The following is a 140,909-nucleotide window of genomic DNA, read 5'->3' as shown; positions in this document are numbered from 1 at the left end:
GGCTTTTATACCTTGGCAAACGTTCAGCCACAAAGGCAAGAGGAGATTGTCACTTGGCTCATTCGAGGATTCTAATCCTATGTAGAGGTGTGTCATCTGCTGCTCAAGGGTAGTAGAAAGGATTGAGCTGCAGGAAGATAGAGTATCCGAGTACACTCTCGGGCTAATGGTCTATTAGGAATTGATAACATTAGCAAATGGATGTTGTGTAGGTCTTAAGATAAACTGACCCATGATACACGAGCCTGGAAGAACGATTTTAAATGTCTTGTTTAGAAATAAAAATCTAATTTAATATTTACAGACTTTAGATTATTATTTTGATCTTTAAAATATAAACGGTACAAAAGGGTTATGTTGGCAAGAATACAATACATATCACAATACTGGGAGAACTATACGATATATTGCGATACTGTAGCAACACGGATATATTTGTAGTATTGTCGAGTTCTTGCCTCTGGTGTTGCAGTATTTACAGACCACATGACTCTTGACGAAGTCGTAACTGCTTTCATTTGTTTTGAAACCAAAGTACGTCCAAACATCAGCTATAAAAGCTGCTGGAGTCAACTGTATCCTCTCGTCCTCAGTAGTCGCTTGGATTGCACAGATTTTAATTGTTTTTTAGCTGTAAATATTTGCATGTCGATACAGTGCCATTTAATATCATTAAGTATCGTGAAAAAAGGTTGATTTTGTTTCCGACACACCTAGTGATTTCTAGTCGTAGTTAAGCTAGCCAATTTAAAATGTTTGTTTCTTAATATTACAGTTGAAATAAAAGATATATACTTTAGCACTTTCTATCCATAAGGTATTACAGGGAGGTAGAGTTAACTTAGCTATCCTACAAACCTTTCTTACTACCAACAATGGCAAATAACCTTGGCTCCTGCAAGGGTTTCAGTGATGTCTCTGATGTCACTTAGAGAAACTTTGTCTTTTTTGTAGCCAAAAACTCATCATGTTTGCTACATGAGATTCTATTGTCAATATTGATTACTTTAATTGAATAACATGCCTCTCACCTCATTGATATTGGACAAATGAAAAAAATAAAGTAAAATAATAAGTAAGCGGTTTCACCAAGTCTGGTTCTGCTTGAGGTTTCTGCCTGTTAAAATTTCGCTAAGTGTGATTTGCTGGCACTTTTGTTTATTTAGTGTTATGTAAACTGTGAAGTGTCATGAGATACTTCTATTGCTGCAGAAATTGCCCTTTTTTTTGGCATAAATAACTTGTTGGATCTACATTTTAATTAAGTAAGTAAGTAATTTTTATTTGTATAGCACTTTTCCAGACCAGGGTCACAAAGTGCTTAAACAATCAAAACAATATTCAATAAAGTATATACTTTAAAGGGCAAGATAAAACTAATGTCAATTATGACAAACAATGTAATTATTGACACATTTTGGATCTTAATAAATACAAATTGACATATTTTTACAGGTTTAAAAGCTAATAAAATTGACAAATAAGGCACAAGTTTCCCTAAGATGACTCAGAACTACACATCTAATCTGTCATATTTGACTTTCATCCTCCATCTTTGCAAATATGACCCTTTCAGATAACAGTGAAGGACACCGCCTCCACTGCACCCTTGAAGAAGATGTGTAAACTGTCGCCTCGTCCCCATGGCGACCGGACGATTGTCGCAACAAACACTAGATTAATTTTAAAAGCTCCTTCTTTGGAGACGATTGTTTCGCCAGGTTTGGAAACTAGTTTTGTCGAGGAAGGTAAACAGCGGTCGTTATCAGCTGTTCCCGAGGCCCCTCGCACCTCTGCGTCCATAGCAACCGGCGTGCCTTTCATTGTTTCCCCTCGACTGTGTTTAACACACACAAAAACAACGGCGTCAATAATAGATGGGATGGACGAGTGCAGGGGAGAGAGATCCAGAGAGCAAACAATGGAGGAAAAAAAAAAAAAAAAACCACCGCACACAGCAGACGGGGCCAAAGAAAAAGAGAGGGCCACATGCAGAGAAGCTTCCAGGCTTGGAGGGGTGATGTAAGAGGAGGGTCCCCCACACATTCAAGATGGACGTCCAGTGACTAGTTTGAGATGTTATAGAACAAAATATGTCCACTGAGGTTTTTTTTAGAGTAATATGCAAAAATGTACTTTCATTTTAAGATGGACGCCCAGTGTTTTAAAATGTTTATTTTGCAAGTTATTATAGCACACAAATATAATCTGGGAGTCAAGAATCTACATTATCCAAAATAAATACAATACATTGAGATACTGTAGTAACAAGGATATATTTGTAGTATTGTCGAGTTCTTGACTCAAACCCCACATGACTCTTGACGAAGTCGTAACTTTTTTCATTTGTTTGTCAAACCGAAATATGTCCAAACGTCAGCTTTAAAAGCTGCTGGAGACGACTGTATCCTCTCGTCCTCAGTCAACATATGGATTTCATTTTTCTTTTAGCCATGAAAAGTTTAAATTGTGGTGACCTATCACTTCATGTTGAGTTATTATAGCTCAAAATATAATCTGGAAGTTAAGAATCTACATTATCCAAAATGAAGACGATAAAATACATTGTGATACTTTAGTAACAAGGATATATTTATAGTATTGTCGAGTACTTGACTCTGGTGTTGCAGAATTTACAGACCACATGACTCTTGACGAAGTCATAACTGCTTTCATTCGTTTTCAAACCAAAATATGTCCAAACATCAGCTTTAAAAGCTGCAGGAGTCGACTGTATCCTCTCGTCCTCAGCCAACACAGTTTCAGGTTTTGGTGACCCATCACTTTAAGATGAACGACCGAGTTAATTTGAGTTATAATAGCTCAAAAAATAATCTAGAAGTCAAGAATCTACATTATCCAAAATGAATACAATACAATACATTGAGATACTGTAGTAACAAGGATATATTTGTAGTATTGTCGAGTACTTGACTCTGGTGTTGCAGAATTTACAGACCACATGACTCTTGACAAAGTCGTAACTTCTTTCATTTGTTTTCAAACCAAAATATGTCTCGCTTTAAAAGCTGCTTGAGTCAACTGTATCCTCTCGTCCTCAGCCAACAGTTTCAATTTGGGTGAACTATCACATTAGGATGAACGATGTAGTTAATTTGAGTTATTATAGCTCAAAATATAATCTGGCAGTCAAGAATCTACATTATCCAAAATAATATGACTCATTAAAGTCAATACAAAACTGTTCTTGGGCGTCTCTCCTGTAAATGATCAAATGTACGTCGCATACGTTGACGTCACAGCCCCTCGATAAGTCAAGTCAGGGTCAAACACGAATGGATAACAGGGATGAAAACAAACTGACCCACTTCTCAATGGATTCTACCAATTCTGACCCCTCCTTGTGCTGCACCCCATTCTCTCGTCCTCCCCCCCTTTTTGACCCCTCTTTTTTTTTCCCGCCATTGACATGTGGAAGACACCCATTCACAACCTTTCCTTCATCATCATCATCATCATCATTTGGATGATTGACATGAAAACCGTTAACATGATTTAAAAAAAATTATAATAATTATATGAACGTTTCATGTGTTGGTGGGAAATACACTAGATAAATGTATTATTTAAAACACAAACAAAACTTTTTTTTTTAATATTACTTATGTTACATAACTGGTTTATAACATTTAAAACGTATACGTGTATATTTTTAAATTCATTTTTAATTTTAAGCACCGGAGTAAAAGGGGGGCAGAATTCCAGCATGGCCGGCTATGCTAGCCCGTTAAACGTGCCTTCAACTCGCTTCATATGTTTTTATTATTATAAAATCCAAACCACTCGTTTATTCAAAAGTGCTCTTACCTTGACAAACAGCTCGATAACGGGCTCGTTGTCCGCCTTCACTCCGTTCTGCGGGACCGACAACGACATCGTCAAGTTTTTCCTTCTTTTCTTTTTCTTCTTGCTAACAAAAGATGACTTTTTTCTTGTTTAAATCCTCGTTCTTCTTCTTCTGCTACCACGCCCTAGTTTATCTCGCTTCTCCTCCACCTTCCTCCTTTTTTTTGTTTCTCTTCCGTTACTCCCAAGTATTTTCCAGAAGGCGCTGTTTTTTGTTTTTTTTGTCTTCACCCCCTCAAAAAAAAAGAAGAAAACACCGAGTCTCTGAGGGCAACAAAGCCGACAAAGAGCAGCGAAGTCCGGCCACGCGAGTGAGAGAGGAGTCGGTGTTGGTTCTGGAGGAGACGCTACACACGCATCGTCACCAAGTGGAGCTTTTTTTTTTTTTCCTCCCTGGTGATGATGATGATGGTGGAAGAAGCAACGGGATTATTCCAGGGGCTCTGATGTCATCCGCAGCGCAAAAGTACAAAAATGTGGGAGGGATTGAGGAGTCTTGTGGCTGGGGAGGAGGAGGAGGAAGAGGAGGAGGAGGAGGAAGATAAGAAGGCTTGCTAATGGAGTTAAAAGTTTCTTTTATACAGTATGAACTGATTTAAAACACAAATATGCTTGAAGAAAATTGGAATAGATTCATTAAATGTCAATAGATATGAAAAAATATTCTGGATCTTCCAGAAAATTACAGATTCCTGCTATATTTTCCTCACTTTTAAGAGTAACAGTTAATCCTATGTTACCAAACATACCTTTTTTTAAGCTCATTTGTGGCCGTTTGGACTTTTTGGAAACTTTTCTTAATGTGTTTGTCAATTACAGTCAGGGGGAGGAAGTCCTATTCATCCCTGAGCTCCCTTTTTTGGGGGAAAATGAAAATCTAGGATACTTTTCCTCCGGCTCCATCTGGACAGAATGCCTGGTCAAGGTTAGGAAGATCTCGAGAGAAAAATAAAGTCGTTCTTGGTCCAGATTTGTCGTTTTTCTCAAGGGCATTTTGATAGTCGTCTTCCTCTGAAGTCATTTTAACTTCAGATGTTTAAACCAAGCACATCCTGGGATGGTTCTTTATGATCGAGAAGATAATCTCCGACCATTAAAACTGTTAATCGGTCTTGTAAAAATCAGATAAAATGTCTTCTTGGCCTCGAATTCAAACGATAGGACTGTGCATTTCTCAAGAGCGTCCGATACTCGTCTTCCTTTGGAGTCGATTTAACTTGAAATGTTCAAATCGATGACCAAATAAATCTAGAGGGAGTCTCACCCGAATGAGCATCTACCGCTTCAGCTCTCTTCATATTTTCCAGTAAGTTTCATCACTTCACCCCCCCCACCAAATAAGGCAAGAGCAAATAAAAGATCCTATAAAAAGGTTTTAATTTGAAAGGATGACATGAGAATAGTGAGGGATCCAAACAACCCGTCGTACAGCAGTCCCACCGGCAGCAACAACTTGTCCGTCCATTTTTTTTTTTAAAGCAGGAAAGAAAAAACTAAATATCAAAGTTACATCTCTGCCATGTTTAATATGATTTGGAGAACAAAACAGCAGGTAGACAGCTCGTCAGCTAAATGTTACTTTGTAAACACAAATCCACAAAAAAAAGAAAAGACGTTGAATGGACGAGATAAAAGTCCATGTTGGTTTCATGCGGAGGCGTCTCAGTGGGACCTCGCTGTGGGCTCGTGGAATCAACTCAAACAACCCCCCCCCCCTCGCCCTGGGTAACAATTTAAAAGTATCAACAACACAACTTTTTACATTTTCGTTTTTTTTTTTTTAGATAATACATTGAAAAAACACGCCATAACAGAAACACAGAATGTATCAAACCGGATCAGGAACAGAAAAAAAAAAGAAAAAAAGAAATTGTACATTCTGATTGATGACGAGTGAAAAGTATTCAGGAAGAGTCCGGATGTTTTCTTTCAGGACAGCGGTGGCGGCGACGTGTGCGCCTTCCTCATGGAGCGAAGCGCCTTCTCCCGCAGGTGCTTCTCCAGGTCGTCCAGGGTGTCGTCTACTTCGCTTTCGGACTCCTAAGAGACGAGAACAGAGTTGGTATCCGGGCGGCACACGGAGCACGAGAGGCTCCGTCAACAACGAATGTGAATAAAGTGAGGAGGCGGATTTTTAAAAAAACCAAACAGACCTAACCTTTCGGGACTCGTCGTCGTCATCGTCGCCCGGCTGAGCCTCGGGCTCTTCGGCCGCCTCGGAGGTGGCGCTCTTCTCCTTCTTATGCTTCTTGTGCTTCTTATGTTTCTTATCTTTCTTGTGTTTCTTTTCCTTCTTCTTTTTCTTCTTCTTTCCACTGCCGTCTACATCTGAGTGTTGCTGTTGAACCAAAAACACTTAGATGTGTTCCCGGATCAGACGAAACTCATCCACCGCTGCATCAAAGCGATGGTTCTCTTTTGAGCTAAAAATCACTTATAATCTTTGGCTTAAGTCCCTTTGAAGGGATGCGTCTGTAATAGGTTCGTTCAATCATGTCACGGCAAAACAACGAGCTTCTGCTAACAATAGATCCTGTATTTAATCTCCGTGGGATTATAGCAAAAGTACAATCACCATTAGTCCAAACAGCTACTGACTGACTCAGTCATTTTCTTCCTGATTTGATTGAACATAAGCTCTTGCTGAAGCTAACGTTAGCTTGCGGCTACGTCTCCGCCAGTATCATTGGTAACTAACCTTGCTGGGCGACTGGCTCGGGGATCCGGTGCTGGCCTTCTTGGCGGGTGGTGGGGAGCCACTGGCGGAGCGGGAGGGCGAGCGAGAGACGGACGCTGACGCGGGACGCTTCAGAGCGGCTGGCTGCGGGGACGCAGATCTGGACCTGGAAGACACTCTCCTCAGACGAGGAGGGCTTGGCGAAGATCTGCAGACGAACATGATGAGATTCATGATCAATACGAGGGGAAGAGAATTTTTTTTTCTTACCTCTGGACGTCTCGTGGCTCCGGCGTGCGAGACACTCGGCGGATCGGTTTGCTGCCGAGTGACGGGGACTGCCTCCGTTGGTTTATAGACGACGAGTTTTCGAAACGTCTCTGAGGACTTTGGGACGCTCTGGTCGCCCGGCCGCGGTTAGCCGGGGAGGGCGAGAGGCGTCCGGCGGCGGGGGAGCGCCGCTCCCTGCCGGGCCGTGAAGCCGGCGGCGGCGAGCTCCTCCGCTGCCTGGGTGGCGACGAGGAAGCGGGAGGCGTGCGGCGCCTCTGGACCGGCGACCTGCGTCTCGGGGAGCGGGAAGATTGACGCTTGGGTCCCGGCGAGCGTCTGGCCGGAGAGCCGGACAGCTTTCTCTTCTGAGGGGGCAGCGGCGAGGGGCTGAAGCGACGCTGGATGGGCGGCGAGTATCGTCTGGGAGAGGGGGAGCGACGACGGGGCGGCGGAGAAGGAGACCTTGAAGATAACATAGATTTTTTTAGATCCTTCTGATAGTCATGATGAAATAAAAGATCCTGTAAGTCAATACCTTCTTCTGGGAGGAGATGGAGATCTGCGGCGGCGCGGGGGAGACGGTGAGCGGCGTCGTCGTGCTCCCAGGGATGGAGATCGTCTCTTCCTGTGGGAGGAACAACAAACTATTTATTAAAACTCACTTTAAAAGACCATCTTAACATTTATTTTGCCGTTAGCTGGTCTAGATCCCAACGGGAATACTGTTCCACGACAAAGTTCTTGACTCGCCTTGGGGACGGATCTCTGTGTCGCCTGCGTGGTGATGGAGAACGACTCCGTCTCCTTCGGACTTCACCGTTTCGGGCGCCAGGCCCGGCCTTTGGCCTCCTTGGCCCCTCGTCTTCTGAGGAGGAAGATCCCGAGTCTGTAAGACACGAATAATGTCATGAAACGGTCACAAAAAAAAGCTGTTTTGACTGGAAGGTTGATAAAAAAAATACATCTGGGACCGACCTGAAGACGTCTGCTGATTCTGTCTGCGATACTGACGCCGCTGCTGCACTGAGTCGCCTGCTGCACCCTTGTCGTTCTTATCGTCGTCTGGTGGAAGAGCATCGTCGTTAAAATCCTTGTCTTGCGCTTTATAAAAGCTCTAAAGTCTTTCAACTTTGAGAGCTTGATTTCGTGTTTATTTAATGATAGATTTCCGACACTGACCTGAATCAGAATCTCCAGACTGTCTGAATTTGGCATTATTCACAGGTGAGTCTGGTTTTCCTCCTGGTTTCCGCTTCAGACCTGAACAAACCAAGAGAAAATAAGACGGTTGCTCAAACATGTGAAATTGTTTACTGTTTTATTACTTGTTTATTGTTTAAAACCATAAAGGATTAGTCTTAATAACTAATTCTTACTAAAAATAATGACAAAAACCGTAGGAACCTGGTGGTGATGCTGAAGCTCGGCCTCTTCTCCGGGGAGATGATCTTTCTTTCCTAGATGGGCTGATGGAGCTGGCATGGTGGGGCGGTTTGCGTGCAGGTGAAGCAGATGGTCTCCTCTTTGCCCTCTTGGGTGACCGAGAGCCAGAATTGCTGCTGCCGGAGGAGGAAGCGGAGCGAGAACGCCTCCTGCAGGACAGAAAAGGTAAGTACCCTTTGAGAACGAATCTCAAATTTCCCCCGATATGAGGAAAATAATTTCACCATCATCAGATCTACTGACCTGCGAATGGGAGAGCGTCTATATCTGTTTCTAGAACTGTTGGGAGCTCGTCTGGGTGGGCTCCTTCGTCGAGGAGACATTCTTCTCCTGGGACTTGGCCTTCGACGAGGTGAAAAAGACCTGAGAGGTAATACGTTAGATGTTATAGTGAACTTAATTCTACATGGTTATCGTTTAGTCTACCTTGAACGGGAGCGACGTCTTCGGTTGCTGGGTTGTGGTCTGTCCCTTCTTACGTCTTTGTCCCTTTCCCTCTCCCTTGATCTTGGTCTCTCCTCTTTTTTACTCTTCACGGGCGACAATTCTTTGCCTTCAGTGGCTGAGTCTGCCTTCACTGGCTCCACAGGTGTGTCACTGCAAAGGCAGAAGTTTCAGAAACTTAAAAATAGAAAATGAATCAATACTCTTTCAGCACCCGTGCCACCACATCCTGTTTATACGTCAAGAAACCGCAGCACGAACCTGATTGAAGAAACTTCTGGAACGACTGGTTCGGCCACAGGCTTCGCGGGTGTGTCGGGTTCCACGGTCGGCTCCACGGGCTTCGTCGGCTCTTGCATCAGAGGGAGAGGCGACCCCCCGCTGACGGGGCTGGCTCTGCCTCTCGGTGATGGCGACGGGCTTCGCTTCCTCTCCCTCTTTGGCGGCGAACGTCGCCTGGGTGACGGGGATCGGCGCCTCGGTGAAGGTGAGCGGCGCCTCGGCGATGGAGATCGGCGCCTGGGCGACGGCGAGCGGCGCCTCGGTGATGGTCGTCTTGGTGACGGAGATCTCGTCTTTCGCCTACACGGAGACATTAAAGTTTGAGTAAACCATCCGGCGGACATGAATAGCCCCATTGGTCTGACACAAGTGGGAACAAGCTGATATGAGCATTTAAAAAGATAACTCACCTTCTTGGGCTTTTGGACTGAGCTCTCTCCTTTTTGTCATCGTCCCCTTTCTTCAAAGATGCCAACTTCTCCTGTTCGATCTGCAAGATAAAATGAAAGAGACATGAACGTTGGAGAAAACTTTTTTTTTTTTAATTGATAGCAGACAGACCGCATTCTCCATCAAGAGAAGTGTTTTCACTGACCTGTCTCTGTTTAATTTCCTCCTTCTTCTGCTCCAGGAACACAGAGGGGATGCCGGCAACGTTCTCCTGGGCGCTCAACAACAGGGGCCAAAGATCTTTCATGAACTCCCTCGCATTTTTCCCATTCAGGAAGCCCGTCAGATTAATCTGCATCATCTTACTATCAGGGTGCTGAAACACACACACACACGCACAGGAAGAGGGGGGAAAAAAAGAAAAGAAAAAGAGAGAAATTTAAACAGCTGTAATAAAGAAATGTCAGGAGGCAGGCCCCAACAAGTGGGAAAGCCTACCATCCAGTCCTGAGCACTAAACTGTTTTTGCAAATATGTATTGAATAAACTGCTAAACAATTATCCCTCCCAAGCATTACTGCATCAATAACCTAGATTATGACGAATAAAAATCGCTCTTCATTCTCAGGTAACACAGAATGTAAGAGCTGATGGGAGACGTCTAGAAATACAAACACTGCATGCAGTAATGTCATTAAAAGCTAGTTTACATTTACAGTCCCCATTATACACTTTCTTAAATAATCTTTAAGATCCGTTATTGACTTATTTCTTAATTCTATCTTCCCACCCTTTGCTCTCAAGTCTCCCCACAGACTAACTTCATGAGCAAAAAAAAATAAACCACAATACAGAGTGTGTTGAAAAAAAAAAACCCAACACTGCAAGAACAGTTCCGGAGTCTTCAGTGTGTCCCGTGGGATCAGTGGGCACGGAGCTCCCATGGCTGGCTTCCGCCTCCCTACCGCTTGAGACTCAACCACCTTGAGCTTAATGTTATATCATTTATCTAAATTGCAAGAGACGAACAAGCAATAATGAGTACACAGTTATACAAAGACGACTTTATTCAACAATAAATTGCAATATTATCTGCAGCTAACAGAAAATTAAATACAGTATAATGCGGTCAATGTTCAAGAGGGGCATGCAGTGTATGACTGCAGCAATTTGTCCTTTCTAATAAACAAAAAAAATTGTACTATAATTTAAATTTTTAAGCTACAAATAATGTGCTGCCTTTTTAACATGCTGGAAAAATATTTACAGTAAATGTGTTAAATCTAGTTCTGTAAAAACGGGCTAACAAGACCACAAGTAGTGTGCGGCCAGCTTTGCTTAAAAATGTAAAATGTTTGCATCTGGTAATCAGTTATTTGTACAATGTAATGTAATTCAATTATAAAACAATTTATTTACAATGAAATATATAATGTTAAACTGAAGTAGCACTGCGGGGAAAGAAAAGGTTTGCTTCCTCTGCTGTTCTCACCTGGTTGGAGTTTTCCTTTACTTCGTTAAAGGTTGGAGTTGTTAACAAATACGATACAATATAATAAGTACAATTGGTAATAAATCCATACATGTATGGACGACAATTCTGAACAAACTGTTGCTCAACAAGGCTTTTTAAATAACTAGATTTTAAGTGGGGAAACATTTGCAGCACTTGAATATCTAGGACAGGGGTCTCCAAACCGGTACTCAAAGGGCTGAGGTGGTGCAGGTTTTTGTTCCAACCGATCAAGTATGTACAGTTTAACCAATTAGCTTTCAGCTGAAACAAGCAACATCTGACTGACAGTCAACTGATTACACTCCTAAGACACCCGATTGGGTTTAAAGGGGTGCTCTTGACTGGTTGGAACAAAAACCTGCACCACCGATGCCCTTTGAGGACCAGTTTGGAGACCCTTGGTCTAGGAGGAAAATGGCATTGTTCAGTTGTCTCATTTTTATTGGTAATCCCTGCATAACTCACCTCAAAACCAAACACTGCATCATGAAGGGAGAGTTGGACTCAGTGACTTTGGGCTCAGGACAGAGCTAATAAGGTGTTGGTGCTATACTTCTGATGCAAGGTATAACATCCATATTGGTTCAGGCCTTTTAAATCATAAATCACATCATCATTAGAAGTCTGCTGAATCAAGGCACTTTGACATATGAAAAACATTATGAATGAGTTTCTACACCAACTGATATTTACCAATTACTTTTGACTAAGTTGAATAGATCCAGTTTTTTTTGTACAAAGCCTTCCAATATACAAGTAAAAAAAGAAAAACAACAAATCAAAACATATTGGAAAATCATTACCTTTTCTTCAAGCTGGTTAAATATGAACTCTATCACGACGTCATCTTCGAACCGCAGGATCTCTGTCACTCGCTGAGTAATCCATGGTTTGATGACTTCCAGGTTCACTTTGGTCATATCCACCTGAAAGAAAATGAGAAGTTAAAGGTCAATTTGTAGAACAGTAGATATCAAAACATAACAAATCTTTCTTATAATTAATAAGACGAGTCACAACTTTGTTTAGAGTGACAAATGAGTCTACAAAAGCCAATAACACTTAGAATCTATCACTATAGTAGCATGTGCCAACTTTTATCAAGGCATAAATATACATCAGACCACTTTTGTGTTTGCTTCAACGAAGCAGTTTAATTTAAACAGGCTTTAATCACATCGCATAAATGCAGACTGCAAAATAAAGGGTGGTTTCAAAAATATCTCTAACGCAAGCATCTCATAATATCAACAGTATTGTTTGCTCGGACTTGGCACTTCTTCAGAGATTTAATACCATTTAAACTTAGTTTGTAAACACATTATCAAAAACAATGGATGGGAGTCTGAATACAAGCTTGTATAAATCAAATTTGAGGCAAACAATAACCTACAAAAAGCTTACAAAGCATGTGAAACTCAAATATCATTGCCATTATTAGAATGCTTTGTGAAAAAAAAGGGTTTTAACATCATCTTGAGTATCAGGTTTCTTTTCAGAGTTAAATGATGCCAGTTAAACACACCTTCAAGATTATTTTTCTTTAAATAAAATAGTGTTTTAACGTACGTTTATACCATAAACAAGTCATTACCTTCTTGTCCAGACATTCTGCAAACTTTAGTTGTTTAAGTAGTTTCTTGTGCTTGTTGCTGAAACGGTTGTCCTGCTCCGCGCTCGTTCCCTAAAAAATGACAAATAAATAGTTAGAACCACAAAACTGTCACGAACTCAAAAACAAAACATAAAGTTATGTGTCGTGCGTGACGAACACACGCGCATACGTGACGTGAAACGTGGATTACGTTGATATTAAATCTAGGCCTGATATGACATTGATACCCACATGCTAACTACTAGCTAGCTAGTCAACGTAAAGCCTACCTATAGAAAGTTCTGATTCTACCCGTGATCGCTTCAAACAACACATGCTTTCTTCCAAAAGCGAAAGGATAAATCTCTAACTAAAGTGCAAGCTAACATGCTTTATAGTAGCTAGCTTTAGCTAAAATGATGCGCCGCTTGGGCGCCATCTTTAGCTAAAGCTAATTTGATCGATACAGTTAGCAAAGTTCGACTGTCCACTTCCTAAAAGTAGCCACAATAACTGCGTGAATATAACAACAAATAACCGATACACGGACTACGAATGCAACAGATAAATAGTGACTTAACTAACTAAATATTAACATATAGCTTCCATCGCATCTTCTTAATAGGACGGAGCCGGGCCCCGCTACTGTTGCCACCCACCCAAACAGGCACCAAACGATAGCAAATATTTAGTTATTGTAGTTTAGAGTAGCGCCCATTGTTTGCAAAAAAAATAAGAAGAAGTGTTGAAGGATCTTACGCGGAAGAAACCCGCGTCCATCGCTGTAGGAAATCGTCGTCAACGCTGGTCGAGAGAGAGAAGTGTGGCTGCGATCTCCGGTCAGACGTGTGGTGGAAGCCGGAGTGCGCCCCTAGCGGTGACACGCGTAACACGGCGGGAGGGATGACGACCAGGGAAATAAAACAACAAATAAAATAATAATAATTAAGAGGTTATTCGAGACAAAATAAAGAACCTAATAAGTTTTTTTTAGGGAGGAAATTGTTTTCTAAAGTCTTTTAAATAAGTACCAAACATTCACCAGAAACGAAGTCGCGCTCTTAATGACGTCATTATGTGGTGAACCAGCGTATACATTTGAATTTGTATTTCTTTTTTTATATATTTCACATATTCTTGTTATACTTAACCATTATCTTACGATCGTGACGTTTTTTTTTTGTTAGTTTTTGCATTTTCCTGTGTAGCAAACACACATTATTTTTTCAAAATATCAGTAGTTTGTAATATTTTTACATTTATTTTACATTTTTTTGTGACATTAACAATATTGTTTGTTATAGATATACGTATGTATTTATTTTTATATATTGCATAACATTTATTGAGGATTAAAAATGTGATTTTCTGCAAAAAAATAAACTCGGCAATTGCATTAAAAGTGTTTTGGGTTTTATTCAAGTTTTTTTTTTATGTAGTAAAGGAATCAGATGTAGTAACAACAGTAGTAGAAACCATCTAAAACTGTAAAGTTTGACTTACCTTAGGCTTGCCAGCCTTCAAAGACACATTCTATATAAATACCGGAAAACAAAGAAACTAGTGCCATTTAACTCGAAGAGTTAACTTGAAACCAAATAATCTTGAAAATGCATCATTATTGACAAGGCAGAACTATTTAATTAAAAACGTGTTTATTGGCACTGAATCTGAATAACAATTCATGTGGGTTTCTAAAGATGATACTGCATCATGTACAACAGAGGTCCCGGTTTGATGTGAAAAATAAATCATATTGAGTTTGTGTTTCAGTCATTTTCACTGGTTAACAGATGTATTTTGTGAGTAAACTTGACTGAAATGAGCTCGGAATCACGGGCTAATGTTAACAAAATACCATCTTTAAAAAAACAACAATTCAACAGAAATTGTATAAATTACTTTTTCTTTCTGTGCATCCCAGTAACAAATACTTTTCAGTCGGATCGGTGCTGGTCCCTGCACCAGGGGTTTGGAACCACTGACAAACTGGGTTCCATCCGTTAAGACGCCATCAGCTGACGACCGGCCTTCCCCCACTCGTTGACCATGTTCCTTATTTCCTCCTGAGCTTCTTCCAAGTACCGGGCCTGTCGGGTCCACCTCAGGAAGAACCCTGAATGAAAGGACTTCAGTCAGTTTTAAGACATGACAGTCTAGCTCGAAGCTCACCTCTCCACAGCTGCAGGGACTGAGGGTGGACGGACGGCCAGATAGCCAGCTCAGTGGGTTCATAGAGTGGGTTCGAGTACCGCTCCGTCTGCCTCAGCAGAGCCCGGAACAAACAGTGGGTCTTGCTCTTCACTCCAAGATCCAACCTGATGAGGAAAACACGAGGAGAAGATGATGGATCCAGACGGACCACATGATCGAGGACGACTGACCGCTCCTGCTCGCTGTTGCAGAGGAAGGTCCCGTAGTCCGAGGCGTAGACCTCAGAAGCTAGTCTCAGTAGAAGCGCCTCGGAGAAGCCCAGAGCGAGAGGAAACTGTCGCCACACTTGCCACACACAGTCCAGGAGGAGCAGGAAGACGGGGGACTCCTGCTGCAGACGAGCGTGGGAGTGGGCCGAGTGGGCGCATCTTTGTTGGAACGGATGTCCGGCCTGTGAGTTCAGAGTCATGAGGATACACAGTATCAACGCAGAGATTTTCGAGCTCACCTGGATGAACTCCCGCTCTAGTAACGCCAGGAATCCCTCTAGCGAGCGACAGCAGGGGTCCATGATGACTTGAGCCAGAGTGCTGATGAGCAAGGAGCAGTCGGTCCCTTCGGAGCCGTGCACCAGAACTGAGTGACCGTCCCTGGATAGAAAAAAGAAGATGAGACGAAGAAAATGTGTTTAGAAAGGGAACACACTGATCCTAATTGAAATAAATAAAGATTTGATTTGTTATATTTTAAATATTTGTTAAAAAATGTAACTTTCATTTAATTTGTCTAAATCAATCAAACAAAGGGCCGTTGAGTTCAGGACCGAGTCAAAATGTATCAAACTGTAACAGGAAGTATGTGTTTGTTTGAAATGTCATTCTTGGAAGCTGCGTCCATCTTAATGATCTCCAAATTAAATGATAATATCTGTCTAGTAGCTTATCTTCAAATATTATTCTACTTTAATTTAGAATTTATTTACTTTCAACCATCTGGTGGGCCAAATAAAATAAAAAATAAAAATTCTTATCATGTTAATATATTCAGAAACGCAGTAGTTTTATCATGTAAATATATTCAGATATTAAGTGGTTTTATCCTAGAAATGTATTCACATATTTAGTAGTTTTATGATAGAAATATATTCATACATTTAGTAGTTTTCTCATAGAAATATATTTACATATTTAGTAGTTTTATCATAGAAATATATTCAGATATTAAGTCGATTTATCATAGAAATATATTCAGATATTAAGTCGATTTATCATAGAAATATATTCACGTATTTAGTAGTTTTATCATAGAAATATATTCACATATTTGGTAGTTTTATAATAAAAAATATATTTGGATATTAAGTAGTTTTATCCTAGAAATGTATTCAGATATTAAGTAGTTTCATCATATAAATATATTCACATATTTAGTAGTTTTATTTTAGAAATATATTCATATATTTAGTAGTTTTCTAATATAAATATATTCAGATATTTAGTAGTTTCATCATAGAAATATATTCGGATATTAAGTAGTTTTATCATAGAAATATATTCAGATATTAAGTCGATTTATCATAGAAATATATTCAGATACTTAGTAGTTTTATCATAGAAATATATTCACATATTCTGTAGTTTTATCATAGAAATATATTCAGATATTAAGTATTTTTATCATAGAAATATATTCGGATATTAAGTAGTTTTATAATAGAAATATATTTGGATATTAAGTAGTTTCATCATATAAATATATTCACATATTTAGTAGTTTTATTTTTGAAATATATTCATATATTTAGTAGTTTTCTAATATAAATATATTCAGATATTAAGTAGTTTCATCATATAAATATATTCACATATTTAGTAGTTTTAATTTAGAAATATATTCATATATTTAGTAGTTTTCTAATATAAATATATTCAGATATTTAGTAGTTTTATCAAAGAAATATATTCAGATATTAAGTAGTTTAATCATATAAATATATTTGGATATTAAGTAGTTTTATCATATAAATATATTCAGATATTTAGTAGTTTTATCATAGAAATATATTCACATATTAAGTAGTTTTATCATAGAAATATATTCAGAAATTAAGTAGTTTTATCATAGAAATATATTCATATATTTAGCAGTTTTATCATATAAATATATTTATATATTTAGTAGTTTTATCATAGAAATATATTCGGATATTAAGTAGTTTCATCATAGAAATATATCGAGATATTTAGTAGTTTTATCATAGAAATATATTCAGATATTAAGTAGTTTTATCATAGAAATATATTCATATATTTAGCAGTTTTATCATAGAAATATATTCAGATATAAAGTAGTTTTATCCTAGAAATATATTCGGATATTAAGTAGTTTTATCATAGAAATATATCGAGATATTTAGTAGTTTTATCATAGAAATATATTTACATATTTAGTAGTTTTATCATAGAAATATATTTACATATTAAGTAGTTTAATCATATAAATATATTTGGATTTTAAGTGGTTTTATCAACTAACTATTTTTAAAAACACTTGCCTCTCCACACACTCGGCCACCAGACCGGCCGTGGACAGCGAGGTCTGGACGTGGTTCAGCCACTTGGAGCTCTCCAGTCGACTCAGCCATCGGTCCATGTTGTGCGACTGGTCGGCACAGGCGTCCACCAGCTTCGCCAGACTCTCCTGAAGAGCTTTCCCTCTGTGACAAGTTGGACGTCGATTTAAAAAAAAAAAAGCAATGTCAGGACGCGTCCATCTTCACGCATCTACCTCTCCATCTGCCTGTGGAGTCTCTTCCAGCCGCCGTAGAAGGATTTGGACTCGAACCCTCCGCCCGTCATCCGGGCCTGCTGCGCCTGCTGACCCGAGCGCGTGTCGATGATGTAACCTCGTTCTGAGCTGTCAATCACGGCCAGGAGGAGAAGCTCGTCGTCTTGACAACGCTTCCTGTTGGCCCCGGTCATGGGTTGACTGCTCCGCATTATGACCTTTGAAAAGAGTTCAATAAACACCACCTAAAGAAATGTTGACAAAAAGCTCGTTCGTCACCATTCTGTTCTTCTGGTGGAAGTAGCAGAGGACAGGAAATCGACCTCCATGTCTGAATTTGGCCACTTTTCTGAGCACGTCGTCGTCCACGTCACGAGGTACGATGACAGTCTGGGGGTACGACGGACAGACTGAGAAGTCTTCGTTCACTGAGCTCAGCCTCCACCGGTCGCTCTGCAGAAGAAACAATTATTTAGAAATATATAATTATATAAATATCTTATTTAAATTCCATTAAGAATTTTTTTATTAAAAAAAATGTTTTTATTCACATATTTGTCAATATAATCATTATAATGTTATTTCCTAACTTATTATCTAATGTTATCTCAAATTGAAGATTTATTTTTTATTATTTTTCGTTCATTACGTGTGATAAATTGAACTGTTAATGTCTGCTTTGGGATTTATTCTTCTTATTCTCTCTTTATTCTTCTTCTTATTTGTTATGATGAATTTATATTTCTGTAAAAGAATATGTAATAATGGAATGTAAAAAAACGATTAGCAGTTAGCATCTCAACTACATTAGTAGTAGCGCCTTAAACAGGGAAAATGTCATATTTAAATAAATAAAAAAAACATGACTTTTCAATGTTTTTATCCCTTTAAAGTATCAATCATATAAACAAATAGCACTAAATATGTTTTCATTTGTATAGTTTCTATTTATGTGCAATCTTTTATTATTAAGCTCTGATTTAGGGTTAATTCTTGTTTTTAATCTTTAAGAAAAACATCCTATCCTTTGTACAACTAAATGTATGTTATACATTTATTTTCTTACATTTTTTTTAAATGATCTTATAGGTTTATTTGCCATATATAAATCCTCTTTCCAACAGAAGAAAAAATGTAATTTTATTTCTACTTTTCAATCCTTTTTTCTCTTAATACATTACTTAATCCAATTGATATAGATATTAATTGTCATGTCTTGTCTCATGACTTTATTTTGAAACTATTTCTGCTATTTCTGGTTTGTTTTGGAACTATTTTGATAATTTATTTTAAATTCATTCGGTTTTTGTCTGTTGTTTGCTTGTAGCATCTGCACTTGGGTCCAGCTCTAGTCTTAACCTCACAATTAAAATCATAACAATTCTCTTTTATTTAAAATGACCATTAAATTATTTAAAGAAATATTAATCCTCATGACAATTTCCCCCGGAAAATACAAATAATATTTATTTTAATAGTTGTATGCGGAAATATGCAATATTTTATTATTAGATCTAAATTTGGGTTTATCCTAGTTTTCAGTCTAAATAAACTGCATTTTTTATTATTGTTTCTGTTGGCAATTGTTTATTTAGAAGTTATTTGTTAATTATTGTGATTTTTCTCTAAATAATAAAAATATATTAAAAGGTGTAATAATCATTGTCTTGTTTTAAAAAAATAATAGAAAGCAGTTGTTTTTGGCAAGAACACGTGACATTATTAGTTTTATCATATAAATATATTCTGATATTTAGTAGTTTTATAATAGAAATATATTCACATATTAAATAGTTTTATCCTAGAAATGTATTCAGATATTAAGTCGTTTTATCGTAGAAATATATTTAGATATTTAGTAGTTTTCATAGAAATATATTCACATATTTAGTAGTTTTATCATAGAAATATATTCACATATTTGGTAATTTTATCATAGAAATATATTCAAATATTTAGCAGTTTTATCATAGAAATAAATTCACATATTTAGTAGTTTTATCATAGAAATATAATGCAATATTTTATTATTAGGTCTAAATTGGGGTTTATCCTAGTTTTCAGTCTAAATAAACTGCATTTTTTATTATTGTTTCTGTTGGCAATTGTTTATTTAGAAGTTATCTGTTAATTATTGTGGTTTTTCCCTAAACAAAAAATATATTAAAAGGTGTAATAATCATTGTCTTGTTATTTAAAATAATAGAAAGCGCTTGTTTTTGGCAAGAAAACGTGACATTATCCAGTAAAACAACTTGGCACTAGTGCTCTTAAGAGAGGATATCCTGAGATTTCACTTTTCCTGCCACATTCCTGTCCTGTTGTTTTTAAAAGTCAGCGCTGAAACCAGATTCTCATTCCTTCTTTATATTTTTCCTGTATTTCCCTCATTTTCTTCTTTGTGTTTGCTTCTTCCTAACACTCCGGTTTCCTCCCACAATCCAAAAAAATCAAGCTGATATACAGGTGATGTGATGGAGTTAACGACAAGCTCTTCTTCGGGTGTTACTCACCACCGACTGAATTTGTGCGAACAGTCTTTGTTGGGAGTCGAGACCCCATTGGTCCGGAAGACTAACATCTGAGGGTCTGTAGAAGAAGGGGAACATCTCCGACACGCGGTCCAGGGAGGAGAGAGTCTGGGGGCAAATCATTTGGTTGATTCAATCCAAAATATGAGGACAGATTACACTGAATTAATTGAATATAATAGTTTAGAACATTGAGATACTGCTAGAATTGTGTAGTACCTCGAAGGAATGTGCGATGTTGAGGCACTGCTCCATGCCGGGAATGTCGAGCTGCAGGACTCTGAGATCTTTACATTTGATGGTGATGGTTCCAGAAGATCCAGAAGTCCTAAAATCAAGAGTCGGATTATACGTTTTTTTATTTTTTATTCTTGGCCATTAAGACCAAACAATGCGGCTGTCAGGAGCAGACGATGAGCAGCAGCAGCAGCAGCATGTGTGTGTGTGTGTGTGTGTGTGTGTGTGTGTGTGGTCACCACAGACAGTTCATCTGTCCACACGGTTTAGAGAGACGGAGAGCAGACGCACACACACAATGACGACACAAACACACAACTCCCACCTTTCTCTGCGGCCTGCATTAGCTACGCGCCCCGAATAGGCCAGAAGATTTTCCACGCTGAGTCAAACAGATTTGAGAAGCACCGTCAGTAAACAGACTGGAGACTTTAGAAGGTTTATTAATGCCTGCAGGTGATTGTGTAACACCATTGTTGGCAGTCCCAGCTAGACAGGGTCACAGGAAGCTACAGTGTCTTCTTGCATTTACGTGTTAGGTTCAGTTTGTGTGTTATTGTATCGTTTAAAAAAAATGTGTTTGTGTTATGTATCTTTGTGTGTATACTTTTGAAGTGTGTTTGTACATGTTGTTGTACAACATGTTGTAATTGTGTGTTTATATGAAAGTGTAATAAGTACAAATTAGGTGAGTTTGTGTATGTGCAAAAGTGTTCAGAAGTACAGTTGTGTGTGTGTCTCTAGAATAGTGTGTGTTTGTGTCCTGTTGCCTATTCATTGTTAAGAATGTCTCCATGTTAGTGATTTGATACGTGTGTTACAACTTTTGTGTGTGTACTTTGTACTTTCTACTGTGTAAACAAACCTGTGTGTTTATACACAAAAACCTGTGTAGATATGTGAGTAAATATTTCAACATTTGTGTATTAGGTTTTTAAAAGTATGTTTGATTCTTAATGTGTTTGTATAATTAGTGTATGTGTGCGTGTGTATCATTGTGTGTAAATGTGTTTAAAGGGACATTTGTGTATCTGTGTGTGAATATGTTTGTGAGTCTTTGTGTATCTGTGTAGAGTAAGTACAGCTGTGTGTTTTTATTTACAATAAATAAATCTTGTTCGTTTGTGTAGATTAGCCTGTGTGACACTAATGAGTGTGTGCTCCTTTGTGTATCTCTGTGTGTAAATGTGTTACAAAGGAAGTTTGTGTATATGTATGTGAGTACATATGTGATTTGTTGTGTAGTGTTGGTTTGTTGTTATTTAAAAAAAATAAATCTAGTTGTTTGTGTTGCTTAGCTTGTGTGACGCTAATGTGTGTGTGCTCCTTTGTGTATCTCTGTGTGTAAATGTGTTACAAAGGAAGTTTGTGTATATGTATGTGAATATATATGTGATTTGTTGTGTAGTATAGGTGTGTTTTTATCTTAAAAAAATAAATCTAGTTGTTTGTGTAGCTTAGCTTGTGTGACACTAATGTGTGTGTGCTCCTTTGTGTATCTCTGTGTGTAAATGTGTTATAAAGGAAGTTTGTGTATATGTATGTGAATATATATGTGATTTGTTGTGTAGTATCGGTGTGTTTTTTGTAATTAAAAAAATCTTGTTTTTGCGTAGATTAGTTTGTGTTAAGCTCACACGTGTGTGACTGTGTGTATCTCTGTGTGTAAATGTACTTTAAAGGATATTTGTGTATCTAAATGCAAATACATGTTAGAGTCTTTGTGTTCTACATTTTTGTAATTAAAAAATATCTTGTTTTTGTGTAGATTAGTTTGGGTGAAGCTAGTGTGTGTGTGTGAACGTGTTTAAAGGGACATTTGTATCTGTGTATCTGTGTGTAAATACACACAGTCGTTGTGTAGTATTGGTAGTTTGTGTGAAGCTAGAGAGAGTGTGTGTCTCTGTCTGTCTGTGTAGGTGTGTGTTAGTGTGCTAAAGTGTATCTGTGTTGGAAAAAAAGTGTACTTTTGGGTGTAAAAAAGTTGTATTTATGTGAGTTGACAAGTGTGTCGAGACACAATCATGTTTAAGAACACAAGTGTGCGTATGAACGTCGAGATAACACAATAATTGAATCAAGAGCTTTGTCTCCTTCAGCTCCATCTCTCAGTTCCCAAAACAAACCTCACGCCCGATGAATAGAGAGTGAAAACTCATTGTTGTTCTTCCTCTGGAGATAAAGTAGGAAGCAAATGGTTCTCATGGTGAACGAAACAAACGTGATCTCAAGATGAGATTTGTCGAGAGTGTGAGGGAAGAATGTGATCAGTTGTGTTGTTTTTCTCACCTTTTCTCAATGGCATCGATGTTCCTGAGGAGCAGCAGCACCTGCCTGGTGTTGTCCTCCCTGTCCGAGAACAGCAGGTGGTGTCCGGTGATGCACAGGGTCCCCCTGTAGGGCGGGTGGAGCTGCTGCCGGAGCAGCACATCTTCTATGTTGGCGGTCCTGATGTGCTCCGAGAACTCCATCCTTCTTGGGTTTGTGAGGTCGAGCCTCAGCCCAGGCTCAGTCCTTCAGCTGGTGAATGAAAATGAAAGTTGACTAAAGCAACAGTCATTTCTCGGACACGTCAGCTCAGAATGAAAGTGAACAGTCTTGCACAAAGCTGCTGAATCAAAGAGGAAGTGCACATTTCCTGGCACACACACACACACACACACACACGCACACACACAAACACACACACAGAAATCAATAAGAAGAGATTGTTTCCAAAATATCCACTAGATGGCAGCACGATTATATGTATGCGAGACGCTGTTGTAGATTTTAAAATGATCATTTAATTTAAAAGTTTCTATATTTAATGTTGAAATTGTTTGAATAATTGCATATAAATAATTGTTTTTTTGAAAGGTTGAAAATGTTATATTAAATAATGGAATTCAAAAACTAGACTATTGAAAGGTAGACTTTTTATAATAGTATAAAAAAAAAAAAATACGTTTAAAAATTAATAATGAGTGCATGAACCTCCAAATTCAATATTTTCCACTTGCATTTTCCACTATATTACATTTAAAAGGCTACGAATAAAATATATATCTTTTTAAAATAATTTTGAGCATTTAGATTGAGTTACTTGAAATAAAATGTCAAACTATATATAATATATAAATATTATGATAAAAATATGATTTCAAAAAGATAAATTTCAATATAAAAGTTATTGAATTTCAATTCAAAAATAATAATTCAATGCTCTAACGTAAACAAAAAAAAAACGTTGTAATAAAAATTAAAAGAAAAATCCAATTTTCAACCATTCCACATTCTGATGGCACTGATATACTTCTATAAATTGTTAGATAATAAGAATTGATATTTATACAATTAATATTAATAATTAATAGTAGTATTATTGTAAATGTAAAATGGCTGAATGTTCAACTTCAATATGTTCACTATGAGTAGTAAAAGGTATATAAAGTATATCTATTACTGTATACTTTATTTTTGACAATATTTAATGTAAAATATTTAAGAAAAACGTTCTAAAACTATGACTATACTTCATAAAAATCTTATTTGCTTAATATATTTCGAAACATTTGTTTTTTCTAATGTTTAGATACTGAATTATATGTATTTTCTTTCTTTGGAAGTTGTTTATCTATTATAAGCGTGAACTTCCAATGAGGAAAAACACTTCCTGACAACAGTCCTCCAGCCTCCTGCCCCTGCTGGCTGGGCGTCCCTCCCGCCTCCTCCTATAATAAAGGATCCGCGAGACCTGTTGCTCTCACACTCCAGCCCCTCCTCGAGAACTCAGATGGACTTCAAGGAGCTCGGAGAAGACTCGTCCGAAGGAGAGTCCGAGAACCTGGACAGCGTGAAGGCTCTGACCCAGAAGCTCAAGCTGCAGACCAGGAGACCCTCGTACCAGGAGTGGCAGGAGCGGGTCCAGAGTCGACCCTGGAGGCAGGACGCGTCTCCCGGACCGGGTGAGGAGAGAACCTCCGAACCGGTTCTGTTGAGGGACGAGAACTCAGAGCTGGTCGTGAGGAACATCTGCGGCTTCGATACCATTGATGACGCCCTGGAGTTCCTGAGGAAGGAGTTGGTGAGTTTGAATATTTAATATTTAAGCAAAGTTTGAATCAATACTACTTTTAGTAGTACTTTTAGTTGTTTCTATATATACATGAAGTTATTCAAATTAATTTACTTTACATTTTAAAAGCACTTACTTACCCGCAAAAATATATAAACTTTCATTTTAGTTACATATAAACGTCATTGTTTTGTTTTGTTTTTAAACCAATAAAAATAGACATTCTAGTATATTTATTAATTGTATTAATAAAAAAAAGAGAATTAAAGCAAATTGACCAGGGAAAAGTAAGAAAGATAAAAAACATATAAAGATAAATACAGTAAAAAATGAATCGTTCAGAGTTGAACGTGTGTTTAACTCATTTATTAGTTTACAGGTTCATTTTATTAAATAAACTTTACTTAAACTAGAGTCTTTACGTGCTAAGATATACAAGCTAATTTTACTTCGGAGACAATACTGTTTATAATGTTTAATAATACGTTTTTTGTAACAAATGCCTCATGGATCGACTCACATAAGTACAGTATTTCACACATATATATATATACGTATATATATATATATATATTTATATACAATCTCCTTTAAAACACAAATACAGACAGGGATACACACCTACACACACACACATTATATTCTAAAACATGACTTTCAACACAATATAATATAATATATAACTTTAAAATTGAGAAGTTTGTAAAAAAACAAACAACCTTCTACTTTCCTCACCTGTTGATCATGATGACAGCACATGTCAACATATTTGAATTGATCTTAATTTATATGAATTTACTTGGATTTATCTCAAAAAGTTGACAATATAAAGGGTGGTTAGCATAACGCAAGCTAGCTCTCGTAATGCTAGCGTTTAGCATGATGTTGTACCAAAGTTTAAATCAGCGTAATTACACAGAATTGTATTGATATTATTTTTAGTGTTGTTAAATGATGTCAATAAATCTTAGTATTACCATAAAAGCCTGTATCTTTTAGATCTTATGTCGACTTCAGCTTCATCATCTTTCATGTCTTTTTTACCGTCGCACAGAGATGACATCACTCTGCATCCTTTATGACTTGTTGACGTTCATTCAAAAACATTGTTCTCTTCAGAGGGAGATGCAGGTCCAGGACAACCTCCTGGCCCGGCAGCTGATCCGCCTCCGCGTGGAGATCCACCGGCTGAAGGTGGAGCAGGTCTGCCACCGGCACAAGGAGATGCTGGACGACGCCACCTACGAGCTGGAGGAGTGCGGCGAGGAGTCGGACCTGCTGTGCGACATCCCTCTGAAGGCCACCTTCGCTCTGTCCACGCCGCTCAAGCACCTGGGCCTCACCAAGATGAACATCAACTCCAGACGCTTCTCGCTGTGCTGAGGTCCAGGGGTTTGGATGGAGATGAAACTAATAGTTTCTTTTTTTGAAGAGACTCAAAACTCCTCGAAGTAGATCCTCTTTTGGAGAACGACGGAGTCATCAACGGAAATACAAATATATATATAGTTGTATTTTTCTGTTTCTAAATATTTACTTTAACTACATTTTTAAATAGAAAGTAACATATGGAGGAACATGAGAAGAAAAAAAACTTCATAGGAAAGTACAAATAGAGCAAATACTTCTGCCAAGATAGTAACTACTATAGTAACGTCTTTGTTTCTTCGAAATCTTAAAATACTTTTCCGGGTTAATATTTTGATTTGCAATTTCTTCTCGTGTTATTTCATTATTACTGTTTTACCTCAGAAAAGTATGTAAGTAAGTAAGTCATTTTTATTTGTATAGCGCTTTTCTAGACCAGGGTCACAAAGCACTTAAACAATCAAAACAATATTCAATAAAGTATATACTTTAAAGATCAAGATAAAACTGAGAACAGGAGTTCCAGAAAATCAAGGAAAAGCCTGAACAAATGAAAACGTCTTAAGATGTTTCTTAAAGGAGTCAGTAATAGAGCAAATACTTCTGACAAGATAGTAATTACTATAGTAACGTCTTTCTTTCTTCCCTTTTCGCCATCTTAAAATACTTTTCTGGGTTAATATTTTGATTTGGAATTTTTCCTCATGTTTTTTCATTTTTGCTGTTTTACCTCAGAAAAGCAGAATCATAGCAAATACTTTAGAATTCAAGCTACAAAATTTAGCTTAAATGCTACTGATATAATCTTGATTGTAGTAAACGTAACATTGCTAGAATTTTTAGTTAGCTTACATTTGAACATGCTAAGAGTAAATATAGACACTTTTAAAGAATTTATTTCACTTTATCAAAGTTATTTTTTGGAATCAACATGACGATAACAAAGCTAGCTTGCTATATATATAAAAAAACTAGCTACGGATAGATTTTCTGAATTGAAATAGCAAACACTATATAACAACACCTAAAATAATGTTAAATAAATAAAATGTAAGATTAATTTACTTGTTGAAGACTTTCAATTCATGTTGCTGGGAATCCTACTAACACAGAGTTAGCATGCTAAGATGCTAACAACAGCGAGTGGCTCATTCCCTGACCTCGTTTTTAAATAAATAAAAAAAAGTTCATATAATATTGAAACACATTTACAAACATGATGTTTAATATCTGAAACAAAATTCATTATTTTCTTTCGGTAATTTACAAAATGTTAATAAAAATAAATACTTTTAAACACATTTACAAACATTGAAGTAAATGTTCAAAATCTGAAACTAAATGTATTATTTGCTGTCACTAATTTATATGTTAATAAAATAAATACTTTTAGACATATTTACAAGCATTTAAATAAATGTTTAAAACCTGAAACTAAATTTAATAATTTCTTTCGCTAATTTACTAAATATAATGAAAATTAAAAACTTAAAAAATGTTTTACAAACATTCAAACAAATGTTTTAAAATCTGAAACACCATGACGATAACAAAGCTAGCTTGTTAAAAAAAACAAAAAAACTAGCTTCCAACAGATTTAATCCTGGCTTCGGATTAAAAATAATATTTTTTTTAATTAAAAAAAATGTTTTTAACTTCTGATCATTCCTAAATATTTAACCTTTTAACAGTTTCTATTAAGGTCAACATAACTCATTCTAAATGACGCTAGGCGGCTAAACTATGCTAGCTAACGGACGTTTCTACTTTACGAAAATCGTAAATTTGGGTGCTTTTTAAAAAACTTCGCCATTATAATTAAAAAAACGTTCCTCTTGCTTTTTCCTCGGGTTAATAAGCAACTGGAAAAACAGGATTAAATGATTTAAAAAGGTTTCTCTGAGAAGGTGTCGAGTGGATGGATCATAATCTTCTTGTTGTTCACAGATATCAAATTACGCCAAAGAAAACCGGCGCCTCTGGGAAGAAATAATAAATAACATATCTGAGATATGATGTAATTCTACCTGTAACCTTAATAATATATATAAAAATAACTTGTTTTTCTTGATTTTAAGTGTAGCTTTATATTTGCTAACGAGAGTTTATTAGATCTCACGTCATGTGTGCACAGTATCTTCCTGCAGCTCAAATATTTGTCCACGAGGTCACGGGGTCGTAGGAACGACAAGATCTTAACGGCTCCATGTTGGATCAAAAGAAGGTCAAGAGTTTGTGAATGAATGAAAAGATTGTGGTCGCAGTAATTAAATTGGCAGCGTAGTGGTGACGTTGAGCTGCTTTACAGCCTGAAGGTCATGGGGTCAAGTTGTTTTTTGACGCAACAAAATGACGTTTTTTCTTGTAAATGTGACACATTGTGGGACTTGAGGAAAAACCTTCACACCTCGTCATCACAAACCAAAAATATCTCCGCCAACCGTGACGTGACCCGCGAGTTCTTAAGTGCAATTTGTTTTTCCATTACAATGATCCAGATGCTCAGGCGGAGACTGACAGCCTTATAAGGTGGAAGAGAGACCGGACGGACGCTCCCACGGGATTCTGAGCTCCAGAAATGAATGTTTTATTGTGATTAAATCAACTTAATGTTTGTAAATGTTTTTTACTCTGTGGTGAAAACGTGACAAAAAAATATATTAAACTGATATGAACAATATTCACTTCTAAAAATCAGGTTTTTTGTCGTTATTGTCGCTAATTTACAAATAAATAAAGACTTTTAAATACATTTGCAAACATTTACAAACATTGAAACAAATGTTCAAAATCTGAAACAAAATTCATTATTGGCTGTCGCTAATTCATGAGATGTTAATAGAATGAAGACTTTTAAACACATTTACAAAAATTGAAACACATATTTACAAACATTGAAATAATGTTTAATATCTGAAACAAAATTAATTACTTTCTGTTGGTAATTTACAAAATGTTAATAAAAAATAAAGACTTTTAAACACATTTACAAACATTGAAACGCATTTCAAAATCTGAAACTAAATGTGTTATTTGCTGTCGCTAATTAACAAAATTTTAAGAAAAAAAAAGATTTTGAAACACATTTACAAACTTTGAAACAAATGTATAAACATTGAAACACGTTTACAAACATTGAAACACATTTACAAACTTTGAAATAAATGTATAAACATTGAAACACATTTACAAACATTGAAACAAATGTATAAACATTGAAACACATTTACAAACATTGAAACACATTTACAAACTTTGAAACAAATGTATAAACATTGAAACACATTTACAAACATTGAAACACATTTACAAACATTGAAACACATTTACAAACATTGAAACAAATGTATAAACATTGAAACACATTTACAAACATTGAAACACATTTACAAACTTTGAAACAAATGTATAAACATTGAAACACATTTACAAACATTGAAACACATTTACAAACATTGAAACACATTTACAAACATTGAAACAAATGTAAAAACATTGAAACACATCTACAAACATTGAAACACATTTACAAACATTGAAACAAATGTATTAACATTAAAACACATTTATAAACGTTGAAACACATTTACAAACATTAAAACTAATGTATAAACATTGAAACACATTAACAAACATTGAAACACATTTACAAACATTTAAACACATTTAAAAACATTGAAACACATTTATAAACATTGAAACACATTTACAAACATTGAAACACATTCATAAGCATTGAAACAAATGTATAAACATTGAAACACATTTATTAACGTTGAAACACATTTACAAACATTGAACACATTTACAAACATTTAAACACATTTAAAAACATTGAAACACATTTATAAACATTGAAACACATTTACAAACATTGAAACACATTTATAAACATTGAAACAAATGTTCCAACTCTGAAAAAAAATTAGACAAATTTACAAAATCTTGCAAATTGCGGTTACTTTGTTTATCAGAGTTTGTATCTCTCTTTCAAGATTTTGTAAATAAAATTCAGAAATTCTAATTTTGTTTCAAATTGATTTTCACATACCAGCTACCATACCATGGTACTACGTATTGTAGAAACAGTACAATAGTTAACAATTGAAACATAAGAACATTTCTTTGGAAATATTCACACTGTTTAAAGTTAAATTTATCCTGATTTAAAGTACATGTACTGATTTAGTTTACGTATACAACACAAGGTATAAGTAATACTACACAACAATATAGCTCCCGGTCATCCACCGGTGTACTTTCAAAACCATCTCCCACAATAGTATCTTCTTTCCCTCCATGCGTGACCCAGTGAAACCTCCAAACATATGAATGCAGGCCTGCAGCAAACAGACATTGTTGCGCACAATTAGCTGCGACAAGAAACCAAATCTGCCTGAGTGCGGTTCTGCCGGTGAAAGAAAAACAAGATCACAGCGAGGATTGTTGAAGATGCGGCGAACACCGATGACCCGAGAGCTTGAAATGAATCTCATATGGACACACACTAGGTTCCTAGCTGAGGGCGAAAGGGTTGAGTTTCTCATGCCACTCTGTGTCGCCCCGAGGACGCTGTTCCTCTGACCTCTCACCCAAATCACATCAGTTTATTAGCGAACGCCCCTGAGAACATGAGAGTCACATGTTCTGATCCTGACACACAGTCACAAGTTAATGCTTTTCCTACCAGCTCAGTGCTGCCACCAGAGGAAGAAAGCTGCACCAGTATTTATATATTAAAACAAAAAAAGTAAAATATTCTATAATAATAATTAACTACATTTTATATCAACCGGTTTATTATAAAAACAACAAATGTTTCATATGCCATAATAAAGATGGATGATATAATAGTTCTTAACAAAAATCAAATTTAAAGTGTATTATAATAACAATACGTTTTTAATTATCCATGAAAATATATATATATATATTTTTAAACTCCGGTTTATATCATGCAGGTTTAATTGGGATACAATAATTTTTTGTACCCGTCAGTCCGGATCATGACTATTGTTTAATTAAATGTAATGTATTTTATTTATTTTCATTAATTATTTATTATTTATTGATATGTCATTTTATCGCAATGATGTCTCTTATATTATTTTAATTTATTGAATTGTATCTTAATTTATTGTATTTTATCTTACTTTATTGTATTTTATCTTAATTTATTGTTTGTTTTTTATTTTAATGAACTGTATTATATATTTAAAGTTATTGTTTTATATATATATATTTTTTTTAATTCATTGTATTAAATCTTAATATATTGTATTATATTTTTATTTATTGTATTTTATTGTAATGTATTTTATTTGTATTCATTGTATTGTGTTTGTATTTTTTGAATTGTATTTTAAGTAACTGTATTCTATTTTAATTTATTCTGTTTTATTGTATTTATGAATTGTATTTTATTTTAATAAACTTTTTTATCTTAAATTATTTTTAATTATTGTTCGTATTATTTCATTTTTATATTCTTATATTCTTTGTTGGGTCGCAAACAGGATACTTAAATAAAGTGTGTTTAACTTTGACATCGAACATGTAGCGTCTGTTTACAAGCTGGTGTTTATATGTCGACTTATTCTGTATTATGATGTAGTTGTATTTTATGTGTTTTTTGGCAACTTCTCACAGGTTATAATGTGACAATCAATGATGCATCATGAATGAAAAATAAAGTCTCCACCTCCAAGGCACTCGTTGTATAAACAAAGCGAGGCGTTATTAGATCTGGCTGAAGGAGGAGCCATTGTTACGTCATAATCGATTCTGCTCTCGTAACCTCTCGTTCGCCCAGATTTCAGACAACTTTATAAGGCAATAAGTTCAAAACATGGTCATGATGACGGACTTACTGCATCTTGGAGAGGAAGATTCAACATTTGAAACATGTCAGTGAAGAGACTTGGTTTTTATCATAAATTCATCACGGTTGAAACTCCAACATGAAGGTTCTGTGGATTTCACTTCTTCACCAGAGGTACACAAAAGGTGTGGAAACAGGAAGTGGCTTTTTACACTGCAGGGAACCAACTCCTGGTTACCTGATATGCACCCAGTGATTCAAACCCCAAAAATGAATTCTGTTACTGCAATATGAAAGCAGGCAGGTACGGTAGAGAGTTTAAAGTCAATCTTACTTTATCTTAGTTTCTCTTTGGGTCACTTTCTCTGACCTGGCGGAACCCTCGAGTTTTGACACATGTATAGAGTCTGTTCATGTTCCACGTCTCAACTCAACTGGAAACATTTGGGAAGTTTGACCCCCTTATGCAGCTGCACGCCGGCACCTGCACGGGTGTTTGCAGAGCAACCATCAACTGCTCAACGACAGGAAGCTCTTGACGTGAACGTGTGTGTGAGGAGCGCAGGAAGGGGCGGAGCTCAGGTTCAAGTATGAAACGACAAATATATGTTTGCACCTTAATTCCAGCCGTGAGCGCAGATGGATGGAAAAGTCAACTTTCCATTTTGAATATTTCTAGTTTCTATGGCGATGCTGAACATTTAAAAGGAACCGTGTGCTCAAAGACACTGTTAATATTATAAGAGGTGAGTAAAGCATTTAACTGATTTAAAATGAGCTTTTAACTAGGCGTAAACAATATAAAATTACTTTTTCTTAATTTTTTAAAATTATTTCATAATAAAAACTATTGTCATTGTAATATAAAATCTTGATTTAAATATGTAAATCTGCATTTAAGCTTATTAAATTTATTATGTTCGTGCAATCATCTAAATGTGTAAAGAAATGTGTTGTAAAAATATTCAACTTTTACTGTTTAACACGCTTTAAATATAAATTAATAATCTGACACTGTCTCTCTCTGTTTCTAGTTTATTTGAATTTTCTATATACAGTATATTATTTTTTGATTATTTAATGTGAGCTAAAAGTTGACTGAAACGTTGAAAAAGTAGTAGTAATGGTCAAATCGTAGTAGAAGTAGAGGTAGAAAGTAGTAGAATATAAAATATTTTTATTTTATTTTATTCTATTGTATTTTGTTAATAGTGTTAAATTACTAATTTTGTAAATAATTTGTATATTTTTAAGATCGTTTTTATTTTATTTTGTATTATCTCTTTTATTATTTCTTTTTTCCTTGCACTTTATTTTTTTCAACTGTGCTGTTGTAAAAGTGTGTTTCCCCTCTGGGGATGAATAAAGATTTTCTATTCTATTCTATTCTAAATAAGTATACAGTAAGTAGTAAAAAATAATTAGTAGTACAAGTATTATTAGTAAAAGCAATAGTAGAATTAGTAATTAATGTAAAAGTAGACGTAGTAGAATAAGTATAATTAGTAAAAGCAGTAGTAGGATTAGTATTCAAAGTATAAGTAGAATTAGTAGTACAAGTATTCAAAGTAGTAGTAGAAGTAGAGGAAGTAGGAGTATTAGTAGTAGTAAGTAGAAAAAAGAGTTTTTAAAGTTGAATGAAGTTTATTAGATTTAGAATTAGTATTAGAATTAGTAGTAAAATTAGAAGTATAATTATTATTAAAAGTAGAAGTAGAAGTAGTAGAATTAGTAGTAGAAGTAGAATTAGTAAATGCAGTAGTAGAATTAGTAGTAGAATAATTAGTATAAGTATAATTAGTAAAAGCAGTAGTAGAATTTGTAGTATAATTAGTATTATAAGTTTAATTAGTAATAGCAGTAATATAATTAGTAGTAAAAGTAAACAATTTCCCGAAGGAGATCTCGTCAGATATCAATAAAGTTTATCTATCTATCTATAATTAAAAGTACTAAAGGAAGTAGTAGAATAAGCAGTATAAGTAATAAAAGTAGTAGGAGAAGGTAGTATTAGTAGTAGTTAGTGTTTTTAAAGTTAAATGAAGTTTCTAGGTGAGTAGATTCAAAGGTCAAGTGAGAGAGAGATAAGGACAGCGAGAACATGGACCACAGGAGATGATTCAAAGTTTAGGTCAGAAGAGCAAAAGTGGATCTCAATGGTCATGAAAACGAATCTCTTTCACCTGGTCATAATGTTTTGACTTCCTTCTTGATGACAGCTTGTGTGGTCTCTCATCACACAAGGGGGCTTTATCAACCCATAATGCTTTGCAAACACAGCCAGTATTGTGAGTCAGTGGCGGCGGGACGACCCCTGACTGGAAACAGTTTGATTCCCGAGAGAGCGAAAGTTCCGATCTTCCACAAGCCATCGCTCCCGACACAGATCCGGATTGTTTTTGCCGGGTCAGGCCTTTTGGGATTTTTCTCACGGCTTCGAGTCTCTCGGGACAGTCGGTCGCCCCCGAATGACCCACTGACCCCGTTCCACTGACCACTGCGATGGAGCCAAAGCCGATGAACGGCAGAACACGTGCGGATTATTCCAGATTATCTATGTTGCAGGTGTAAAGAACCGTTTAATCCTCCCAATTAGGCTTCGAATAAAGCTTTATGAACCCGAAAGCTGCTTTCTTTGTTTTTTTTATGGTTTCATACGAGGGAAAAACACGTGTTTTTTAAGAACAAATCGTTGCTTTTTGTTTCAGAAAATGGGATGTAACTGCAGCTCAGATTATTCCGAGAGCGACTGGATCGAGAACCTGGACGAGATGTGTGAGCACTGCAACTGTGCGGTTCCTCCTCAGATGTGCAACCAGGTTCGTAGCTGCCATTCGCCGATAAACACTCTCTAAGAAGACTCTTTGGTCGGACCCCGGGGCCTCCTCCTATCACATCACTGAGGTGTCCAATAGATCAGGGGTCCGCGATGGTATTGCCGGTATTATGTCGGCATTATATTCAAGGATCGACCTTCAGATATAACCAGTCAAAATAAATCGTTAAGAGTTTGCGTTTTACTCATTTCCGCTAGTTTACAGGATGTGTATTTTGAATAAACATGAGCATCTGGTGTGTCCCAAATCGCGCACTTCTGCACTTACGCTCAATATTTTGAGCTCACGAGTGCGTCCCGATAAGCAGTGTGCGAAAATGTAGTGCGCAATGATCACACTCAAACGGCCAGAAAATTGAGTGTGGATCTATGGACACTTTCCACCCTTAACGTCCCCAATCTTAGAATGAAGGATGTTTATTGGTATAGCATCTTTCTAGACCAAAGTGCTTTAACAGTCACGCATTCCCATTAATTCACATATAGAATCACATACTGATGGGAGTAGGCTGCAACGCAGGGCTAGTGCCCTGCAATCAGGATAAAGTCTCTTGCTCAGGGACACAATGTTTGATTTGAGACAGTACTACCCTGTCGAAAAGGTCTGCACTGTAAGACAGTGTACTGTAAAGCAGTGCACTTAGAGACCCAAAATTGTGATTGATCAATTAGCCTTTTGGCTCAGCTCTTTCTTCAACCCTTGGCCCGGATACCTAAAGCACATTTGTTTTCAGGCCACCGGGTCACCTTGACCCATAGGTATCACAAGGGTTAGTATAAACCTCATAAAACTCATGCATTGATAGCAAATTTCCCATAATTCTAAAGCTTAAATGAACAATGAAAAGTTAACGTTACGATAGATAGTGTTGTATTTGCTAGTTCGGACCTAAAAGCTAGATTTCAATTTGTATCAAATTAAAGCATTATTTTAAAAAATGACGGCATTTTCTGTTGCCAGTCGTCGTGCAAACATGGATCCAATATGCCGGTAGTATTGTTCTATTCTAGGCATCATGCTAAGAAAAGTTAATCTTAATCTGTCACGTGGAATTCACATGTTTTCCTTGCGGTGAACTGGTCCACGTGGTCCTGGTATGTGTTAATGCAAGTTTAAGATTTTTATGATGTATATGTCACAGTAAAGATTGGAATCCAGTAGGATCTGGAATCCTACTAGTAAAGATTGAAATTCCAAACTGTACTAGTACAAATTTGAATCATACTACTGAACTGGGATCTGAATATTGGAATTCTAATCTGTCCTAATACAGATTGGAATTCCAATCTATACTAGTAGGATTCCAGATCCTACTGGATTCCAATCAGTACTGTGACATATATATTTCAAAATAAAACTTCGTGATAGTGTAAAAACCTTTTTCATAATTTGGTGAAAAGGCAAATCCTTTATGATTTTCCATAGACTTATTTAGAAGTGTTAGCCAATAAAGGTAACAAAATCCCTTTGTCAAACTCCTGGCCAAAAGGGCCAAATCGGGGGCCTGCCAACTCATTTTAAGTGGCTCTCTAGAGGCTTGTCTCGAACCCAAAGTAGATTTGAAGTTCATGTTGACAAAGGTCAGCGTTTAAGATAAGACAAGGGACAGAGAAAAAAGCATTTTTGATTGAGGTATTTGGGATTCATCTTTCAAGAGAGGCGAAGAAGAGAGTGAAGACATGGTGGGACAGATCCTTATTTAAAATATTTTGTAATGAATCTGCAGATTTATCTTTGGTCTTCTTCTCTCACCAGTACACTGAACACCTGATCGCACCACATCCCTCTCCGCCCATGAGTCCGTTACCAGGTAACAGCGAAGCAGATGTATTTTCATGACTCATACACTTCACAAAAAAACCTCTTATCTCTCATTGCCTGTGTTGCAGATAACATCGCGTTGGCCTTGTACACATACGAACCCGAACATAAAGAAGACCTGGGTTTCGAGAAAGGGGAAAAACTCAAGATCCTTGACAAGTAGGCTGTTGAGACCGATACGATGAATCCACTCCAGCAACAGTCTGTTGGTCTGATGCGCTGCAGTGAATGTTATGAGTAAACTTCCTTGCTGCCTGCAGTTCTTTCGTGTTTCCTGTCTGCATCTCCTAAAGATAGTCGCTCTTATATCACCGTGTATAAAGAAAGATATTTCAATATAGAATGATTGAAATTTAAGATAGAAGGATTCAAATTTTAAATAATGGTTTTTGAGAAGATGGTCGTTTTGCCAATCTTCTCCTTATGCTACGTTGCTAACTGGCTTCTTCTTTTTTTCAAAAATGTCAAATGTATCCATTGTCTTTTACTTATTTTCTGGGTCATGGGGACAACTGTCCAGGGACTTCCGCTTTCCCTGGGAAACACGGAGGCGTTCCCGGGTCAACACATGTCCTGGGACCGCCTCCCTCTTGTGTCGGGGTTTATATCCGTCTATAACCCAAACTTTTTGCTCTGTTCTCGGAGGCTAATTTTAGCATCATCGTTGAATTCCTTATTTTGTGGCGATCTTAATATTGACAACATTGGTCCCAGTTTACTATCTTATCACTGGGTTCTGTTCTATTATGGGGGACTTGGTGGTTTGGTGGTATGGTTTTCATTCGACCCAGTACCAGTAGCCACCTGTGCACTACTCTCTTGAATTCAAACCGACTATTTCTGGAGGCCACATTTAATCACTTGGATTAGCCAAATTTGGTTCCTCAGGCATGAGTCTTGCACATCTGTTGAGCTGTTTCCAAGAATACCTCCATTAAGGAGGTGTCCAAGGGACATCCCGGAACTAAGCCAACTCAACTGGCTCAACAGATTTTGGTTCTTATTCGAGGCTCTCCTGGATTACCGATCTCGTCAATTTATCGCCCATGTCTGCAAAATTCTTATTGCCAGTCGGGATGAAAACCAACTAGCAAATTGGGATCTTGGCCCATCTTTTTCAGTCTTAATTCAACCCTTACAACTACCCTCATTTTTTAACAAAGTGATACGGCTCCAACTCAGAACCATGGCCTCTGACTTACAGCCGCTGATCTCCATTATCCCCAGTGGAAACAATGTAGAGCCAAAAAGCATAGCTTTCCATTCACCAACGATTCTATGAACAACAACCCAAAAAGATTTCTCTGAGGGTATTTCAGTTAAAAACACTGTTATTTTTTGGACCAAACGCAAAAAAAACGCTAATTGTATGTAATGACTGTGTTTTTTTGCAACAGGAAAGACCCAGAGTGGTATATGGCGGAGTCGCTCACCTCGGGGCAGCGAGGTTACATCCCCTACAACTTTATAGCGTTGAGCACGGTGGAGACGGAGGCGTACGTCGCACTTCCTTTGCAAGGCTGCGCGACAGGAAGTGGTTGGTTCATGATGGATGTCTGTGCTGCAGGTGGTTTTTTAAGAACGTATCGCGTGATGACGCCATGAGGCTCCTCCTGGCCCCCGGGAACACACAAGGATCCTTCATGGTCCGAGAGAGTGAAACCACCCCAGGTGAGTAGTTGGTGTTACTTTGATCTGTTTGACCTCTGACATGGTTCGTCTTTCATAGGGTCATACTCCTTGTCGGTCAGGGATTTTGATCCCAACGACGGAGAAGGAGTCAAGCACTACAGGATCAGGAAGATGGACAACGGAGGCTTCTACATCAACCCCAAGATCTCCTTCGACTCTCTGAAGGAGATGGTCAAGCATTACACCCGTACGTAAACACCATTAAACAAAGTCTGAGCCGACGTTCACGTGTTCGACTCCGTGTTTCCTCAGGTGAATCCGGTGGTTTATGCACCAAACTGGTGAAGTCGTGTCAGTCCAGAGTTCCTGAAAAGCCCTGGTGGCAGGACGAATGGGAGATTGCACGAGAGACCCTTAATTTGCAGCGACGACTCGGGGCTGGCCAGTTTGGAGAAGTATGGATGGGTAAGTGATGCATTTTTAAATTTGATATAAGTATTATTAGTCTTTATTTTCTATCAGCTTTATGTAAGGATGTAGGGTTAGGGTTAGGGTTAGGGTTAGGGTTAGGGTTAGGGTTAGGGTTAGGGTTAGGGTTAGGGTTAGGGTTAGGGTTAGGGTTAGGGTTAGGTTAGGTTGAGGGTTAGGGTTAGCACTAGGGCTTAGGTTTAGTGTTAGCGTTAGTGTTAGCGTTAGTGTTAGCGTTAGTGTTAGCGTTAGTGTTAGCGTTAGTGTTAGCGTTAGTGTTAGCGTAAGTGTTAGCATTAGGGTTAGGGTTAGCGTAAGGGTTAGCGTAAGGGTTAGGGTTAGTGTTAGCGTTAGGGTTAGCGATAGGTTCAGGGTTAGCGTTAGCATTAGTATTAGGGTTATGGCTAGGGTTAGGTTATGTATAGGTCTATCCTTGTTTGGTCTATATACATATATTATGTATGTATCTCTTTCAAAGTGAGGCCTGCCAATGGGTCTCAAAGATTGGATGGAAGAGAACATTTTAATTTAATGTAATTTGATCATTTAAATTGTTTTTATTTTTTTTAAACATTTGCCATGACCCTAGAAAATGCAAACTGCCTTGGTCTTACCACACCAACCTAACCACACTACCTGTGACGATGTCACTTGGCTGTTTGTGACTGTAACCAAGTAGCTTGTAGTAAACATTAAATGAACACGTGAATGACAGGAAAAGGAATGTTCTGCTGCAAAAAAAGATAAGATCTAATTGACGTCCAAAACTCTGAAATATGACGCAGTATACATTGAATATGACAAATGTTAAGATTGCCCAAAATTCTTATTAAAATAATACATTTTGAATATATAAATAAAAGTAAAGATATATTTTGGAGCAATTGCTGTGTTTTAAAAAAGGGGGTCCCTGGACATAGTTTCATGATATTTGGGGGACCTAGGCATGGTGAAGTTTGGAAACGACCGTCCTTTTACACCATCCTATCACATGGGGGATTTTTAATCATGTCCGTAGCTTCTCATTAAGCATTTCGACATGCCACGTCTGGTATATGTCTATAAACACAACCCATGTTGTGTGGGAGCCATGGTGCCAAACAAAGATACACGATAGATCAAAAGATAAAACTGTTTGTGTTTTAACTGCATTACAATGAGACAAAGGTGCGATTCCAAATTGGGCTTCCAATCCAAGATACATAAAATAACCATGTTTACCATGAGCAAGACACACACACATGCACATGCTTAGACAAACACACACACCATATAGAACATATATAGAGTGAAATAAAGTGTAGATATAGGATATGTTACACAGTAAATTGCACAATAACTAGCAGCAGCCCATTGAGACACTCACAACTTAAAATATGCCATAAAATGTTATTATTCTTTTGAGAAAATATTCAATTTTTTCATATTAAAAGTCATATTTCAGAGGAAAAATGCTAATTTTATGTAAACTTTTCTTTCAAAATATGCATGAAAATCATTTTTAAAAAGGAATATTTTGAATAAATGATATGCTGTCATGTCACTAATATTAATAAACTCAAGAAACATGAACAGGTTTTTTCAAGAACATTTGTGCGAATGTTCACACGTTGAGGTGACAAACTTGGCTCAATGTCAGATCCTAAACTGACGCCTGCGGTGAACAAACATCTCTATATAAACGAAACGTGTTGAGCGAAGATTCTTTTTACGTCTTCCTCGCCTGTGGTTTTAACAAGGTCTGCTCTCCAGTTGTTTTTGTCGTCGCCCACCAAAATTGCAGGCTTGTCGGCTCTGCCGCGGGATTAAGTGGTATTACCTCCGGCGGCGGCGATAACTCACATGGGATCTACCTCTGCATGTGTGGAATCAGGAATTCACTTAATGATAGATTAGTGCCGGACTTAAAAGGCCAGATGATATCGAGTCACGTAATCCGAGTCACCGCCGTCTCATTATTCTATTTGAGCATCGTTTCCTTCGTTGTTTTCCATCCGCGCTCCAAAACTCACTCATGCGCGTCAACTTAAACACATGGCGTGACCTCATTTTTCCACTTTTGTTTGCTAAACATTTCAGCCGAAGCCACGGCCGTCTTTACTTTCTGTGTCTCCGGTTTAAAACATGTTAAAGTATTGTTTAAACAAGCATTTCTTGTGAATAAATAATGGATCTTTTTTTTAATGGCTTCTACAGGCATCTTCAACAACGAGAGGAAGGTGGCGGTGAAGAACCTAAAGATCGGCACCATGTCGGTGGAGGCTTTTCTGGACGAGGCCAACATGATGAAGAACCTTCAGCATCCTCGCCTGGTCCGACTCTTGGCCGTGGTCACGCAGGAACCCATCTACATCGTCACTGAATACATGGAGAACGGTGGGTGGAGTTTTTACAATCCATGACGTCATCCAGTTCCTGCTAGTTGCCTTGTGTTGCTATGCTATGCTATGCTATGCTATGTCGCCCACTGGGAAATGTATTAAAAAGGAAAATTTCAAGTTCTTTAATTTAGAAATAAGAGTTGAAATAATTGCAGAACAATAAACAGGAATCAGTTTAGCTGTGTATTTATATTTATCAGAACAAATTTCACATTTATTTTCCTTATTTGGTTCCACGTTGATTTTCTAATTATGAAAATCCTAATATTCCATTTATTCTAAAGCATTAATTATTTCATGTAATTGTGTTATTATTATTATTGCTGTTGTTGTTGTTGTTGTTGTAGGTGTTTTTCTTGTTTTATTTTAAATGTATTTATTTTAAATTTGTTTTAAATTATTTCAATATTTTTTATAATAACACCCGACATTTATTTTAAAGGGGGAATAAATATATATATATATATATATATATATATTAATGGTTATATCATTGTATATTTTGTTTCTAAACCCTGTTAGTTTAGAACAAACCCTGCAACATAAATAAAAATTAAATCTGGATCAAATTTCGATATACATTTCAAATTATTTTGAAATAGTTTGAAAATGGATTAAAACAATATGCGTGTATTAAGGTATTAAGCATGTAAATAATCATTCAATAAACAATATCAAAATAGTATTATGTACTTGATGTGAATTTAAACAATTAATACATCATTAATTAATCAATACACTCATCTGGATATATAAAGAGAAGAGAAACAATTATATAAATGAGTTTTATTTATGGACTCCCGCCGTCTGAAGAGGTTTTCCTGATCTTTATTTATTATTATTTAATGACTCACTGGCTGACTAATATTCAAGAAAGTTAGTCCAACAAACCACCGATAACTCCTCAGATCAACTTTTAAATCAGAGCGAGATCAGTCGCACATTTTTCTATTGAATGTAGTGAAATGTGCTGCTGCTTGTCTGAGATAATGATTCTCTTAATCACGCGGTTTCCAGTCAGAGTCGAGCAGAAAAACCCTTCTTTGTGTCGTCACGGCGCGTTCAGGATCAAACTTGTCGATCTGGTATCGGAGTGAGTTGGAAAACAGTTTCACTCCAATTACACAGACTCAGTCATGACACGATCTGGGGGGTAAAAAAAGCTTCTGAAGTGTGTTGATTCTAAAAGTTGGATTCGATATCTAATGAGGTACTTTTTTCTCGCGTGAGTGAGTGTGTGGAAGGTCGGAAGTCTCAGTCTTGAACGCGCCACTATCTCAATGAGTGGTCCATTGAATGGTAAAACGCTTTCAAAAATGTGACGACCTCCTGCCACTAGTTGGCAGTGTTTCCCAAGAAGACCAAGAGAGTATAAACTAACTGAAACATTTTAATGTCCAAGATGAAAATATGACCCAGAAGAAAAAAAAAAACACATCCTTTTTCTCTGGCGCTAGTGAACGACTAGACGTCATTTTCCGAACGGCAGTGGTTAACCAAAATTGGTCCAAGATGCAGTGTGTTGTCTGGTCCATCAAGCCATAATTGTAAGAAGTCTCTGCGAAGCGTAGAAGAAAGTATAAGCCTCCTTTAGCCCACATAGCATTATTATTTTTCAGCTATCCGTTAGCACACTACCGTACACATCCTTCACAGAGAATAGTCTTACCTCTGGCAAGAAGATAATAAAAAAGATTTAATGAACATTTGGAAATCTTGCTACGCAAATCTTTTGAACGTTTGTCGATTGTTCTCTCTTCTTGTGTGAAGTGTGTTGTGCGATACTAAAAAAGGATATATAATTAAACTTAGTGGAGTAAAACAAAAAACTAACAATTTGGGTTTAAATGAGCTGCTTGGCAGAGGTCTACCCTTGATGGGTGCTTTTTAATTCTTCCCTCATTCAGTCAAGGAAGAGACGGACAGGCTGCTCTTTGTAATATTTTTTCTCGATTTATTTTCAGCAGTTCCTCATAGCACTCCTGTTCTTTAAAGCCCTGAATCAAAGCAGAAATGAACTCCCGGGACCTTTTTTTAGAGAGTGACCGCCTAAGAGTGTAAGACAGAAGAAGACGAATCATTTAGTCACAGGATGTTGTGCAAGCTTGCATCCTCCAACACCAAGCAGTTTCGTTTCAAAGAAGTTGACAGAACTCTTTTTTTTTTTCTACAGGCAGTGTGAAACATCTCATCCCTCTCTTTTACATCTAATTTAATTACATTCATCACAGGGTCTATTCATCTATTGAGGTCAAAGAACTTCGGTTAACAAGACTTTCAGATGATATCACTGGATCGGGTAAACAAGCCCTGGGCCTGGTCCACACGAAGACCCAATGACTTAAAGGGCACCTAACTAGCTGATTTAAGTGTCTCTTAAATTGTTCTAGGACCTCTATTATACTCATCAGTATGTTTATTTTTGCACAAAACTCTCATTTAATGAAGATATTTACATTAGAAAATACACTTAAGCCCCGCCCACTTGAAAATGCCCTGTTTAGGCTGAGAAGAAGTCTCATTCAAGCAACCACGCCCACTCTGCTCTGATTGATCACAAAAACACTAGTCGCATTAAAGGACTCACATACGTTTCAAACTCACCCCTGAAACTCCCATTTTTTACATTAAAAACGAATAATAAAAATAAGGTTTGCAGCTTAATGTACACATTACAAAAACACCTAAAGAGAGAAGTAACTCTCGCCATGTTTACATAAATATTTATTTTGTTTCACGATTAACATGTAGGTACTTAAGTGATTTAGGGCTTCTAGGGGAGGAAACCTCCACCAGTGTGACCTCAGAATGTTTAATTTAAACCGTAATCTCCTTTGGCGAGATTTAAGACGGGAGAGAATTTTATTAAGTAATAACTTCAAAACGAAGAAACATGCATGTTGAAGAGGACGACTTCAACATTTACAGCATGTGAATAAGTCAGGAGAGCTGGGTTTTCATATTAGGTGCCCTTTAAGATGTTCTACTGAGTAGTGAAGATATCCTCTATGATGTGCTGGCAACATGAAATCATAAGGCAGGATCCAAGGCGACGGTATGGCTGGAGATTGACGAAGCCCTTAGTCTGGTTTTATCCTACCATAGGTCTCTTTGTACAGAGCTACCATGGCGCTGACTCCAAATCCTTCTGTGAAGCTTCATCTTTCAGTGCTACCATAAGGACCCACGTTTGTCTTGAGACCAACCACTTATGTTTGGTATTGGCAAGCTATGGATCTTGGTATTGTGTTCTTGGGCCAACATGGTAGTCTAGAAGAAAGCAACTATCTATCTATTAATTTTCAAGCCAACTACGTGGATGCCAAACTAATCTATATCCTAGTGGTTCAACGGTGAGTCAACTGGACTGTGTAGAGTTCTAGGACGACGTTTCGCCCTTATTCAAGAGGCTTTTTCAATTCCAACCGAGCTGGGGTTTAGGAGCCGGCATATAACCTGCTAGGGGTAGGAGCAGAGAATAGAGAGGGGTAATAGAGATAGTCCTAGAACTCTACACAGTCCAGTTGACTCGCCTTTGAACCACTTGGATAACCATTACCTGGACGATTGAGAACCTTCACGGACTAATCCGCATCCTATTCTTAGTCTTTCGTCGACATTTCCATTTCTCGGTTTTCTTCGAAAAGTCTTTGTATTGACTTGGTAATGGCACTCTCAGGTCTTGGTAGTGTCTTCATCTCAGCTGAGGTTGTCTTGACAACAAGTCCTTTAGCTCCACCATGGCTCGAACATAATCGCCAGGCCCCTGAACTTAATGGCAAACGGTTCATAGGAACATATATTCGTAAAAGGGTCGTAATGGACAGTGGAGGTAGGTAGGTCTGTAAGTACTACTTAAGTGCTAATGGTAAACTCCTCCATGATAGGAAAGGATAGCGTGGCACAGGTAAGGTTTTCCTTTGAAAGTGTTTCCTGTTTATGTTGCGTACTTCAACTATCCATTTAAAATACTGTTCATTGTTCTAAAGCAGGGGTCTCCAAACTGGTCCTCAATGGGCCGGGGTGGTACAGGTTTTTGTTTTGGAGACCCCTGTTCTAAAATCTTCCTTTAAGGATTCTATAGGTAGGTAAGTTGAAAAGGTAGAATAGATTACTGTTGTCTAATTCAAGAGTACTTTTCTGTAGAGGGGGGGACCAGTTCGACAAATGTATCCTCTTTACCAAAAAGTGACAGTCCAGTGAAAGTTCCCTTCATTGTCAGGTGTGTCCAGAGATGTGACTGACACCAACACAGTGCCGATGAAGAGGCTGCGTTATTGTCTTTTTTTTTTTGAGAGCCCTTCAGATCCAACAGCAGCTTCTCATTGTCTCTTTGTCCGGGTCCACGTGAGGACAGGAAACAATCACCGCCTCTGTTGTGAACAGAAAGGACGACTCTTCCTTTCAGTCTGTCCCTTTTCTTTTTAAGCCTGCCATTCAAGGATGGAAAAAAATAACTTCCCTTTGTAACCTTGACAAAAACGTACATAAAAAGATTTTCCGACAAAGGGCAAATGTCTCGTCTTTCCTGGCACAACTATTTATCTTCGCGTGTTTCCTCTGGACGCCATTGTTCTGTCTTCGTCAGACGTCTCAGGGACAGAACCAGTGCATCAGTGGTGACTGGTTTCTTTTTTAACTTCCTTGTCGTGCTGATTAAAAGCATTAATCTGGTCCAACTCTGACTATTTTTGTCTTCAATGAACTTTGTCTTATTACATAAGCAACAAAAATGTAATTTGTCTTTTGGATAATCCTTTGTCGTCTTGAACTACTAAACACAATAGCATCACTTCTTTATGTTGTTTATCACTTTTTGTCCTCACAGGAAGTCTGGTGGATTATTTGAAGTCAACATCAGGAAGCTCCTTATCCATGAACACGCTCATAGACATGTCTTCTCAGGTAACATAGTTTTTATCGTGTGTACTTTCGTTTTTGAAATGATGTGTATGTTGTGCAAGCTAGAACATTTGTAAGTAACAGCTGTGACTTGCGGGCAGGGGCGACTCACCCTCCATCGTGATTAAAGAGAAAATAAAAGTAATATTTTACCCTGATTTGGGTTTCAGATTCATTTTCGGTAATACACATTTTAACAATTTACCAAGTTAAAATCGCTCAATTTAAGTATTTTGGTTTTGCGATCAAGCATAAACTTCTAGCTGAGGCACTGGAGAGATGTGCCTCACATCTTACAGTGCAATCCAAAAAAAAATGGGTCGAATGTCTTGTGTCTTTTGCTGTTCCTCATCATCAGAATCAGACTTTTATTGCCAGTTTTGTAAACACAACATAGGATTTTTTTTTTCGGTGGCAAAACCGAATTAAATAATTAAATGTAACACGCAAAATAAGCAATAGAAAAAATAAATGTGGCATATCATCAATATGAACTTTACTGAAAGATTAATTAGAAAACATGTATCTTTAAAGTCATTGTGATGCCTTTAATGAATTTGTGAGGTAATTTTTGCTGCTGGTCGTTCAATAAAGCGAAGAGAAAAGTCAGCAGATGAGGCGCCGCAGTACTGTGCCTCACCTCTAGGGGCTGCATTGGTTCAACAGTAGAAGCGAAGCTAGCAGTTCATGCTAAGAATAAGATGGCAAACTCTAATCTAGGCAACTTTGTTTGTTAGAATTGTTACATGCTTTTGCTGAGAAAGATGTGAGTTTAGCTAGACATTTATAAACACCCACTGTGTTTATGGCTAGTCAGGATAAAGAATGATTTAATCAAAACAATTGGTAATGTGACGAGAAATGATATTTAAAAATAAGTTTAATATCAATTTATTTGTTTAAGTAGCATTAGATGAGACTTCTGATGTTACAAAAGTAATTTTGCGCTTTTATGGCTTAAAAGGTGATTCTTGGGAATTTAAGTATTTCCATGAAAAGTTAAGGGAAACTCGATTGTTTTAAAAAATGGTCTAAATACATTTATTTTCAATACAACTTTTAGTTCTACCTGTCCAGAATTTATATATGTTCTTAAAACTTATGTTTAATTAGATGTTTAAAGGTTTAAACCAATATCCTGATTTATTTATTTATATAGTTGTTGTTTTTTTAATTGTAGCTTTTCTTATTTTTACTATGTAGCCCTTTGAGATCAAAAGATGTAAAAGTCACAGCAAATCAAATGTATTATTAGTAGTAGTAGTAGTAGTAGTATGGACAACTAAATGTTTTACCTAAACTTGTTATTTTTTTATAGACAACCTTATTTAAATTGATTAATAGGAAATAAAAGTTTCATTAAAAGAGGAAAGATGATGGGAAATTAACATTACCAGTTGCATGCTGGGGGATAATCAGTGAACTAAGACGCCTCAACAAAAGCATGTTAAAAATTTGGTAGATGTTTTTTTGAGTCGGAGGACGTTTGTGTTTTTGTATTTGTTTGTTCGTGATCACATTTGGGGTGTAACGTGTTTTGGGGTCAAAGTCGCCTTTAAATGAGCACGACATAGAAAAACAAAACCGCAAGAAGACAAAGTTAAGTTTTATCTCGTCAGTCAGAGTCAGTTTTCCTTTTGAAAAATACAAAAAAACTAGAATCTTCCCACAGTGAACACTACTAGGATGAAATCAGAGGGTTTAAGCCTCCATCACAGATAAGGAGTTGTTAAAATGGTTGACTAAATTCAAAAAGGAAGTTTATGCGCGATGAGAACTGAAGGTTTGTGGTCTTGAATGGAAACAAACTAAGAGAGTTTATGAAAGTCACATCTCTTGTGGCATGTTTCTGCAAACTCCTGCATGTACTTGTGAAATTGTAGCCACGGAAATACATAACAGCCGCCATAGAAAGTCAAAGTAGGGCATCTACTTCTTCTCCTAAGATGTAAACTTGAGGCTGAGGGGACAAATTTGGCCCTCTAAGGGACTTGATATGGGCCCGCCAGACTTAAACTGTTTTATTTTTGTTGTGAAATATAGGCTTATTTCTGAAAACATTTTTTAACTCATAATAATGGTTTATATCTTTAAATATTTTATCATAATAATAATAATAATAATCTCTATTTATATAGCGCCTTTCTAGACCAGAGTCACAAAGCGCTTTGACAGCCATTCACACATACTGATGGGAGTAGGCTATCATAATATTTGCAATAAAGCTTTATAAATAATTAGAATAAAGTAACTAGTTACATGTATCTTCAATTGTACACATTTTTAATATATGTATTTTATAATAATATGATTATTTCAGTTCATCTGTTTACATGTATGTAAGTATGATTGGCTATAATCTTTATTTCATTACAATTTTTTGGTGCTTTCACAAAATTCTTCTTCTTCATTTTTGTTTAACCACGTTTTTTCATTTTCTAAAACATACGTTTTGATGCATAAACAGGCCAATATTCTATTGGTTTATATTTTTGTTTTAGTTGAGTATGTGTCTCTATTCCTCGTATAAAACTGTCACCAACTTACCAACTCTTATTTGGGTACTGTTTCGTTGTGTCTAACCTTTGTTCCTGTGGTCGTGTGCTGCCCCCTGTAGGTCGCTGATGGAATGGCGTTCATAGAAGCGAGAAATTACATCCATCGAGACCTGAGGGCCGCAAATGTTTTGGTATCACATGAACTCATCTGTAAGATCGCAGACTTCGGACTGGCCAGACTCATTGTGGACAACGAATACACAGCCAGAGAGGGTTAAACTTTTTTTTAAATATATATATATATAATAACTTTACAATAATAATAAATTGCTAAATTTAAAATTTCATTTTTTTTCTATAATTTTAACAGTGTTTTTTTATTTTTAAGGTGCAAAGTTTCCGATCAAGTGGACGGCTCCGGAGGCTATAAACTATGGAACCTTTTCCATTAAGTCAGATGTTTGGTCGTTCGGGGTCCTGTTGACGGAAATAGTGACGTATGGACGCATACCTTACCCAGGTAACACCTGTATTCTAATGGCCAGGAAGAATTATTCTTAGCAATTAAGCTAGGTTATTAATTTGTTGTGACTTCCATTAAAACTTCTATGTAAAGTATAATAGAAATTTAATTTACTTTGACTCTTTTTACTCATTTTATAGCTTTTATTTATACTATATTATATACTTACTTGCTAACTGGCCCTTGCTTGTTTCATTATAATTTTTTAATGTAAAAAACGAACACGGATTGAGAAAATAATAGCTTTAATACGCAAAAAGACAGAAATAATTTAGAGAAATTTAAAAAAGATATATTCTTATAACATATTTTAAGCACAATAACTACAATAATAAACGTATGCATAGATACATATATGTATCTAACAATGTTTGACTAGTATTTACAAGAGTTATAAAATAAATGTCCAACTGAAAAAAAAAAAGTTTATTTATAGAGGAACATCTTTCCATTGTTTCCAGGCATGTCCAACCCAGAGGTGATGAAGAACCTGGAGTGCGGCTACAGGATGCCCAAGCCCGACAACTGTTCTGAAGGTCTTTACAATGTCATGCTGCAGTGCTGGAGGGAGAACCCGGACGACCGGCCCACGTTCGAGTACCTGAGGAGCGTCATGGAGGACTTCTTCACCGCCACAGAGAGGCAGTACCAAGATAACCCCTGAGAGACTCAACAAGAAAGACTATAAAATACTAAAGGCTGTTTGTTTTTTTTACTTAAAATAAAGTTACCATGTAATATGCTTCAGCAATATTTCTGCATTTGAATAAAGGATTCTGAATGTTTTGTCACATAATAACTTTTTTTCTATTTTTACCATGCATTTTCTTTGTAAAAAATATGAATTAAACAATACAAGCAACATTGCAATTTACTTATTTTCACTCTTTGTTTATTCGTTCCTAAATTACTTAATGTGGTCAACAGCCTTTTAACCTTCGCCGACTTAAGTCTAGATTAAAATGTACAGTATATAAATGGTGAATATTAATATTTTGTTTAAACTTCTTCTTTGCTGTTGATGTAAACTTACAAATATTTGATTTGTATATTATATATATATATATATATATATATATATATATATATATATATATATATATTTTAACTTCTTAAATCCATTTAATATGAACTTTGTTATGCATTACATACATCCATACAGTACATATTTCTCATAATGTTGATCTTTTTACAACATTTTGTTCATTATAATGAGGTTATATGCATTTTTTTGTAACTATATGAATTAAACCATTAATCGTAACAATTTACTTATTTTCATTCTTCATTTATTCAAACCCTGGAATAAACTACTAGATGTGGTCAACATCTTTTCAACCTTACACGACTTATTCAAGTCTAGATTCAAATGTATATAAATCATGTAAAAAGTTAGTTCAAAGTTCTTCTTTGCATTTGATGTAAACTTACAAATATAATTTTCATTTTGTATACATATATTATATATTATATTTAAATCCTTAAATCCATTTAATATGAACTTTGTTATGCATTACATACATCCATACGGTACATATTTCTCATAATGTTGATCCTTTTACAACATTTTGTTCATTATAATGAGATTATATGCATTTTTTTTGTAAGAATATGATTTAAACCATTATTCGTAACATTTTTTTTCAATTTACTTATTTTCTCTCTTAATTTATTTAATCCTAAACTACTGTATGTGGTCAACAATTTTACAACCTTATCCAGATTTATTCAAGTTTAGATTAAAAGGTATATAAATCACGTGAAAAGTTCGTTTAAAGTTCTTCTTTGCTGTTGATGTAAACTAACAAAAGTAATATTCAATTTTAAAAGGTTATATATATGCATTGTAAATTATATTTAAATCCTCAAACATGATTTAATAGGTACTTGGTTATGCATTACATGCATTCAAAAATATTTCTCACAATGTTTTCACGATATTTACGTTCATTAAAATGAGATTATAGTTATCTATTTAACATGTTACTTTATGATATTGTTTCATAGATTTTTAAATATTTCCTTTTTTAACGATTATCAACATCAAAAGTTTGTATTAATTGTTGTGGCAAAAACCGCGATATTGTGGAGTCGAATCCTTTTTTGGAATTCGAATTGATTATTCATTTTAGATTAATTAATTATTTTTTTTATATATATAGTGGGAAAAACAACATATCTTTACCAAATTTATTTAGAAAATAACTATATTTATTTAATGTTTCTCGCTCCTACTTATGCAAATGCTGGTTCTTTGTGCGAGTGCAACAAAGAGTTGACCCGCGCGGGGCGGTGTGTTCAACTCTCTCCCTCCGCCTCCAGTCGTCTTCTGTCTCGCGGTGAAATCCCAACCAAAAGGACTAAAATGGCGCTTAGTTCGCAAGGAACAAAGAAAAAAGTTTGTTATTACTACGACGGTAAGCGAAACAAACCTTCATTTCCGACAAAAAGGAGTTTTATTAACCCGCCACGTTGTGTAGTTCCTGCTAATAGACGCCGCGGTTTTAATTCATCCGCGGCTAATGCTGCACGTTAGCTTAGCTTCGAGCGGCTAGCATCATGACCGTGTGTCGCCAAAAAAAAACCGACTTGGGAATGAATCAAACTCGAATACTGTTAAGTTTTCGAATGCATTTTTCTGAATTAAAATGTATAGTTGCTCCACCTTTTTGTTGTGTTGCACAGCGAACATCTATTTAAGCGTGCTTGCTAACAATGGCGATGGTTCATCATCATTAACACGGTTAGCACCGGTTAGCATACACGGCTACATCTACAAAGGAGCATTTGACTTGAAATTAAACATGCTTTTTTATTAACTAAAGCGTCAATGTGTGCTCTTAAATTGACGATTTTATGTTAAACTATGCTTTAACGAACTCTGTTTTAGGTAAATCCGACAATTCCTGGATTATCCCGAATGTACTTTTAATCTTATGTCCATTTATTTCCTATAATATAGGTGATGTTGGGAACTACTACTATGGCCAGGGTCACCCCATGAAGCCCCACCGAATCCGCATGACCCACAACTTGTTGCTCAACTATGGCCTCTACAGGAAGATGGAGATATACGTACGTTTACTTTAACGCATCACTGAAACTTTGGCGACATAAAACTTGTGTCTCAAGCCACTTCTTTTTGCATCAGCGTCCACACAAAGCCAGCGCAGAGGAGATGACCAAGTACCACAGCGACGACTACATCAAGTTCTTGCGCTCCATCCGACCGGACAACATGTCTGAGTACAGCAAACAGATGCAGAGATGTGAGTTGTTGTTTGTTTTTTAAATCGCCATTTTATGTAAAAAGCTTGGGTGTAAACGGTGAAATCTTTCTTCCAGTCAATGTCGGAGAGGATTGTCCTGTCTTTGATGGCCTGTTTGAGTTCTGCCAACTGTCTGGAGGAGGCTCTGTTGGTAAGCGATCATCTTTATTTTTAATTTTAAAAAATGTAGACAGTTTCAATTTAAGGGTTGGTTCGACCAAATACTTGACTAATTTTCTACTCTTCCTCGTGTCGACTAAAGTCTGGGATTATATTCAGAGTAATCTGTTCCTTCTAAGAGTTGCAGGCAAAAATGTATGTTGATTTTAATGTTGTGATGCTCAGTTCTCTTTGTCTTAATCGAAAATGACACACTTTAAAACATCCAAATACCTCTGTCTATAATGGAAGCGCTCACGATATTTAACAGGACTACTTCCTGTTTGTGCAGCACGTTGGCCTTGAAGCTTCTGCTACAAACTATCTTAAAATATTAACTTATTTGAGTTTTTACGGAACAATTTCTTAAGTTGAGGCTTCAATACAAGATGGATGTTACAGACAAGTAACACGAGATATTTGGATACTTTGAAGTGCGTCATTTTTAAAGAAGGTGAAGACGCCTAAACACTAGTTGCTAAATTAAAATCACATTATTGCACTCTTAAAAGGAACATATTACTACCAAGCCAAGAGTAGAAAATGAATTAAATATTACATTTTTGTAAACCATCACTTTAAGTTGGTTGTAAGTATCGGTCCACGGATGCTCAGCAAGTTTCTCATTGTTTTGTAGCCGGTGCTGTGAAGTTGAACAAGCAGCAGACAGACATCGCCATCAACTGGGCTGGTGGTCTTCATCACGCCAAGAAGTCCGAAGCGTCCGGGTTCTGCTATGTCAACGACATTGTACTCGCCATCCTCGAGTTACTGAAGTGAGTGAACTGCTTACATCAGGGCTGGTCAATTAGATTTCTCTTAGGGGGACCATCGAGCAAGAAGCCTAAGTAAGATGGTAAAACGAAAACTTGCAATAAATCTTCTAAAACCCAGGAAAAATGCAAAAAATATCATTTTATTGTATTTTTAAGAGTTTTATCTGTTGCGAAATTATTATTATTTTTTTTAATTGCCTAAAGCCTTCTGATGTGCGAAGACGGAAGACAACAACCCTATCATCATATGTAGAGTTGAACTAGTGAAAAGTTAGTTTCTCCACAATCTTGACATCATGAGGGCCATATTCATTCAGCTATTTCCGGGTCCGGTTTGGATCCTTAAACTGTTACAAATGCGCGACAGAGTTTATTTTATAACGTGTGGTGCGAATGTTTATTGCGATTCTTCTTCGCAATCATTCAGATACCACCAGAGAGTTCTGTACATCGATATTGACATCCATCACGGCGACGGCGTGGAGGAGGCCTTCTACACCACTGACCGCGTCATGACGGTTTCCTTCCACAAGTACGGAGAGTACTTTCCTGGCACAGGAGACCTCAGAGTAAGATGATCCAGACAAAAACACATTTAATCACCATGAAACAATAAATTAATTATCTGTTTTCGTCAGGATATCGGTGCTGGTAAGGGCAAGTATTACGCTGTGAATTACCCTCTTAGGGACGGTATTGATGACGAGTCCTATGAAGCCATATTTAAGCCGGTGAGTAAACATTTACTGACACAGATTTGTGGTCGCTAAGTCGAGTGTTGCTTGACTTGCTTTCCTTTCGTCCAGATCATGGCAAAGGTGATGGAGATGTACCAGCCCAGTGCTGTGGTTCTTCAGTGTGGAGCCGACTCTCTGTCCGGCGATCGACTTGGCTGCTTTAACCTCACCATCAAAGGTAAGTCTAAGAAATTAAAAACCCGTCCATACATTTAAAAATAAACGAAATGTCTTTCACTCCAGGTCACGCCAAGTGTGTGGAGTACATGAAGAGCTTCAACCTTCCTCTGCTCATGCTCGGCGGCGGCGGCTACACGATCCGAAATGTCGCTCGCTGCTGGACGTACGAGACAGCCGTGGCGCTCGATACGTCCATCCCCAATGGTGAGTCTCGCATCTACGTTCAATGATGACTTCACTTGTTGTTTTCGTAAATATGTGCCTGAAAACTCTGTACAGTAAATATTTGTCTGTTTACAAAGACGTTTTGTTTTTCCACACAAAAAAAGACGTCACTCATGAGTTCATGACATTTTGACTTCTGAAACAAAAAATGAAAAAAGAAAAGTTAATTAAAATGTATGCTATTTATTAAGTTCTCATACTTGTTGTAAGAGTATAATTTCTAACGCATTCTCTTGTTCAATCCTTAATTGACATGTTTGTGAAATTGCCTCTTCTTTTTTTTTTTTTAATCAGATGTGTACAAACTTCTTTTGAGGGCCACATTTAATGCCGTATAAACGATCAAGGGCCAAATGGAAAGAGTTGAATCTAGAGTCATTTAGAACTTCCAAATAAAATCTTCCATATCTTCGACCAGGCAGGGAAGATAATCATACAGTGTTAAGGAGTGTTTCCCTTGATCTTATCATGAAAATGTTGTAAATTTTACATTTAAAATATATTTTTTAGGATCATAAATACTTTTCATTCCTTGTTAACGTATAGTTTATAACGAAGACTGCATGAAATCTGCTTAAGGGCCACGAATGGCTGTTTTTTTTTTAATTGAATTTTCCTCTTCTTCTTGCAGAGCTTCCGTACAACGATTACTTTGAGTATTTCGGCCCAGACTTCAAGCTCCACATCAGTCCGTCCAACATGACCAACCAGAACACCAACGACTACCTGGAGAAGATCAAGTAGGTCACCTTCAGGTCCAAAGTTCAACAAGTCTGATCGTTTCTATAATATTCTGTACATGTTTTCCGTCGTGCAGGCAGCGTCTGTTCGAGAACCTGCGTATGCTTCCTCACGCTCCCGGAGTGCAGATGCAGGCCATCCCTGAAGACGCCGTCCAGGAGGACAGTGGAGACGAGGAGGAGGACGACCCCAACAAACGCATCTCGAGTAAAAAAAAATGTTTCCCTTAGTAGCCGTTTCCCTTTAAATCCAAATCATCCTTTGACCTTACAGTTTAAATGACCTCTAGCTCTTCCTCCTAACCTGGTCCTAACTCTTGATTCCTACAGTCCGCGCTCACGACAAGAGGATAATGTGCGAGGAGGATTTCTCCGACTCGGAAGACGAGGGCGAGGGCGGCCGCAAGAACGCGGCCAGTTTCAAGAAGGCCAAGCGAGCCAAGACCGAAGGGGAGAAGGAGGGAGAGGAAAAGGAGAAGAAAGGTGAGGAGGAAACAAAAGGTATCTATTCATTTTTTTTTTCTCATTCTCATCCCGCACATCAGTTTCTTTGTGTTATCTTTTTATTTCCCTGCCCCTCCACCGCCCGGCAGCATCCTCGCCCTCAGTCGATCCACTCTTGTTTGACACTTGTACAGCCAGATGATGTGCTGGTGTTGACTGGTTTGTCCTTTTTTTTTTTTTTTAAAACAGAAGTCAAAGAAGAGGAGAAGGCGCCAGAGGAGGAGAAAATGGACACGTCAAAGTAAGTTTTCAACTTGTATCGTCAAGTTAAAAACATTATTTTCTCAGGTAGATTGTTGCTTTAAAGTAAAGTTTAAGCTTAAAAAACTTGGTCTGGATCCCCTTCCATGTACCGTATTTTTTGGACTATTGGGTGCACTATATTTCTTTAATTTTCTCCAAAATTGGCGTTAATAATTCTGATTGTGCTTTACTGACTTTGAACAGATTTTATGTGATACACAACTGTATCATCAGTTTTATCTTGACCTTTAAAGTATATACTTTATTGAGTATTGTTTTGATTGTTTAAGCGCTTTGTGACCCTGGTCTGGAAAAGCGCTATATAAATAAAAATTACTTACTTACAACTGTGTGTAACTGAGACTTTTGGAGTAACTATATGCACTTTATTTGCCTTATAATGTTGGTAATGGTCGGAAAAAGTGGATGGTTAAAAGTTCTAATCGGCCTCAACATCTCCCCCTTCAGGCCTAAAGAGGAATCGAAGACACCCTGAAGACTGTAGGCGCAGAACGATCCAACTTGCTTTTAAAGTCCTCCCCCCGCCGTTGCCGGGGGCGAGGACCACACCTTTGTACTGAGATCGAGTCCCCCCCACCCCCCCTCTCAGCGGGACCAGGATCTAAACCGGTTTTTCTACACCTTTAGATTATTGCTGTTAATGATGCTGTTGGTTTTTTTTTATATATATATCCCTTACTGTCTGTTTCTTTTGACTCCCCTCTTGTGAAACTACTCTGTAAAATGGAGTTGGCAAATGTCTGCTTTTTATATATCTGATGGATTTAATTTATTTAAATCATAGATATTTTGGATACTCATGTCCTGACTCTCGTGCCCGTGCCTTTGGATGAGTAGTTGAAGCATGTTTGTATCATAGATCCTTCTGTATCATGGAACGGCTCACGTCATATGGCACAGTGTTTTTTTTTAGTTTAGATCTTTTTCTATATCCGCCCCTTCAAAAGTTTCTATGTCTCCTGGTTCATGATACTGGACGTTTTTGACGGATCACATTCCTCTCAAATTGGATCTTCGATGTTCAGGATGATTTAATTTGTTGTGTATATATATTTGTACTCTTTAAGAAGCTTAAGTCATTAAACTAAAACCAATAAAAAAACACCCCAAAAAACTTTTCCATTTTTGGCTCTTTTCTTTTTTTTTCCATGCCATACATACAAAAATGTTAAAAAGTCACAAGTATAAAAAGGTTTCAGAGCCGATGACTTAGTGTCGTGTCTCCGTCCAGCAGCTCTTCCTGCTCCGGAGCCTCCACTTCCGAGTCCGACTGTTGAGGTGGAGCTGGTATGGACACGACCTCCGCTCGATGGATTCGCACCTGCAACCATAACGGTGTATTTTTTTAATCTTCAGAATTTGAATCCAGCCTCTTTTAATAAAGTTCCATTATTTCACGATTATTAGCATGTCTTCCTGTTGTGTTATTGTCCCATCACCACTGTCTCCCTTTTCCATCTTAGCCGGTCAAAGCAGCAGGTTGTTCTACAACTAGCCTGGTTCTGCTCGAGGTTTCTGCCTGTTGAAACTCTTTCCTCACTAATGTGGCTCATTGTGATCACTAAGGCCTGTCTACTTATAAATTAAGCTCTCTTGAGATTAGGTGTGGGTGTGTATTGGCAAGAATCTGGTGACACAATATATTGTGATACTATAGTAACAAGGATATATTTGTCGTATTGTCCAAGTACTTGACTCGGACAGAGTACATAAGTCTTGAGGAAGTCATAACTACTTTCATTTCATTGTTTTGAAACCAAAATATGCCCAAAAATCAGCTTTAAAAGCGGCTGGAGTCCACTGTATCCTCTCGTCCTCAGTCATCGCCGGGATTTTATTGTTCCTTTAGTGGCTGCTGCCATCAAGTGGCCGGATGTTTAATTGCAACACACAAATGAACAAACGCCGTGAATATTTGCATGTATAATCTAAATCGAAAAAATATATATTTTATAACTTTATTGAGTTATAAACCATAAAAAATGAAAGAGTATCGTGAATAAATAAAATAAAAGCTACTATTAAAAAATAAAATGGGATCCGAAAAGCGGAAACTGTTCTATCGAGTATCGTGAAGTTTATCAATATTTCTTACACTCCATACTTTTGTGATGTCAATTTGACATAAAATAGAAGCATTGTGGTCGCCATAGCAACCATACAAGGAGTCGGTTCAGGAAAAAAACTCACCCTCCGTGCGCGGATCGGCTCCCTCCTGCAGGGACACAGGTACAAGAAGGACGTGCACGCCGCGAAACACCGGAACGAAAACACGGCCTCCGTGACGCACATCAGTATGAGCAGCACCCACAGGACGATGGTCGTCCCCTGACGCGAGAGAGACCAGATGTTTCAGTCGCCGCCACACAAGAGAGACGCCTCGACCTTCGACTCACGTAAATCCTGGTGGGGTCGAAGGGACACTCGTTCGTGATGCTGGACGAGTCCAGGTCCTCGCTGATGGAGGTGCAGTGCGTCAGCAGGCTGCGGCCCTTGTGCAAGATGGCCGACACCATGGAGATGAACAGGCCCAGCGTGGTGGCGACCGCCAGCAGGGCGGCGAGCATGCTGAACACCAACAGAACCCATTGCTGGAAGAAGAAGTCGGGAATCCTTACAATGACTTCAGGAGGACAAGTTTAAACAGGATGGGTGGGGGGGGGGGGTGTTGTTGTCTCACCAGGATCCTGCTTTTCTTGTTCTTGGAGAGGACAATAGCCAGGACTCCACCGATGATTCCCTGAGGAGAGATGGACGGGTTGTCAAACAAGGGAGGAGGGTTTTTTTGTTTCAAACTCACCAGCAGCCCCGCGACCAGAGCCACCACGTTGGAGACGGCGAACACCATGATCCGAGCCTCCGTGTGGACGTTGATGTGTCGGAGGACGGCGCCGTGCATCAGCGCCCCGAGAAGGAAGTTGATGTGACCCACCAGCACCAGGCCCAGGCCCATTTTCATCAGGGCCTTGTTGTCCTTCAGGCTGGCGCAGCAAACCCCTGCAGGGCGACACACACAAACATGTCAATTTAACACATGTAATTACAGTATATTGTTATGATAGATAACACTGTATTCTGTTTATGTGAACCATGATTTATTATGTTATTTTAGAATAAAAGTATTGCCAGTTTTGTAAACACAACATCTTTTTTTTTTAATTTCACGTAAATAGACAAAAATAATTCCGAGCCAGAATTATTTTTATTGCCATTATCAGTGAGGGGTCCTAATAAGTAACATTAGAAAAAAAAGGATCCTAAACATACATTTAAAAATAATACAGTTAAACCATTTACAATTAAAAATTGCAGGTGTGGACAGTGACAGTTTGTGTTCATAAGAATCAAATCAATACAATATATTAAGAGACTTGAACATGACAGTGAGCATATAAAAAAAGGACAATTAAGTAAGTAAGTAAGTAATTTTTATTTGTATAGCGCTTTTCCAGACCAGGGTCACAAAGCGCTTAAACAATCAAAACAATATTCAATAAAGTATATACTTTGAAGGTCAAGATAAAACTGATAACACAACAGGAGTTCCAGAAAATCAAGGAAAAGCCTGAACAAATAAAAACTTCTTAAGATGTTTCTTAAAGGAGTCAGTAGATCATCAAACACAGAGAGAGAGGAAGATCGTTCCAAAGCTTAGGAGCAACAGTCTGGAAGGATTTCTCTCCTCTGGTCCTGAACCGTGTTCAGGAACCATCAGTAGATTCTGATCCACAGACCTAAGAGCCAAAGCTGGGGTGTAAGTCTGGATCAGATCAGTGATGTAATTAAATTAACTAATTTTGTAATTACATCGTAATTTTGAATAACATTGCGTTCAGAATATTTGTACAAATGTTATTATAAGTTTATTGTCTTGTTTAACACAACAGGAAATGTCTGAGCTGTTGACGGTATGGAATGAATTAGATAAATTAATAAAATATGTATAAATCGATAATGTCATTGTAGTTCCAAATACCCCTGCGTTATTTGAGCATCTTCTATTATGTTATTTAAGAATTAAAATGATAATACTTTTATTGCCAGTATTGTTAACACAACAAAGTTTTTTTGTGTCGACGGTATAAAATAGAATTAAATGAATGAATAAAATAAAAATAAAAACTAGATCAAATTTGAATTTCATTCAATTCATATATTAAGTGTTTATATAAACATGAATAAATAAATACAATTAATGAATTTCGAATAATGTTTTAAGAATATTTTTTAACATATTTTCAGAATATATTATAATGTTTATTCAGAGTCAAAAAAATTAAAACATGTTTATTGCCAGTATTGTCAGAACAACAGGACTTTTGGTGTTGACGGCATGGAATGAAATAAATAAAGACAAATTAATAAATAAATAAAATCAATACTAAATAAAATCAATAAAAAGAGATCAACAAAATACATTTCCCAAATAATATTACATATTGAACATGTTTTCTATATGTATTATTATATTTCAGAATCAAAATAAGAACATGATTATTGCCAAGAAAAGGAAATGTTTTCTTGCCGTTGACGGTATAGAATAAAGACTAAATAAATATAAAAAATAAGATCAATAAAAGAAATGAAGCGAATCGTACATTAAAGTAATCACATGAACATGAATACCTTGAATGAATTTTGTACAAACATTTTGTACAATTACAATGTGATGCTTTTTCTATTAAAATCTTTTCAGTTTGTTTTATTTGGTTTGTTGTCATTTTGATTACAAGAAACAGTTAGAATTCTTTATCATAAATTGCCATAAATGACTATAAAACGTAATAATTTAAATTAAATTCACTCAAATTATTGATTTAAAAATGGCTCCAAATACCTCTTATTAGTCCATCTTCACTCTGGCTTGAGAACATACTTGTAGAAGTTGGTTGCTCTGTACGTTTTGTTACCGTAATGATAGGAATAGAGCCGCCTGTTGCGACATCATAGGCTAATTTGTTTGTACATGTAGGAACAGATCGTGTTACCAGAGTCAACATCACATGCAGGATCTGTCACCGAGGAGTCGAGGGACCCCTGCCTGGGCTGAACAATGGAGTGTTCCAAACCACCTGAGGGGCCCTCAGTGTTTACACTGGAAATATTTACTACTTATTGACAGTAAATGAAATCAAACAATAGTGTGATTTAAGTGTAATAACACAATCTGACTCTTTAAAATTTTAATTTAAACTTAACAAATATCAACTTAGCGATAGATTTAAGAAGAAGAAAACGATGTATACTTGTCGTTTAATTCAAGACAAAAAGTTCCAGCAGGTACATGGAGACTCTGGGTCAGACCACGCCTAAAAAAAACCCGCAGAATATCCGGTTTCCTTGTCAACAAAAGCGTTAAAGTCACTCACCTAAAGTCACCATGATGGAGTTTATTGTTCCTCACACGTCACGCCGCTGCTCGCGTCTTTCTCATCTTTTATTGTTTCGCCACTTTTCCTCAATAAAAAACTTCGGTGAGAAGTTGACTCGCCTCAACTGTCGCTTACCTGCGCTCCTCCCACCTGCGTCCCTCAGGCCACGCCCCCCGTTGGTGACCTCACGCCGTCACGTGACTCAGCAGACGAATATTAATTTTAAATAAAAATGTAATTCTGTTCTCTCCAGCCAAGTCTTCCGAATGACTCGACGAAACATAATTTTTAAATCCAAGATAAATGTTTATTTATCTTTAAAGTGACTCAAGCCGACAACACCGCTGTGTCACACTGACATATGCGGTCCCTGGAAACAGTGTCTTGTTACAAACGTTCCACAATTATAAGTATTAAAATTGATAAAAAATGAAAAAGTAGGTTATTCATATGCTATTAAAAGTCAGGGATTTATTGTGTATTTGTATTCGTTCAGTTGTCGTTGTACACATTTTTTGTAAGCGAATTTAAATGTGTATTTTGTTATTATTATTTCTTTCTCTATATATATTTATTTTCTGTATGTTATTATCTTTCCTCACGTGGTACTTTGTTTGGATTTGGTGAGAGGGCACATCTTATTTTCTATAGAACCAATTTAACTATGTCTAGATTAAATCCTTAATTTAAAATAAAATAAGATAAAGTAAAAAAACGTAAATATTAAACCATATAGTTTTCATTTGTATTGTTTTTTACAAAATGAGGAAAGTATAACTAAAATAAAAAGCACGAGGAAGAAAAATATATAATTTCTTTCTTTCCTTACTCTAATTTTTACTACATTTTAGTTTAATTTAATTTTGTTGTGTTTATATTTTATTACCAACCATTATGCATGATGGATATAAACTGTAGTAAGTAAGTAATGGTTATTTCTACATTTGCTAGCAAGTTAGCTTAAATAATCGATAACGAAACGTCATCCTGAGGTGAAATATTGTTTAAAAAATAAATGTAGCCTTGATGAAATATGACAGCTGCGAAAAATTTCAAATAAGGAGTGATTTATTCAGATCACATGCAAAAACATTTCAATTAAAAAAAAAAAAATGGAATTTCCACTCATTTGTGTCTACTTCCTTCAGGTGTTCCACTTGACTCCTCCCCCTCAGGTGACTGCTGATAGGCATAATTGAAATCACCTGAGTGTCCTGCTCCTGTTATTAACACCTGCTGGTGGGTGATGTTGGACTAGTGGTCATGGCTGCTGTTGTTCTTTGGTTTCTTCTGGGGCTCTTGGCCCCCGTGTGTCCACTACCGGGTCAGCAGGATGCGGCTCCCCCGACTCACCCTCAAGGCTTCTTCAAGAACCTCCTTCGCATTCCCTTCGAGAGGAGGTCGGACTTTACTCCCTACGTCTTCAGCTCCTGGAGGCCCCACAGACCCATGGCCTTGAACATGATGCCGGATCTTCTTCCCACCCTCATCGTCCCCAGAGTCCAGGTGCTCTGTGAGGACTCGCTGCTCACCGTCCTGGTGGATAAGAGGTTCGGTGGGGTCACTCTGACCAAAGAGGACGTCCAGCTGGGCGACGGTTGCCTCACGACCAAAGATCTTCCCAACAGACTCGTCTTCACGTACACGTTCAGTCAGTGCGGGACGACTCGTGAGGTGAGTTTGACTCGTGTCTGGGTTTAGGTGAATCTTCTTGACTGTGTTTTCTCACAGATGAAGAATGGATTTGGTGTTTTCTCCAACGCCCTTCACTTCAATGTTCAAGACCCCATTTCTGCACGGTCAGCGCCTTCACGGGTGCACATCTCCTGTATGTCCAGGTGAGGCGCTATAACTGTATTTTATAACTGTATTTTATAACCGTATTTTAAGAAAAATCGGTATATTTTATTCAATGTAATAAAGTATTTTAATCAAATACATTTGTTGTATGTAAGTATTGTAGTAATACAAGTAGAACTACTATAGACATTGTGATAAAGTATAGCTACATTTGAATATCGTGATGTTTCCACAATACTTTATTGATATTCAACAGCACTGTTTTTTTTTGTTTTTTTTTATATCTACATTTTTTAAACTTTTAAATTATTTTAATGTCATGGTTTGTATTTCAATAAATCCCATGAATTATTAAATATTTTGTATTTCTATTTAAAAATTGCATTAGTTTTTACGCTTTTTTTGCATTTAAAATATAGGCCGCTAGATGGCAGCAGTCTTTACCACCTCCGCAGTTGGAGGGGGAAAAAATATTCTCTGGGATTAATTGAGGACGAGAGGATACAGTGGAATTTTCTTTTTTTTTTTTAAATTAAAGTATTTGGCCTTTAATGTCATGCTTCTGTTTTTTTATCATGGTTATTATGATATACTTTTAGAAGTGTGAGTTAAAGGAACAGTGAGATACCGGCGATGACTGAGGGCAAGAGGATAGTCAACTCCAGCTCCTTTTTAAAAGCTGATGTTGGACATATTTTGGTTTCAAATGAAATTAGTTACGGCTTCGTCAAGAATCATGTGGTCTGTAAATTCTGCAACACCAGAGTCAAGTACTCAACGATACTACAAATATATATACTTGTTCTGATGAAATATTTTCCAGGTCTCCTGTCAACCCAAACCAGCAACAGCGGGCTGTACTTCCTAAGACCAGCAGAACTTTCACAATGAGAGCCATGAATCGTCAGTAAGTCCATCAAAAAATGTTGTCCTTGGTTGCTAAAGTTTATTTCGTAGCTTCCTGGACGGACACTGCAGCGTCTAACCTCTACACAAGAGGTCGGACGGTTCACCTGCAGATTTCTGCTGACCCCCGACCCCGAGAGCAACTCTTCGTCCAGTCATGCTTCTCGTCTCCATCTCCAGAACCGGAGGCTCAACCCAGACACCCCATCATTCTGAACAAAGGGTGAGCATCAGGCAGATTTAAAAAAAACAACAAAAAAAAACAACACTGAGTTCTGGTTCACTTGTGGTGTTCGTCAGGTGCGTCACCGCCATCGGTTCTCAGCACCCGGTCACCAAGTTTGTCGCCTCGCGAGCTGCTAATGTGGTCAACGTTGAACTCAACACCACCTTCATGGTCCCACAGGTGAGGTCTGGTTTATTTTAAAATCAGTAATGTTATTAAAGAGACTTCCTGTTGCAGATGTTCGTCCACTGTAGCGTCCTCCTGGCTGACCAGATGGTCACGAGTGGGTCCAAGTCCTGCAACTACAACCTGATCCAGTCCAGGTAGTTGATCATTCGGACGATGACTCGGCATTTAAATCCATGACTAAGTTGAATGTTGATATTGTGGATGTAAGACAATGACATGTAGAACTTTAAAATTCAATAATGGTGGATGAAATGATGACTCAAAATTGAAACTATCTCAATTATTCTCCCTTCATTTCCCTTCACTCTTTGGTCAATGTGTTTTTAGACCTAAGACTGACTAGTAATTGTGGCCCCTTGTGTGACCGAGTTCGACACCCATGTGTCTACAAGCTTTGCCTGCGATCACTTGAACCCAGTTATGACTTCATTTTACAAATGTATTTGATTATTTATATTGTCATTTGTTTAATTTATGTGTGCTTTGATCCCTTTCCCATTTTCTGACAAATATTAAGTATCTGTCAGTTTATCAACTTCACTTGAAAGTGCTATGAGTATTTAAACGTACTGGGATTTTTCAAATTAATGAAAAATCTGTTTAATCTTAATCATTTTACATTATGTAACATATTTTTGATGGCTTTAGAGACGGAAATGACGCTGCCCAACTACCCCTTCTAACTAAAATAAAGTTTTAATGAATTTTAAATCTCACTACCCCTCAGTGAACTCATCACTGCAGCTCGGTTGCATTAGACTCATTTTTATTGTCCCTGTAAATGCAATACCCAATAACTTTCTACTTAATCTTAATTAGTATATCTGGGAAGCCTGTGTAACTCTACGTACAGATGAATCTTATCTGTGTTTAGGGGATCATTCTGCAGATAAGTTTCAATGCCTGCTTTCGGATGGTTTTTCTAGACTGGATAAACCATTGAATTTTTGAGAATTCTTGTCGGCGGCAATGTAGACCCCAAGTACGGACATTATTTCTTGCAGGATATTAAAAGAAACATACTTTTTCCCCTCCCTTTAGCGCCTTAAGTGTCTTTAATGGCAAATGTTTTTCTTGAATCAGGTGGGAGGAGTTGAGTGGAGATATGGATGTTTGCAGCTGCTGCATGTCAAAGTGTAAAGGCGTGTCAATCAAGAACCTCCAAGAAGGTTTGTTTTTTAGAACGATAACTGGGTTCTCAGAAGGGTCTCGAGTGACTGACGTGGTTGTTCCAGGTGCGAAGGCCATCGTCACTGCAGGCCCGTTCTTCATTAGACCTTTGGCTCAGAAGCCAGAGGTCGACTTGTCGGTTCAGGATAACGTTGCAGCAACAGTTGAGCCTCGGACTCCGATGGCGTTGGATCAGTTTTTGGAGGGTCGGGTGGCTCGCTGGCTGCCTGATCAGGTCCAGGCAGACGATGCTTCTAAGTCAGACGGTGACGGTGAAACCAGTCTGAAGCTTCCAGAGCAGCCGGTCAAGGTTGCAGAGAAACTCCCTGAAGCACCTAAGACCTCAGACCTTCCAGATTCAAAGGACGAGACCTCGGTCAAGCACCAAGACTGGCAGCAGTGGCCGCCCGTCATCCGCTCCAAACTAGAGATTTCCAGAAGCAAAGACGGCGCTCGGTCGCTCAGCTACGAGGAAGAGGTGCTGATGAACGACGAAGGCTCGCTCAGAAGATCCAAGAGGAGGCCTGGACAGAAAGAGCTGATGCCTTCTTTCCTGGATTTATTCAGGTGAATCTAACGTAGCTTCTTTGGTCGTTATGGCGCTAATGTGCTTCTCTTCTTCAGGAGGATGGACAAAGCGGAGTGAAAACTGACTTAAATAAACATGTTTAATAATAAAAACTGTTTCATCTGCTGAATTCAACTTGTCTTGAACTTGTTTATCCACCATCATGCGCTTTTTTTTTCTTTTTTTTTAACCAGTATCTCTAAAAATGACCCTTGTAGTTTGGATTGTTAGCATTTGGTGAACTCAAGACCACCACACAAATCACTACTTTTAAGTATGTGGACGATATGAAACACTGACTCCTAACATGTGACCCAGATACAGCTTGTATTTTTGGAGGCAGATTTGTGATGTCCTATATTAAAACTCTAAGCGCATAAATTGGATCAAGAACACGTATCGTTATTTTAAAAAGTCTATGATAGTAATCGAAATGACACATTCATCAGTATGATTCAATGCTGCCGTTACTGCTTTAAATGGTAACTATAAGTATTAATCCTTTGTTAATTTGTTTTGATTATGCTAACGCAAGGTTGGGCGTCATATAAGACGGTTCTACTTCATGTTGCTACATCCTTTAACCAAACTTTACTATTGGTTAATCTCGGCGGTGATGGCGAAACTCTAGAAGGCTTCGTACTTATGAAATAACTTTGAGGTTCTATTTGTTGGGTTTAAAAGACATTAACCAATAGTGAAGCTCGACTAGAGGCCTTGGCAACATTTGTAGAACCTGAGGTTATGATTAGATGACTCTGGGTTTTTATTTGTACATTAAAAATTTATTTTGACAATATTAAACGAATGTTTATTTTGAGCATTATCCTGATATTAAGGAAACTCGTCTCTAATGCTATATAAACATTAACATTTTAGCTTTATTTGCGATATTTTCGGCAACGACTTTTTACTCAGGTCAACGTGGGATTTTCAAAATAAAAGCATTGTTTTTATTATTTCGCCTTTTAATTCCCAGTGTTCCCCAAACTCCAGGCAGGTGTCGCTGTGGGCATCTGACCGCGTGCTCGGAGTGTTATTATTCCTCCCCACCGTGACCGTGTCCAGGCTGGATCCTCCTCACCAGCGTCTATAAAGACCCCACTCTTCCCTCCCACCCTCTCTTTCCTCGGCCACAAAACCACCGTGAGTGTCCGACTCACCGTTCTTGAAAAACTTTTATAAAAAAAAAATACATAAAAATTACAAAATTCAGAAAACTAACAAAAACAAGAATTGCGCAAAGAAACTATTAAAAAAAATAGCAAAAATAATTTAAACTTAAAAAAAAAAGGAGACCTTCACTGCCGATCGGAACTCTCGCCGCCGCAGCAGCTCCCGGACCCCCCGCTTTTCTTTTTTTTTGGTCGAATATTTTTTTCTAGTCTGAGATGAACGCGACCACCACCGGGAGTTATCCGATGGCTTCTCTGTACGTGGGAGACCTGCACCCCGACATCACCGAGGCCATGCTGTACGAGAAGTTCAGCCCAGCCGGGCCGGTTCTGTCGATCCGGGTCTGCAGAGACATGATGACCCGCAGGTCTCTGGGGTACGCGTATGTCAACTTCTCCCAACCTGCCGACGGTGAGTTTCTACACACACACTTGTGTTGTGAATACCTGTGTGTGTGTGTGTGTGTGTGTGTGTGTGTGTGTGTGTGTGTGTGTGTGTGTGTGTGTGTGTGTGTGTGTGTGTGTGTGTGTGTGTGTGTGTGTGTGTGTGTGTGTGTGTGTGTGTGTGTGTGTGTGTGTGTGTGTACCTTTAAGACGCGTTCACGGCCTTTTCCATGTCGACCTTCGCACTCCGACTCCTGACCTGTGAACCAGCCGCTGCTCTTTTTTACTTGAAATGTATTTTTAGAGGCTGTTTTTGACCCATTTTTGCGGTGACCCAGTTCTGTTTTAACGCCAAGCACACATGGATAGGATCTAGAAAACGTTATTATCTATAATAACCGCTATAATAATCTATAATAACCGTTATAATAATCTATAATAACGCTGGAAATGATAATACACGTCAGAAATGTCATGGCACCTGTTGTGTACTGCGATATCTATTAAACTACTGTTTATGTTCTTGTATTTATCAGTATTCTAACATGAATAACCATACAGTCACTATATAAAAAAATGTAAATCCTGATTAATTTGTGTTTATTTTGATTCATGCCAAGTCAAGTTTTAAGGTCACACTATGTTAAATTGTTAGTTACATTAATAAACAAGTAAGCAAGTATATTTATGATGTATATATTCAAAAAGGTTGTTTGCTCTTACAGCTCACACACTATACAATGTTATTAAATTATGTTATTATAATGTTATTGCACTTGTTCTGATCATTTTTTTTCGTTCCAAAGTCAAAATATACACTTAAAATGATTTACTAGCATCTTTAAAATTACATTCTTTTATTTGAAAGTTTTAAAAAATGACAAAATTTGCTCATTTTTCTCATAATAAAGTAGCTAAGATTGTAAATAAAAACGTTTGTTCCCACAGGAAGCTGTAATTTGGACTTTATCGACCAATAAACAGCAAACAACTGTATTGTAAACAATGTGCTCTTCAAGTAGCGTGTTGAATCCGTAGCGACCCACAATGCACCTGGACAAACATTTAAACATCAATATAATGGTACTTAAACTCCAAATAAATTGCCTAATTCACGTTTAAACACCTGCATATCAACGTGTATAAGTAATAACTCACTAATATTTACTCACTTTTGAACATTGTTGTTCACCGTTCAACTGTCCAGACCCTTCTTGTAGATCACAGATAAAGGGATGGATTTCAGCGGTAGATAACGTCTGGATTAGAACTTCAGAAGAAGTGTCGAAATAATTAAAACCTTGTATATCTTAATGGATGTCGGTTAAAAAACACAAACGAACAGGTGTGTTCTTCACTCGTAGTAGTAGTTGATATTGTGAGGAACCTCTCATGTGTTATGACCGACACCTGTCGCCACTTCTCTGGTGGAAGGTTGTTGGAATTGGAGGCGAGCCACTGGAGGAGAAGACAACATTTGTTGCAGATTTTCTGGGGGAAGGGTTGTAGCTCCTGCATTTGTCCAGTGACGATATCGAGTGTCTGGAGATATCGTGGCGTCGTAGACACCAGAAGGAAGATGTTTTAATGCAGAAGAAGTGGAAGTCTTGGAGAAGCAGTGAATGGATTGATCAGGGAAAACAATTTGTAGTTAATAAAATGTTAATATATCTCATTAAAAGAGAGATATTTATACAAATTCTGGTCATTTTATATACATTTCACATTCTATACTATACGTCTACGATTTATCTAAATGTTTGTAAGTTTGTTTACCATCTTTACAAGCTGTATTTTCATAAAAAGAGTCTTAAGTGTTTTAAAAATATATATAATTTTAAAGCATTTTTTAATGTTGCAATGTTCCCATGTGGACCACTCGTATGAATCTGCTGTTGCTCATCCCAACATTCTTCTGGAGTGTGTCCCCCCAGCGCATACCTCTCAGGACCCCTCTCTAAATTTAGAAAACCCATTCTGGGCAGCCCGAAACGTGCCTGCTCCAAATTATCTGCCCGTGATGTTAATGATTCCCCCGGCGGCGCGGTTCAGGGTCACATTTAAAAAAATACATATATTTATTTTAATTTTATTGACTCTGACTGACACTCTGACACAGAGAGTGTGTGACGGTTCGTCCAACGAGCACATGTGGCGTGAGGTACAATTGCCCGGGCCCCAAAAAGTGCTGATGTCGGCAAAGGTTCTGTTTTGTTTACCAGACACTTTTGGTTCAGAGGGAGGGCGAGCGGGCCAGAACAAAAGCCCTCCTGCGGTGTCAGTACACACTCACAGGTGGAACAGTGTGACGACTTGGGGTTCGATTCATAGAGTGGTTTGAAAAAAAAAAAAAAGTTTCAGGTCCTCCTGTGAGAAGAGTAGACGTCCACCATGTGGCCCCAGCTGCTACACACACACACACATGTAACACACACAGACACACACACACACACACACACACACACACACACACACACTGGTCACAGCTGCTGTGAAACCAGCACATGGTCCACCTCAGTATCTCAACACGTGTCTCTATAGTGAAGCAACAGCTGCAAAAGCGTCTCTTTTGTACACGTTTATATCTATATAGTATTTACCTAAACAACAATTCTAACCTAGCATGTTAGCTTAGCATAACCCAGCTGGCATCAGCAAACATGATGAAGCACACATGCTAGAAGTTGCTAGTAGATGAAAAGGCAACACAATAAACGGTAAGAATGGCAACTATCATCAACTAACAACTTCATAATACAAGTTAAAAGAATATGTTTGAAAAGTCTATTTAGTTTTTTCCCCCCTTTGTGACCTCTAGAAAGATGTGAATTCTGTGTTAGCACACAAGCTATCAAATTAGCTGCATTATCATGCTAGCAGTTAGCTTACATTTAATAACAAACAGTGGCACAATTTGTAAAATAATTAATCTCCTCTTTTATATTTTATTTATATATTTAGTTTGTGATTTCTTACCGAGCAAAGTTAATCTAGCTAGCCACCGTAGCAAGCCAGATAAACATGTTTTGCTAGCAGCAGCAAACATGAAGCACACATGCTAGAAGTTGCTAGCAGAAAAAAACAGAAAGAAACAAAAGAAAGGGTAAGAATGGCAACTATTACTACGGCAAGATCCACAATGAATAATTTTGAAAAGCTTATTTTGTTTTTAACCCCTTTTCTGACCCCTAGAAAGATGTGAATTCTCTGTTAGCACACAAGCTATCAAAGTAGCCTGCATTAGCATTGTAGCTGTTAGCTTACATTTAATAACAAACAATGGTACTTTTTAAAAAATGATAAATCTCCTCTTTTATATGTTATTTATTTGTTTGTGACCCTGGTCTAGAAAGGCGCTATATAAATAGAGATTATTATTATTATTATTATTTTGTGATTTAGCAAAGCTAAGCTAGCTAGCCACCATATGTAGCCAGATATGTTGCTGTAAACATTGTCGCTAGCTGAGCAATAAAAGTTTTTTTTTAAATTGCTGTAAACTCTATGACCCGCAGCCGAGAGAGCCCTGGACACCATGAACTTCGACGTGGTGAAAGGGAAGCCCATCCGGATCATGTGGTCCCAGAGAGACCCGTCACTCAGGAAGTCCGGCGTGGGCAACGTGTTCATCAAGAACCTGGACAAGTCCATCGACAACAAGTCTCTCTACGACACTTTCTCCACCTTTGGAAACATCTTGTCCTGCAAGGTATGACGTCTGTCCGTCGTCTTCTTCTCTCTTCTACTCTTTCTGTCTTTTACTATCTCTTCTTTCTTTCATTGGTATAAACTCTCTACTTTTTTTGCATTACATTATAATGTCAATTTCTTTTCTTTCTTCTGGATTTAACTTCTTTTATTCTTTCTTTCTCTTGAAGTAAACGACTTTCCTCTAAACTATTTTTTCAACCACTTTCTTTATTCAGTCTCTTTCCCTAATTCACTATATTTTATTTCCTCTTTTTTTCTTTCCTTATTTTCACTCCTTTCTTTTTTCCCTTTTCTTGTTTTTTGCTGACTTATTTCCCTATATATTCCCTCCTTTCTTTTTCCTTTAGTTTCTTCCCAATTTCTCGTTTCTTTATTTTCTCTTTCTTCCGTTTTTGTGTTATTTTACTTCTTTCTTGATTAATTATTTCCATCTTTTTTTCCTCCTTCTTCACTCCTTTATTTCTTCCTTACTTTTTGACCATCTTTTTCGCTTTTTACTCCTTTTTAATCATTTATTTCTGTTATATGTTCTGTCTTTCTTTCTCTCCGCTCTGTCTGCTTGCTCAACTTTTCTTCTTCTCGGCATTTTCTTTCTTTCATTTTAAAATCCTGTCTTCCTTCCATACTTTCTTACTTCTTAGATTCTTGTTTGCTTATATTATATCCATTTCCTTTTTCAGCTCTTTTTTTCTATGAAAATTTTCTTTCCATTGTTATTTTAAACTTTGTTTACTCATCTTAGAATTAACTTTCCTCATCTTGGAATATTCTACCTTTCTTCCTTTTTTTTCTGTCATCTTAAAATTCCTGCAGTTTATTTTTCTTTCCTTCTTCCTTCCTTTTTCTTTTTCCATCTTTTTTTCTCTTTCAATCTGTCTCTTTATTTGTAAATCTAAAGCATTCTTTCCTTAACTTTTCTTTCTTTCAAATATATATAAATATTCTATCTTTCTATCTTTCTATCTATAGAAATATTTCTTTCTATCTTTCTATCTATTCTTTGTTTATTGTTTATTTCTTCTTTCTTTTTTTTGGTTTTAATTTCTGTATTTCTCTCTCTTTCTCCTGGATTGTCTTTCCTCTTTCAGTTATATAAGACTTCTGTTCTATCTTTCTTTACAACTTCCGTTTTTGATTCACAGTGCTGGATTTCTGTTCCTCCTCTCCTTCTCATCCCTCTCTCCACAGGTGGTGTGCGACGAGAACGGCTCCAAGGGTTACGCCTTCGTCCACTTCGAGACGCAGGACGCGGCCGACCGCGCCATCGAGAAGATGAACGGGATGCTTCTGAATGACCGCAAGGTGTGAGTGTCTGCTCATATTCTTTAACCGTGGCTTTGCCGTGACAAGAGACTCACTAATCGTGTTTGGACTAAAAAAAAAAAAAGCGTTCCCTGGACTCCCGCTGAATCACTCACTCCCATCTTTTTTAAGCGCTTGTGTGTGTTTGTGTGGCACTGCTTGTGTGTTTTTAGTGATGGATCCAGGGCAGAGGTTCAAAGGTGGCGGCCCGGAGAGGGGAGAGGTAATCAAGGTATTTAAGATATTTTCTTTGTAGTGTGTTCCTCCTCCACCCCTCTTCATCCATCCACTTTGGGACCCCGGAGTCGTGTAGCATGTCGTTTTATATTAACCACCATTTCTCCCCTAACAACCTTTAGCGCTGACGTACTTTTGTTGTGTTTTTCTCGAGGCTCCCTTCGGGGGCCGGCATGGTCGGGGGCCCCACCAACTTCGTTTTTTTCCCCTGTCGCTGTCGTTTTAAAAAGTTTGTCGCTGCTCTCTCTCTGTGTTTTTTCCTTTTTAGGTTCGTGGGTCGGTTCAAATCCCGCAAGGAGCGCGAGGCCGAACTGGGGGCCAAAGCCAAAGAGTTCACCAACGTCTACATCAAGAACTTCGGCGACGACATGAACGACGAGCGGCTGAAGGAGATGTTTGATAAATACGGTAAAGAGATGTTGTAGCGACGGCGGCCCCTGGACACTGAACTAATGACGGTCTGACGTCTGCAGGGAGAACTCTGAGCGTGAAGGTGATGACGGATCCCACCGGCAAATCTAGAGGCTTCGGATTTGTTAGTTACGAGAAGCACGAGGACGCTAACAAGGTAACGCTTGATGGACTGAATGAAAGATAGTAAATTGATCCTCCATCCTTCATTTTCTGTTTCTGTTAATTTTACAAATACATTTTAAACTACATTTTCAAAATATTCTTTGAAACTCGAATGATGACTTTTGTTCCTCCCACTCTCCTCAGTGTATTAAAAAAAAAAGAAAAAGATATAACATTTATATTATTGTGGTTGTTCTATTTTTTATTATTTAGTTCTTTTTATTTTTATTGTATTATTATTGTTTATATATATATGTATGTGTATATATTTGTATATCTATATATTCCATGTATGTTTAATCTATCTAACTATCTTATTGCAGGTACATAATTAGTAGTCTCTCTTTAAACAAATCCAAAATTCAATATATTTGACAATATATTTATTAATTATATATATATATATATATATATATATATATATATATATATATATATATATATATATATATATATATATATATATATATATATATATATAATTAATTTTATTAATTATATATATATATTTATATATATACAAATCCAAAATGATTTTTTTTTTGACATTAATAATAATTACAATTGTATTAATTATATATATATATATATATATATATATATATATATATATATATATATATATATATATATATATATAATTAATAAAATTAATAAAATATATATATATAATAATTAATAAAATTGTAATTATTAATGTCAATTTTTTTTTTCATTTTGGATTTGTATATATACAAATATATATATATATATAATTAATAAAATTCAACTACACAGTTCAGTGACAATATTTGTGTTTAAATATGTGTGTCTAAATATGAAATGACACACATATTTAATAAAAGTGAACAATATTAAAAATAAAAAGTACGACTGTAATGTAAATAGTAAGAATTATGAAAAGAATAATACAAAAAAAGGTTATTCAGCTTGGAACAGATGCCAAGAAAATGTCTTCCTAACTAAAAAAAACTGAATTATTCATTAATGACTATTTTCATGAGGTGAAGAAAAAATATATTTATGTTTAATATTTTTTATAAAAGGTAAATCTGTCCAAGCTCTATGAATCACAATGTATTTGTGTTTAAAGTTTATTGTGGCATTAACCCTTACTTTGTTATACTTTTTAATAAAAAAAAATGTATTGCTGTTTTATGAAAAAAGTTATTTGATTGTCGATATGTCGGGGTCATGGTGACCCAGTGGCCCAAAACAAATGTGTTTGTGGAATCCCTTGTGTTGTCTCTGGGTCAAGGTAAACAACCTCCCTGACGTTTATCAAAACACTTCCTCTCCAGGCTGTGGAGGACATGAACGGTTCCGATCTCAACGGCAAGACGGTGTTCGTGGGCCGAGCTCAGAAGAAGATGGAGCGACAGACCGAGCTGAAGAGGAAGTTCGAGCTGCTGAAGCAGGAGAGGATCAGTCGCTACCAGGTCAGGATCGCGCTCTCGTTTTTGAAGTTCAGAGTCGAAGCTTGAGCTCGCGCTGCTCTCCCAGGGCGTGAACCTCTACATCAAGAACCTGGACGACACCATCGACGACGAGAAGCTGCGTAAAGAATTCACTCCGTTCGGCTCCATCACGAGCGCGAAGGTGAGAGTCAGAGGTTTGTGGGTTTTTTTTTTAAAAAGACGCTGATGAGCAAGACTGTGGCTCGTGCAGGTGATGCTGGAGGAGGGTCGCTCCAAGGGCTTCGGCTTCGTCTGCTTCTCCTCCCCGGAGGAGGCCACCAAGGCCGTGACGGAGATGAACGGACGCATCATCGGGTCCAAGCCGCTCTACGTGGCTCTGGCTCAGCGTAAAGAGGAGCGCAAGGCTCACCTGACCAACCAGTACATGCAGCGCATCGCTGGCATGAGAGCCATGCCGGCCAATGCCATCATCAACCAGTTCCAGCCCACCAGTGGTTACTTCATGCCGGCGGTTCCACAGGTGAATACTGCAATATTCTTTTCATGATTTTCAATTTCATTCAATGAAATCACAGTGTACGACATGGTTAATGACGTTTATTAAAATACATTTTATTTAGGCTGTGGAGGACATGAATAAAACCAGACAATACAAGATAAAAATGTGATCACAATATATATAAACATATATATATATATTTGCCTTTAAATTACATTTAATTTTTTTGGTTCACATTTCAATAAATTGTTTGCTAAATTAAACAAGTCCATTGGATTTTTCCAGGAATTGAGAGGACGTAGAAATGTGATAAAATATCCATACACAAAATATTGCAATTTTCTTTTCAAATCGATATTTAACAGAACTCTGTAAATTTATTTCTTGGCTTTCAGATCACGTTTATTATTATAAATGTTATTTAATGGTTATAATTTTCAATACAGTGTGTGTAAAATAAAATAATTACATGTTTTAAATAATCATCCAATTGAAATACAAAGAGATTAATAAAATAAAGTACAATACATTTCAGTAAAATAAGAGACGTTACCATAAAACGGCAATAAATAATTGACGATAAATAATAATAAATAAAATACTTTACATTTAAATAAACAATATTCATGATCCGGGCAGCAGACACATATTCACAGTGTTTGTTCATTTTTGTGTTGCAATTAAACTTCAGACCACAAGATGGCATCAGTCATTCTGTCCAGGGAGATACACGTGATGACTGAGGATGAGAGGATACAGTGGACTCCAGCTAAAGTTTAGATGTTTAGACATATTTTCAAATGAAAGCAGTCAATAGCCATGTGGTCTGTAAATTCTGCAACACCAGAGTCAAGTACTCGACAATACTACAAATATATCCTTGTTCCTAAAGTATCACTATATATCGTATCGCGAGATTCTTGCCAACACATAGCCTTAATCTCAATCTATTTAAACGTGTTTTAGTGACTTCCATGCCTCCCCCCCTCAGGCCCAGAACAGGACGACCTACTATGCACCCAATCAAATGGCCCCGATGCGCCCCAACCCTCGCTGGCAGCAACAAGTGGGTCGAGGTCAAGGTGAGGACACTTCACTCCAAGGTCACCACAAGGGGTCACTGACTCTGACTTTTTTTTTGTCTTGAATTCAGGAGGTTTCCAGGGGATGCCGAACTCACTGCGTCAGCCCGGACCTCGCGCCAACATGCGCCACATGAGTCCCGGCGGGAACTCTCAGGGCCCCCGAGGTGAGTCGGGGTGATGTCACGAGAACTTAGGTTAGGTTAGGTAGAACTTTATTGATCCCTCAGCAGGTCTCCTTCGGGAAATTGTTTTTTTTTAATTATTCACAGCAAATACAATAAAGCAATTTTTTCATAAAGAAATTCAAAATAAAAAAAGAACAAGAACAAAGAGAAATAAAGAGAAAGAACAAGATGATACAATCTAAGTCTAAAGATAAAGAACATAGATAAAAAAAAAAAAAGGATACAAAGACTAACATAGAACAGAACATCATGATACTTTTACTCCACTCCTGCCTCGAATTGTACAATTTAATAGCCCGAGGAATGAATGAGTCCTTGAGTCTATTTGTTTTGCACCTGTGAAGGAGCATTCATGCTCTCAATCTGCTAAAAGCTTAAAGAGTGTTTTTTAAATACTCCTCTTTTTCTGTAGCTGCCGGTCAGACCATGGCTCCTCGTCCATCCATGGGGGTCCCCGGCCCTCGCCCGATGCCTCCGTATAAATACGCCACTGGTGTGCGAAACCCCAACCCTCAAGTGGTGCAACCAATCCCTTTACAACAGGTGAGACCCGGATGGAACAAGTTATGTATGAGTGTCGTCAGAATATTGTTGAATTTAACATGTTTAAACTTTTAGAAGTTAAAGTTTTTTAAATAATTGAATTCAATATATTGTTATTATTGTTTTGTTGTATATTGAAAGGTTTACCCAGTAATTATTTCTAATTGAACTTAAATTATTAATATATTGAAAGGTTGAATTCTTTTTATTAAATATTTCAATTAAAATAATTTGTATATTGAAATGTTGAATTATTTTTTACTGAATACTTTACTTAAGTTGTATATTGACAGTTATTAGAAGCTATAGAAGCTATTTTAAATAAAAATAATAATATTTTGAATATTTTTACGCATTGAGTTTGATATTCATATACTTTTAGTCACATTTTTTTTTCATCAACATTTTTTATTCATAGTCCTTTAAATTCAATATTAAATGTTGGTATAATAGTATTTAATATTATACTTAAATGGCTACGGATGAAAAAACATGAAATTCAGAAAATGTATTTTTGAATTATTGGAATTATAATATCACACACTATAAGTTTAATATTTTTTTGAACTTTTACTATTTTTTTAATTCAATTGTTTAAAAAAATTCTGTCAATATACAAATAATTTAATTAAATTATTGAATGAATACAACTTTTTACGATACAAATATTCAAATAAATTCTGTAAAAACATAATTCATTGAAATTAATTATTTAAAAAAATATTAAATGCTTTAAAAAAAAAAAATCAGATTTTTTATCATAACATTTTATATGTTCAATTGAACAATGTAATATTCTGATGGCACTGATATACTTCCATAAGAAGTCATACAGTCTTTATTGACACAGCTCATCTAACACACAGTTCAATCAGTAAAACTTTATTTAAACGAATCTAAAACAAGCGTCAATAAGGAGAATTCTACGGAGCCCCTCAAGGGACAAAAGATCTTGGCAAAAAATCCTATCCTGTCTGTATTAAAGTAATTTTCCGTGCACTGATTGACATCTTTTGACTTCCAGACTCAGCCGGCCGTGCACGTGCAGGGCCAGGAGCCGCTCACCGCCTCCATGTTGGCCGCCGCCCCCCCACAGGAGCAGAAGCAGATGCTCGGTAGAAACTCAAAACCTCCATCTGGCGAGAGGCCGCGAAGTCTCACCAAACCATGTCTTCTTTTTTCCGACAGGCGAGCGTCTGTTCCCGCTCATCCAGTCCATGCACGCCAACCTGGCGGGGAAGATCACGGGCATGTTGCTGGAGATCGACAACTCTGAGCTGCTGCACATGCTGGAGTCTCACGAATCCCTGCGTTCCAAGGTTCATTATCATTATCTTTAATAACTCGTGAGAAAGATGGTGTTGTTGAGGTCTGAACCTTCTGCAGGTGGAGGAGGCGGTCGCGGTGCTGCAGGCCCACCAGGCCAAGAAAGAGGCCACACAGAAAGTGGGTCCCATGGCGGCCACTGGTGCTGCTGCAACATCCTGAAGCACCCAAGCCTGCATTTTATTGGTACAACATCAAATGAACCCTAACGTGACTAATGTTGTTGTTTCTCATAAAAGTTTCCTCGTCTCGTTTCAGAGCACGAGAAAACATCACTTCGACAGAAATATCTAGAATAAACTTATTTTAACAGTATAATTAAAACCCTAATTTTGTGGAGAATTGATTTCTTATATATGGAGAAAGAAAATATTCTTATATTTCTCTGCTTGAAGTTTTGTTTGCCTGGAGAAGAATCCATCCCATCATGTGATCAGTTTGTGTTGCTCAATAAAAGGACGGTCATGATCAATAAATCACTGACGTGTGACGTGTTTTATTTTATTTCCCAACTTTTAACTTTTCAAATTCTTGTTATAAAACGGTCTAAAAAAATGTATTTTATTTTGGAAGTATATCAGAATATTGAACAGTTGCATTTAACATTTCAATCTTTTAATTTTTTGTTGAGATTTTTTTTAAGCATTGAGGTTTTTTATTTATTTAATTATTTAACTCAATTATTTGTATATATATTATATTAGTTAAGTGTTTTAATAAACATGTGTATATATAGAGAGAGAGGATTCATTTGTTTCTCAATTCAACAATTTAATTAAAAGTTTTTTAACATTTTCAATTTGAATTCTTTTTTTACATAAAGAGTTTGATAAATGTATTATCTAATTCCAATAATTAGATAATAAATTCAATATTTTCTCATATATAGCCTTTTAAATTCAATATAAAATGTTGGTTTGATAATGACAACATTAATTTGAACTACATTGAAATAAATAATTATTTAAAATAAAAAATCAACATCTCAAAGTACAAATGAAACAAAAAAAAACTCAAGTATAAAAATCAGCTTTTTAAAAGTTAAATTAAACCATTTAAATATTCGGATGGCGCTGATTTACCGCCATAATGTATTAGCTTTAGTTAAGTATTTAATTCAGAATAATAAACTGAAATCGTTTCTATGTTTTTTTTTAAACCTATATATACAAATTAATTCATTAAGAATACTACTTGCTATAGGGATCACAGAATGACCCAATTTTATCATTCGTATATATTTACTGTGGGTGATTAATTTAAAGTTTTGTCGATTTTAAATCAAGTTATACTTGACATGTTAATAGTCCTAAACTGCGGTCCGTGTCTTTCTGTCTTCTCCGGGTAGCCGTAGTGACGTCATCGACGTACTGACACTCAACCAATCAGCAGCAGAGTTACGGGATTGCAACAAAGATGGCGTCCAGCAAGCGGGTGTTGTACGTCGGTGAGTTTAGAATCGTTATTTTTATACATGCGTGCGACGTCTTTGTTTTAATATTCTTACACAACATTTATATTATATAATTCTTACTTAAATAACCCAAAATGCGATAAATATACTTCTTATTCAAGGTTTATAATTAAGAGAAATGTTTGAATGGACACGATGCAGGAGCTCTTCTTTGTAAGATAAACTGCTTAAGTTAAGTTTATTAAATGTAAAAAATGTTCTTTTATTTCAGGTGGTCTTGCTGAGGAGGTGGACGAGAAGGTTTTACATGCGGCGTTCATCCCGTTCGGAGACATAACAGACATCCAGATCCCCCTCGACTATGCGACAGGTATCAATAACGTTTTTTTTAAATGTTTGGATCCGTTTTTAAAACCATTTATAATATGTTCAAAATCCGAGGAAAAACATGTGTAATGTCGTTATTATTATGATATAATAACTATAGTTTTTGTTTACAGAAAAACACAGAGGGTTCGCCTTCATCGAGTTTGAGTTGGCGGAGGTGATTTAACTCTTTCTTGTCTTAACTCGACCATGAATAAAGTATAAAGTAATTTTTTTTTATATATAATGTTCCTTTACCTCGACAGGACGCTGCTGCAGCTATTGATAACATGGTAAGTCAGTTTAAAAAAAAAAAGAGGCTGTTTCTGTTTAAGAAATTAAAATGTTAATTATTGTGTTTTCTTCATGCAGAATGAGTCTGAGCTGTTTGGACGGACGGTTCGAGTCAACATCGCGAAGCCCATGAGGCTCAAAGAAGGATCGTCACGGCCTGGTAAGCGAAAGAACAATGTTTTCCTCAACGTTATCACCAAGTAAAAGATTTTAAGATTAATTTTCCATTTCCACTTGTAAGTAAGTAAGTAATTTTTACTTGTATAGCACTTTTCCAGACCAGGCTCACAAAGCGCTTAAACAATCAAAACAATATTCAATAAAGTATATTCTTTAAAGGTCAAGATAATACTGAGAACAACACAGGAGTTCCAGAAAATCAAGGGAAAGCCTGAACAAATAAAAACGTCTTAAGATGTTTCTTAAAGGAGTCAGTAGATCATCAAACACAGATGGAGAGGAAGATTGTTCCAAAGCTTAGGAGCAACAGCCTGAAAAGATTTCTCTCCTCTGGTCCTGAACTGTGTGCGTGGAACCATCAGTAGATTCTGATCCACAGACCTCATAGCCCGAGCTGGGGTGTAAGTCTGGATCAGATCAGTGATGTAAGAAGGAGTCTGACCATGAATAGATCTGAAAGTAAGAACCAGAATTTTAAAGTTGATCCTGAAAGAAACTGGAAGCCAGTGAAGAGTTTTAAGGATCGGTGAAATGTGAGTTCTTCTACTAGAGCGGCTCAGAATTCTGGCTGCTGAGTTCTGAATCAACTGCAGGCGAGACAAATCCTTCTTGTTTAGACATGAAAACAAACTGTTACAATAGTCCAGGTGAGAAGAAACAAACGCATGGATTATAAGATCCAGATCATGTTCTGACAAGATTTTCCTAAGTTTAGAGATTTTTCTCAGTTGAAGGAAACTGTTTCTGGTCAGTTTTCTACAGTGTCGAACAAGAGACATGTCTTTATCAAATACAACACCCAGGTTTCTCAGGCTCAGTTTGACAGACTGACTCAACCCTGGAACCTTATCATCAGGAGCAATCACCAGAGTTTCAGTTTTGTCCACATTTAGTCACTTGTATTTATTTTTGTAATAAACGTTTGTATTGAATCATCTTTACCAGCCCATAATGTATAGGATTAAATACATGTGAGACACATTCATTATTTGAAAACCTTATAAAACACAATTTATGTACAAAACATTTTTCCACATAAGAGTTTATGACACAGGCTGGTTCGGTTGCATCAGGATGTAAGTTCTCTCGCTTCTTCTCCCTCAGTTTGGTCGGACGACGACTGGCTGAAGAAGTTCTCCGGCAAGACGATGGAGGAGGCCGAGGCCGAGGCTTCGTCAGTAGAGACGGTGAAAACTGCTGCACCAGAGGTGAGTTGATGCTGTTGACGTGTGTCAGTGCCTTGAGAATATTCATGATGTTGGTCGAATATAATGGTTTGAATGTTGAAGTTTGAATTTTTCTCATAGAATTATTGTTTATTTTTTAACATAACATATTTTTAAATTATTTAATTGAATACTTTTTTTTAAATATATCAAATTTTCTAGATGAATAATTTTGTTCACACTCTTGAAACTCATGTACATATAAAGGGGCAAACATTTTCAAAATATTGATAATATAGGTTAAATATAAGGTATGGAATGTAGATACTTTTGTTTGTTTTTAAGTATAAAAGTTGTTTTAATTTAACATTTATATATATATATACTGTATATATATATATATTTGTTTTGAATGGAATTTAATGATTTGTATGTAGAACATGTTAGGTTTTTTTTATAATTAAAATGAAAACAAGATAGAAAATTAAAAATGTTACTATTTTTGCTTTAGTTTCATATTGTAATTCAAAAAATAATATAAAATTTGAATGTGAATTAATACATTTTATATTGAATTTAAAAGACTATTAATTGAAATATATTACATTTTGAAAATGCATATTATTTATATTTGAATAACAATATGAAACTAAGTTTTAAAAAATATATATATATTTTATATATACAGTATATTATATATAAATAAATAAAATATTAAAATGTGTATAAAGAAAATTCAACCTTAGATTATAGAAAATGTTGAATTAAATTATTAATGCAATAGTTCAAAGCTTAAAAAAAACGCATTTCAATAATAATAAAGTTACAATTTTAACATTTTAAATGTAATCATCAATGTATATTCCGATGACACTTCCATACTTGGTGACTATCATGCATCATCAACTGTCCTTCTCTCTGCAGGGCGAGCCTCCGGCCAAGAAGGGTCGAGTCAACTCTCAGGTCTACTTGGACATCAAGATCGGCAACAAGCCCGCGGGCCGACTCCGCTTCCTCCTCCGCAACGACATCGTTCCCATGACGGCAGGTTCGTGCGTCTTAGAAACGTCCGGGAGCCGCGAGTCCGTCCGTAACCTCTGACCTCCTCAGAGAACTTCCGCTGCCTGTGCACGCACGAGAAGGGCTTCGGCTACAAAGGCAGCAGCTTCCATCGCCTCATCCCTCAGTTCATGTGTCAGGGCGGAGACTTCACCAACCACAACGGCACCGGCGGGAAATCCATCTACGGGCGCAAGTTCGACGACGAGAACTTTGTGCTGAAACACACGGCTCCAGGTGCGTCGTTAGACGGTTATTAATGAATAACTATACACTTGAATATTGTCTTTTGAAATAATATTTCTATTCATAGTTCTTTTATGATTTATATTGAAATAAAATCAATTTTTGTAAAACTTTTTTTTTTTAATTCGAATTTAACCCACAAATATTCATTTTTGTGTTGCAATTTAACTTCCGGCCACTAGATGAGGCAGTCATCACGCTCTCAGTAGCTAAAGGAACAATAATAGCCATCCGATGACTGAGTGCGAGAGAATACAGTCGAATTCATCAGCTATTTAACCCGCAATTATTCATTTTTGTGTTGCAATTTAACTTCCGGCCACTAGATGAGGCAGTCATCACGCTCTCAGTAGCTAAAGGAACAATAATAGCCATCCGATGACTGAGTGCGAGAGGATACAGTCGACTTCAGCAGCTATTTAACCCGCAAATATTCATTTTTGTGTTGCAATTTAACTTCCGGCCGCTAGATGGCAGCAGTCATCACGCTCTCAGTAGCTAAAGGAACGATAATAGCCATCCGATAACTGAGTGCGAGAGGATACAGTCGACTTCAGCAGCTATTTAACCCGCAAATATTCATTTTTCTGTTGCAATTTACCTTCCGGCCACTAGATGAGGCAGTCATCACACTCTCAGTAGCTAAAGGAACAATAATAGCCATCCGATGACTGAGTGCGAGAGGATACAGTCAACTTCAGCAGCTATTTAACCCGCAAATATTCATTTTTGTGTTGCAATTTAACTTCCGGCCGCTAGATGGCAGCAGTCATTACGCTCTCAGTAGCTAAAGGAACGATAATAGCCATCCAATGACTGAGTGCGAGAGGATACAGTCGACTTCAGCAGCTATTTAACCCGCAAATATTCATTTTTCTGTTGCAATTTACCTTCCGGCCACTAGATGAGGCAGTCATCATGCTCTCAGTAGCTAAAGGAACAATAATAGCCATCCGATAACTGAGTGCGAGAGGATACAGTCGACTTCAGCAGCTATAAAAGCTGATGTTTGGACAAAAGAAAAGCAGTTACTGCTTCGTCAAGAGACATCTGGTCTGTAAATTCTGCTACACCAGAGTCAAGTACTCGACAATACTACACATATATACTTGTTCCTACAGTATCACTGTATATCGTATCGTTGTCACTGTATCGTGATTCTTATCGTATCGCCTGATTCTTGCCATTGTGCGCAGCTAACAAGTTTCTTCTGACACACTCAGGTCAGCTCTCTATGGCCAACTCGGGTCCGAACAGCAACGGCTCCCAGTTCTTCATCACCACAGACAAAACCGACTGGCTGGACGGCAAACACGTGGTCTTCGGGGACATGGTGGAGGGCATGGATGTGCTCCGGGCCATGGAGGTGAGACGCCGAATCAAGCTGAGCTTGAAGCCGGAACGAAACCAGACGGATTCTGATGTTGACGCTCATGTTCCCTTCAGGCTCAGGGAGCGAAAGACGGGAAACCGAAGCAGAAAGTCATCATCTCAGACTGTGGGGAGCTCGCCTGAAGACTTTATTGTGTACATACATTTCATTAAACACAGTTTTATACAAATACACGTCTCTTCTTTCATCATAGTATTAATTATTGGATTTATATAATTGTTATTCTTTTAATTATTGTGTGAATGCTGGGAAGCAATTTAGATCCTGTTTTCTTCTCACCTAAACTTTGTGCTGCTTCTCCTCCCACAAATTTTATCCGATTTGAACCGTTCAAGCTTTTATCAATTCAGCTTGTTTCCGAAATGAAGGATTTGTAGCTTTCTTTCATCTCTTCCACTCTTTCTTTTATTCTTCTTTTCCTACCCTATTCAGTTCAATGGGGAAAATCTTCAACTCATGTTTCAACTCCTTCCACTTTGAACTTTAACTACTAACTAATTCTACTACTACTTTTATTTTTCTACTACTTCTATTATCTCTTTTATTATTTCTTTTTTCCTTGCACTTTTTTCAACTGTGCTGTTGTAAAAGTGTGTTTCCCCTCTGGGGATGAATAAAGATTTTCTATTCTATTCTATTCTATTCTAATTTTACTACTAATTTCACTTCCTCTACTTTAACTACTAATTCCACTACTACTTTTAATACTACTTCTACTTTTACTACTGAATCCTACTACTACTTTGAATTTTCTACTGCTTCTAATTGTATTACTAATCTCACTTCTACTTTAAATATTAACTCCACTACTACTTCCACAGCACAGCAGGGTCAGTATTCACACTGTATTTTCTTCTGGAAATGCAGTCTTTCTAGTTGTTTTTTTATTCTGCAGTCCACTTACAATATTTTGTTCTTCTATATATGGATCAGAAGAAATATAAAAATTGATTTAAGTGAATAATAAGATCTTTAAAAAAGAATCACGTGTGACTTCATGATCTCCTCAAACAACGCGATCTCCTCAAACAACGCGAGATTTAAATCTGATCTGGTGTGTATTTACTGACCTCTAGCGGTATACTTCAAGACATTTTTTTCTGGTATTCCTGTGACATAGACTAGTATTTAATTTACGTGAATCATAACCCAACTTTAAAATAATATTAGCTATTTTATCATTTATTAATATTTTATTAGCCACGGTGGGAGCTTATTTTTCCAAGCGTGTCTTAGGTCTGACCCGTGGCTTCCTCCCAGTTGCATAAAACACGTTTAATAATGTATTTAATTTAAACTAAACAAACAACACAGACTATATTCTGGCTTCACTTTATTTTAAATTAACATGTTTTTCATGTCAAACATGAACTAGTGTTATTCAGCATAAATCTGTTTTCTCAGCGGTGCGTGTGTCACACCTGAGCAGGTTTGAAAGAATCAAAAGTGAAGACAAAAAAAAAACAGCTCCACCCTCCTGTTGAGAAATCCTCAAGTTCTCGGTTGAGCTTCATCCGAACTCTGCTGTTGCGCTCCGACACAGAACCGACACAACCGAACCTTCTAAGTAAGTAGAACTTTTTATTCAGGAGACATTTTGATGCGTAAAGAAGTTTAAGAAGTGTTTTCATCGAACAGAAAATAAAGTTTAAAGTCGCGGGGTTTGAAGGGTTTGAGCGACGAAGTTACTTTATCTTAAGAAAATTAACTTTAAGACTTTAATAAGAAATACGGAACACTTAAAACACGGTAGAATCAAGATTTTAAACAACTTTAAGACACTTTTTCCACTTGTTTTTTATCGTAACCATAACCTATAAACACAAACTTTGGTTCGTATTTTCAATCGTTCCCACAAGAAAATTCAGTTGTTCTTCACTCTTATAGTGTTTAATGTTTTTTTCCCTCCGTGTTTGATTAAAAAGTTGAGACTTTTTTGAAAAAAAATCACGATCCGAGAACACACGAGGAAAGCCGAGAAAACACGGAAATAGCCGAACCCCGTAGTCCGATTTAACGCCCCCATTACAGGAGAAACGAATTAACTTTAATCTTTAAGTTAGATGAAAACAAAACATTGTGTAATTTATATCGAGTTAACCACGGTGGGTTTATATTTGTGACACTTAGAATGTACTTTCACACACATTAACATATGTTTTGTTTTTTAAAATAAGTTATTATGACGACATTTATTTTTTTTCAAAATTTGCGTCACAACCACTATGCTAACATGATAAAAGCTAACATTTAACGTCACCGAAAGGCAAATCATTCTTAGTGATAGCGGATTTAATTGTAGCTTTAAAGAAACATGAATTATTCTTACATATGTTTTGCATTATCTTATGCGTTGTGTTAGCTAAGATGCTAACATCATCGCTGGTCAGTGTCAGATCCAGGGCGCTACCGTAATGGTAGCTATATCTGTCAAGCTTTTGCTTTTTAATAGCTTTAGAGTTTTTATAGCGTTAATTTTTTTTTGTTTGGTGAGATTTGGACGTTTAAATGTTGACACTACCAGGATTGTAACACAAGGATTCAACACATACTGTACGCGTCCAATTATTTATCTTAAATGATCTCAAAAGTTGTGTTTAAAAAACAAATTTGACCTCGTAGCCAAACGTCTCATTTGTCTTTTTCATCTGGTCCGTTGACTTTATGGGTCATTCCATTATCAACTGTTGTTGTCTTCTGAGGTATGACTCACGCGTCACTCTCCAGCTAAGCTCAAACACTTCCTGTCGCCCATCAGCAGGAAGTCTTTGGCCGACCACGCCATGAACTGGTCCTTCCTCCAAAGCCTCCTCAGCGGGGTGAACAAGTACTCCACGGCGTTCGGCCGAGTGTGGCTGTCCATCGTCTTCCTCTTCCGGGTCATGGTGTTCGTGGTGGCGGCCGAGAAGGTCTGGGGCGACGAGCAGAAGGACTTCAAGTGCAACACGGCTCAGCCCGGCTGCCACAACGTCTGCTACGACCACTTCTTCCCCGTGTCCCACGTCCGTCTGTGGGCGCTGCAGCTCATCTTCGTCACCTGCCCGTCCATGCTGGTGGTCATGCACGTGGCCTACCGGGAGGACCGCGAGCGCAAGAACACCCTCAAGTTCGGCGAGAACTGCCGCCGCCTCTACCAGAACCCGGGGAAGAAGCGCGGCGGTCTCTGGTGGACCTACGTTCTCACCCTGCTGTTCAAGATCGCCGTGGACGCCACCTTCGTCTACCTGGTCTACCACATCTACGAGGGCTACGACTTCCCGTCGCTCATCAAGTGCGAGCAGAAGCCGTGCCCCAACAAGGTGGACTGCTTCATCGCCCGGCCCACCGAGAAGCGGATCTTCACCCTCTTCATGGTGGTCACCAGCCTGGTGTGCATCCTGCTCTCCATCTTCGAGATTGTGTACCTGGTGGGCAAACGCTGCCGCGAGTGCTTCAGGTCGGTCCACAACTCCTCCAGTCGCCGCGAAATGACGCTCTCCAGCGGATCGCAGTTGATGGACGCCAACAATCTGAAGTCGAAGAACACTCCTGAGACGCCGGCGCCGGCCTACAGCGCCATTATATCCTGAAACCCCAACGAGACCTTTTAGAGGTTAAAGGACTTCAAGGCCAGAGGGTACGAAGTCAGGCCCTTCTGAGAAGCTGCTAGCTTCGAGGAGAACAAAGGAAAAAAATCTTCAGGGAACTTGTTTTCAATCGAGCGAGCTTGACCTGGTGAGGTCAGTAGCAATGATTAGCATAGTTAGCATCAGGAAAAACAACGTAACAAACATTCTTCCCATTGTTTGACTTAATTTCAAAGATGGCTACAGAAAACCGATGCCTCCCTCCAAACTTGTTGAGCCAGTTGTGTGTTACAACACACAAACAATAATAGTAGTTTAAAGCTAACGTTCGATACAAAAGAAGATTTATTTGGGTTGTATCATAATAGTTTTAAATGTATCCCAATAAAAAAACGACAGAAATGAAAGACTCCATCGAAAAGAGCCAAAAAAAAAAATCTTTAAGAAGCGACTTTAAAGAAGCTAAGTCCAACTAGCATGCTAGTAACTTCTCCTAGCTTTGGTTAGCGTTAGCATCACTCAATAGCAGGCAAGCTAGCTAATTGACGAAGACGTTGTCAGAGCAAGCTAATATCTTATTAGCGAGTTTTGGCTAATTAAAGTGTTAAGGAGCTTATTTTGCTAAACAATGTCTCCAAAAATTCTTAACGCTATTGTTAGCATCATCATAGCAGCATCAAAACAATTTCCCGAAGGAGACCTCCTGAGGGATCAATAAAGTTTTACCTTACCTTACCTTATCATGTTTCGGTACTGCAGTTATTTTTCAGCACGTTCAATTTTAGTCATTATTAGCATTTTTTTTGCAATTGGTAGTCAGGATGTTTACAAATATGGAAATATATTTTACCAAACAACAATCCGTTTAAGTCCATTAATAAACTGTTGTGCTAACACATGCTACGTTGCGCTTTAAAAAACAACAACAATCACACTTAAGGATCACATTTACAAGTTAAACTGCCACAATAAATAATTTGTTTGCTAAGCGCTTTGTGACCCTGGTCTAGAAAAGTGCTCTACAAATATTACTTACTTATTTTTAAGTTCCTCTGACCACTGCACACATTTTTGTGGAACTTTTTACCTGTATTTTTGCACGTCAGTTTCAAAGTGCTGTTTTTTTTCATTGGTGTTACAACAGCGAGTGTGTCTACGATCAGACATCTTGTCGTGCAACAGTACGGATCATTTTCTACTCTGAGTAGAGACTTGAAAAGACTGCCGATTTGGCCTCGAGCTCGCATGACTCACTTGTGGTTTTTCTGTGCAACTCTTTCCCTCTCGAGTGCCAACTCCCACCTCCGGGATCACGACGCCGTCTGATTTTTTTTTTTATTGTGTACATAGTTATTTATCAGGTTTGAATGTGCGTTTTACTGTCTGGATGAATCATATTTTTGTTACCATTGGCAGCAATGAAGTTTTGTAAGCACTGTTGATATGTTGGAGGTTTTTTCCAATAAAGGCTTCATCTGTAAGTTTTCTCCGTTTCTGTGTCTCGTTCTGTTGCCGCCACATTGTTTAGTTAGATTGGTGGTTTAAATGAAGGGCGAGGGCGGAGTTTCCCACTTTTTGATTCATCCCATCTGACACCAACACCCACCCACAGGAGGAATTTTTCGCCTGTGTGCCTCTGAAAAGAAGATTTTTGTGTTTGTGTTTCTAACGAACAAGAGAAAATCATTTCACAATGAGACCTGAAACACTGACTTTAGAAACCATGAACAGAAACGGAGAAGGTGAAAACATGTGTTCGTTATGTTGTAGCAGCAAACAAGTTAGCTAGAAACTAAAAAAAACAAAGCTAGCTTCAAAAGTAAAAAGCAGAAAACAAGTTAGCTTGAAATGGAAAAAAACAAAGCTAGCTTAAGAAGGGCAAAAAGAACAAAAATAATAGACTTATAATGGCAAAAATGTAGAAAAGGAAATATTGAAAAGTGTGTCAAAGAGGTGCAGAAGTAATAGAAAAGCTAGAGATGGCTAAACAAAGCTAGCTTCAAAAGTAAAGCGTAGCAAACAAGTTGGCTTGAAACTGAAAAAACAAGTTAGCTTGAAATGGAAAAAGCAAAGCTAGCTTCAAAAGTAAAGAGCAGCAAACAAGTTAGCTTGAAACTGAAAAAAACAAAGCTAGCTTCAGAAGGTAAGAGCAGCAAACAAGTTAGCTAGAAACTGAAAAAACAAATCTAAACAAGTTAGCTTGAAACTGAAAAAACAAAGCTAAAAAAGTTAGCTTGAAACTGAAAAAACAAAGCTAGCTTCAGAAGTTAAGAGCAGCAAACAAGTTAGCTTGAAACTGAAAAAAAAGCTAGCTTCAGAAGTTAAGAGCAGCAAACAAGTTAGCTTGAAACTGAAAAAACAAAGCTAAACGAGTTAGCTTGAAACTGAAAAAACGAAGCTAGCTACAGAAGTAAAGAGCAGCAAAACAAGTTAGCTTGAAACTGAAAAAACAAAGCTAGCTTCAGAAGGTAAGAGCAGCAAACAAGTAAGCTAGAAACTGAAAAAACAAATCTAAACAAGTTAGCTTGAAACTGAAAAAACAAAGCTAAAAAGTTAGCTTGAAACTGAAAAAACAAAGCTAAAAAGTTAGCTTGAAACTGAAAAAACAAAGCTAGCTTCAGAAGTTAAGAGCAGCAAACAAGTTAGCTTGAAACTGAAAAAAAAAGCTAGCTTCAGAAGTTAAGAGCAGCAAACAAGTTAGCTTGAAACTGAAAAAACAAAGCTAAACAAGTTAGCTTGAAACTGAAAAAACGAAGCTAGCTACAGAAGTAAAGAGCAGCAAAACAAGTTAGCTTGAAACTGAAAAAACAAAGCTAAACGAGTTAGCTTGAAACTGAAAAAACAAAGCTAGCTTCAGAAGTTAAGAGCAGCAAACAAGTTAGCTTGAAACTAAAAAAACAAAGATAACTTCAGAAGTTAAGAGCAGCAAACAAGTTAGCTTGAAACTGAAAAGCTTAAGGAGTGTAAAAAAAAGAAAGTTAGCCAAAGAAAGCGGAACAATTGCGTAAAACGAAAAGACTAAGTAGGCTTAATAATGCGGATGTAAAAAAAGTGACAAATTATCCAGCTGGAAACCAAAATAAGCTAGTATGATAATGACAAAAATAAAACAAAGCTTGAAACAGATTGATTAAAAAAAGGAATATATAAATTAATAAATAAGCAGGCCACTACCCTAAAACAAAAAGGGCTAGCATCATTTTTTTTAAAATTTACCTTCACCAGTTAAAAAACAGATAAGAAAAAAGAATAACAGTCACTAGCACTAAGCTAGCATTATAATGTTCAACATAAAATGTAACAAACAAAGATAGATTAAAACCGAAAAAAAGCTAGAAAATCGATAAAAGCGAGTGATTAAAAAAATAGAAGTCAAAATTAAACAAAAGCTAATGTAATAATGTAAAGTGTCAAAAAACTTAGTTTGGAGTATTAAAACTTGCCGAAAATAGCTAAATAAGGTTATTATTATTATTATTATTAACATTATAGTTATGTTAAAACTTAAACCTAATACACATGGTATTCTGTAGGTTGTTTATAAGTTTTATTCTTTTGTATGAAACGATTATAATATTATAATAAATAATTTAAGTCTCTATGATACTTTTTTCTGTTAACGCTCAGTTATTTTAAGATCTTTAATATTATTTATGTTATCTTTTTTAATATTCGGAACCTCAAGTGGATGTTTTGAAGTCACAAAACAAATGTCGACAACAAAAACTTCTTTCTCCCGATCAGAAGAAGTGAAAACTCTGTTTGGCGACGGAGATAAAAGCAGCGTTCAGGTGTTTGTCCTGGTGTTTACCAGCTGGGTGGGACCTTCTCTGCCCAGTATTATTGGAGTGATCTCCTTTCTCCTCGCAGCTCTTTCCTGCCTGGGTTCCTTCCTCGTGTTGAGACTGGTCTGGATGAGTCACCGGCCACATTCCTCCAGGTGTGTCCCATCAGACCCACTCGACCCGTTTGCTGCATTTTGCGTTTTCACTCGGCTTGTTGACTTTTAACGGAGCTGCCAACTTTGAGAGAACAACGTGATAATCATCAGGTTTTGGATTTCATCCTCATCTTTCAGTTCAGCAAAAACAAACTCCTCTGCCGTTCCCATGACTACGCAGAGACTAGTGGATCAGGAAGTGTAAAAGTATCACAAAAAGTTTTTTTAAAACAAAGAAAGTACAGTGATAAAATACCTAGATTAATAAAAGCGAAAGTAAAAAGTGACATTAGAGCGAACTTAGAGCCAAAAATCTAGCTTAATAAGATCAAAGGTAAATACGCGGAAGCTGGCAATAAAAAAAGTCTAAAAAATTAAAGGGAAAAAAATTAGCTTTAAACACTAAAGATAGCTTGATAAGACAAGGTAAAGGGAGAACAAGGCTAGCTTAATACTGGAGAAGTAAAAAGGGACAAATAAACTAGTTAAGAACGTTTATTTACAGCTCATTAAATGAGGGCACAGTAAGTTCAAAAAAAGAAGGTAGTTTAACAAAACATAAAAAGTGTCAAAAACTAGCTTTGAGTGCTTAAAAAAGCGTAATACAGGCAAAAGTAATGCCTTGTGATGCTTGATCTAAGTCAAAGGCTAGCCTAATAAAAACAAGAGTAAAAGTTATGAATGTCAAATGTCGAATGCGAAAGATAGCTCAGTTACGATAAAAGAAAAAATCCCAAACAAGCTAGCTTAATCGAAGAAAAAGTGATTAAAAAAAAGCTAAAGATTGACAAAAAAAGCTAGCTTAATAAAATAAAAAAATTATAATACCGAATACAAATGCTAGCCCGGTAAGAGCAAAAGTAATCATGTCAAAAAAAGAAGCTAAATACATAGTTTAGACTTCAAAAGCTAGCTTACTAAAATAGCCCAAAAATGCTAACATACAATTCAAATGCTAGCTCTAAAAAAGCTTAAGTAAATAATGTAAAAAAGAAGCTAACAAGCTAGACTTTAAAAGTTAGCTTAATAAAAGCGAAAGATGCTAATATGGAATACAAATGCTAGCTCTATAAGAGCAAAAGTAAATCATGTAAAAAAGAAGCTAACAAGCTATACTTTAAAAGTTAGCATAATAAAAGCGAAAGGCACTAACATGGAATACAAATGCTAGCTCTATATGAGCAAAAGTAATCCTGTCAAAAAAAGAAGCTAAATACATAGTTTATACTTCAAAAGCTAGTTTATTAAAATCCCCAAAAATGCTAACATACAATACAAATGCTAGCTCTAAAAAAGCTTAAATAAATAATGTAAAAAATAAGCTAACAAGCTAGACTTTAAAAGCTATCTCAATAAAAGCGAAAGATGCCAACATAGAATGCAAATGCTAGTTCTTGAGAGCAAAAGTAAATCATGTAAAAAAGAAGCTAACAAGCTATACTTTAAAGGTTAGCTTAATGAAAGCGAAAGATTCTAACATGGAATACAAATGCTAGCTCTATATGAGGAAAACTAAATCATGTAAAAAAAAGGAGCTAACAAGCTAGACTTCGAAAGCTAGCTCAATAAAAGCAAAAGATGCTAACATATAATACAAATTCTAGCTCTATAACAGCAAAAGTAAATCATAGAAGTTAACGCAAAATCTATCTTAACAATGCAAGCGTAAAGCAAGTGCTACAACTAGCTTAATAAGAGAAAACATAAAAAGTAAAATATAAGTTTACTATATAGTTTAGAATAAAAAAGCTATCTTACCAAAACAATAAGCACAAAAAGATAAAGGGTAAAGTAAATTAGCTAGCCTAAAACGCTAAAGCTAAACCAATCATTTCCCACAAGAGTTTTACTTTCATACAAATTTCCCCTTAAAATACCCAATAATGTGGATCATTTAAGGGTTGAATAAAGTACAGAAACTGGTATTTAAAGGGTTAAAACTCAAATTACGTAAATGTCAGTCAGAGAGGAAGTGCTTCAAGAAATGAAAACGTTTCCACCTTAAAGAGAAGTTCAGTGAAGGTTCCATCACCTTCACACCTCCCACGAGGAATTCGGGCGTCACAGTCCGACAAGCCCTCAGAGACACGTAACGCTGACGAACTTTCCAGTCAGAGTTCAATAAGTCTGGCTGGATGTGGGAGTAAGAGGCCCGGACGTGACCCTACTTTTTCTGAATAAGAACCTGGTGATCAGGTGAAGATGCAGATACAGGAAGTGGTCGAGTTTTGTCCCATCTTCACTAAAAACAACAACTTCCTGATCAACACATCTGGGAGTTTTTCTCAAACATGCTGGGCGTCATTCCTGCGCCAAACAACAAGCTGAACAACCGCCGGGTGTGTCGCCCTACGTAGAGAAACAAGTCGAGACAAAGACGCCAATCCTGTTCGTGGAAACATTAAATTACAACAGAGCTTGGATCAAACCCCGGTTTGTTCTGAAGCGATCCACCGATCACACGTTCTTGTTCACCCCAAACCACCCCAAAAAACAATTTTGTTGAGCAACTTAAGACCTGACATGAGTCAAGTGAGGTCCAGGGGCCACACAGGGACGTTCAGATGCAACAGTATGGCTAAGATTCACTTTTTTTTCTCTTCCATTTAGCATTAAAATATATATATTATTTTGTAATATTTATCAGTTTCAAGCTAATATATTAGGTTGACTAAATATTTTGGACCTAATAAAATGATCATTAGATAAAACAAGGGCAATTTCAGTGTCAAAATGCATTTAATAGAATAAAAACACCCAGAGTTTTACATTATTAGAAGTTATTTTAAACATATTTTTGTGATTCTTTGGCTTTGACTTTCCCCTTTTTGAACTCTTTTAATTAATTTTATTATTAAAATGATCTTTAAAATATATATATATATATTTAAGTATAATTACTTGTGCTAAAAATATATACCACCACAAATTATGTATTTCAAAGTCATCACTCAAAACCTTGCCGGAGCCTAGGCCTTAAGCTTCTACACAATATCACATAAGAAATTACGTGACTGCTGTTTTTGCTATCTAGGATTAGAAACTTTATTCGTCCTCCAAACTTAAATTAAAATGTATAAACTTTTTTTTAACTGACAGGTATACATGCTACCTTAGCTAGTAACAAGTAGCTATTAGTGACTTTTTTTTAGGTGAAATTTACCACCCCGTAACACTTTTCATTTTTGTATATTTCAATTATTTGGATCTTAAATCTGTAAATCCAGTTAAATATAAAGCAAAATGTAAGAAATAGTTTCATATTGTGGACAGGAAAATGTTGTTTTTTTTTAGATAAATTAAGTGCAGGTTCTACGTTACGGGGTGGTCAAGTAAAATAAAAAAAAATCTATTACAAGTACCACTTGGGTAAAATTAAAAATGATAACATCAATATACTGGATATAAATATCTATATATCTATATATATTATGGCTATAATATTCAAAATAAAAATGCTGAAGGGCCCAATAGTGTTGTGATGTGCTGACTCGTCCTGACATTAAAAATGTTTTATGAAACGTATCTTTGTCTATTGTTCTCTAAATAACTTTGGATACTATTTTTTTTTTTTCTTGGTTGTTGTTTCCTCGCGATCTCCAGCGAGGGAGGGAGGAAGGGAGGAACATCTGGGGGACACGTGACCACACCCACCCGCGATCGCATTTCTCAACTTCTCTTTTTACCTGCTCACAGATTTGGAGGTTTTTGCGTCTTTAGCGACACGAAAAACGTTCTAAAAACGCGTTTTTATTTGGACTTTTCAGATGGACTAAGATCTCTCCCGGTGAGTAGAACCACACGACACGGATAAATACCATTAAAATATGACTTTAAAGCGATTATTTTTATTCCTATAATTTGTCTGTTCTCGTGGTCAGAGGCGGATTAAAGTTTAGATGGTGAAACGTCGAAATAGATCGTTGTTGTCGAGACAAAATATGACGCTTTGAGATGGTTTTGTTTAAGAAAAAAAGAGTTAACTTTAATGGCATTTTTCCATGAATCTTAATTCCGCCTGATGAGTTGTAACACGCATGCGCCAGACCTTCTTGAAACTCAATCTAAAACACGAAGTAAAAAAATAACAACTATGTATGAAATGTCAAAGGAAATGTATAAGTTAAATAATAATAATAATAATAATAATAGGATAATATTAAAGCTTGTGTAAAGTGGTTGTAAACAGGGCCGGACCTAGACACCTGTGGGCCCCGAGCGACTCAGCTTGGGTGGACTAGTTAGTTAAAAAGCTACTTTTAAATAAATTGACATTTTTCGTTCTAAACAAAAATGTTATTGTCATTGAATATGTTATTTTATGTTGTTTTTTTCCCAGAAAATTCTTATTTGAGGTTGAAGAAGCTAAAGTATGGATATTTTTTCAGACAGTATTTTAGCTAAAACTAGTAAACATTGATGTATATTTAGTACTAATCAAATTGTTTCAGATTAATTGTTAAAAAAAACTATTTTACTTAACATATTTTGTCGCCACTAGACCTTTAACAGTCACTTAGCTTTTTTAACGTATAGCTGATAGCATCTTAGCATTTTAGCTTAGCTTTTATTATTGAATTACATAAATTAAAAAACAAGTTATAAAATTAGCTACATGTTTTTTATATATATATATATATTTATGTAGCTACTTAAATAAGGCACAATTACACTGGACAATAAATGATCATTTTTCATTATTATTATTATTTTCGATAGATATTTATGATTTTTATAAAAGTAAGTGGCTTTTAATGTTCCAACATAACTTTAATTAAAAAAATATATGGATAGAAATTAAATATGTGTATTAATTCAATTATTTAATGAAACAATACTTCTTATAATAAGGTTATTAGATTAAAATAAATATATAATAAACAATGTCATATGAAAATGAAATCGAATATTTCTAGCAATAATGCTAATTAAACTGAATTAAATGGAATAAAAATAATTATAATGAATATAGAATAATAAGTTATAGTGCTTCATAGAGAAAGTTTCTATTAAAATAAACAACAAAAACTTTTACATATTTTTATCTCTATTGATAAATACAAATAGAAAGTAATTTTCTCATCTTTAAATCAATGTGTTTTAATTAAATTCTTAATAATCTTTTTTTTAGTTTTTAGTTTTATTATTTATTCAAAATAATTTAAAATATAAATCTGAAGCCGATTCACTTGATTTTTTTTATATTTATATTAATTATTTATATTAATTATTAATTCTTTTAAAGTTCCTAAAGTGGAAGCCGATTATTAAAACCTTTGTTTTTTCCCTAGATTTAATTTCAAGTCAAGCGTTAACAGACGTCCAGGGACATGGACTGGAAGACCTTCCAAGCCCTCCTCAGCGGGGTGAACAAATACTCCACGGCCTTCGGGCGCATCTGGCTCTCGGTGGTGTTCGTGTTCCGGGTCATGGTCTACGTGGTGGCGGCCGAGCGGGTCTGGGGCGACGAGCAGAAGGACTTCGACTGCAACACCAAGCAGCCCGGCTGCTCCAACACCTGCTACGACCACTTCTTCCCCATCTCCCACATCCGCCTGTGGGCGCTGCAGCTCATCTTCATCACCTGCCCGTCCTTCATGGTGGTCATGCACGTTGCCTACCGGGACGACCGCGAGCGCAAGTACAAGGCCAAGCACGGCGACGACACCAAGCTGTACAACAACACGGGGAAGAAGCACGGCGGCCTGTGGTGGACCTACCTGATCAGCCTCTTCGTCAAGACCGCCATCGAGGTGGCGTTCCTCTACATCCTCCACCACGTCTACGACAGCTTCTACCTGCCGCGGCTGGTCAAGTGCGAGGTGTTTCCCTGCCCCAACCAGGTGGACTGCTACATCGGCCACCCCACCGAGAAGAAGGTCTTCACCTACTTCATGGTGGGCGCGTCGGCGCTCTGCATCATCCTGAACATCTGCGAGATCGTCTACCTGGTCTCCAAGAGGATCGTGCGGATCGCCAACAAGATCAAACGCCGCCACCGGAGCGCCGCCGTCCCCCCGCAGGACTACCACGACGACCCCTTCGACAGCAACCGCCTGCAACCGCCGTCCAAGATGGACCTGAAGGACAAACCCCCGTCCTTCAGGACCGCCGCCGCCGCGTTCAGACCCAACGGACTCCTGATGGAGGAGAAGATCCGGGCCTCGGCGCCAAACCTGTTGACGGCTTGAGTCGAGACCCGAGGGGGAACTCTTATAGGGGGAAAACTCACACTGGAGGTCGACTCTCAAGGACTCTCAAGGACTTCCAAGTCGGCACGTTTACAAGCCAAAAGAGACAAATTGAGTTGTTTTAAATGCTCTTTGTGCTGTTCACCTCTCTCCCGCATTAGGACATTCCAGTGCTCGTCGTTCACGGAATTCTCACGAGGGAGTGGAAGGGAATGAAAAGGGACACACCTGCCGCTGGTATTGACCTTCCCCGAGTGTTTAAACCAGCGTTTTGTACTTTATTTAAAATCTCACAAATGTTTCTTTGTGGCTGGACTTGAAGGTAAAACGCTCCATGTACACGATATTCCCATTTAGTCATCGATGCGTCGCTCCACCTGGAGCCCCGGTGGTCTGCAGAGCTATTCCTTTTTCATAAACGTCTTGTGTGTTTGAAAGCGTGTACACAACTGCCCCTCATCCAACACCACTGTTGATCTGAATCACACGAAAGGAATGCCGATGTTTAATCCTTCGGGATCGCAGTAGCCGACACGCAGCCGTCGCTCTGATGACTTTGTATTGTCCTTTCGAAAAGAAATCAGGTGATTTTTTTTTATTTTTATGCACTTCCTGTATTATTTTTTTATATATATATATTAAATTTATTGAACAATTATTTATTGGCTTCATTGTTTTTGTGTTGAGGGCGGCCAGGACTTGTGGTTCTGACTTCCTGACATTAATGGAAGGATAAAGGTCGATATTGAGACGCAAAGAAGAGGAATTTTCATCTATAAGATCGAGAAATCATAAAATAAAGCTACATTTATTACGTTTAGTATTAAATAAATATAAAATACATAAAATAAAGCAAAATTATCTAATTTTAGTATAAATTTGTTTTATACAACTGATTTCCCGATAGATTAGATTAAATATACTTCATTAATTCAGTTTTCAGTTCACAGCAGATGATAGTTTCATAAAAACAATAACAAAGTGCAAATAAAAAGAAGAAAGCACAAGAGATGACAAAGTGCAAATATGAAGAACGTAGATCAAAGGACACAGAGAAAAGGATACAAAGACTCACATAGAATTAAGTTGAGAATAATATCCCAGCTACTTAGGGTGGGAGGCAGGGGTCACCCTGACCAAATCGCAATCCTGTTGCAGGGTAAAAGGAGATACACAACTATTCACACACACAGACATTGCATTTGCTTTGTAAATTATAATGCAAAAATATTTCATACTAGCATTTATTTTTGCCAAAACATATTTATAAATATTCACAACCAGTTTGGTAGTTTTAACTTGACTTCACATCAAAGTAGAAAATCTCCCGAGAACATAAGTTTAAGAGTTTCCTAAATATAATTCTAATTAAAGGAACGTCTATATGTCATGTGTGTCATGAAGCATGAATGGTTGTCGTTCCACACGGACACTCCTTGAAACACACCTTTCGTTCAATTCCTTAAAAACTCCACCAGTTAATTGTTAAATTAATGATGTGTTATTGAATTTTTTGTATTTTAATCTCTCATTGGCTGCGTCTAATGAGTCAATAAACGAGATTTGTCGCCCTTTGAGTTCCGTACACGATGTTTACGCCGGACTCTACAGAAGCTAATAAATGCTCATTTTCCGCCGCCGCTGACTAATGGAAATGACTTATTTCTCGTCATCGCTTTGTCTCGCCATTTTTCTACAGAAGAGCCACTTCCTGCTCGCTCTCTCTTCCCGCAGGAATCTCAGTCTGCCGGTCGGACTCGTACATCAGGTCGGGTCGAGGCGTGGCCGAGACAACCGTCACATCGTCACAGAAAAACAAACTTAAATCTACACCTTCTTTTTTTTCAATACAATTCAGAGGAATATTCTAAATAAACAAAAGCTCGACTTCATTTTCAAGCTTCTTTGAAGCATTCCTAAGATAGGAAGTGACCTTTATGACATAGAAACGTGAATCATGTTCAGAATCCACCATCAAAGTACCGTCTAGTCGCTTGATATCCCGAAGTAAAGTCAACATTAGCGGATTGTTTGGATAGTTTAATGTTTTGGTTCTGGTTCATCCAGGTCGGACGTTTAAAAAAAAACAAAAAAAAAACGATCCGTGAGACTTTTCTAGACGAAATACTGTTTATTCCGATGATTCTATGTACAATTCCAATGTTTGTTACAATAAATAATTAAGCGACGATTCAAATGCACAGGTTTGGTGAGAAGATAAAATGACACTTTACATAAGGCACTGCTCCCTTCATGCTCTGGACATGAAACAGACGTTCAGACGTAACCGTTGCCAAGTGATGACGTTCCGTGTGAGAGTCTAGAGTTTGCAGGCGGCCTGCGCCACCTTGGAGCTGGTCCTCCTGTTGAGGCTCCGGCAGATGAAGGCGCCGGCGTCCATCAGTTTCGGGAGGTCCACCCCCTGTCCACAGAAACTTTGAATTCTTCAACATGGTGGAGGAGAAAGTTTGCCATTTGTTTTCTCACCGTTTGAATCCCGAGTCCGTGCAGCATGTACACGACGTCCTCCGTGGCGACGTTCCCAGAAGCCCCCTGGGCGTACGGACAACCACCCAGTCCCGCTACTGAGGAGTCCACCACACTCACGCCCATCTTCAAACCACCCAAAAGTAGGTTTTAGTTAATTTTAGTTAGTTAATTTAGGAAAACAGGAACGTATGTAGTCGACTATTGAAAGAACAAGATATCCTAGATGTCATGATTTCCGGTTCATTCCAGGTTATTTGAAGTGGTTCAAGTAAACTCTCCGCCATCCTCTTCAGCCTGGAAATAAGGCTCTCTGATTGGTCCAAAAAAAAGTTAGTCCGCTAATCTGTTAAGTCCCCAAAGAAGTTTGTGGGTTCAGAATGTTGGCGTTGAAATAGGCAACCCAAAATTCGACTGAACAATAATGCTGTTTGAAACGTAGCCATTAGTCCTGGTTTTAGCCTACGTACATTTTAATTTGGTTCACATGAAAAAACACTTAAAGCTGAGAATTAAATATATAAATTTGTTATAAAATAAGCTTTTTTTTTTCATCACTAGACTGACGACATGAAATGATCACATCATGATCACATAACATTATGTTCATGTGGAATAAATGGATAAAAAAACGACAAACAAAATGTTAAAATAATATAAATAAATGAAAACATGAAAAACAAAATGTCTAAATATGATCACATGACAGGCATCATGTTCATATGGAATAAATAAATGAAAACACGACAAACAAAATGTTAAAATGTAAAAGAAAATGAGATAAATAATGTGCATGATGAAATAAACAAATGATAATTCTGTTCGAATACGAATACAGGGCAGAAATAAGAAAAACATGTTCTTCTCTTTGAAAGAATATTTGATATAGTTGAAAATTGCTTGATTTCAGTTTCAAATATTGATTAACTTTAGTTTAAACTAGTTTAAAACTCTATAATTGTACGTTGTATACAAATAAAAAATAGTTATTATTTAAAATAATTAAATATATTTAAAAAAATACTGTTAAGAAAAAGACGGGATGGAAATAAAACCTTTGATATGATCTACTTGTCGTGGTCGTAATGTTACGGTCGATGACATCATCATCAACATGACCTCATTCATCTCTGCAGCACTCTCACCTGAAGTGCCACCAGGATGTTGGCCAGGGCTTGACCGTAGGTGTCGTGACAGTGCACGGCCAGAGCGTGGACGGGAACCTCCCGGCTGACCGCCTCCAGCATCTCAGTCATGCTCCCGGGCGTCCCCACGCCGATGGTGTCGCCCAGGGAGATCTCGTAGCAGCCCATCGAGTACAGGCGCTTGGCCACCTGCAGGACACAGAAGGTACTGTTGGCACTGAAGCAGGAGAGGCAAATAACTGAACTATAATGATCCAACTCACATATGCCACTTTGTCCGGGGCCACTTTGCCTTCATACGGGCATCCCAGCACACACGACACGTATCTGCGGGTCGAGGAACATGATGTCAAATCAAAGTGATGGATCGCAGGCCTGTTTACTCACCCTCGGACTGGCACACCGGCTTCCTTCGCCGCCTTCATGACCTCGTCGAAGCGCTGTAAACTCTCATCCACCGAGCAGTTTATGTTCTTCTTGCTAAACAGCTCGGATGCAGCTCCAAATATGGCCACCTCGGCGGCGCCGGCTCGCACCTGCCGCCGCCAGCAAATGAGATAAAGGTCATTTGAAAAAAGAGGGACGTTATAAAACCTGCTTTATGCATCCTCGTCATATAAAACTAGTACTGAGGGACACATACCTCGGCAAAGGAGCTCATTTATCATCATAAATAAAACAAAATCAGAGGAAAAGAGCAACTTTTATGATTTAAGAAATGTCAATTTCCTTTTTTTTAAATAAAAACTTTAAGGGCAACTAATGTGAAAACCCAACTCTCCTGACTTGTGACATGTTTCAAATGTTGAAGTAAGGTAAGGTAAGGTAAGGTAAAACTTTATTGATGATTTTTTTTTTTTCCAAAAGGAATTTTTTATTAAAATTGGAAATAAATCAAAATAAAATAAGAACAAGAACATAAAGAGAAAGAACAAGATGACGCATAAAGAGAAAGAACAAGATTACAAGTCTTGAGTATTGTTTTGATTGTTTAAGCGCTTTGTGACCCTGGTCTAGAAAAGCGCTATATAAATAAATATTACTTACTTACTTGCTCTACAAGATGCAGTAAGTCCCTCATCATGACCATGTTTTGAACTTATTACTTAATAAAGTTCTTCCCTGCGTGAAGTTATGAGAATGTTATATGTCGGTGTTATCTTAACCTTTTAAGCATCTATTTTAATGGGTATTGTATTGATTGTTTAAGAGATTTGTGACCCTGGTCTAGAAATGCGCTCTACAAATATTACGTACTTACTTAGATCATTATGCACTGACAATCCTCGGCGTTTGACCAATCACAGCAGAGTGGGCGTGGTTATGGTACACAAGATTTTTGAGCTTCACAAAACCAAGCGTTATCGGTGGGCGGGGCTTAAGAGGATTTTCTAATGTCAAAACTCTTTATTAAGATAGTTTTCTACAAACATAAACATACTGATGAGGACAGTAGAGGTCGAAGATTAACACCTTAACACATTAGTTGAAATTTAAAGTCAGATCTGAGTAGATAAAAATGATACAATTCAGTCATAACTGACTTAAAAAAAAACAGATGTATCTCTATTCATATGGCAGAATATCGTGTTTGTTTGTCACTCACAGCGGCCTGGAAGCCTTTCAGGTTGGGGGTAAGAACTGGGTAGGACACGCCAGGTTTCCTAGAGATTCCTTTCATCACCTCCACCTGGTCTGCCATCTAGAGTTGGAAAGGAAAACACTTACTATTTTATTTTATTATCTCTTTACTATTTCTTTTTTTTTCCATGCACTTTATTTTCATTGTCCTGCTGCTGCTGTTGTAAAAGTGTGTTTCCCCTCTGGGGATGAATAAACGTTTTCTATTCTATTCTATCCTATTCTATTACTTCCTGGAGAACAACCTTGACACAACAATCGGCTATTTTAAGTTTGCAGAATTCAACTCACTATGACTTCCCTTGTAATGTCATGATAATCAATGTGTGATGTTTCTAAATTCCAAAAATGTTTTTTTATTTGTTTAAAATGTTTGCTTTAAATATCGTAACTTCAGCTCATATTAATAAAGTTTTGTACATATTACTGAAAGATTGTCTTTAGCTACATTACAGGGATTTTGTCAATGAGTGTCAATGTATTACTAAATCAATTGTTTATAGTTGTAATTTTTTCTAAGTGAAAAATGTAGTTTCTGACCCTGTTAAAAATAATGTATATAAGAGATTGAAAAATAATTACAGCAAAAAAATGTTTTATAAATTCACTCTTCATCGTTTTACTCTGAGAAATATAGCCTTAATTTATTAATATTGTGTTCACAAAAGTTTTTTTGGGGGGACTAATCATTTCGGGTGTAATGTTTGCATTCTGTTTATCTGTTTAACAATGTGTCTCAGATGTCAAAAACCTAAATTATGTTCTATTATTTTGATCAATTCTCTATTCCTACCAGAACACGGAACCAAAATCTAAATCCATCTACACACGTTTAACAAGCTTCTATAAGACAAAGTTTGAGCCACATCTCGAGGACCATCTCACTCACCTGTGGGACCCATTTCGGGGACACAAAGCTCGTGGCTTCTATCACCGACAGTCCAGACTCGGATAACAAGTCAATCAGCTGGATCTTTGTCTCAGTAGGAACAATAGTCTACGAGAAGACAAGAATGTTAATGGGCAACCAGAACGTCATCATTCAACATGAAACAGTAGAAACACTTTTTTGATGTTCTTGCACGTAAAGTAGGTATGTGTGAATTTGCCGCTTCCTGGATATTGAAAGTGATTAATTAACATGTTTAACTTTGTAAACTAAATAGCCACTGGGATGCCATATTACCGTTTTTTTCCGTCACTACTATACAACACTAGAATGACATGTCCTAGTTCATGGAGAATATTGACCTTTTCAGATTGATTTAGTACACGTGCCACACATCTCTGACAACATTTTACAAGTTTTCGCTCGACAAAACTCCCTCAAAAACATCTAAGACAATTAAAATATTCATTGAAATCTGGTATACTGTAATAATACATGTTATACACACTTCCACCTCTACAGTGGATTAACAACACTCTGACACTTTCATTTGCAATAACGTAAAGTCAAGTAAAGTTTATTTTATTTATATTTCTATTTTGTTTATACTGTTGTTATATTCAGTTACTGTTTTGTTATTTAATGCTATCGTCCTCTTCTGTGTGCTTTTTGGTTTTTCTCTATTCCTTCTGTGCTACTGGAAAACAGAAATTTCCCCGAGAGTGTCATCTAAAAGGGATCAATAAAGTGCAGTGCAAGTCTAAGTCTAAGTCTATTTGTGAGTCTGACAAATAATTGTTTTGGTCCCACCCTGCCTGATCGACACTGACCTGTGACCAGTTAACCGTCACTTCCAACACCAATGACATGAATTTAATCAATAAAAATACACTGTAACTGTGCTTTATATTTCCATTACTGTATATTTAAACACTTAATGGTGCGTTTGTTCAATCTGGGCTATTCCATTTGATTTTTCTATGCATATTTCGAGAGAGAAATGCTCTAATTTAATATTAATTGATCAAAAATGGGGTATATTTTAAGCAAGTTATGACGTTTTGAAAGTCGGATTTAACAAAAAGATCACACCTATCGACTTACATTATATTTATCATTGGAAAATTATACTTATATCCCAGAAATAGTCATGACAGGATCTGTCCGATAATACTGGTTTCATATACATTAATTATTATTTTAAATTTTACACACACACCTACATTGAAACAAGTGTTTTACCTTTTCATTCTGAAGACCATCTCTGGGTCCAACCTCCACTATTTTCACACTTTTTGGAAGAGACCTGGTCTGTTGCACAGTGGCTTGCTTCAATAAAACACAAAAAAACGGAGTCAAGCAACATTTTAAAACAGTAATAAATTATAAAAAATCATAATGGATTCTACAAACAACCTGTCGTGACACTGAGCCTCGGTTGCTAACAGTTAGCCTGTTAGCATTCACCTCCAGTTTCTTTAAAAATTCTCACTTTACAAACCAACACCAGCATTTTAAACTCAACACAACTCACCGGTTGCGCTTGAGAAGTCGAGCTCAGGGCGAAGAACTGCTGCCCCATCGCATATCTCAAAGATGTTCTGTTGACAAGCCTCAATACGGCCGCCATGATGGTTCAGCCTCCGGGTGTGACGTCACCGCGTCCTGCACACACCTCCGGTTGATTAGAGCGCGACACGCTGACGCCATCTAGTGGCCAATGTCCAGAGCTATGATCGATTCGTACAGATAGATCGATTGAGAATATATACTTTCATTGATCCCCGAAGAGAATACATTTGTCCAGCAGCAATAACACATCCAATCCTTGCAAGCATCCATTAATACACATAAAACAAACCAAATAAACACACAAATGCGATCAAATAAATACAATAAACACAAACATATAAAAAAGCTATAAATAAATAATTCACCAAGTAAAAAGTGCATTTCAAGCATGAGGGAGAGATTTGTCACAGCATCTTATGGCAGAAGGAACGGAGGGTGTCTTAAAACGATCCATTCTGCAGTGCATGGAGAGGAGCCTGTTGCTGCAGGTACTCTCCTGAGCCGCCATTTTATTGTGATATATATATACATATATATATATATTAAACATAATTTTTTATTAAGTTTCAAGGATAGACAAGACAAACATGTAAACATATATAAAAACCTATTCAGAAATAATGTGATAAAAACAAAATAAATAAATTACAATTCAGGATTTGAATCACAACTTTTATCTTCTTCTAGTATATACTATATACAATAAATATATATATTCCTTAGTCCACTCCTTTTCAATTAATTACTAAATCAACTTATTATTTTCCATAACATGAGAAACTTGTATTCAAAGTAATACTAAATTCTTTTTTTTCATCTCTAGAGCAAAATTATGTGGGATCATATGTATTTTTTTCAATGTATTCTTAGGCTTGATTGATCTTTCAAAATGGATTTTTTTAATGTCTATAGATCTAATGATATATCCGATATATATATATATATAATATTAGCAGAGAACAAGAGTCTAAACAGGATATTACTTCATGTTGTGGATGATGACAGTCATCCTCTGAACACTGTCATCAGTGAACAGAGAAGCAGATGGAGCACGAATGCTCCTCCCATGATGCAACACTAATAGACTCAGGGACTCATTCATTCCTCATGCTATTAGACTGTTTAATTTTGAGTTTGGGGCCAGGAGTAAAAAGATGATTCTATTCTATGTTAATCTTTGTATCCTTTTTCTTTGTGTTATTTTTTGTTCTTTACACTTATATTTCTGTCAGTTGTATTTTTGTTCTTTATTGCACTCTGTTCTTGTTTCATGAATCTATCGTCTGTTTTTTCTGTGTGCTGGAAAAACAATTTTGTGAACGAGATCTCAAGAGGGATCAATAAAGTTTATCTATCCATCTATCTATTTAACTCAGATTTTTTTTCATTTTAATTTTAAATGTATGATTTTTCTAGAGCTAGAGTAGAAATAACATTTCTCAACGATATGAGGAGAAGGAGGGCAGGAGACATATTTCAAACACAGGACAATCAAATGCTGAGGTTGTTACAGAAAAGTCAGGTATTTTACTTTAAAGGTTACAAGAAATGTCCATTTCTTGGTCTTAAACACATCCTACAGTGGCTTTTCATCATAAAATACATTTTCCACTATTTTACCCCCTTTTTTCTTAATTAACAAAATACATTTTTTAAATTATCAAATATATATGTACAGTATATATTAAAGTGCTTTTCTATACCTCAGACAAAAGTCTGTTTCAAGGTGAGGTCGGGGTTAAGCGAGCATGAATAGAGACAAACGATCCGACTCGCGTGTCAACACTGAGTATCCAGTTTAACCCACATGCATGTTTTAATGAGTCGACCGCACAACGTTAGCTCCGGTCGACATTAGGACGACAAAGTGTTTCTGTTTTACTCAACAAGGAGGAAAAAATAGCTTTAAACAAACAGTAAAGTGTAATAATAAAATAAATGCAAGTTTGATAGTTATAGTCCGTTCTTTTGTCAGTGCTAGCATAACAAGCTCTAATGCTAAGCTACGATGCTAAGCTAATATGCTAGCATTAGAAATCTTTTTATCTTTATAGCAAAAGTGTGAAATTAAATTGTATTAGAAAAGGCTTCAATATAGGCAAACACTGAATCAATATAAAATAGAAAATAAATTCTTCAAATAAGAAATGCGACCTTGCCATGAATAAGCTAAAGCTACATTTTATATACATTTAATTAAAATATTCTCACTATAAATGAATGAATGTAAAGAACTTATGTATATAAAGTCAATACTAAATACTTATGAAAAACATCTGTATTTATTTTATTTTTTGATTTTAAGAGGGAATAATGTTCCACAAAAAGGTCAATATACAAATTTAACTAATATAACTTATACATTTTTTTTTAAATTAAATAACTTAGAAATTTGATCTCACTATATGTGAAGCCAAGATAAAAAACATAAAATATATATATAAAAAAATAAATATCAAAATGAAATTGAATTGAAAATTATAATTATAAACAGCAGATTTTTGGGTTTAGTTTAGTCAGAAACATGTACGTCAGTTTTATAGTTCCACTGAAATACAATCAAAGGGCCACACGGGGCCCTCAAACCTCAGATCTGCTTTACAACATTTTAACTATTGTGATGAAATTGTTTTGTGCGTCGTTATATTCGTAGAGTTTTTTGTTACATGAAAAGAGGTCACATCTCCACTGACGACATCAGAGCCGACAGATGGCCTTCGAGAGAGTCACCATCCCCCGACACAAGAGGGGGCCCCGAGACCAGCTCCCCAAAAACCTCACACGATCCACTTTGAAATTTTAAGACACAATCGGAGGTAAAAAAATAAATAAAAATAAACGAAAAACGGCTTTGAAAGGTAGATATATATATATATTTTTTAAAACAATTCAAGTTTAGTTTTGCAAACAAATAAAACAGACAGTTAAATATATAAAAATATGTTTAATGTGTCCAAAAGTAAAAAATCAAATCAAATAAAAAGAGGAATAAATAACAAAAGTTTGACACAATAGTGCTGAATATTATCGGACGACAACATAAAGAGCCTTTTTTTTTCAAGTTCCTCATCTTTTCATCAAAGAGTTCCAAACAAGAAGAGAAATACTTTTCTCATGCATATATTCATGTTTTTTTTTTAAATAACGAAGCAAACACAGAACGCTCTGGCTTTGGATACTGCATATGGAGCTTTTAAAAAGCTGATCTTTTTTTTTGTCAAACTCAATTGACAACCACTGCTGTGGGTTCTGAGTTCTGATGATCTTGGATGCGTTAGATCTGGTCCATGGCTTTGACACACATGCTTCTGCACATTTTTTTTTTAAAAGTCTTCTTCACGGCAGCTCTTCGTCGCTGTCGTCCACCTGCTGGATGATGAGGTCGGCGCCCGAGTCCTCGGCCAGGTCGTCGTCTTCGTCGGCCATCAGCCACGCCCTCTTGCCGTCGTCCTCCTCCTCCTCGCCGTCCACGCCCAGCAGCAGCGCCGGCTCGTCGTTGCTGCCCTCCAGGCCGATGTTGTCGCAGCCCACTTCCTGTATGCACGTGGTGCACATGCGGTAGCGACGCGTGCCCTCGCACACCACATGACCCGTCTCCTCCGTCACCTGACACTTGCACTTCCTGCACACCAGCTTCCTGGCCTGATGGATCTGAGGGGGAACATCACCAGAATCAAACTTTAAATCCAGAGAAGCCACTTTTTTCTGTGGTGACACTGATTTGGTCCCTAAAAGTATTTTTAAACATGAATAGTACTGCATTTTTCATTGGTTTTAGGGCATTTTTATTTATCATTTAAGTTATGTGTCATTTAATTTATGGGGGCCATTTCTAGTCCGCCAAGTGATTTTTCGCGGCCCTATAAAGACGTGAATTGGGGTAAAACATGGGGGACATGCAGACTCAAACCTTTGGGAAATTTTGAATTAACCACTGTGTAATTTTTAGATTGTGGGAGGAAACCAGAGTGCCCAGAGGAAACTCATTCATGTGATGCTTCCCCCCCAAAAAATAGATACAATACCAAATCAATATTTTTTTTAAACTTTTTAATCCATGTATTTTTTGGCTTTTATATTACATTTAATTTTACCATAGTTATTTTTTAATTTAATTTTTAATAAAGTGTGTGTGAAAGAAAATAATTCGATTTTTTATTTACAATATTCAAGGTCTTTTTCCATTTTTGTGTTGTCATTAAACTTCCGGCCGCTAGATGGCAGCACTCATTATGTTCTCCGCATCTAAAGGAGCGTTGAGATTTCCGGCAATGGCTGAGGACTAGAGGATACAGTGACCCCAGAAGCTGATGTTTTCGACAAATTTGTGTTTCAAAACAAATGAAAGCAGTTACGACTTCGTCAAGAGTAAGGTAAGGTAAGGTAAGGTAAAACTTTATTGATCCCTCAGGAGGTCTCCTTTGGGAAATTGTTTCATGTGGTCTGTAAATTCTGCAACACCAGAGTCAAGTACTCGACAATACTACCAATATATCCTTGTTACTACAGTATTAAAATATATTAAAATGTATTGCATTTTTGCGTCTGTATCTAGATACGTTTTGCATATCCAGATTCTTGCCAATATGCAACTCATTTGTTTCTTTATGCAGACTTCCAAAAATGGATGTAATATAGTTCCCACCGTTTCAAAGTGGCTCCTGAGATGCTCCAGGCGAGTGAAGCGCTTGTTGCAGGCCTGGCAGGGGTACGGCCTCTCGCCCGTGTGACAGCGCAGGTGTCGCTTCAGGTCGGCTTTCCTCTTCACCGTGTGAGGACAGAACGGACACTTGAATCTCATCATGGGTCGATCTGCACAGGAGAGTTTGCGTTTACAAATATTCTTTAAAATACATGAACAGAACTCAACTTTATTCTACTCAGATATTTACAATTAACAACATTTGCAAATGGAAAAAGGTAAGAAAAATTAAAATATTTTCAAAATATAATGTTAAATCGCAAAAAAAAAAGAAAGAAAGCAGAAATAAAATATTAACTGTAAAAATATATCACAAAGAAGATATTTGTTTCAGTGTGATACAGTGTCAAGCATTTTACTAAGGGAAGTATGTTACAGTGCCAATTGTATTATAGGGTAAAGTGTGTTACAGTGATACATGTGTTACTGGGAAAGTATGTTACAGTTTAAATTGTGTTACAGGGTAAAGTGTGTTACAGTGATACATGTGTTACTGGGAAAGTATGTTACAGTTTAAATGTGTTACAGGGTAAAGTATGTTACAGTGATACATGTGTTACTGGGAAAGTATGTTACAGTTTAATTGTGTTACAGGGTAAAGTGTGTTACAGTGAAACATGTGTTACTGGGAAAGTATGTTAGAGTTTTAATTGTGTTACAGGGTAAAGTGTGTTACAGTGAAACATGTGTTACTGGGAAAGTATGTTAGAGTTTTAATTGTGTTACAGGGTAAAGTGTGTTACAGTGAAACATGTGTTACTGGGAAAGTATGTTACAGTTTAATTGTGTTACAGGGTAAAGTGTGTTACATTGAAACATGTGTTACTGGGAAAGCATGTTACAGTTTAATTGTGTTACAGGGTAAAGTGTGTTACAGTGAAACATGTGTTACTGGGAAAGTATGTTACAGTTTAAATTGTGTTACAGGGTAAAGTGTGTTACAGTGATACATGTGTTACTGGGAAAGTATGTTACAGTTTAATTGTGTTACAGGGTAAAGTGTGTTACAGTGATACATGTGTTACTGGGAAAGTATGTTACAGTTTAATTGTGTTACAGGGTAAAGTGTGTTACAGTGAAACATGTGTTACTGGGAAAGTATGTTAGAGTTTTAATTGTGTTACAGGGTAAAGTGTGTTACAGTGAAACATGTGTTACTGGGAAAGCATGTTACAGTTTAATTGTGTTACAGGGTAAAGTGTGTTACAATGAGAAGTGTTTTACTGGGGAAGTATCTTACAGTTTAAATTGTGTTACAGGATAATGTCATACAGTGAGAAGTGTGTTACATTGTGAAGTGTGTTACTGAGCGAAGTATGTTACAAAGTGAAGTGTGTAACGGGGTAAAGTGTGTTACAGTGAGAAGCGTGTTACAGAGTGAAGTGTGTTAGTGGGGAAGTACGTTACATTTTAAATTGTGTCACAGGGTAAAGTGTGTTACAGTGAGAAGCGTTTTACAGAGTGAAGTGGGTTACAGGGTGAATTTGTGTTATAGGGTAAAGCGTGTTACAGTAAGAAGTGTGTTACTGAGCGAAGTATGTTACAGTATAAATTGTGTTACAGGGTAAAGTGTGTTATTTTTTTTAAGGTTTAAAATAAAATAATTAATTTTTTTAAATTAAATTTCAAGGCGTTTGTTCATTTTTGTGTTGCCATTAAACTTCGGGGCGCTAGATGGCTGCACTCATTATGTTCTCCGCAGCTAAAGAAGCATTGAGATCTCAGCGATGACTGAGGACGAGAGGATACAGTCGACTCCAGCAGCTTTTAATGCTGATGTTTTGACACATTTTGTGTCAAGTGTTTTACTGAGGGATTTATGTTACAGAAGAAATGGTGTTACAGGGTAAATTGTGTTACAGTGACAAGTATGTTACAGTGAAGTAAGTTACAGTGCAAAGTGTGTTATAGGTAAAGTATGTTACAGTGTATTACACAAAAGAAATGTGTTACAGATTGAAGTGTGTTACAGTTGTCGAAACTCTATCTTATCTTCCCATGGGTGCTATAGGCCCAGTGGGTCAGGAATGGATGTTTCATTTGTTTCCATAATGGCTTAGATTCTGAGATAATGTTGCATTTGTATTTTCTTGTCTCATTCTTTCTCAAACTATGAAACAGTTCCAACAGTAGGGGGAGCCAGAGATAAATATTTTCAAAATCTCTGCACTCACCTTTGTGATACTGGCCGACCGCACCGATGATCTGAGGAAGTGTGGCGTACAGATCGTCCGCCTTGTCAGCCTTCTGGTTTCTCGCCTCCTGGAGGTCCAGCTCGTCGTTCTGGTTCTGGCGAGACGGGTTGGCGGCTTTCCTCTTGTGGGCACCTTTTATTCGCCTGCGCTCCGGTCTAGGCAGCGTATAAAGGGGGTCCTGGGGGTCCTCGTGGAAGTCATTAGCTGGGCTGCTCGGGTCAGTCTTGATGGCGGAAAGATCAAGGTCCAAGTCTTTGCCCATGAAGCCCGACTGAGACCGGGAGTTGTCCCGCGTCCACAGCGCCGGAGGGGGGCTCACAGAGCAGGGTCCGTGATGCTGCGGGTCGCCCGTCTCCTCGCCCACGCCGCTGGTGAAGCTGCAAGTCTCCGACAGGCTGAGTCCGCGGTCGCTCTCCTCGTCCTTGATGCTGATGTCCAGGGAGGACTTGATGAAGTTCTTGCAGTAGGTGATGACGTGGTTCATCTGCAGGTAGCTGGCGGCGGACATCACCTCGATCACGTTGTGGCTGGACAGGTCCAGCTGACCCGAGTAGATGAAGTCCAGGATGACGGTGAAGGTCTCGGGGCTGAAGACGTCGAAGGTGGCGTTGACCGAGTCCGACAGGCCCTCCGAGGTCTGGGACAGGAGCATGCGGAAGTAGCCGCTGCAGGCGAACAGGACGTTGCGGTGGGCCCTGAAGAGCTGGCCCTCCACCAGGACGCTGCAGTCGCAGAAGAGCTCCTGGTGCCGCTGCTGGTTCAGCTGCTTGAGGAGGCTGTTGTGATGAGCCACGGTGATGTCGGCCGTGTTGAACCACCTCTGGGGCTGCCTGCGGGAGACCAGCACAGCGTCAGGACCACATTCGTCGAGACATCCGATGGCAAATCCCTTGTCTGGTCATTAATAATCAGCGACATGTACATTTTTGAAGTCCACACGAGGTCTCGTGCCCTCGGGCAAATCATTTCGCTTTAATTAATTTCACCATAAAAGGCAGAGCTATGAGATATACAAGATGTAAGCTAATGTAAAGCTCATAAAAAAAAAGTTCTGAAGAAGACGAATAAAAAACAAGCAGCATAATATATGCACGAAGAAAGAGGAGATAAAGATAAATAACTTTAACATTATGGGAAAACTTCTAGAATATATTGCAAAAGATAGAAGCATATATGCCTTAATTGAATTGATTTTCTTGTTTTTTATAAAATATAAAATTAATAAATTAAATATAAATTATATATAATGAGTTAATGTATAATTATATATGATATATACAATGAATATATAAATTATGAAACAATTCTGAACAAAAAATAATATTGATATTTAATTATTTTATTTTACATAAATTATATACATATATATATATATAAAAATATATAATTTAAACACAATTTAAATATATATATATATATATATATATATATATATACTGTATATATATATATATTATTAATAATATTATTTACTTTAAACCTTCTAAAGTACGTATAGTGTAAATGTTTTATTTTATTAATATTATTTATTATAGATCTACATAGAGTTAAATAGATTTTGTATATTTTGAAGTTGGATGTAGCACGTGTTATTATTATTTTTTATTATTTTTTATTTGTTTAAATCTACGGACAATACATATTGATACTGGTATCATTTTATATACAGGATATTGTTGTTATAAACTAACTAATGTATAATATAATTATTACATTTTTATTTCACCAAATTGACCAACATAGAATTCATTTAATGTTTTACATCTTTATAAATTAATTATTCTTTAAAATGTTTTTTTTTTACTATTATTATTTATTATAGATCAACATAGAGTTAAATTGATTTTGTATATTTGAAGTGTGATGTAGCACGTTTTATTATTACTTTTTTTTATTATTATTTATTTACAAATCTACGGACAATAAATACTGATAAATGCTACTGGTATCATTATATATACAGGGTATTGTTGTTATAAACTTTCTAATGTATAATATTACATTTATATTATATACATATATATTTCCATAATTATTACATTTTTATGTCACCAAATTGACCAACGTAAAATTAATTTAATGTTTTATATCTTTATAAATTAATTATTCTTTAAAATGTTTTTTTTTTTTTTAATTAAAAAGAACGCATGTGTAGGTCAAACATGTAGATTTGACAATAAAATAACTTGAACTTGAGCTTGAAATATCAACATAAGAACTTAAACACAAATCCTCATTTGATAGGTACTGACCACTGCATTAGAAAAAAAACAACCGGTGATACATATAAAGTTTTGCCACTTTGAGGATTTTATTCGCTGATATTAAAAGTATCTGCAACCATTTACTCTGCACTGGAGCAGCAGCAAGCACCGCCCATGTGACTCACATCTCATTGGCCCCCTGGAGCTTTCAATCACTACCTTGTCCTGGGCTACACCCGGATCTATACAGAGAGCATCGGGTGACAAAACCCAGGACCCCTCCCTACCCTAATGGAAGGTCCAACACCAAAACTCTCACACCTGAACAGTCCTCGTCATTAAACACCAACGAGTTGTGTTACAGGGTGTGAGTTGTGTTACCACGGTGGTCATCCCTCGCAATGGCCCGGTTTCCAACACCCGCCCGCCCGCCTGACTGACTCAGCCCGGGCCGCTCATCACTTCCCCGGATGAGAACCGCTGGTCCTCCTGCTGAGGGGGGGACTACTCGACCTACAAAAACGAGTGCTGCAGTTCAGACCCCGGAGCGACGCCCACTTCAGTGCTCCGGCCACCACACAATAGAAAGACCCCCCGAAAAAAAAAAAAAAAAAACCCACCCGCTATATATCCGACCTCGGTTCCGCTCGAGAGTCGTCCGGAAACAGCCGAACACGCCCGCTTTTCATCCGTCAAGTCCACCCGTTTTTATTCTCGCTCGCTGGAGGTCCGGAGCGGGGGAGGAGGATCCGCCTTCTGCCCCGGACCAGCGTCCTGTTCTCCAGGCGTGAGCCGGAGACAGGACCCGCTGACGCCCCCCCACCACCACCACCCCTCTGTGTCTTAAAAAGCCTCCCGGAAAAAAAAAAAGAAGCCAATACTCACTGGTGGCTGGATTCGCCCGGCGCCCGGTAGAACCTGCTCACCCCCAGGTCCGTCACCACATCCATGTTTTTTTTTTTGTGTGTTTCTTCCTTCGTCCACTTCCTGCTCAGCCCTAAAGACCGGAGCCCGGCAAACGAGGCTGGAGCTCAGTGCTGACGTGGGCGTTTATTAACTGGGTGCCCGGAGGGTTCCAGGAGCCATTTAAAGCCCCAGCGCTCCTCTGGGTGGGAGACTGACCGACAGACCCGCACAAAAGAGCGACTATTTCCAGCATGGAATTCACATTTAAGTTGAATAATTTTCAAAAAAAATAAATATATACAGTGACCCTTGTAGGCATTAAAAAAAAAAAATCTCAATATTTAATGCAACTGTGAAAAATATTTTCTCAGTTTAAGCTTAAACTCAAATACATATAATTTGTATAATAAACTAAAATAAAATGTTTATTTAGTCATTTTAACTTGAGTTTTAATGCAGCTAACTTTTTTTTTGACTAGCCTAGCTAGCAATAATAGTATTCTGTTTAAAATATCTACCATTTACGTTAAACCTGGAACTGCTAGGTTCAATAAAATTAAAAGAAAATTTTCGGTAATTAAACCTAAATTGGTTTCCACCAAAAAGGTGGAACCCTTTTTTTTAAATGTAATTCTTCAGCTACTAACTCTATCCAATGCTAAAAGCTAAAAACACAACTTGAGCTCAAGTTTAAAAGTCTCCTCTCACAACAGGAAATGACATCACGGAAGCAAGAGGAAGTGAAGAATCTGCAAAAAACGGTTCAAAAAAAGGTTTGACTATCATATTTATAGAGCAACTTATAGTTTTTATGTTGGTTTAAATGATAAAAGGTTTAAAAAGAAGAGTTTTATTTACCACATTTGGAATATTTTGCAGTTACCCTTTATTTTAACTGGTTGTAATATAAGTAAATGCATTTCTTAGAGATAGCGAGGTGTTTTGTCAACCAGGAGAGCCTCAGAGTAGATCTTAAAAAGACTTTACTGAAAACTAGGTTCCTAAAGAGGGAAGAGTCCGCGCCTCTTTGCTTCAGCTGCTGCCCCATCGACCCGACCTCCGAGTGGCCCAAGAACCTTTTTTTTTCTGACTCATTTTGGTAGTTGTATAATTATTTAAAAAGTATACTTCATGCACTATTTTCCAGACTATATTTCCCCTCTTTTAATTGTTAAAAAGCACAGATTATTTTATTTTTTAACCTTTAAATTAACTTAATTTATTCTTGAAACGCTTCAAATAACTAATGCTTTCCTCTAAATATTATTATTTTTTTATCCTCTAATTTGGCGTTACATACAGATTGCACCTGTCTTTTCTCGCTTTTAAATATTTGGTATAAATGGCATCAAATTTAAATTAATTAAAAAATAAAAATATTATTAAACCTATTATTAAAAATACACAAATAATTGTATTCAAATTAATTAATAAATAATAAATAAATAAAAATTCGATCCATCTAAATACATTTCCAAAAAGTTTATCACAGCACCTGTAGACGTATAACAATTCACACTTACTATCGACCATGATTTATTTATTTTATCCCAAAATGTTTGTTTGTGAGCAACAACATGTAAACAATCAAGACACATACAGTACTTTTAAGATCATTATATAATATTAACATGATACAAAGATTTAAAAATCCCATCCGTACATGAGATAAGAGATCAAAGTCCCCACACTTGATTGACACTTGAACGTACCCCGTGATCCCTTCATTATTTCAACAAGGATGAATGAGTTCATTGCATTATTCAGTAGATTTTAAATTAAAGTTTTAAAAGCTTCAGTAAACTGACGATGTCCCTCAAAATTAATCAGGTGGAATGAAAAGAAGCGACCGTTATAAAAATGGGAAAATATTGTCCCCGTGGGTTCAGATCAGAGAGGTCAAGTTTCTGGGGTGAAGCCAGTCGGGTTCATGGACTGCCATCGCCACAGATCCGCACCTGTGACAGAAAAAAAAGTGTGAATAAAATAAGGCACTTTTGCTTAAACAGGACATTAATGGAACGATTGCTCCGTGATTTGAGTTCTTACACATGACTTCCAGGTCGAACTGAGCTTTCCAGCCGAGCTCTTTCTCCGCTAGGCTAGCGTTAGCATAGCAGGAGGCGATGTCTCCCTCCCTACGAGACGCGATTTTGTACGGAATCTGAAGGAAAAAAAACAAAACAATTTTAAGCTTAACAGGAAAAACGAATGCAACCCAATTGTTTGTCATTTTAATTACAATTTAAAAGGAAGGTCAAGTACGGCCACAAACTTTTTTTGTAAGCCAGTACAATATGAGTCGCCTACTGATGATGTCACAATGTTGAGTTTCAGATCCACTTAAAAAAGAAAGTTTCAAACGAGAATCCAACAACAGATTTTTGCGATTCCAGGAAGAACACGACCTGATTGGCTGGAACATCCACATTTTTTATTCATAGTTTTTTACTTCTAAAAAGGATAAGAAAAAACAAGTTGTTTTATTGACAAAAAATATTCAAAAATCTGTGGCCTCATGTGCTAAAGGGTCGTACGCACAAAAAATGCACGGACATACTTTCCCACGTCAAAAGTCATATGCATCAATAATTAAAAGAGCGTTCAAAAGGTCGGACTTCCTTACGTGATCCATGTCAGTAATGGATAAAATGAACGAATATAAACTGTTATCCACTTTAAGTTCACGTTTTAATTAGTTGTTTTTTTTGATTATGGAGAAAAATCACGGATTCTGGTTAATTAAAATATTATTTAAATATGCAAATGAGGGCGTGGAAAGGGTTGAACAAGTTTGCAATTAATTCCATGTTGACTGGGATGTACAAATGAAAAGTGCCTTTATTTACGCGCAAATTCATACATCTGAATAATTTTGGACATGCACCATTTTCTGGATTTGAGTGCATGACCGAAAATCCACAAATTGCTTTGTACACGAGGCCCCTGTTTGGTTGAAGAAAACAAAATTTATAACTATATTTTAACTATATTTTTCTTTAGTGGGGCATAAATCACATCAAAATTCTTAATTTTGTTTTAGTTCAGCCAATCAGCTCGTGTTTCTCATCTCATTCAAAACATTGTTTGTTGAAATAAAAGTTCCATGTGTCACACATTCATTTGAAGTTCAGATTAAATGAAAAAGTCATCATAAAAATAATCCGTGAACCGAACTGTACGGTGTGACATCATCTTCAGGTGACAAGGCGAACACATCTTGTATTTTCACACTCTTTCATTTCACCACTGGAGTCAATACATAAAAGAAAAAAACGTAGCCAGACTCCACCTTCCTTATAAAATGTTACTTTAAGTCAGGAAATGACACGTTAAATATTTATTTTATATTGAATTAAATAGAGAGACGACACAATTTGCACCACACACACCACACCACAACAATGTACACTGCAGAAAACTGACCAGAAACTGTTGAGAAAAATCTCTAAACTTAGGAAAATGTTGTCACAACATGATCTGGAGCTTTTAATCCATGCGTTTCTGTCTTCTCGCCTGGACTATTGCAACAGTTTATTTTCATGTCTTAACAAGAAGGTTCTGTCTCGCCTGCAGTTGATTCAGAACTCTGCAGTGATGGTCTGACTCGCTCTAGTAGAAGAACTCACATTTCTCGAACTCTTCACTGGCTTCCAGTTTCTTTCAGGATCAACTTTAAAATTCTGGTTCTTACTTTCAGATCTATTCATGGTCAGACTCCTCCTTACATCACTGATCTGATCCAGACTTAAACCCCATCTCGGGCTCTGAGGTCTGTGGATCAGAATCTACTGATGGTTCCTGAGAAATCCTTCCAGTCTGTTGCTCCTAAGCTTTGGAACGATCTCTGTGTTTGATGATCTACTGACTCCTTTAAGAAACATCTTAAGACGTTTTTATTTGTTCAGGCTTTTCCTTGATTTTCTGGAACTCCTGTTGTGTTATCCGTTTTATCTTGATCTTTAAAGTATATACTTTATTGAATATTGTTTTGATTTTTTAAGCGCTTTGTGACCCTGGTCTGGAAAAGCGCTATATAAATAAAAAATACTTACTTACTTACTTAATGTTATCGTCTCAATAAGACACAACTTTGAAAGATGTCAGACCCAGAAACCATCTCACCTTCTTCCCTGAAGCCTTCTCCATCGCCGCCACCATCTGCAGCACCGAGTATCCATGGCCGGTTCCCAGGTTATAGACCTAAACATCGAAGCTTAAATGACATTGATACCCAAAAAAAATAAAAAAATAATTTCCACATGAATTATTCCACACCTTGAGGCCACAGTTTTCCTTCAGCTTCCTCAGAGCCGCGATGTGTCCTTTGGCCAGATCCACCACGTGGATGTAATCCCGAACCCCTGAGTCAGCAACAGTTGTACGTGTTAAATAAGAGGTTAAAACTTGAAAACTGCAGTTTAAATCACCTGTTCCATCAACCGTGTCGTAGTCGTTCCCGAACACGTTCAGGCGCTCCCTTCTCCCGACCGCCACCTGGGCCACGTAGGGCAGCAGGTTGTTGGGTATGCCCTGAGGATCCTCCCCGATCTGGCCCGAGGGATGAGCCCCGATGGGGTTGAAGTAGCGCAGCAGCACCGAGTTCCACTTCTGCACAACAGGAAGAAGGTTCACGGCGTCCGTCAGGAACGACAACACAACATGACGCACCTTCTCCGCTTTACAGTGATCCTTGATCATCTCCTCGATGAAGAACTTGCTCTTCCCGTACGGGTTGGTGCAGCCTCCGACGGGGTGCAGCTCGTCGATGGGCAGACGTTGGGGGTCTCCGTACACGGTGGCCGAGCTGCTGAAGACCAGATTGTGCACGTTGTGAGCCTGCATCACCTGCGGCACATGCGGGGGTCGGCGGGAAAAACAAACAAACAAACACACACTAGGCTGTCAAACATGCAGGTTAGCGCGGAAACGCAGGCGGGTTTTTTTGGAGCGGATGATTCACACGACCGACCTCGATGAGGTTCATGGAGGCGGTCAGGTTGACCCGGTAGTAGCGCAGCGGCTGCTCCACCGACTCCCCGACTGCCTTCAGGCCAGCAAAGTGCATCACGGCGATGAAGGAGTGCTGAGGGAATAAAGAGGTTTAAGGAGGTGAAATATGCTATATTTTAATTTAAAAAATAATGTTTTTACATTAATTGTTAATATAAATCTACCAAGTATTTTACTAGGTGTTTTAGAAAGAATAGAATAGAATAGAAAAGCTTTATTCATCCCCAGAGGGGAAACACACTTTCACAACAGTTTAAAAAAAATAAAGTGCAAGGAAAAAGAAATAATAAAAGAGATAATACAAAATAAAATAAAAAAGATCTTAAGAATATACAATTATTTACAAAAATTAGAAATTTAACACTATTAACAAAATAAAATAGAATAAAATAAAATAAAATAGAAATAAAAACGGGAAAATAAAAATAAAAATAAAAAACACACAAGAAGAAAAACACGCTACGGATTAGCATCAGGATATTTAAAGTAGAGAGTTAAATATCCTGACACCAGTTGGGATGAAGGACCTTCTATAACGCTCCGTCCTAAAATATCAACACATTTAAACATAGCAACACTTATTTATTTATTTTTTTAAACAATTTCTTTTTGCCTTTTAAATCATTTCATCATAGTTCTTTTATGGCTTGTATTTCAATAAAGTGTTTGTAAAATAATTGTATTTACAGTTACAAATATTCAAAGTTTATAATTTGCACGTTGCAATTAAAACTTCCGGCCACTTGATGGCAGCAGCCACTAGACTTCCGCAGCTAAAGGAACCATAAAAACCTGCAAGATCCAGGCCATGACTGAGGACCAGAGGATACAGTGACTCTAGCAGCTTTTAAGGCTGATGTTTGGACATATTTTGGTTTTAAAACAAATCATCAAGAGTCATGTGGTCTGTAAATTCTGCAACACCAGAGTCAAGTACTGGACAATACTACAAACTAAATCCTGGTTTCTAAAGTATCTGAATATGTTGCAATATATCGTGTTGTTGTCCCTGTACTGTACCACAAGATTTGTGCAAATACACACCCGGCTTTTTTAACAAAGAACAATTCTCCCACTTTGGAATATTTATTTTTTATTTGTGAATAAGATAATCATATATATATATATATATATATATATTCCATTTTAAACTTTAAACCACGATACATTATGTGTCACTGAGCTGAGATCTAAATAAAGGAAAAACTCAGAATATTTTAATAGTTAATTCGAAACATTTTCCCACAAATATTCATATCTATATATATATATATATATAATATAACAGTGAAAAGCTTATATGTGGTGATGGTTAAAAACGTAATAAAATTTGCTTCTTGTTGACTTTTTGGTCATTGGAATTTAGGTCTTTGAGGCATTTGTTACCAGACCACACAAAGAAAAAAAAAATCATCTAATGTATATAATTTATGTTTTATTGATCATTACTACTGGTGTTTAGTATTGAAAAAAGATAGTATTTTCTCTGAAGTAACATCAGCCTATGGCTATGGACGCGTCAAGACGCTTGTTTCAGTAAAAAAAACAACTGGAAAATAGTGAAAATGAGTGAAACACAAACTCTATATGAATTATTTTAATGTTTTTAATGGGTCTGTGGATATAATGAAGACGTTAAACCGGCCCGTGGTCCAAAATGAAAGGTAAGTAAGTAATGTTAATGGTTTTTTCTAGAGCGCCTTTCTAGACCAGGTAGTTAAGCTAGTTAAAATATATACTTCAAAAGATCAAGACAACATAAGACCAACACAGGAGTCCCAGAAATCAGGGAAAATCCTGCACAAATAAGTCTTAAGGCATCTGATCTAGAAAACAACTTCATTTCTATTCAAGTGTGAAATCACTGACCTCTTTGAAAAGCTTCTCCAGACCGGGTCGATCCAGCAGGTCCAGCTCACGAAATTCCACATTGGTACCGAGCAGCTTCTCCACCCGACGTATACTTTCCGGGACGTCGCCTTCTCCTCCGGAGAAAAGGAAGCGTTAAGATGACGTTTAAAGGCGTCGCCATCTTGGTGTAACTACCTCGTACTGCGTTGCTGAAGTTATCCACCACCACCGGTTGGAAGCCCGCTTCGATCAGCTCCAGAACACAGTGACTCCCAATGTAGCCTCCTCCGCCGGTGACCAGAACTTTCTCCGCCATAATCTGGAAAAAGACAGACTTTTTTTTTTTATCACCTTAGACTTTATTTAACAACATTCCTGTTAATAGAGACACAGTCCAACCATCTTTAGTGCACAGCATAGCCGCTAATAATACTTTTAAAACGATTGATAACTACGCTTTTTGAACACATATTAACAAGTGGTTTATTAAATATGAATGTGTTCCGGAAGGTAAGAATCAGAATTTTAAAATTGATCCTGAAAGAAACTGGCAGCCAGTGAAGAGTTTTAAGGATCAGGGAAATGTGAGTTCTTCTACTAGAGCGGGAAAAAAAATTCTCGCTGCAGAGTTTTTTATTAAATGCAGGCGAGACAGATCCTTCTTGTTCAGACTCCAAAATAAACTGTCACACAATAGTCTAAACAAGAAGACACAAACAAACACAGGGATTATAATCTCAAGATCGTGTTGTGACCTCATCTTCTAAATTTAGAGATTTTTCTCAGTTGAAGGTCACTTTCAAAATCATTCCTTGGTCTGGAAAACTTTACTGGAAAACTCAACTGTATCCAGGTATGGTTGCCAGGCACGTGACAATTTAATATTACGTCATAAAAAGTAAGTATATAAGTAAGTAATCATATTATGCGGAATGTATAAATAGGCGCTCCAGAAATAACCATTACTTACTTACTTTCATGATCGCAAATTTCACAAACAATAACGTCATAAACAATAGGACCAAGATAAATCTATAAAATATAAATACTGTTCCAGTTAAGAAAGATAAGATAACAGCGGTATCTTTATCAAGTAACGTAGTCATAAATATATTTATTTAGTTTCATTATTACTGCGATCGAAAACTCGTTTTAAATTCTTAAATCTAATTCAACTTCACTTTATATCATAACAAATGAAGTATTTGAAGAAGATCGATTGATTTAATAGAAATATTTTGAAATAAACTTAATAAATCTGAAGACCAAACACTTTGTAAAATGAACGGCGAAAAGCGCTCTATTTGTCAAGATAGGAATATAATCAAGTACTTACTTATCTTAGAGCATAGAAATATGCTGAGTTTAATAGATGTCAGCAGCTTTAAAAGATGTTTCCGCAGAATAACTTCAGTGGATGAAAAAAAGCTTCTTGTCTCCTCTTGGAACTCTCTACTTCCTGGTCCACGTGGAAGAAGTTGACTGACAGACAATAACATCCGGTTAGGAAGCTTTCAAATTAAAGCGCAAGAGTCAAGTCAATGTTGCGTAAAACGATGTTCAACAAACAAAAACTAAATAATATAAGCCTATAAATCGTATTTTAAATTGTATACAATAATACTTCTAATATTGCTCACATATACGTCACAATTTAAATATGGATTTATATTGATTCTGATAGCGTTACAACGAGAGCTGTAACTTCCGTTAGCTTGACGGCCTCCCTATTGGCCACGTTGCCGATCGGGTTGTGTCGTGACGTCACATTACGTCACGCCTTCACAATAAGGTGAGTGTCCTCGAGGACTGAAGACTCACCTGTTCAGCCGGAGACAGGCCGGAAGTGCCACGTTACTATTGAGCCGCCATTAAATTAAATACAGTAATATATTGGAATGTGAAAGAGAATTATAACTTTATAACTATACTTCTATATGAATATTGTTTTGATTGTTTAAGCGCTTTGTGACCCTGGTCTAGAAAAGCTCTACAAATAAAAATTACTTACTTATTACTATTTATTTTGCAATAAAGATTTGCAGATCACACTACAAGTATATTTAAGGTATTAATAAACTATTTGTCATTTTTTCGAGTATTTATTTCTTCTAAAAAAGATTTGACTATAAAAAATATTTGGGAAACAAATACTTTCATATCAGATTAAAAATATAAAATGAAAATAAAGTAAAATGTTCTACTTTTTTCTCCTTACTTTTGCTTGTTGGCCCCTCACGACAACAACTGGATAAAACATGTACATTTAATTGACCACCACTGCTTTACACTACAAGTATATTTAAGGTATTAATAAACTATATTTTGACTGCAGCAAGCGTGTTATTATTAAATACAACGCTCTACAAATATAAATTACTTACCTATGGGGTAAGAAAACTGTCTAAAAGGTGTGCGTGTGTAAAATAAGTTTGTGTGCGTAATTCTAAGTTTCTGTGCGTACTTTTCAAATGTGTGCGCGTTTTCTGCAAAAAACAATCACTTTTTACATTTGAAAAGTACGCACACAAACTTATTTTACACACGCACACCTTTTGGACAGTTTTCTTACTTCCATATTATTAAACACCTGGTGAAAAAAGGGACACAAAAATTTGATTAAAACCATTTTACAATATAAAATACAATTTGAATTGTTTTAAAAAATGTTCTTTGAAAATTAAAAATCAACAACATTTGGAAACTACATAAATGTAGAAATTCTTATTGTTTTTCCGAACAAAACATCTTAACTAAACTTTTATATTTGTACTTTAATTTATTTACTATATTTTTTCACATTTTTTATTTCCAAAACTTTACCCTTTTCCACTACAAAAGTTTTCAGTCTGTAATTACACAGATTCTTTGGGTCTGAGTTTCTCTCTAGTTTCCTTGAAAGAAAGTATCCAAGGTCTTTTTTCTCACTATGTAGTTTTTGTCTAACAGGGATCTTTGTTTGGTTCTAAATAAGGCAACAAAACGATCCATTTGTTGAGACGTAGTTGTTGCACTTCACTCGTTTTGTGTGTTTGTACACGACCTTGACGGACGAGAGGGAGACGTCGAAGACAAAAGAAAACACTTTTGGAAAATGAAATGTGTCCACTTTGTCTACCACAGGTGCTCTTGAAAGGACTTGGAGATGATGGGGAGAACTCAAGAGGCTAAATAACACACCAGCAGGGAAGATGACCACAACAAAAACTGGACCCGTTCCTGAAAGGATGAATCTGAGAGAGGGTGGGGGGGGGATTGTCATGGATGAGCGCCGGAGAATTGTCAGCTTTCATAGAAATTGGTTTGGTTGTTTCTTCTTTTTTTAGGGGCAACTTTGAATTTAGGTGTGCGAGCATTTTGTACAGTCGCCTCCACGACAAAGTGTCGCTAGAACGGCTGATTGAATTTCTAAAGGATGTTCTTATTTTTCCCACTGCTAACAAAAAGTCATTCATCATTTAGAATTTCTCCCTTTTTTTTGCTATTGCTTACTTGATTCTTTTAACTCCTAAGGTCGGACCTGGGCGAGGTCAGGCCCGGTGACTGTATGTGTGTCGCCCTAATGATGTCGAAGATCATGTAGAAACGTTCAATTATATTTAGTTTTTATCTCTATTATGCGATACTTCTAGACTCTCCAGCATTGAATCTAAATTTGACTTTTGTCATGTTTTTCGAGTATTTATTGCTCCTAAAAAATATTTAAGTGACTTTAAAAATATTTTGGAAAATAAATACTTTTGATATCAGATTAATGATATAAAATGAAAATAAAACAACAATTTTACTTTTTTCTCCTTACTTTAGCTTTTTGGCCCCTTATGACAACAACTGTATAAAACATGGACATTTAATTGACCACCCCTGCTTTAGGCTTTTAAATAATAAATAATAAATAATAAATAATAAATAATAAATAATAAATAATAAATAATAAATAATAAAATAATAAATAATAAATAAACGAATTGTTTAATATTTTAAAAGGGACAAATGTATTACATATAAGACTTTAATTGTATGTATTTGTCATGTACATATTTTAATTGACATACAATATAGAAATGACCCTATATTGCTCAAGTACAGCATTAATTCACACAATATTTATCTTAAAAAAAACTACACATTTTTAACACAAAAAGACACAATATTAACATTAAAAGGAATCAAGTAAACATGAACTGAAGTTTTTTTGGTCTATGCTACACCATAAAAAAGAAATGAAGAAAAAAAACACCTTTTTGTTTGTGTAAAGGCTTGATATTAATAATAAAGAGTTGGTCATAATGTTACGGCTCGGTGAGTTTTACAGCGACCGTCGTCGTGTTTCTTCAGGGAGAGGGCGTGTCCATCCTCGGGGTCTTCTCCTCTTTAGAGTGCCAGTTAATCCCCCCTCATCTCTCCTCTCCCAGCTGGATACTCCAGTGGCTCCAGAATGGAAAGCTGCATTAACACCACCTAAGTTGGCCCTGCTGTCCGCCCGGTCCAAGCTGATTGGAGATTAGCGGCGAACGCCGGCCCCTCCGCCTTATCTCCATCACTTTGTCCTCCTTCATCTCTCCTTCCTCATTACTTTGTCTCCGTTAATCCCGACTCAATGTCATTTGCCCGCCGTGACGGATTCACTTTTTGTCCGATGATGTCATGTAGATTGACCTCATGGCGCGTGACCCTCAATGGGGGTTGGGGCGGGGGGGTGAGGTCATACCTGGTTCTGAAGACCAAACAGATGGATTGTACTCATCAGAAAAAAAAGATCAGAGGTTCAGGTACCCCTCGGGGATGAACAAGGACGTCTTGAGATCAAGTAGAACTTTCTTGGTACAGCAGATCGGAGCCTGGTTTTCAGGAAATCTTCCCAATGAGTTTTTCCAGGCGTTTTCCCCCAAAAGACGTCTTTATAAATGGAGCCTTTTCAGTAATCCAGACTAGCTGCTGAAAACATGAAGATGTTGGTGTGGACCATTGAAAGATTCTCCTGTTTGTACTAGTCGAGAAAGTTGTTGGTTCTTCAGACTGGTTTTGCAAGCTACTTTTAGTAGGTCTGTTTCTGCGGTCTACAGTCCCTGGTTGATTCTTTTGGTTCTCTTGGGGAGTGTCCCAAATCGTGCACTCCAATGAGCAGTGTGCGAAAATGTACTGCGCAATGAGCACTCAATTGACGCACTCAAATGGCCAGAAAATTGAGTGTGGATCGACGGACACTTTCCACCCTTAAAGGCCGCCATCTTAGTGACTTGGATTAAGCTAAACAGAAGCTATGTCACTGACAGCGCGTCTTCGGAGCAGATACCAGTGTAAATGTCTTGAGAAAACCCAAATTTAACCACAAAATAAAAGTAATAACAAAATGAAACACAACTTAGATTGGCAAAAAGCGCCGTGTCGGCGATAGGGTTCCAATGGCCGTTTGCAATCAGCGTTAAAAAGTAGTAGAAGAAGAAGCTGTCGAGTCATTTCGGTTAAGTGTGTAGCGACAGTGTTTGATTTGAGACAGTACTACCCTGTCAGAATTTGAGAACTGCGAAAGTTAGTACGCCGTCTTACAGGGCACTGTAAAGCAGTGCACATGCATTGGTGTCGGCCTTAGGCCAACATAATCCAGTATCCTGGTTCCTGGATACTAAATAGCGTCATAGATCCCTGGTGTGCCAGAGGGGCAGCAGACAGCAGGGGAACCAAGACTTCCCTATTTCCAGTGTACCCCAAGGTACATCAGGGGCCAACTGAGAGACCTATGGTGGTCTTCCATTACAAAGTACCAGCCCTACTACACTCAACGTTTCCACTGGCCCTGCTACCTACTCGCTGGGGGCAGGGTCCTTATAAAATAGCCCCGCGAAACTTGTAGGCAATGGTCTATTAACCAGACGATCTGGACCTTGTCCAAAGTACCGTCATACCATACTCCTTCTGGCATTGTTTTCTAAACACATCATTCACTCACCTCATTTGTGGGGACGTCGCCCTCTTGCTAATCATCTGCCGTCAGTCGATCCACTTTACTTCTTTAGTACCGTTTGCTTAGAACCTCAGTGGTGGAGAAGGTACTAAAATCGACATACTGTGCTGGAGGAAAGGCAACAAAAAAGGGTTAGGGTAAAGTTGAGTAGACTAGGGCTCGTGGAATCTATAGAACCAATAGAATATCCGAGGTCAATAGACTCTCCAGCGTATCCTTGTCTTCCCCAAGATCTCCTACGATTGGGAAGCGCCCAGGAGGCATCCTGATAAGACAGCCTTGACTTATGGTTTAACAATTTTTTTCAGCCTTATTCTTGGTGTCAGGGAGCTTCAGTCTTATAAGTGTCTTGGTCTTGGCTCAGGTGGTCTTGGCCAGAAGTCTATGTCGCAACAATTGTTTGCTGCTCATTATAATGAGAGAGTAGACCAGGTCGTTGATCCACTCGGTCGCCTTATTTTTGTTAAATCTGATGTTTTTTCGGTCCATATCTGTGTTGATATAACTGTACTGACTCCACACGGTCCTGGGAAAATGATGTTTGTGTAGGTCCAGCTTTGACTCCAGCTGTCAATCAAAACAGCTGATTTAGTGTTTTCAAGATTCCTGACGTAATTGTTGTTGTTTTTCATCCAAGCTTGATGCTCCAAAGCAGGAAGTCTGGAAGTATTTCTTTATTTGTGGATCTTCGTCTCGAGATGATGCCACACGTCGAGATCTGAAGACACTGATGCGCTCCAGCGATGGATACGCCGGTCAAAGATAAGCCGTCAACGATGATGAACGACAGGAAAATTGAAGAAGATGATGTCATCCTCCTCCGTGTGGAGGCTTCCCTTCCTCCGCTAATTACCTCGTACCAACTCCAATCAGATACGGCGGATATGAGGCCCAAATACGATTATTGTTGGTCTAACAAAGAGATGCTGAGATTCGGGGAACGAGTGCGAGCGAGATAAAACGGACGGCCATAAACACACACACACATGTACACACCCACGCAGACATGAACTCCTCCATTCCCTCAGATAGGCTAATGTTATTACTGAGGTAATTATCCTCATTAGAGCCGGCAGCTGTAGAGTGCCCAGTGTTTCTGTGCAGACCCCTCCCCGGCTCCTTCAGCGGCTCTTTGTGCTCCTCACATCTGATCTGGACTTGTTGTCGAGAGGCTTTGTTTGTACTCGTCAACTTTACGTCAAACCAATTTTCCTGACGTCGACAAATGAGAAAGGAAAAAGTTTGTTCCTTTTCCTTTGGGGACATTTTTAGAGTTCTTAGGGTCAAACGTAAGATGGCGCTGTTTAGTCAAAGATTCCCATTAAATGCATGTAAAGCACTCGCCAATCTTTTGCTTTTTAAGTGCGGAAATAGATTTTACGGCTCCACAGTGCGGGAAATACACCATTTAGTTTTTTCAAATTATATTTCAAGTTATTTTAACTCCTTTTACGATCATATTTCACTGTTTTTTGCACTGATAAGAAGAACTCGATTTAAAAGACAATTTGAATAGCCAAAAAAACGTTGTTTTTGTTATTTATAAGAGATATAATAGTGCAAAGAGCATAGGGATATAAGCGATATAAGGAGAAATACACAAAGATCTTTCAGACGTTTTACTTTTTAATTTAAAACAACATTTTGTCATTAAACTCAATTTGGAGTAGTTTTTTCTAAAAACCATGGTACGTATTTTTTTAAGGTCACATCATTGTTAACATAATTTTAAATAGGTTATATATATATATATACAGTATATATATATATATATATATATATATATATATATATATTTGTATATATATACTGTATTAAATATTTAATATAGCTTACCTAAAAATGCTTTCGAATTTTTAAAAACACAAAATTGGAAGGAAAAGAAACAGCATGCCAGATAAAAAGCAAGTTTATAGATTAACCAAATCAGTTACTTTAATTAATTGATCAATTAAATACATATTCTTTACAGGCTGCAGCTCATCCCAGCTACATAGGGCAAAAAGAAGAGGAAACTCACTTACACTGGCAGACACCTTGGTGCTTGATTCCATTTTCTTTATTGCGTATTTTGTGTCTTTTATTCTGTAATCCCACCACAAAAAAATCCTATTTTATATTTACAAAAACTAATTTTGATTCTGATCTTAGATTAACATGAACTATTTCTACACTAGGGTTTTTTTTGGCCGCTATTATTTTCAGGTGCTTAACGAAAATGCATAGTTGATTGAAAATTAATCTCAGTACGGATTTAAAATGTCAACACAATGATCAACCAACAGTTTTTTAAGCCTCTAGGAAGCAAATATTATAAACATCATGGTCAATAAGAGAGAAAATAAAAACATGCAAATACAATCATGTTTTACCATGTGAGTCAATTTTAGGAAAAAAAAAATGTGACTTAAAAAAATAACTTCTAAAAACTAAAAAGATTATAGTCATAGTTGCATCATGTATTTAATTATAAGTAAGTAAGTAAGTAATATTTATTTATATAGCGCTTTTCGAGACCAGGGTCACAAAGCGCTTAAACAATCAAAACAGTACTCAAAAAAGTATATACTTTAAAGATCAAGATAAAACTGAGAACAACACAGGAGTTCCAGAAAATCAAGGAAAAGCCTGAACAAATAGAAACGTCTTAAAATATTTCTTAAAGGAGTCAGTAGAAGTGTGTTGGATACATTTATTTTCCAAAGAAGGACAAGAGTAGCTACAATAAGTCCAGTTGACCACCCACTGTGAAAGTGTCAATCATTCACTCACCTCACGTCACCTTAATGAGGAGCAGAAGGTTCCAATCCCGGCCGATTAGGCTCATGGGCAGGTGGAGAATCCCTGTATGGAATAAAGAGATAAAGAAACACTTCCGTTTTAAAACCATATTTGTTTATAACCAAGTCTCAAATCTGGACGTTCCAGAGCGCGTTACGTAAAAGCGTCGACAGGAGAACGACTCGGTCTTAAACACAGCTTTCCTGAAAGCTTTAGAGAGATTGCCTGATGCTTTATTGCGAGGGCCGCCGGGGACCAGACATCGCCTGCACCCGGCTAAGCCCCGCACCAGGCGCTAAATGTCATGCTCAGTCTGTTTTTATTGGCTGATATGGCCTGTTGTGTCCTCCTCGCCTTTTTCCTGGAAGCCATTGTTAAAGAGCCGCTTGTTAATGCTGCTGACCAGATGGGCTCCTTCTCCCCTTGCAGCTCTGACTCAGGGTGTTTACCAGCCACCGAGTCGGACATAACAGGTGAGTCCACTCCTGGACCCCCGGGAGCCAATCAGAGCGCGGCACATATCCATAGTCGCCCCCCTGTAAACCTTTTACCTGGCATTTAGGAGCGTATAGGAGGCGCTTTCGTAAAGACAGGGAGAGGAGGTTTTATGTGAAGGAGGTCACAAACATCTCTTTGATTTACTCCCTCAACAAATACGACAAAACGCTAAATATTAACTGTTTATAGCGTACAGCGATGGATCTTAAACTTAAGCCACATTTGCAATAATATTAAAAAAAGGTAAGGATGGACAGAGACTATGGGTGTGTTATTGGCAAAAATCTAGCGATACGATACATATCACGATACAGTGACATCGATACATGTTTCAATACTGTAGTAACAAGTAGTTTTTGTAGTATTGTCTAGTACTCTGGTTTTGCAGTATTTACAGACCAAATGACTCTTGACAAAGTCGTAACTGCTTTCATTTGTTTTGAAACCAAAACATGTCCAAACATCATCTTTAAAAGCCACTAGAATCAACTGTATCCTCTCGTCCTCAGTCACGGCCAGGAAAGCGGGGGGTTTTAATCGTTTATTTAGCTGCGGAGAACTTAATGATTGCTGCCATCTACTGCCAAATCCGATGCCGATCTTAGATTAACGTGAACTATTTCTACACCAGGGGGTTTTGGCCGCTATTACATTTAGGTGCTCAACGAAAATGCATAGTTGATTGAAAACTAATCTCAGTTCGGATTTAAAATGTCAATACTATGATCAACCAAGACTACAGTTTTTTTAAGCCTCCAGGAAGCAAATATTATAAACATCAAAGTCAATAAGCGAGAAAATAAAAACAAAACAACCAATACATGATCTTTAAAAGCTGCTGGAGTCCAATGTATCCTCTCGTCCTCAGTTACGGCCAGGAATCGGGGGATTTCATCGTTTATTTAGCTACGGAGGACGTAATGAGTGCACATATTTGACACGCCTGAAACAGTCGCCTGTATCCTCTCGTCCTCAGTCATTGTTGGGATCTCGCAAGATTTCATGGATGGATGGATGGATGGATGGATGGATGGATAGATGGATAGATGGATAGATGGAGCGATAGATGGATGGATGGATGGATAGAGCGATGGATGATGGATGGATGGATGGATGGATGGAGTGATAGACGGATAGATGGATAGATGGAGCGATAGATGGAGCTATAGATGGATGGATAGAGCGATAGATGGATGAATGGATGGATGGAGCGATAGACGGATAGATGGATGGATGGATGGATGGATAGATGGAGCGATAGATGGATGGATGGATGGATAGAGCGATAGATGGATGGATGGATGGATGGATAGAGCGATAGACGGATGGATGGATGGAGTGATAGATGGATGGATGGATGGATGGAGCGATAGACGGATAGACGGATGGATGGATGGAGTGATAGATGGATGGATGGATGGATAGATATACAGCCAAGACAGTCGTCTTCTTTCTTGTATGCACTCTCTTCTTCACCTCCTTTGATCTGATTAAAAGGGTTGTTTTCTGCAACATAATCTTGCACACACTACAGGAATCCAATTATAGTCACTTAGTCAAATAAAAAACTAATTATCAATCAACAAACCAATCACGATGCTAACCACCTGTTCAAAAGTCAGGTTTAAGATTCTTCTGTAACCAAACTACTAATACCAGCAGGAAAACCTTAAAGTAAAGTTCATAGTTCAACATCCGACATGACCTCGTGTAACAAAATGTTTCCAGCGATCGCAGGGTAAACAGCGAACATTCCTTTCCCTTTTTCGAAATCCACTCGTTCTCAAATTACTGCAATTTGGTATCATGGCAACAGCAGAGGCAAGGCCAGGCCTGGGATTGCAGTGGAGCAGGGTTTTTTTTTTTTTTTTTTTAAAGCTTTGAATCAATTTAACTTAATGGATAACCTGAGTCCAGCATGCGTGTATGGATTAGTTTGGGCCGGAGCACCTGTTCCTGCTCTGTCAACAGCAGATCAGGTTTCCAGACGCTCACCTGGTGGACACGACTTCCTCCGGCCGGGACTTTTTTTTGTTTTGTTTTTCCCCCTCACACCGATGCTCGCTAAATATTCAGCGCGATGGTGCGGCGTCAGTTTCTGCAAAAATATTCCAATTCCATCGATGAAAATCGCGGTCCGAGACGCGGCGTTTTTTCTCCGCTGTAAGAGAGGATTTGGAGGTAATGAAGTCTCTCAGGATGGTTACAGATGTAAGCTGCCGGAGCTGTGGCCGGTGAAGTGAGACCGTGAAACGTGCCGCTGACAGATTGCGTCCAACAACACAATCTGCCGACGGTATAATGAGATTTAAATATTTGATTTTAACAAACCTTCAGGACGCGCTTGATTTCTGCAGCGAGAACGAGAACACAACGAGTCAGGAGTTGAGTTTGACGACCAAATGTTATGATACATTTAAGTTAAATATTCTTATGGTCATGAATTCATGATTATAATAAATATTCTTCACTATCTCGTTCTCTTTGGCCCGAAATTTGTCTCATAATTATTTTTAGGGTAAGAATAAAAAGTATCTGGAGAAGAATTTTTAAGCTATTACTGCCTGTATTTGTAAAAAAAAAGATACAAACTTGAGACCCAACTGTATCCTCTCGTCCTCAGTCATGGCTAGGAACTTGGGGGATTCCAATGTTTATCTAGCTGCGGAGGACTTAGTGAGTGCTGCCATCTACTGCCAAAAGCGTGTAATGTTTCATATGATTTAAACAGTCGACTGTATCCTCTCATCCTCAGTTATCGCCAGGATCTCGCAAGATTTCATTGGTACTTTAGCTACAGAGGATGCAATAAGCATTTTGAATTTGTAAAGCACTTTTCGCGATTACTGCTTCCATCTAGAGGCTGGACGTTTAATTGCAACACAAAAATGAACATATTCTAAGACACAAATAAATATATTAATATAAATAAACTTGAGACTCTGTGAAAGAAACTTTATTTAGAAATGTTAGGACGTTGCAATACATTTTTCATTGGCTTAAATGATTAAAATATAATATTTTATTAATTGAATCGTTTTTTTAAATAATAAAATTATGACTCTATAGTTTCGAAACTGAATAAAAAAATGTAGTTCACAAAATACAAGAATATTTACATTTTGCATTTTAGCACGCAACTGTATGACATTTTATTTTAGTAACTTTTTTTTACATAAAAAGAAAATCCAGAATCCTAATGATAATATATTTCTGAGAAAACAATGTATTAAACAATATGTTAATAATGAGTGACATTAAAAACAAACAAACATTGTTTTTAGGGAAAACTACACCACAAATTGAGAGTTTAATGACAACATTTCATGATTAATAAAAAATATTTCTTTCTTTCTTTCCCTTGAGCTATGCTTTTTTCACTTTGTTGTCTCTTTGTACTTTATTCTTTTTTATTTGCACTTTGTTCTTGTGTTTATAAAACTTCTGTACCATCTATTGCCTGCTTATTTCCAGAGGGATTAAAGCATTAACTTGAGATTCTTTAACATGAACTTTATTTTAAAGAATGTTAAGACGTTTCAAATGTTCTTATATGGCTCAAATAATTAAAATATAATAATCTAATAATCACAATTATATAGTTTTTCTCAAGAGTTATGACTTTCTAGTTCCATCTCCATCTGAATGAAAATCTTGTCAGAATACAAAAGTATACATTTTTTAGTTTGGCTTTAATAAAATGTATTTACGTGACTTTTTAATGTAAATTTTGAATTTTAATTAATATATATTTCTGACATTAATTCGAATTTGTGGTGAAATTACATGTTAATTAATTAGGCTTCAATTAAATTGCAGGTCTATCAAAAAAAAAAAAAATGGTTTCAAGAGGAAAACAAATCCACAACATCTCAAAATTTCCCAGGTCCGCCCCGTGCCTCCCACCTCACGCTCACATCTCCATTATGCATCTAATAATCAAACGATTAGCCAGCAACCGTGATGCTAACCCCGGCTCCACATGCTTGATGGATGAGCTCAGTGATAGACTCGGGCAGTTGGTTGGGGGTCTTTGTCCTGGATCTCTGACACCTATCCTCTGATCTATGCCCCCCCCCACACCCCCTTCATCCAACCTCCCTGCCCCCCCCACCAGCTGCCTGTGACCCCTCATCATGGCCCGGCCTCTGCCTGCCATGTGCTGGGAGTCAAAGGTGTCCCACCTATCGCTCATCAGAATTGAAGCCCACCATCTCCCGCCTCGTGCACTAAATCACAATCAATCGGGTGGCAGACAGAGATGGATTGAGGACGACCGCGACCCCCGTACCTTCGCGTGGAGGGTCCCCCCCCCCCGGTCGCTGTCACCCCAGCATAAAGGAGTGGACTCGAGGAGGAGTGACCAGGTCAAGTCTGGAAGGAAGTGGCGACAAAGGCGGGGAGGGACATTCTTTTCTCTTTAGGAGCGACACTCTCGTGTCCAGCAGCAGCCGTGACAGACGGAGGAGGTTTTTACTTTTTTTCAAGGACCTGCTTTAAAGATGCGGCTGCAAAAATAAATCGTGAATGAAAAATGATCAGGAAGCTTTTCTACCTTTTAGAAGATTTAGAGATTTTCTTTACGCTGTCGTTCCTCTTCACTAGGCCTCAACAAGTTGTTTCCTGGATAAGACAGAAAATATCTGTAGAAATCTATTTTAGCAATTATGGCCAGAATCTGTGGAAAGATAGTGTTAGTAGTTTAAAACATGTACTTTTTATGCTACAATATTTTACCATAAACTATTGACTTATTTAGTTTCATGGTTAACCCTCTCAGGGAAAACACAAGGGATACCAAAAACGCTTTTGTTTTTGGGCCTTCGGGTCACCTTGACCCACAGATAACACAAGGAATACCTAAGTGCATTTGTTTTCGACCTTCGGGTCACCTTGACCCAGAGATTACACAATGTATACCACAAATGCATTTGTTTTCGGGCCTTATGGTCACCTTGACCCAGAGATTACACAGTGGATACCACAAACGCATTTGTTTTCGGGCCTTCAGGTCACCTTGACCCAAAGATAACACAAGGGATACCACAAACGCATTTGTTTTAGGGTCTTTGGGTCACCTTGACCCAGAGATTACACAATGGATACCACAAATGCATTTTATTTCAGGAATCGAGTCACCTTGACCCAGGGAAACACAAGGGATACTACAAACGCAATTGTTTTTGGGCCTTCGGGTCACCTTTACCCAGAGATAACACAAGGAATACCTCAAACACATTTGTTTTCGGGCCTTCGGGTCACCTTGAACTAGAGATAATACAAGGGATACTACAAACATATTTGTTTTCAGGTCTTAAAGTCACCGTGACACAGAGAGAACACAAGGGTGAGTTTCATCACCAAAGGAAAAGTTTATTTTGTCTTTTTCAATAAAAAAAAAGGGGCCAGAGTTACAAACTATGAAGAAATCTTCGCCTCAATCTCGACGCACTCGCTGTTCACGGGTTATTTACCAAGTTCTCATTTCGAGCGACATCATCATCTGATTCAAACACATTCTCCCCGAAAAATCAGGACGACATTCACGCGTCGAGTTCTCCATCAGTTCAGGAGACGTCACGACGGGATGATTGAAAGTGAGCCGTCTAATCGTGCATTTACCGACGAGGGGCCCCGGAGGCGGATCATTGACATGTAGATGTGTCCTTCAGGAAGTGGCTCCCGCTATACAATTTCCATTTAGACAATGTGTACACACAAATAAATAAACGGCACAGACTTCTTCATTTGATTAACTAATCACAGTCTTTGTGATGCTGCTCTGAGATGTGGAGGGACCCTGGACTCTGATTAGTCCGCACATGATTACGAATCACTTCAGACACAACTACACAATCTCACACACACACACACACACACACACACACACAGGGAGTAAGGGCCGACAAATTATATGCATGCATCCCAAGGTAAATACACACACACACACGACACAAAAATCCCAAAGAAAAGTAAGGTCAAGTAATAGAGATAACCACACACACATGGAGGTACAAAAGAAACACACACCGACACTAAAATGAACAAAAGCACAAACTGAGATGAAAACAAAAACACAGGCGCACAAAAACAAGAGAAAGAAAGAGACACACAAAAAGCCGCATTATCTGACTTAGATTTAACGGCACGAGGAGGTAAACACATAAAAATGACAATGGGGGTACACAACTCAAGTAATCACACACAGGCACAGACACGGGGACAAAGCGCACAACACAGAGATGGTGGCGATGAAAGCACACACACTGGGGATTCAGTAGATACACACATACATAGTTTTACACACACAACCAATATATATGAACATAGATAAACAAAAAGTGAATTATACTCAAAAAGAAACACACACTGACATGTAGATGTACAAAAAGCACACACTGAGATAAACACAAAAACACAGGCACACAAAACAAAAGATAGAAAGAGACATAAAAAGCCACATTATCTAAATTAAATTTAAAGGCACAAAAACACACACAAGGCGCATAAAAATGACTAAAGGGGTACACAACTCAAGTAATCACACACAGGCACAGGCACACACAACTCAGAGATCATGGAGATGAAAGCACACACACTAGTGATTCAGTAGATACACACACACACACAAACAGATGAGAATGAGATTTATAGAATGAAAATACACACAACCAAAATACATAAACATTGATAAACACAACATGAGTTATACACAAACACACAAGGAAAACAAGCAGCGTTTAAGAAGACACAACAGGTTGACACACAGATAAACATACACACTTGTGAGAAAACATATGTGCAACGTTAGAACTCATCAAGCACAGACACACACACAGAGCGCACACATGGAGTTAAAGGAACACACATTGATATATATATATATATACAGTACCACACACACTAATATAAACACAAACACACATACAGTATAAGCCTACACTGATACACATCTCTGACTATGTACTACATTTAAACACACAAATACACAAATAAAAAACACAGAAAAGAACACACATAATCCCATGAGTGAACATAACTAAACGCACACAGGCACAGATAAACACACACACACACACACACACACACACACACTGGTAATTCAATAGATAAACAGGCAAATACATTTGAGGCGAACATTCTGACAAACAGACACACAGGGGTGTAGTTAGAGAAAGACAGACACATGGAGATAAGGACACACACACACGGATACAAAGATAAGCGAACAGACGCGCAGAGATAAAGCAAAACAAAACAAGTGATATAAAAACAGAGACAAACACACACCATACACAGGGCAACACAGTGTTTTCGGGGCCAGGATGGTCGGGGTAGGATAGTCAGGGCAGGATAGTCCGGGCAGGATAGTCCGGGCAGGATAGTCCGGCTAGGATAGTCGAGCAGGATAGTCAGGGCAGGATAGTCTGGGAAGGGTAGTCAGGGCAGGATAGTCGGGGCAGGATAGTCGGGGCAGGATAGTCGGGCAGGATAGTCAGGGTAGGATAGTTGAGCAGGATAGTCGGGGCAGGATAGTCTGGGAAGGGTAGTCAGGGCAGGATAGTCAGGGCAGGATAGTCGGGGCAGGATAGTCGGGCAGGATAGTTAAGGCAGGATAGTCAGGGTAGGATAGTTGAGCAGGATAGTCGGGGCAGGATAGTCAGGGTAGGATAGTCAGGGCAGGATAGTCAGGGCAGGATAGTTAAGGCAGGATAGTTAAGGCAGGATAGTCGGGGCAGGATAGTCGGGGCAGGATAGTCGGGGCAGGATAGTCGGGGCAGGATAGTCGAGACAGGATAGTCGGAGCAGGATAGTCAGGGCAGAATAGTCGGAGCAGGATAGTCAGGGCAGAATAGTCGGGGCAGGATAGTCAGGGCAGGATAGTCAGGGCAGGATAGTCCGGCTAGGATAGTCGAGCAGGATAGACAGGGCAGGATAGTCGGGGAAGGGTAGTCAGGGCAGGATAGTCAGGGCAGGATAGTCAGGGCAGGATAGTCGGGCAGGATAGTTAAGGCAGGATAGTCCGGGTAGGATAGTCGAGCAGGATAGTCGGGGCAGGATAGTCAAGGCAGGATAGTCAGGGTAGGATAGTTGGGCAGGATAGTCGGGGCAGGATAGTCAAGGCAGGATAGTCAGGGCAGGATAGTTGGGCAGGATAGTCGGGGCAGGATAGTCAGGCAGGATAGTCAGGGCAGGATAGTTGGGCAGGATAGTCGGGAGAGGAAAGTCAGGGCAGGATAGTCGCGGCAGGATTTGTCATTAGCTCTGGTTTTAACGGAACATTCTGTCCTCGCTGCTGCAGGACCAGGGAATTCATTATCCGCTGCCTAATCTGGGCTGAGCCTTGTGCAAACGGTACTCTTAATGGGGGAAAAACCAAATCAATAACCCACAAGCTTCCGGTTTTGTTCCCGGCGTGTTGACAAGACAAAACAAAGCTCTTCTCAAGCTGACGACTCGGGACCTGGAAGTGCTTTGGAAAAAAAAGAAAAGAAAAAAAAAGGCTCTTCCCATCTCCCCGCGAAACCCTCGACACTCCGTCTGAAGACCCTCGCCATGACTGATCCTTTTTGATGGAGCTCATTATGCAAACTGCCCCCGACTCCCGCCGCATAATTAGCGCTTAATTAATTTGAGTGAAATCTTTCATCCGTCTGTGTCCGGCCAGCTTCTTTCCTACCATTTACAACATGATATTAATTTCGGAGGGAGGAGCGGCTTCGCCCGCGCGATGAAAAGGCTGATATAATTAATCAAGTACTGTATCTTTGGAAGGAATAATAATACGTGTGATGAGCAGAGTCTGATTAACCCCATTATAGCCGCTAATTAGGGCCGATCATTTAATAATCAAGGAGCCGCACTATTGTAAAGGAAGGCAAATTACGACGTCTGATGAAGAGCGCGTCAATGACGGGAATCCGATGTTTGGAAAATGTTGGCATCAAGAGTCCGGACTTAAGTTGAAGATGCATACATGCATGAGTAATTGCGACCATCCTACTTCCGATGCCATTCAAAACACTGCAGACGAGACTTCTCCAGAAAGAGAAAAGAACCAAAACCAAGAACAAGACAGAGGAGAAAATACTCCTACCCCTTAGATCTTAGAAAGAGGGGTGTCCCGATTCTCTGTTTGGTGAAGGGGTAGGGGTGAAGCCCTTGAAAACAAGGCCGGACTTGAAACATGAGCCGTCTCGCCTGCAGTTAATACAAAAC

The 140,909-nt window shown here is 37.5% G+C and overlaps 15 protein-coding genes across 27 annotated transcripts in view; 8 read left to right on the top strand and 7 right to left on the bottom strand.

Moving 5' to 3' along the window:
* The window catches only part of clic4 (CLIC family member 4), a 25,273-nt gene extending 20,939 nt beyond the window's left edge, over positions 1-4,334 (bottom strand). Inside the window, exon 1 of the mRNA XM_087779745.1 lies at positions 3,829-4,334. Within this exon, the coding sequence (XP_087635871.1) occupies positions 3,829-3,897 (69 nt within the window). The 5' untranslated portion in view covers positions 3,898-4,334. The remainder of the gene's footprint in view (positions 1-3,828) is intronic.
* An 893-nt stretch (positions 4,335-5,227) lies between these two features.
* Positions 5,228-13,347, bottom strand: srrm1 (serine/arginine repetitive matrix 1). 3 transcript variants are annotated; one of them, XM_087779564.1, is made up of 17 exons: positions 13,243-13,347; positions 12,484-12,573; positions 11,693-11,815; positions 9,579-9,749; positions 9,394-9,473; positions 8,963-9,283; positions 8,684-8,854; positions 8,501-8,620; positions 8,219-8,406; positions 7,994-8,074; positions 7,790-7,876; positions 7,561-7,700; positions 7,350-7,435; positions 6,815-7,276; positions 6,566-6,752; positions 6,021-6,205; positions 5,228-5,907 (listed from the first exon to the last, which is right to left on the bottom strand). In XM_087779564.1, exons 1-17 carry the CDS (start codon positions 13,261-13,263, stop codon positions 5,889-5,891), a joined length of 2,532 nt encoding a protein of 843 aa, XP_087635690.1. In that variant the 5' UTR covers positions 13,264-13,347; the 3' UTR covers positions 5,228-5,888. The 3 variants fall into 3 exon arrangements, with proteins under 3 accessions (XP_087635690.1, XP_087635689.1, XP_087635691.1); XM_087779563.1 differs by having other exon boundaries at positions 6,026-6,205; XM_087779565.1 differs by lacking the exons at positions 11,693-11,815; positions 12,484-12,573; positions 13,243-13,347 and adding an exon at positions 11,355-11,683 and having other exon boundaries at positions 6,026-6,205.
* A 774-nt stretch (positions 13,348-14,121) lies between these two features.
* LOC148060405 (myotubularin-related protein 9) lies at positions 14,122-25,249 on the bottom strand. Of its 7 annotated transcripts, XM_087779639.1 has the most exons (12): positions 24,079-24,163; positions 22,482-22,712; positions 20,518-20,574; positions 20,175-20,283; positions 19,938-20,063; positions 17,704-17,877; positions 17,425-17,642; positions 17,192-17,353; positions 15,146-15,287; positions 14,868-15,088; positions 14,656-14,801; positions 14,122-14,599 (listed from the first exon to the last, which is right to left on the bottom strand). In XM_087779639.1, the coding sequence occupies exons 2-12, from the start codon at positions 22,661-22,663 to the stop codon at positions 14,487-14,489; spliced, it is 1,650 nt and encodes a 549-aa protein (XP_087635765.1). In that variant the 5' UTR covers positions 22,664-22,712; positions 24,079-24,163; the 3' UTR covers positions 14,122-14,486. The 7 variants fall into 7 exon arrangements, with proteins under 7 accessions (XP_087635765.1, XP_087635764.1, XP_087635760.1 ...); XM_087779638.1 differs by lacking the exon at positions 24,079-24,163 and adding an exon at positions 25,227-25,249 and having other exon boundaries at positions 14,656-15,088; XM_087779634.1 differs by having other exon boundaries at positions 14,656-15,088.
* fam167b (family with sequence similarity 167 member B) lies at positions 23,943-28,279 on the top strand. The gene is made up of 2 exons (XM_087779641.1): positions 23,943-24,258; positions 25,369-28,279. The coding sequence occupies exons 1-2, from the start codon at positions 23,968-23,970 to the stop codon at positions 25,630-25,632; spliced, it is 555 nt and encodes a 184-aa protein (XP_087635767.1). The 5' UTR covers positions 23,943-23,967; the 3' UTR covers positions 25,633-28,279.
* Positions 28,280-32,053: 3,774 nt separating this feature from the next.
* lck (LCK proto-oncogene, Src family tyrosine kinase) lies at positions 32,054-49,343 on the top strand. The gene is made up of 13 exons (XM_087779294.1): positions 32,054-32,184; positions 34,147-34,257; positions 36,031-36,085; positions 36,165-36,255; positions 37,494-37,592; positions 37,664-37,767; positions 37,826-37,975; positions 38,041-38,193; positions 40,393-40,572; positions 45,406-45,482; positions 48,097-48,250; positions 48,366-48,497; positions 48,962-49,343. The coding sequence occupies exons 2-13, from the start codon at positions 34,150-34,152 to the stop codon at positions 49,162-49,164; spliced, it is 1,506 nt and encodes a 501-aa protein (XP_087635420.1). The 5' UTR covers positions 32,054-32,184; positions 34,147-34,149; the 3' UTR covers positions 49,165-49,343.
* A 1,434-nt stretch (positions 49,344-50,777) lies between these two features.
* LOC148060402 (putative histone deacetylase 1-B) lies at positions 50,778-56,471 on the top strand. Of its 2 annotated transcripts, none has more exons than XM_087779544.1 (14): positions 50,778-50,917; positions 51,463-51,575; positions 51,652-51,769; positions 51,846-51,920; positions 52,566-52,704; positions 53,132-53,273; positions 53,343-53,435; positions 53,511-53,619; positions 53,685-53,825; positions 54,478-54,586; positions 54,664-54,794; positions 54,917-55,069; positions 55,280-55,331; positions 55,802-56,471. In XM_087779544.1, exons 1-14 carry the CDS (start codon positions 50,866-50,868, stop codon positions 55,827-55,829), a joined length of 1,455 nt encoding a protein of 484 aa, XP_087635670.1. In that variant the 5' UTR covers positions 50,778-50,865; the 3' UTR covers positions 55,830-56,471. The 2 variants fall into 2 exon arrangements, with proteins under 2 accessions (XP_087635670.1, XP_087635669.1); XM_087779543.1 differs by having other exon boundaries at positions 54,917-55,087.
* Positions 56,472-56,534: 63 nt separating this feature from the next.
* Positions 56,535-60,870, bottom strand: tmem54a (transmembrane protein 54a). The gene is made up of 6 exons (XM_087779545.1): positions 60,724-60,870; positions 58,155-58,351; positions 58,035-58,094; positions 57,751-57,945; positions 57,545-57,682; positions 56,535-56,675 (listed from the first exon to the last, which is right to left on the bottom strand). Exons 1-6 carry the CDS (start codon positions 60,734-60,736, stop codon positions 56,550-56,552), a joined length of 729 nt encoding a protein of 242 aa, XP_087635671.1. The 5' UTR covers positions 60,737-60,870; the 3' UTR covers positions 56,535-56,549.
* Positions 60,871-61,989: 1,119 nt separating this feature from the next.
* On the top strand, positions 61,990-65,720 carry zpcx (zona pellucida protein C). The gene is made up of 8 exons (XM_087780404.1): positions 61,990-62,400; positions 62,458-62,541; positions 63,372-63,429; positions 63,484-63,655; positions 63,733-63,838; positions 63,896-63,981; positions 64,931-65,584; positions 65,642-65,720. Exons 1-8 carry the CDS (start codon positions 61,990-61,992, stop codon positions 65,661-65,663), a joined length of 1,593 nt encoding a protein of 530 aa, XP_087636530.1. The 3' UTR covers positions 65,664-65,720.
* Positions 65,721-66,681: 961 nt separating this feature from the next.
* Positions 66,682-78,505, top strand: pabpc4 (poly(A) binding protein, cytoplasmic 4 (inducible form)). The gene is made up of 15 exons (XM_087779732.1): positions 66,682-67,172; positions 70,660-70,853; positions 72,044-72,159; positions 72,663-72,802; positions 72,868-72,962; positions 74,272-74,409; positions 74,474-74,569; positions 74,639-74,908; positions 75,879-75,969; positions 76,041-76,136; positions 76,570-76,700; positions 77,725-77,815; positions 77,889-78,019; positions 78,087-78,212; positions 78,285-78,505. Exons 1-14 carry the CDS (start codon positions 66,977-66,979, stop codon positions 78,186-78,188), a joined length of 1,887 nt encoding a protein of 628 aa, XP_087635858.1. The 5' UTR covers positions 66,682-66,976; the 3' UTR covers positions 78,189-78,212; positions 78,285-78,505.
* Positions 78,506-79,406: 901 nt separating this feature from the next.
* Positions 79,407-84,315, top strand: ppie (peptidylprolyl isomerase E (cyclophilin E)). Its single transcript, XM_087779650.1, has 10 exons — positions 79,407-79,473; positions 79,712-79,810; positions 79,941-79,984; positions 80,073-80,099; positions 80,179-80,260; positions 81,385-81,488; positions 82,371-82,494; positions 82,557-82,742; positions 83,975-84,117; positions 84,198-84,315. Exons 1-10 carry the CDS (start codon positions 79,443-79,445, stop codon positions 84,264-84,266), a joined length of 909 nt encoding a protein of 302 aa, XP_087635776.1. The 5' UTR covers positions 79,407-79,442; the 3' UTR covers positions 84,267-84,315.
* A 1,315-nt stretch (positions 84,316-85,630) lies between these two features.
* gjb10 (gap junction protein beta 10) lies at positions 85,631-89,196 on the top strand. 2 transcript variants are annotated; one of them, XM_087779901.1, is made up of 2 exons: positions 85,631-85,711; positions 86,903-89,196. In XM_087779901.1, the coding sequence occupies exon 2, from the start codon at positions 86,928-86,930 to the stop codon at positions 87,711-87,713; it is 786 nt and encodes a 261-aa protein (XP_087636027.1). In that variant the 5' UTR covers positions 85,631-85,711; positions 86,903-86,927; the 3' UTR covers positions 87,714-89,196. The 2 variants fall into 2 exon arrangements, with proteins under 2 accessions (XP_087636027.1, XP_087636028.1); XM_087779902.1 differs by having other exon boundaries at positions 85,641-85,711; positions 86,906-89,196.
* Positions 89,197-95,295: 6,099 nt separating this feature from the next.
* On the top strand, positions 95,296-98,499 carry gjb3 (gap junction protein beta 3). The gene is made up of 2 exons (XM_087779473.1): positions 95,296-95,437; positions 96,942-98,499. The coding sequence occupies exon 2, from the start codon at positions 96,981-96,983 to the stop codon at positions 97,839-97,841; it is 861 nt and encodes a 286-aa protein (XP_087635599.1). The 5' UTR covers positions 95,296-95,437; positions 96,942-96,980; the 3' UTR covers positions 97,842-98,499.
* Positions 98,500-98,572: 73 nt separating this feature from the next.
* Positions 98,573-105,653, bottom strand: hmgcl (3-hydroxy-3-methylglutaryl-CoA lyase). The gene is made up of 9 exons (XM_087779472.1): positions 105,538-105,653; positions 105,246-105,332; positions 104,004-104,111; positions 103,080-103,175; positions 101,861-102,009; positions 101,737-101,800; positions 101,474-101,662; positions 100,329-100,454; positions 98,573-100,263 (listed from the first exon to the last, which is right to left on the bottom strand). Exons 1-9 carry the CDS (start codon positions 105,631-105,633, stop codon positions 100,162-100,164), a joined length of 1,017 nt encoding a protein of 338 aa, XP_087635598.1. The 5' UTR covers positions 105,634-105,653; the 3' UTR covers positions 98,573-100,161.
* Positions 105,654-108,525: 2,872 nt separating this feature from the next.
* zbtb8a (zinc finger and BTB domain containing 8A) lies at positions 108,526-115,643 on the bottom strand. Its single transcript, XM_087780175.1, has 4 exons — positions 115,562-115,643; positions 112,452-113,302; positions 110,221-110,387; positions 108,526-109,226 (listed from the first exon to the last, which is right to left on the bottom strand). Exons 1-4 carry the CDS (start codon positions 115,624-115,626, stop codon positions 108,912-108,914), a joined length of 1,398 nt encoding a protein of 465 aa, XP_087636301.1. The 5' UTR covers positions 115,627-115,643; the 3' UTR covers positions 108,526-108,911.
* Positions 115,644-117,105: 1,462 nt separating this feature from the next.
* Positions 117,106-123,898, bottom strand: gale (UDP-galactose-4-epimerase). Of its 3 annotated transcripts, none has more exons than XM_087780176.1 (10): positions 123,783-123,898; positions 122,642-122,765; positions 122,465-122,580; positions 120,555-120,668; positions 120,254-120,430; positions 120,013-120,193; positions 119,861-119,946; positions 119,708-119,785; positions 117,632-117,746; positions 117,106-117,540 (listed from the first exon to the last, which is right to left on the bottom strand). In XM_087780176.1, the coding sequence occupies exons 2-10, from the start codon at positions 122,760-122,762 to the stop codon at positions 117,482-117,484; spliced, it is 1,047 nt and encodes a 348-aa protein (XP_087636302.1). In that variant the 5' UTR covers positions 122,763-122,765; positions 123,783-123,898; the 3' UTR covers positions 117,106-117,481. The 3 variants fall into 3 exon arrangements, with proteins under 3 accessions (XP_087636302.1, XP_087636303.1, XP_087636304.1); XM_087780177.1 differs by having other exon boundaries at positions 122,465-122,577; XM_087780178.1 differs by having other exon boundaries at positions 122,465-122,574.
* Between the last annotated feature and the right edge of the window lie 17,011 nt (positions 123,899-140,909).

This window comes from Callionymus lyra, chromosome 18 (genome assembly GCF_982586985.1).
Source record: "Callionymus lyra chromosome 18, fCalLyr1.hap1.1, whole genome shotgun sequence".
Lineage (NCBI taxonomy): Eukaryota > Metazoa > Chordata > Actinopteri > Syngnathiformes > Callionymidae > Callionymus > Callionymus lyra.
This window is presented reverse-complemented; position numbering and strand designations above follow the sequence as displayed.

Coding starts and splice junctions, on each gene's coding strand:
- srrm1 (XM_087779563.1), bottom strand. CDS start 13,263: ATGGACGCGGGTTTCTTCCGC. Junction 8,621..8,683: donor AGACGTCGCTCCCGTTCAAG/GTAGACTAAACG, acceptor ATTACCTCTCAG/GTCTTTTTCACCTCGTCGAA. Junction 7,701..7,789: donor GAATCAGCAGACGTCTTCAG/GTCGGTCCCAGA, acceptor CGTGTCTTACAG/ACTCGGGATCTTCCTCCTCA.
- LOC148060405 (XM_087779638.1), bottom strand. CDS start 22,663: ATGGAGTTCTCGGAGCACATCAGGACCGCCAACATAGAAGATGTGCTG. Junction 20,575..22,481: donor ATCGATGCCATTGAGAAAAG/GTGAGAAAAACA, acceptor TGTTTGACTCAG/CGTGGAAAATCTTCTGGCCT. Junction 17,643..17,703: donor TCCACCAGAAGAACAGAATG/GTGACGAACGAG, acceptor CTCTTTTCAAAG/GTCATAATGCGGAGCAGTCA.
- fam167b (XM_087779641.1), top strand. CDS start 23,968: ATGGACTTCAAGGAGCTCGGAGAAGACTCGTCCGAAGGAGAGTCCGAG. Junction 24,259..25,368: donor AGTTCCTGAGGAAGGAGTTG/GTGAGTTTGAAT, acceptor TGTTCTCTTCAG/AGGGAGATGCAGGTCCAGGA.
- lck (XM_087779294.1), top strand. CDS start 34,150: ATGGGATGTAACTGCAGCTCAGATTATTCCGAGAGCGACTGGATCGAG. Junction 34,258..36,030: donor CTCCTCAGATGTGCAACCAG/GTTCGTAGCTGC, acceptor TTCTCTCACCAG/TACACTGAACACCTGATCGC. Junction 48,498..48,961: donor TGGACGCATACCTTACCCAG/GTAACACCTGTA, acceptor CATTGTTTCCAG/GCATGTCCAACCCAGAGGTG.
- LOC148060402 (XM_087779543.1), top strand. CDS start 50,866: ATGGCGCTTAGTTCGCAAGGAACAAAGAAAAAAGTTTGTTATTACTAC. Junction 51,770..51,845: donor CAGCAAACAGATGCAGAGAT/GTGAGTTGTTGT, acceptor TCTTTCTTCCAG/TCAATGTCGGAGAGGATTGT. Junction 54,795..54,916: donor CCCCAACAAACGCATCTCGA/GTAAAAAAAAAT, acceptor TGATTCCTACAG/TCCGCGCTCACGACAAGAGG.
- tmem54a (XM_087779545.1), bottom strand. Junction 57,946..58,034: donor ACAAGAAAAGCAGGATCCTG/GTGAGACAACAA, acceptor TTCTTCTTCCAG/CAATGGGTTCTGTTGGTGTT. Junction 56,676..57,544: donor AGCCGATCCGCGCACGGAGG/GTGAGTTTTTTT, acceptor TTATGGTTGCAG/GTGCGAATCCATCGAGCGGA.
- zpcx (XM_087780404.1), top strand. CDS start 61,990: ATGGCTGCTGTTGTTCTTTGGTTTCTTCTGGGGCTCTTGGCCCCCGTG. Junction 63,656..63,732: donor CCCATCATTCTGAACAAAGG/GTGAGCATCAGG, acceptor GGTGTTCGTCAG/GTGCGTCACCGCCATCGGTT. Junction 65,585..65,641: donor TCTTTCCTGGATTTATTCAG/GTGAATCTAACG, acceptor TCTCTTCTTCAG/GAGGATGGACAAAGCGGAGT.
- pabpc4 (XM_087779732.1), top strand. CDS start 66,977: ATGAACGCGACCACCACCGGGAGTTATCCGATGGCTTCTCTGTACGTG. Junction 72,160..72,662: donor CTTCTGAATGACCGCAAGGT/GTGAGTGTCTGC, acceptor TTTCCTTTTTAG/GTTCGTGGGTCGGTTCAAAT. Junction 72,963..74,271: donor AGCACGAGGACGCTAACAAG/GTAACGCTTGAT, acceptor CTTCCTCTCCAG/GCTGTGGAGGACATGAACGG.
- ppie (XM_087779650.1), top strand. CDS start 79,443: ATGGCGTCCAGCAAGCGGGTGTTGTACGTCG. Junction 79,985..80,072: donor TCGAGTTTGAGTTGGCGGAG/GTGATTTAACTC, acceptor TTACCTCGACAG/GACGCTGCTGCAGCTATTGA. Junction 80,100..80,178: donor CTGCAGCTATTGATAACATG/GTAAGTCAGTTT, acceptor TTCTTCATGCAG/AATGAGTCTGAGCTGTTTGG.
- gjb10 (XM_087779901.1), top strand. CDS start 86,928: ATGAACTGGTCCTTCCTCCAAAGCCTCCTCAGCGGGGTGAACAAGTAC.
- gjb3 (XM_087779473.1), top strand. CDS start 96,981: ATGGACTGGAAGACCTTCCAAGCCCTCCTCAGCGGGGTGAACAAATAC.
- hmgcl (XM_087779472.1), bottom strand. CDS start 105,633: ATGGCGGCCGTATTGAGGCTTGTCAACAGAACATCTTTGAGATATGCG. Junction 100,455..101,473: donor ACATCCTGGTGGCACTTCAG/GTGAGAGTGCTG, acceptor GGTGGTTTGAAG/ATGGGCGTGAGTGTGGTGGA. Junction 100,264..100,328: donor ACGGACTCGGGATTCAAACG/GTGAGAAAACAA, acceptor TTCTGTGGACAG/GGGGTGGACCTCCCGAAACT.
- zbtb8a (XM_087780175.1), bottom strand. CDS start 115,626: ATGGATGTGGTGACGGACCTGGGGGTGAGCAGGTTCTACCGGGCGCCG. Junction 113,303..115,561: donor CCGGGCGAATCCAGCCACCA/GTGAGTATTGGC, acceptor GGTCTCCCGCAG/GCAGCCCCAGAGGTGGTTCA. Junction 110,388..112,451: donor GGTCGGCCAGTATCACAAAG/GTGAGTGCAGAG, acceptor TCTCCTGTGCAG/ATCGACCCATGATGAGATTC.
- gale (XM_087780176.1), bottom strand. CDS start 122,762: ATGGCGGAGAAAGTTCTGGTCACCGGCGGAGGAGGCTACATTGGGAGT. Junction 122,581..122,641: donor CTTCAGCAACGCAGTACGAG/GTAGTTACACCA, acceptor TTTTCTCCGGAG/GAGAAGGCGACGTCCCGGAA. Junction 117,747..119,707: donor AGAAGGCTTCAGGGAAGAAG/GTGAGATGGTTT, acceptor TTTTTCCTTCAG/ATTCCGTACAAAATCGCGTC.